Here is a 101,890-nt window from a genome sequence, read left to right as displayed (position 1 = left end):
AAAAAATTGGGGCGTATAGGGGGATTGTTTTTTAAAAGTCCGTAAACTAATAAAATACGGTTTTCCCGAACTTAAATAGGGAAATTTCTTAGGAAAACGTTTACCCCGTATTTTAATTGAATAGGGGAAATTCAAAAAGGGTTATTCTGACGTATACAAACCCCGTATTTTCCCCGTATATTTTTTTGTGTACGGGAATACATAAATCCGTATTTTTCGAAAAATACGGGACGTATTTTTCCCCGATAGGTTTTCATATACAACCCCGAAAATTTCCCGTATATTCTGGATATAGGGGATTTTTATAGTTTTTTAAATTTAAAAAATACGGGAAATTTTTTTTTTTAAATTTTCCCGGGGGGGGGGGGTTTTTTTTATATTTTTTTTGGAAATTAACAACCCGTATTTTTCCCCGTATATCCCGGGAAATTTTGGGGGATTTAAAAATTTGAATTTTTTTAAAAAAATTTCGGGCGTATATGTCCCTATAGTTTCATATAAAAACCCCGAAATTTTTCCCCGTATATTCTGGATATACGGATAGAAATAGTTTGTTTTATTTCGAAAATAAAAGGGTTTAAAATTTTCCCGTATTTTTTTTCTTTTCAACTCCGTTTTTTTTCCCGTATATCCCGGGTTAATAGGGGTTTTAAAAAATTTTGTTTATTTCGAAAAAAAGGGGAGGTAATGCCCCGTATATTTTTTCTAAAAAAAACCCCGTTTTGTTTCCCGTATTTTTGGGGTTACAGATATGTATAGTTTTATATTTCGAAAATACAGGGTTTAAAATTTTCCCCTATATTCTTCGTATAAAATCCGTTATTTCCCCGGGTATATCCCGGAAATAGGGTTTTTTAAAAATAATTTTTTAAAATTAAAAACGGACGTAAGGTCCCGTTTTATGTTGGGTGTAAAACCCCGGGATATTTCCATTATCCCAAAAAAATAGGGGTTTTAAAATTTAATTTGTATTTTTAAAAAATAGGGGATTTAAAATTTTTCCCCGAAAATTTTTCTTTGTATACAACTCCGTATTTTTCCCCGTATATTCAAAAATTATAAATAGTTTTTTATATTTTAAAAATACAGGGTTTAAAATTTCCCCCGGGAATATTCTTCTTTATACACTCCGTATTTTTTCCCGTTTTGCCGGAAATAGGGGAATTTAAAAAATTTGTATTTTTCAAAAATTTACGGGACGTAATGTCCGTATATGCTTGGTATCCACCCCCGTATTTTTTTCCCGTATATGCCGGAAAACGGGGTTTAAATAATTAAAAAAATTTCCAAAACGGGATGCAACAATATGTGAAGTAAAAATTTAAAATTCCCGGGGCCATTTAAAAGGGGTCAAATTTGGGGGAGGTTTTCGAATTATACTGTATGTGGAATGAAGGCCGTATTGAAAAAAAAAAATGTTTTAATATTTAAAAGACATGAACCGAAAAAACCCTTTTACGGACCGAAAACATTTTTAAAAATTTTAAAATCAAACATAATAACCCCTCTTTTCATAAAGGGCGCTTTCCCCCGATTTTTTTAAAAATTTAATCAAATTCCGGGAATTGGGGAAAAGAAAGGTTTAATAAATTCACCCTATTTTTTTGTATGAAAAAATTAATCCGGGGATCATCGCCATTGAAAAAATCAAATGCAAGCAAAAATTAATTTTTTTTTCTGAAACATTTCCAACGCTTGTGCATACAATGCAAATATTTTTAGAAAAAGGGGAACAATCCATTTTTATTTGAAACTAAAAAGTATATAAGAAAAGTTTGATACTTTTTTTATAAAAAATCAATTTAATATTTTTCGCGAAAAAAAATCGATATAATGGTCTGCGTCCAAAGATTCGAACAAAGGGCCTTTTCGTTCGTTTTTAATACAGTTTCATTGCTACCGACCGGTAGGTGGTTTTTTTTGTGTTTTTGTTGGGTTTAAACTTTTTGCGTCCCCCAAAAAAGGCCCTTTAGCGATTTCCTTTTTCGGGTGGAGGAATACCCCAGGTCCCCTAAGGGCTTTAAATTTCATCGTGACGAGCGAGCACCTGTTTAAAGGGTTTTCCTAACAGGGAATTTTAAAACACTCTGAGTGGGGCTTGAACTCGCTTCCGTGATGGGAAATGGTTTAAAAGTCATCATCAAAAACCCGCCCAGGGAAAACCACCCCAGGGGGGTCGAATTTTAAAACCCAACATGTAAAAAATAGCTTTTTTGGTAATAAAAAAGCACATAATCTACCGAAGTATCAGTTTAATAAAATTTTAAAAGAGCTATAAAATATTTTTTTATCCCTTTTTTGGGTTAAAGGGTTAAATTTTCAACTGTTCTTAATTTAAAAATCATTAAGCGAAAAATATTTTCAAACCCTTTGGCCCTTTTTTTTCAAATTTAAATTTTGCAGTGTTCTTTTAATTTCCGGTGACATAGCGAGGACTTTAAAAAATTTATTTTTCTTTTTTTTTGCGCACGGGGAAGCTACCCCCTTTGGTATTTGGAAAATTCAACGTGCGCGGGTGAAAACTATCACGTGCGCAAGTAAACAGCACGTTATACTCCCTGTCCCCAAAGTGAAAACTAACACTTTGCGCACGTGTAAGTTTGACCCAAGTAAAAGCGTAAAAAGATCTGCAATTTTTCAAAAAATGGTTTGTTTTCAGAGAAAATGTTTTTATGGGTTAGCTGAAATTTAAACGAAGAAAGGGGTTTTTCTTGTTTTTAAAAAAAGGTGAAAATCCGATTAGTTTCGTTGGAAATTATTTCACTTTCGCATTTGTCGTAAAAAACTGCGAACGTGATAGCAAACAAAAGCGAACTGTTGCAAAGATATTTTATTACGTGCGCACGTGTTAAATCAAACTTCCCCACGGTGGTTTCAAAAATTGTGCGAATAGGGTGCTAACACGGGTGCACGGATAAATAAAATGTTTCCTGTGTCCCCTCTTTTCCACTGTAGTATACACGGGGCAGACTATTTAATTTCTCGTAAAATGTGGGGGCCCTTTTTAGTAGGGGCCCTAGCACATGGGGTTTATTTCGTATTTTTCCATAAAATTTCTTTTTAAAATGTCCAAACTTTAAATACGTTTTACAAATATTATGTAATAATTTTTTGTTGAAATTATACTATCCCCGGGTAGCTGGGGGAAAAAGCGTTTTAGCTGCCAATACCAGGGTAGTGGGTTGAGTTTTTCCCAAAACCTTTCCCCCCAAAAATTTTTTATTTGCAAACTTTTCCCCTTATTTGTCAAACGCACCGTAAATATTTATGGCCCCTTTTTTAAAAAGGTTATCAAATTCCCCCCTTTTGGAAAAAAGCCCAATTTTTAAAAATATTCTAGAAAAAAAAGAAAGACACTTTCCCCAGCCCAAAAAGGGTTTAATTAAAAAAAATTTAATTTTTAAAAGAAAAAATAAAATTTATAAAGAAAAAACCAGGTACCCGATAACATCACTTTTAATTTTTTAAATTTTTAAAGCAATGTTAACCGGGGTAACGTGGAGGGCGTGAACTGATTGCTGTAAAAAAATAAAAATTATTGTTTAAAAATTAACAAAAAACGCTCGAAAGATATTGGCAAAGATTAATGAGTGTCTTTCTTTAAAATAAATTGAAACAAGCATTTTACATGTTTTTTCCCAACCTCCACGAAAAAAAAACTGTACTAAATTTTGCCGAACTTTTAAACTGCAACATTAATTAAAAAATAATTTTATGCATATTAACAAAAATCAGATAGATAGCCCATTTACCCAAAGCCGGGTTTAATCCAGTTGAAATTTTCAAACTTTTTTTAAACCTGCAAATTGACAATATCAAAAACTCGATGAATCCCAATTAACAAATTAGCGAAATTAATTGGGTTTCTTTAATGATAGATATTAGGAAACCAAATCATTTGGGAACCACCCCTTCTTTCCACGCTTCCGCGTTAAATACCCCGAAGCGATAACATTTTGGCCCCAAGTGACCGCACGCGAAAATTTTGTATTTTGGAAAATTTTTCCCAGAGGGAAAAGGAAGCACGAGTAAGTATTTTATTTGTTTTATATTTTTTAAATTTTTAATAACTGTTTTTTTTTTTTTGTGAAAAACTAGACCATGAATTATATTTCCTTAAATGGGAAACCCCCGGGGTTGCTTTTTTTGCTTTAAAAAATTCAAAGCCCGCCCCCCCCCCTTTCTCGAAAGGTAAGAGCGTTGATAACGGACGGGGGGTCGCGAGTTCGATACTCGGGGGGGGAAAAATGTTCTCCGTGACTATTTGATAAACGACATTGTGTCTGAAATCATTAGTCCTCCACCTCTGATTCATGTGGGGAAGTTGGCAGTTACTTGCGGAGAACAGGTTCGTACGGGTACGAACCAGGAACAGGGTTGGGTTTAACTGCCCGCCTTTCCATGTGAAATATGTTGAAAAAGGGCGTTAAACCTAAAACAAACAAATTCAGAAGCGTCAAAAAGGTCGGGTTTAATTTTGTAACCCAAAATATAAAAAAGAAATTCGATAGCCGTTAAATATTTCATTCATTTCATTTTTTTCGATTAAACATTTTTCCAAATAATCTTTAAAAAATTTTCATTCATTCTTCCGCCCCGTTTGTCTAAAAGGGAAAGTCAGTCCCCAAAAATGTTGATGTTGCAATGTTAGAAATAAAAAAAAAATTATCGTGCAAAATCTTTTAAAGAATCCCTTTGGGGGTAAAATGAGATTAAAGTTAAAAGGGACAAAAAAAACCCCAATAGAATTTTTAATTTCGTTGAAGCTAGGTACCCGGGGCTAGCTTTAAGATTAAATAAGGCACTTTTCTTTCATTCGTTTAAAAAGGGAATCTGGGAAAAGCATTAATAAATTTAAATAATTACAATTTCCTTTTTTTTTTAAAAAATTTGGTAGCAAAACTGACAAAATAACCTTTTTTTAGAGGGCATTTTTTGAAAAAAAAATACAAATCTCTTGACTCGTCTAGAGAGAAAAATGTTTTTCCCCTGCAAAAAATATCAGTGCCAGTATGAAAAAATTTTACTATTACATTATTTTATTTCTAAGGGCTTTTTTAAGTCTATGTAAGCGGGTTTTCATGCGTAATTTTTTTTTTTAAAAATATTATATAAAAAAAAGGTTTCTAATAATAAAAATTTATATTATGTAGAATTTTATTATTTAACTGAAAGTTATAAGAAATTTTTTAAATGGGCCTAAAAAAACTTTCATACTATAAACTTTTGCATTACAATTTTTAGTAAATCTTTAAAAAACCCATAAAAACGGGAGAACAAAAATCCCAAAATTTTCGAAATTTTCCCTACAAAATTGGGTTTTTGTTGTAACACGGGGGTGGGGGTGGGGTGGGAAAAGTTTAAATAATACTTTGGGCATTATAAAATTTTTTTTCTGTTTATTTAAAAGGCAAAAGGTTTACTAAGATGTACTTGAATGAAGTTTTTTAAATTAAAATTTTAAGTGAAATGCGGGAAAAAGTCGAAAAATGTAAAATAATACTTTTTTTTATTGTCAAATAAAAAATAATATTTAGTAATAGAATATGGTTTTCAAAACTTTTTTAAAATTTTGTTTTAAAATTATAAATTTTATTTATTGCAGGAAACCCTAAAATGTACAAACAATTTGTAATTTTCTCAGTTATCCCGTTTTTTTAAATCGATTTTCAACGGACCCTTTTGACATTTTAAAAAAATTAAAGTTTTCGATATTCCCAATGTGGTTTTTTTTTCAGTTCTCTGTTTTTCCCGCTGTAAAAACTTTTAAATATGCCCCAATTTTTTTTTTTTCCCGCAGGGCGCAAAATGATGTAAAATTAACAGGGTTAAAACCCTAAAAAACCCTAAAATTTGGAGTAAACCCATCACTTGTTTGTAAGTGGGGTTTTCTATTTTTAAAGATCCCCGCTTTTAAAAAAAAAAAATGACCGGATAATTTTTTTAAACCAAGGGAATTTTTGTAATACACAATGAAATTTTTTAAAGGGGGATTAAACATTTGAACAATTTAAAATTTTCTTATTTTTTTTGTGTAACTGTATGCCCAAACTTGGGTTTAAAAAAAAATTTTAAAAATAACGCAATGTTTAAAAAATACTAAAAAAAAAGGCCCCGGCCCCCAGATGTCCAACAAGAAAAGAAAAAAAAAAATTAAAAATTTTTAGCCCTTCCCTGAGGGAAAAACCCAAAATAGCCCTTTGTTTTTTGACCAAAAAAAGGATCGGACCAACCTGCGCAACCCCGCAGGACTGCTCAGGCCCCGCTGTTCGCTAACAGGTTTTTTTTAAAATTTCCCAAAAGGGTTTTTAAAAAAGAAAAAGCATGGATCCTGATCAGACGGGACGGATTTGGGAGGTGGTTTTCGATCCATTTTCGCGCAAACCCACATGTTGGTTTTCTCATGGCCGGCATTATTTTTTTTTGATTTAAGGATATTAATGGTGAAAAATTTTTTTGCTACGTTTGACAAAACTATAATTGTTGCGGGGAAAAACATAGAAATTTGTTTTTTTTAACTAAATTTTTTCGAAAAAAAAATTTTTATTTAACGCGCATTTAAAAACTAAACCCCCCCTTGCGTTATAATTGGAAAGAAAAGTGGAAGACTTCCTTTCTGCCGCTGCGGTCAGGGTTCGTTTCCCCGGGGCGACCATCTTTTTTTTTGTTTATGACATTTTTTAATAGTTTATAGAAACAAAAAGATTTCCCATTTTAAGTTTCATTTTTGACAACTTCACTTAAAAAGGGATCCTTGTGAAATGTTAATTTTGCTTTTTTAAAACGAACCTCCTTTTAATATTTTTCTCCCTAAGTTATTTGTAGAATTTATTTGTCAAGCATATTGTGCATTTAAGGAATATTTTATTTAAAAAATATTAAAGCCTGTTTTCCCGGGGTCTATATATTTCGAAAAAAAAAAAATTTGAGAACAATAAACTTTCGCGGGGAAAGGGCTAAATTTTTTTGTCTAAATTTTTTTCTTTTACTTAGCCAGGCCCGTTTTCCCTGCAAAGAATTGATTGGGCATGGCTTTTGCAAAACCAATCATTCGAAAACAAAGTGGGCATTTTTTTAGGAATGAAACGAGTTTCTGTAAATTTGATCTTCAAAAAATTTTAATAAAAAAAATACCATTTTTTTTCGTTTTACCACAGTTAGACATGGTTTTTCTGTTACATAAAATTTTTAAAGAAAATTCGGCAACTCTAATATGAAAAAAAATTTTGAATTTTATTTTTACCCCCGTATTTTTATTAATTTTTTGTTTTGGTTAATCTTTGAGATTTTTAAATTGGATAATTTTAAATCCCAAATTTTCAGATGCATTATATTTTATTTGAACATGAAAAAAGAGATGGGGGGCGGTTTTTGATGAAAATTTTACTTGTCTAAGGAAAATTTATACTGACCGCGAGATTGGAAAATTTGGAAATCTTCAGATTGTTTAACCCAAAAAAATAAAATGTTTGAGGCAAAAATTTTCGTTCAGAACTTGTTCAGGGCACAAATTTAAAAAGTTTTTCGAAAATTAAATTTAAAAAAAAAAGCTAATTTTTCGCGAGTTAAGCATTCCATCATCAATGTTCGTCCAAAAACCCCGGGGGCCACGGTAGACCCCTGGGTTTCGAGAATGCGTTTTGGTCACTTGATTTTTTTATCCAAAATGTACAAAAGATTTATTGTCAATTTTTAATAAGTTTTAACACGGAGGGTTGCGTAATGGCGGGGCCGGGGTTTTGGAACATAATTTAGAAGTTTCGTTAACACTAGCGGTTTGGGTTTTTAAATTTTACCCTCGTATTTTTTCACATTTTGGTAGGAAAAAAAGGGGAAGTGTTTTTTTGATCCCATTACCGCACTTTTTTGTGCTTTTGGGAAATTTTTTTGACAGGTAAAATCTCCTTGAAAAAATCTCTCCCCGTATTTAAAGTTTTAAATGTATGTAAGTTTTAAGGGCAATCCCTCCCCAAAATTTGGGGTTGCCCGGGAAAAGTGGACGGCCCCTTGGACACCAAGCATTTTAAAATTAAATATAATTTGGGGGATAGATTTTAAAAGTAATTTAACCCTAAAAAAGCAAATTTAAAAAACACATAGTTAAACCCGTATTAAATATCAACAGGCAGTTAAAAGATATCTAATTTCTTTTTCGCGACCCCAATAGAAAGGCGTTCTGACATTAATGATGTCGTCATCCCCCGCCCACATGTCATTTTAAAAAGTAAATTTTCACTTTATTTATTAAAATTTTAATTAACAGTAACTATGAATTTCAAGAGTCCCTTTTTTATAATTTTAAAGCGTGCATTTTTTTTTAAATTTCCGGGGTTGACACAAGAGTTGTTTACTGGAATAAAAAAAACGGGACGACTATTTATTTTCACGAAAGAGAATATACTTTTGGTGAAATTTCTACAGTTTGATCAACAATGCAGACAGGGCAGCCCGGATGGCATTCGTTCTCAGTGGGATTGTAACAAAAAATAAAAGCCCTTTAAAATTATTGGAAACAGGAAACTGAATATTTTCCCCTGGTTAAACATTTTTAAAACCGCACTAAGTTTCCCGAAAAGAACCAAAAATGCGCTTTTTTTAAAATAATTTCGGACATTAGGGGGGGTGGACTGCCTTTTTTTTTGAAGACGGCAAAAAGAAAAAAAGTATAGCGGTAATCAGGGATTTATGGGGAAAAAACGAAAACATTACAGGGGGCAATTGTTTTAAAAAAAGGATGCTCAACTGATTTGTTGAGTCAACCGCGCAGAATTAAAAAGGCGAATTGCTAGTTTTTTCAATTAGAAAAGAACATAAAAAATATTAAAAAAAATGGTTGATTTTTAATTTAATTTCTCACATTTTAATTCTTCTTATTTCATTTTTGGGCAAGGGAAAAGAAAAAGATTCATAAACCCTTTGAAAAACTGATTTAAAAAGTATTTAAGTTGAATAAAATGTTTGTTTAATTTTGACATGTCTCCAATTAATAACAATATGATTTTTTTTTTAAAACCCTGTCTTGTCTTGCCCTTTTTTTTAAAATCCCGTAAAGCTGTAGGTTTTACCGACATTCATTTTTTCATTTTCAGTGTGTGCCCCTATTAAAAAAAATCAGTTACATAAAAGAAAAAACGGGATTTGTATACTACACAAAGATATACGGGAAAAATCTGGTAAAAGTATCTTTTTTTGAAAACTGGGCCCTGAATTTTCCCCCAATACGAAAACCAAATTCAGCCCAAATGTGACACAAATAAGGAAACCCTTTTACTCTGAAAATTTTTCATTAAAAGGGGAAAAACCCGGTCCGTATATCAAAAACTAAGGTTTTGGATTAAACCCCCCATATCAGAAAGCAAAAAAATTCCGTAAGCACAAGTTTCGGGATCCCTAAAATTGCGTATTTTCCAAGCATATACGGGACTTGTCCTTTGCCCCTATAGTAAAAAATTTTTGTTTCGTATTTTTACCATAAAATTTTACACAAGTACGGGATCCCCTTTATTGCGTATACCATGCTATACGGGAACTAGTTTCCCTAGCCCGTTTTATCAAAAAGTACAGTTTCGTAAAATGCCCCGGGACATGACAAAAAATTCGGGATCCGTATACTTAGTTTAAAAGCTATACGGGAAAAAATTTTCCCAAGCCCCTATATTAAAAAAAAACAAGTCCCTTTAAAGCCCCCTATATTTAAAAGCAATCACAGTCCTTAAGACAAAAAAAACGGGATCCGTATTTCTACGTAAATCATGCTTTTACGGAAAAAATCCGGAAACCCGATAGTAGAAAATACAAGCCGTATAAAGCCCCGTATATAAGATGCAATCACAGTCCCCCAAAGACAAAAATTTCGGGATCCGTATATACGTATATTCGGAAATTTTCCGGGTCGTATACGTGTTCCGTATAATTTTAAAATACGGAAAGTTTACGGGAAAAAAGGTCAAGACCCTTTTTGAATAAAGAAAATGAAACTTTGTTTAAAACAGGGGCCCGAATTTAAAAACCATTTCTAGGGATTTTTTTTTTTTAAATTTTTTAATTCTATAAACGGGAAAAAATACAAATTTTTGTATATTCGGGGTATACGGGGGTTTCCCCTTTGTGCATGACAAAAAAAACGGACTTCCCGTATATAGGTTTTTCCCAATACGGGATCGTATATTGGTCCTAAATTTTTTTAAATACCCCTCCCGTATACTCCCGTATTTTCGAATATACGGGGGGTACCTCCCCTATTTGACCCTTTTTTTACAGTGATTTTTTCTTTGGACAAACTTTGTAGAGTACCTTGGGCACGTTATTACAATATTCCCAAATTGACCAAAAGGGCTGGGGGGAAAAATTTTTGGGAAAACTTTTTTAAAAAGTCTTTCCCTTTTAATTTCCCCAAAAAGGACCCCCACCTTTGGGTTTTTAAGGAGAAAATTTTTAAAGTTCGACCTTTTGGTTTTCTATGGATTCCAAGGAATTTGGGAAAAAAAAGACAGGGGTCACTTAATAAAAATGTAAAACCCGGGAAAATTTTTCCTTTTAGTTTCTTTTAAAAAAACGGTAGGGGTTTACTTGAAAGGAAGAAAATATAGATGACTTATCAAAGGCAGAAAAGTCCCGATCAATATACACTGAAGCCGGTGTAACATTAAATTTGGGGCCCCGTTTTTAAAATTGACCCCCCGTGTCATTTTTCCAAAGTTGGAATAGACCCTAGGTCCCTAAAACTTAAATTGTTAAATTTAAAAAATCGTTTAGACCTGATCAATTTTTGATTTAGTAATGGGGCATTTTTTAACGGTTAGGGTAAATTTTTAAAATTTAAAAAAATCGGAGATTTGTCCCGTTTTGTAGTACAGAAACACACCGAAAAGAACCAGAAACTATCACAGGCTTGCTGGATAGCTTCTTAAAAAATAATTTCACAAGGCCGAGCCCGGGCTCAAGTTGACAACTTTACCGAGGTAGGCGAGATCATCTATATGTTGGACAGGGAACTGTTAACGAAAGTTTAACAAAATGATTTCTGACAAATGGTTGGGTGTTGTCGGAGTTCGACAAGCACATCGAGACTTCCACACAGGGAGCATCTTTTCCGATCATAACAAGGTATGTATAAGGGATATCTCTGTAAATTATAGTGATATCTCTTTAACACAAAGAGATATATATTTTTTGTATTAATACGTCCTAATGCCAGGTTTGAAATTTTATCTCAAAATTAGGGTCATTTTACGAACGTGTATAATCTACTGTTTTAATTCATTTATAGAATGTACAGATATGGCTTTTATAAGTAGTTTCTTATAATTCTGTTTAGAATGACCATATGCTTTAATGGTTTTATATGGTGTGTATAAATTACTACAAATCGATATGTACCCGTTAAGATCTTTTCCGTTTGATACTTTGCCTTCGTTTCAAACTTCAAACAAAACACTGATAGTTTGATATTGCCGCAATATATACGTCACAGTTACTCTTGTAGGCCAATAAAATTAGTTGTGTCTTTTAATTTATGTGTTGGTTTCTAATCATATTCAACATTTCTATTTAAACTAAAATATAAAGTCAACATTTAACATCATGTATGTACACGCAGCCTACCGAAGACACATCATGGAAAGCACGTGCAACTTTCCCGCCAAAATACGTATAAATTAGATTGTGTTATACGATAAATTTAGAAAACATATCGGTCTTAATAATGAACGAGATGGGATTGTTGTAAATAATTTATATAGCACTGTTCCAACATAATACAATTGTGAAAGTATTATTTTCAGTCAAGAGCATCTTGAGTTTAAAAAAAGTACATTATGTCATGAGGTGTTCTTAAATTTCAAGCAATTCAATAAGACTAAAGTTAAAAATATTGTGTGGTGCATGTCTCAGAAGAATAATATTGGAAAAACACAGGCCACCAAAGACTATATAAACGAAAATTTTGCAAGCTCGGTTTCATTGAGCCTGTCATGGACGGTAGCATGTTTGAAAACATTTTAATTGCGTATGTTACTGAATATACAAATTTGCACTAAATTTAAAATGTAATATATATGAGCAACAGGAACTGAAATTCGTTTTAGTGTGAGCGTGTGTGCGTGGTATCGATATCAAGCACACTTCCGACCATATCAGGCGCACTTCCGCTGCGCAAAACATCCATATTTTATACTTCCTCTGACAGAATGTCAAGTATATAAAACTAACAAATAGATCTATTTCAAGAAAAGATTGCATGGTTTATTAACGCACTCGTTAGCTCACTCTTTGCGTTTTTTAATAAGGTTGACACAAAAAGCTATATCCATAGAATGCATGAATTTGTAACAAATATTTGAAAGGAAATGACGACAGCGTCATCAGACAACGTTGACGTTCCCGCGCATAAGGTCAGAGACCACCAATTCAAAAAAAAAAAAAACTTACTGGGAATGAGGTAAGTGTATACCAGGGGAAAAGGTAACGTATGTGCGTTCTGATTGGTCAGTCATGCAAACAAATGCAAGAAGTGATTTTTTTACAAAATTGATATTTCTTCTGCATTTATAGTATTTTATTTCACATTTTATGAGTTACGTAGAAAATTTTTTTAAAGCCTTTGTCATTCAAAAAGTGGTTTACTATCCTTTCCCCACAATTTATTTCGGTAGCAGTATTTGTTAGGAATAATATATCTCATTTAGTGATTTGTCGCTGAATAAATCATTGTTTAGAGTTCAGATGCGAAGAAATTATATCACAAGCGCGCAGCCCGAGTGATATAATAATACGCATCTGAACGACAAACAATAATTTTATTCAAGAGCAAATCACTAATTGAGATATATTATTTCGATTCTAACACGTTACAATGGACTTTAAAGTACAGTCTTGACGGTATTCATTAAATATTTGCCGTTTTCAATCGGTTTCTTTTTCAACGCGCCGATATAACGCTTGAAGCTATGACGTAATGACTGCGACGTCAGAACAGTGAATTGATGTATAATAATTCACTGTTTACAGCCTTCTTTGTTTAATAGGAAAATAAATCGGATCGTGTTAGAATAGAATACTAATTGTTAGCCATATTCTCATTCCAGTGTTTAATTGCAAGACTGGTTCTCATAGTTGTTTTATTTTGTTAATGTACAACTAGCTCTACTAGTGATATTGATAGAATCCATGGCATATACATTATTTTGAGCACTTCTGTAATCATCTTTCTTTTTAAGATTAGCAAGTAACAGTTGTCGCGAAAAACTTGAAAAACTTTGTTTTGATCACTAGGAAGACATGTGTAATGTTTCAATTCAATACATCAAGTGGATACTCAATCATAATTTTAACTATATTCAAGCAAGAGCTGTGTAACTTCATTGTTTTTATGAGGTTGACCACTGGAAATGCTGGTGTGATGTTTCAATCCAGTGCATCAAGTGGTTATTGAGATATGGCCTTGATAATAATTTGCCCGCAAAACCACCAGGCCGATTAGAATAGCTCTCCTTATTCTTCGAATAGTAGAGCTAATAAAAATATACGACTCTATAAGTATAGCATTGAAGTTATACCTTTTTTAACTGGTTGTTTTTAATTCATTACATATATCTTAATACGACACCAGTAATGGATAGGCTGAAGGGTTTCAAATTTAGGTACGTTTTTGGGAAGACCCCAGGCGCTCTCTCCGTGCATTTTTTCATCAAGAGCGGGCACCTTGGTAGAACCACCGGCCTTCCGTAAGCCAGCTGGAAGAATTCTACGTCCCGAATGAGGCTCGAACCAACATCGATAAGGAGCAAGTGATTTGAAGTCAGCGATCTTAACCACTCGGCCACGGAGGCCCCCTCTGATTACTATAACAGGTATGTAACAGTGCCCAATTGGATATGACATTCTTTTTTCAATACATGTAGATTTTAAGTCTGTCATGTAATGCCGGTGTAACGTTGAAATGACCCAGGAGATACATTTTCAACGTTGTAAAATGACCCCTATCTAAATTACCGGCGGGGCCTAATAATAACTTTCAAGCAAAAGCAAAACACTACTAGTAACTGATACGAATGCTTAATATATTATGGGTGGATCAAGTTGAACCACTCTGTGAAATGAGATAGTATTGCGCATATTCCGAACCTTTATGCCAAACTTTCTATATATCATGATCAACAATTCGGTTAAGTTCGCTGTAATGTTATCCCCATGAGCCGGTTACCATTCACCACGCCTTTTTTCTAGCAAAATCGCGTATGTCACAGTCCGCTTAGAGCTGTTAAGTGACATACTTCCCGCTGAAAGCATGTAATTAAAGGTGCCCCACCTGATAATTTCTTCAAAATCTGAAATATTCCAAGAAGTCATTTTTTGTTTCGTTTGTCCTAACTAGAGACATGTTTTTCAAATATTTTGCCAAATTGCTCACCAAAAACTGATATAGTGTCTTATCTTACACTAGGCCATTTCTCTCGTTAAATACGGAAAAACTATTTTCTTGTTGTCTGATTATAATCAGATACACACAAGTGATACAATTATGTGTAATAAACAATCAGGTCAGTACTGTCACTCAAACTATCGGCCCAAAATCGATGAGAGCTTTTGAATTTAACATTGAAATATGACCCGACTGTAGTTGATAAGTTCGTTAGTAAACATCCAAAGATATTTAGGTGGGTTTTAACTTCTATTTTTGAACAGTATCTGCAGAGTTATTGCCGATGAATTGGCAAATAATTAGAAGTATTATTTGCTCATGCCGCGCTCGAATGTATAACTAAACATTTATTACTTAAAGTCCTGAAAAACACAGAAATATTAATCTTTCATCTGTATGGTAATAGACATATATCGTAAGATTATTTATATCAGTTTTCAATTTTGAAATATTACCTGACTATAGTTGATCAGTTTTCAACGATGGTAAACTTTTTACGCGTGGGTGGGTCATTAAATGACGGGACGGGTCATTTTTGAACGTTGAAAATTGGTCATTAATCCGTTGAGAAATGACCCAACAGATCGCTACTCATTAAATACTAATAATAAGACCCGGACCGTTAGACACTGCCTTAAACAAGTGGGTCATGATGACTCTTTATCGCTCACATGTTAAACTTGGCTTTTGAATAAACAATCTGACCAAGTTTCATGTAGATAGAGTCATAGATGTGGCCTCTACAGTGTGAACAAGCTTTTCTGTTGATCTGAGTGGTGACCTAGTTTTTGAACCAACATGACCCAGTTTCAAACTTGGCATGGGAATCACCAAGAAAAACATTCTTACCAAGTTTCATGAAGATATGATCATAAATATTGCCCAAATACAATATTAACAAGCTTTTCATTTGATTTGAGCGGGTAACCTAGTTTTTGATCCCATATGATCCAGTTTCAAACTTGGCCTCGAAATCATCAAGGTAAATATTCTGACAAAGTTTCATGAAGATAGGGTCATAAATGTGGCTTTAAGAGTGTTAAAAAGCTTTTCTTTTGATTTGACCTGGTGACCTAGTTTTTGACCTCATATGACCCGATTTCAAACTTGGCCTAGGAATCGTCAAGATAAATATTCTGACCAAGTTTCATGAAGTTAATATCATAAATGTGGCCACTAGGTTGTTAAAAACTTTTCCTTTGATTTGACCTGATGACCCGAGTTTTCGACACGACATGACCCAATTTCGATCCAGGCCTAGAGATCATCAAGACTAACATTCTGTGCAAGATTGTATCAAATCAAAGCATAAATGAAACCTGTATATGGATGAAAGGGGCAGTAACTCTAGAACTCATGACGGTATTTAGTTGGTTTTCGAAAGGAATCTAGATCTTATTGTGACTTAAGTTGTGTGTAAATTGGGTTAAAATCAAATATAAAATGTCACTTCTGTCGTGTTCACTAGGTAAAAATTAACAAATTGTGGCTCTTTCAGGGGTCAATCAGGGGCCTCAGTAACTCATGAACCTATGAATGGATCTAACAGATTCATCATGGAATCCAAGAGTTGTTATTGTTAAAGATAGTTTGCAAGTTTGTATAAAATCAAACCATAAGTTGCCCTTTTAAGGGGCCATAACTCTAGAACCCATGATGGAATCTGGTCAGTTTTCGAAAAGCACCGAGTTATTATGCCAACACAAGTTGTGTGCACGTTTAATTAAAATCAATTGCATAATGTGGTCTCTATCGTGTTCACAAACCACAAATAGCAAAATTTGGCACTTTAAGGGGCCATAACTCTGGACCCCATGATGGATTCTGGCCAGTTTTTGAAAAGAACCCAGATATTATGCCAGTACAAGTTTTGTACAAGTTTAGATAAAGTTTATTGCAAAATGTGGTCTCTATCGTGTTCACAATCCAAAAATATCAAATTTTGCAAAAGCCAAAATAGCACATTTTGGCCCTTTAAGGGGCCATAACTCTAGAACATATGATGGGATCTGGCCAGTTTTCAGAATGAACTGAGATATTATGCTAATAATATTTGTGTACAATTTTGATTAAAATTAATTGCAAAAAGTGTTATATATCGTGTTCACAAGAAATTGTGAACGGACGACGGACAAAATGCGATCACGAAAGCTCACCCTGTGTGACACTATGTGACAGGTGAGCTAATAAAATGCAAACGTCTTAGGTTGTCATACTGTGTACATATCAGGCCCGTAGGAACGTTGGCTGAAATTTTACACTAATGTTGTGCGCCCCACCCCCCTCCCCCACCTCCCTCCACTCACACACAATAATTATGGCAAGAGTGCCAAGATGGCCCTATGTCGCAACCTGAGTAACATACGATAACAGTGTAAACATGTTTTACCTAGTGATTTCATGGAGACAAATATTCTGACCAATTTTATATTAAGATTGGATAAAAAAAGTGGCCTCTTGAGTGTAAACAAGCTTAGTCTTTGATTTGACCTGGTGACCTAGTTTTTATCTGGATCATGTAGGGTCAACAATTTATCCAATATTTCATGTAGACGAACATTCTGCCCATGTAATATGCACACTAAATTTCATGAAGATAGGGTCATAAATATGGCCTCAAGAGTGTTAACAAGCTTTTCCTTTGATTTGACCTGCTGACCTAGTTTTTGACCCCATATGACCCAGTTTCAAACTTATCCTAGGAATCATCAAGATAAACATTATGATTAAATTTCATGAAGATAGAGTTATAAATATTGCCTCAAGAGTGTAAACAAGCCTTCCCTTTGATTTGACCCAGTGACCAAGAGTATGATCTCATATGACCCGGTTTCAAACTTGGTAGAGGACCACTAGATGATATATACAAAATATCAAAGCCCTTGGACCTGTGGTTTTAGACAAGAGGTTTTTCAAAGTTTTTTCCTATATAAGTCTAAATAAACCATTTGATCCCCGGGGTGGGGCCATATTTGACCCCAGAGAAATAATCTGAACAATCTGGAGACTCAGTAAACTCAACCTTCTATTATTCCTTTTTTGAATAGCAAGTGTTTTTGTAAACTGTATATAAAATCAGCATTTTGTGGATATGCTCTGAAATCTGATGGCCAGACTATCAGAGGTATGTCAATTCGTTCATTGATATTTTCCAAGGAGATGCACATTTTTCTCCAAGCCTTGCTCCATCCCTGAAAGCTTGAGAATCCTGAGCATTTTATGTACTCCAATAAACATAATTCACTTGGCTGAAAGATTCATGGAATAAAAGTTTTTGAATAGCAAGACTTAGTTTTTTGTAAACTGTATATATAATCAGCATTTTGTTGAGATGCCTTGAAACTGATCGCCAGTACCAGAGGTATGTCAATTCATTCATTGACATTTTCCAAGAAAATTCACATTTTTCTCCAAGCCTTGCTCAGTCCCTAATTTGAAAGCTTGAGTGTCCTGAAGATTTTATATACTCCAATAGACATAATTCACTTTGGCTGAAAGATTCATGGAATAAAATTTAAAGGCTCTCAGCATGGCATTCATCAAATGTTGTTAACTGGTGGCTAGCCTTTGGTCATCAGAGATTTTCATCTGGCCCATTAACTTGACAGTCTAAAATAAAAGAAAATTTTAAATATGTACTATGAAGTTATTCATACTAGTTGTCATCATTTTGAATGACCAAATGGATTATTCATGACATAATGTTACACTTAATCGTAAAACTATTTCAAAACAATGGAAACATAATTATGTACATACCAAGCATGTGCTTTTCATTCATGTCCCAATCAGAATTTCTCATGGCTGTTAAAATCCATAACTTTACAAAATTACTAATAACTGCATATAAGCACTGTACTCATAACTGGTCAACTGAAAATTTGAATTTGCCGGGAGGCGTTAACGAGGTCATGAACCCTAGAGAAATGGAGAATGGTTAAATTCATCAACAAACCTGATAAGCAGAAGGCTCATGTATCAATGGAATTAACACAGGTCTAGAACCTATTGTAAAGCTTTACTAGAAAAGTAACTTTGAATTTTTAAACTGCATAGAATATCATAATCATTTCTGCAATTATATTCTTATGGTATTACAAATAATGTTTAAATAAAGACGCAGGGAATTAAACTACAGTCATACAGTGAAGAGTTTTTAAAATAGGATGTTATCACAATTTGAGTGTCTGCATCCCAGACTTGAACTACATTTATTGCTGGATTATCTTAATTAATGGACCAGTGTCAGGTAAATGATTGTTTGATTTTGTTTTACTAAGTTTACATTAAGAAGTTTAAATATCAGAAATCCTAGTCTCAACTTTGAATTGTTTCTAAGATTGATTCTGATATGGATGTACAAAATATGGATAATGAAACATTTTAGTTCTACATTCGCTTGTGAATCATTGAAAGGGAGCTATTTTTAGCTGGCCAAATGTACTGCCAGGGCATATAAGCAATCAAAGCAAAGCAAACATATTGGAAAAAGTACTTTTGGATACTTATTCATGAAAGAGTCAAAATATCTCATTCTCAGCTGTTATCAAAATCTGTGTACAAATCAAGGCCTTGCTCTAAAAAGGAACCAAAGATACAGATATGATTCTTGTATATTAGGATTATTACCGTTATAAGACACATTCTAAAAAGGATGATGGAAATGTAATTTCTAATCCTTTATGTGAAATAGAGGACCGCCAGATTGTTTGTGTCATACATTGCCAGAAATCAACATGGAAAAAATCTCATGGAGTGAAGAAGTATGCTGCTTTCATAAATTTGATGAAAATGCAATATGGTCAACAGATAATGTGATTCTTGATGCATTAATTTTTTTGGGCTGAATGATTTCATTTTCTGCAATTATGGTTAAAAGGACTGGTTGATGATTTCCTTCAAAAATGTAGTTCTCTGAAGTATTTTATCTGCATCAGAAGCATGGCAATTCTTATGAAAAGGTTTAACACATGTTTAACCAAAAGAAGCTGAAACCGATCAGGCAAATACGGAATTAATAAGTATATGTATTTCATTTCTGTTTTATACATCATGCATACTCTACATTGTGCAAATCTAGTAGATCACGTTTTCAAATGACAAGTAACCGTTAATGATGGTCAATCAGTTCTAAGCAACATTTAGTGACAGTTTTTATTTTAGTGAACTCTTTTAGAGACAAAAACTATTGATTGTTGTTCGTGTCTTTAGGATGAAAATGTATATCACCAATTATGTAACTATCATCATTGTCATCATCATTGATAACCCGAAACCCCATTTCACCCAATCAAACACTAAAAATACTTAAGAAAATGTCTAAATTTCAATCATGGCCATTTCTATTAACAACAGTACAAACACCTATAGTCATCATCAATAAAAATAACAACAACAAACCGTTATCTTCCAACGACACCTGTTTTTCATCTTGTTCATCAGCAAAAACATCAGTTAAACTTACAATAATGATGATGATGTAATGACAGATAATGATGATGATTATGATGATGATATTGATAACAGAGGTGATGATGACAGTGGTGATTGTGATGATGATGTAAATGATGGTGGTGATAACGATGATTATCTGGTGTTAATGTTGTTGCTGCTGCTGATGATGGTGGTTGTGGTGGTGAAGATGATAATGTTGATGATACTACTGGTTATGATGATCTTGATGATGGTGGTGCTGAAGGTGATGACAGTGTTTGTAATGATGATAGTTGTCGTTATGGTTGTGTTGATAGTCGTGATGCTGATGATAGTAGTGGTGGCGGGTGATAAAAATGTTAATGATGATGACTGTTGCGGTGGTGATGATAGTGCTGGTGCGGGTGGTGATGCTGCTGCTGATGATGATGATTAAAATAATGTTTTTAAAGTTTCCATGAAACTTCAATGTGTCACAGCATAAAGAATTACATATTAAATGAATGGATTTTATAAGGCACGTATTTAAGAAACAATTTGCAGGTGTAACAACTGAAATGTGTGGGAAATGACAAAACAATTGGCCTTAAACTTCTAATGGTTTCTTTGCAAGAGAAAGATTTATTTATTATTGCCTGTTATCTTTCAAGAAATTTTCTGCCCAGAAGACACAGTAATTAGATCGGTGATAAAGGAGTACCCATGCATGAAGCAGTGTAGTAATGCCATGACTTGCACTGATAAGTCCAGTGTGTTTGATGTATAAAATAAACGAGGTTGATATTTTCATGCATCCAAACTGGCAATATGTTGGGTTTTTTTGTTTTTTGTTGTTTTTTTTTTTTGTTTTTTTTTTAGGTTTTTTTTTTGTAGTTGAGATATTCAAATCTGATACATGTATAAAGATCATTTGAAAAGTTAAAAAGTTCCAGTCATGAACTTTCCTGTTCACTATTAGTAAAATACCATTTTCTGATGCTGTTGTCAATGATGATGACGATTTGAAAATTAAAACCTAATATACAGTTAATACATTTAATTGAAGCACCACTTGTTTTAATTACACTTTCGTCATCACAAATATCAATCATTTTCATCAAAAAGAACAATATAGATCATTGTCACTATCATATGCATGCCATTCTTATTTCACCGACAACATTGTAATGAAAATATCTTTATCACTACCAACATTATCATCAACTGTCAACAAAATCATCATCACCATCATCATCACCACCACCACCATAAGTATCATTATCATCATTATCATCAACAGCAGCAGCAGCAATACAACTCAAAACAAAATTATCATAAAGATGTGCCTAACTACATGTAAATCTTTTTGCTCACTTTCTAAATTCCAAAAATTAACAACATCATCATCATCAGTGCTATTAATATCATCAGTTGAATTTTCAACATCAGCATTGTCAAAGCACTGACAAAGGTAATATCAGCATATTTCGCATGAACATCACCATAAAAAAGCTACAAAATCTATCATAATCATCATTATCATTATCACCATCAGTAGCTTCGCTTTTTCCAACAACACTCTCGTTCTAGGACTCCTTCTTTATGGCCTTCATCATATTATCAATATATCTGATATAGAAAAAATTGAAACATATGAGTTTGAATCCAAAATCTCACTGCATTTTTTCACTCCAAGGTCATTCCAAAATCTCATTCTAAGACTCCACTCCATAATATTATTTTGTCGCATGCCTTCAGAGATTTATCTAATAACAAAAAGTCCCATTACATAGAGTTATATATCTATTAGAAATATATGTTTTATTACATTTTATGAAATTTGGTAATTGCTTTCCTTTGATACGAAATGATTAAAATGGTGGGCTGTCATTTTATTTTAATACAATTTCTAGTTTTACATTTATATTTGATTCGATCTTAACCGAAAGAGAGGGGTAATATTAAATTAAAAAGTTGCATTTCTAATGAATTTCTGCTAAATATATATTTGTTTCTTTCTTTGAATATAAATCAACATTTTGATCACTGGGTGTTACGCGTGTAACAAAAAGTGTTTCTCAAAGACAGCACGTGTACTTTCCTCTTTCAAATGAAGACTATGTTGACCATGTGTTGGATACATTTTTTTGTATTTCTTGGGCTTTTGTACTTGTCATAAAAATCAAATAGCAGTTACACAATAGTAAATGTTATTTCAATGCTATAATACAAACACCTCTTGTTGTTATACTTTATGTTTTAGTGCAGTTAATGTCATGAAAGTACGCGTTTTGTACTTTGTTGCATAATTTAATGTACAAAGAAAAAATGATTACCTGGTAATAATAGTTATATCTAGATATCTGATGTCGTGATTTGGAAAGAACATTTGTTTCTGATGAAAAATAACATACATACATATTTTTTGTATGCGTGTCGCACAGAGTGTGTTTTTAAACAAAGTCAAATTTTATGTATGTATTTATCAACGAAATCATGTTTAATTTCAAGAAATGAACCACGCTGTATGTCTATACTTTCGCCTTTCATTGAGGAACATACACGTGCTGTCTTTCAGAAACACGTTTCTTTACAAGCGTCAGCCATTGATGTTTTGATATTGAGTTTATAAATCATAAATATATCACTATTTTATCACCTACTTACTGAGTTTGCTTTACTTATGATAAAAAGTACATGCTATAAGACATTACTTATTTTAGAACAGTATATTCTAATGCAATAGAGACACTCGCATGACATTATTACAGAACTTTAGCTGCTCTTAACTGCTGGCTTGAAAAAACTTTGCTACAGATTAGCTCCTGGACATTTTATCATAATGTTTATCTCATTTCAATGATTGGCCATTACCAGACACACACTAAGGCAATAAATTCTGGACATGTTTGCTCACTGACCATCTGGGTTCATCTCAGAGAATATGTTCATGCTCTTGTATACAAGGTGATCAATAATACTAAGTGTGGAATTGCACTTGTTATACAGAAAAATATTAAATCAAATGCCATGTGCAATGATATATATACCAATAATTTGATGATTTCAATGCTTCTTTATACATTTCCATCATATTAAATCATTTGTAGCACATTCACTGGGTCTTAGCACATTGAAATGAATCGGGTTGTAAGGTGTCATAAACATCTGTTAAAGGGATACGAGCCTGCATACTTCTTCCATAAGTTGCGACGTAAATTGGCCAACTCTGTCACTCTTAAGATTTCAGAAGGAAAACCTACTCTACAGAATATGTCTAACAATGCTTCTGCAACATTTTCTGTCTCTATTCTTGGCAAAGCAACTGCTTCAGGGTAACGTGTAGCATAATCAACTACTGTCAAGATGTAACGGTTTCCTTTTTCTGAAACATGCGAAATTGGCCAAATCAAATCAACAGCAACCCGTTGAAATGGAGTATCGATGATTGGCATCTCACCAAGAGGTACCTTCTGAACTTTACCCTTCGGTACTGTTTTCTGGCAAATATCGCATGAACGACAAAACCTTGTGACGTCGCCTGATATTCCTGGCCAATGAAAGCTTGACTGTATTCTGTCCACAGTCTTGCGAACTGAAAGATGTCCATCCACTATAGATTCATGTGCTAAAGACATAACACGCTTCTGGTTTATCTTCGGGACCACTATTTGCTTGGTTTCTACTTTCCTATCGTCCTTCACTACTGTCTCAAAGATCCTGTACAATACGTTTTTGCTTATCTTGTATCTGTACTTATTGCCACCTTTTGTCGACTTTATCTTTTTCTCTTCGGCGTATCTCCATAGCCTGTTCAATGACTTATCCTCTGACTGTGCTTTCTTAAGCAACTCAACCGTTATTTCATCTTCTTTAATTACAGGTAACTTCAGGTGGCTTCATAGGTTTCTTCTCCTTCTCTGTTTGTGCCCTTGTGACTACAGAAGCTACATTTGTGTCCGTTGCTTCTACCTTACTAGCATCACGACCAACCCATTTGTCATCTGGTTTATCTAGCACGCCACTAGTGTTGCCTAATACCAAATCACAAATTACGGTTTCTAAAACCATGGCCTCTATTTCACCACTGAAGTATGGTGTGTCAATGTTATTTTTTGCCATGGGGACTAATCTTGCACGTCCGTCAATTGCTATCATTACGCAGTTTTTCTTCAACATTTGATATTCTGTAACAAACTTCGATTCTTTCTAACAACTGCTAACTCACACATTGTGTCTCTAAGTACTTTAACTTCTTGGTCTCCGACATAACCCTGATTCAAGTCTTACTGCCTTTCACCTTCTAATGATTCAATAGTACAACTACTAGTAACTACTGGAACTGAATTCCCATTAGCTAACTTGAGCTTCCCCTTTTCTATGCAACCTTCGTATGAGCTTTGCGGAGGAAGTGACATGCACATGCCCGATATTTTCTCATTACCTGGTCTACCATGCCCGATATTTTCTTGTCTACCTGGTCCACCTTATTTTCTGTCGGCCCCATGCGCCAATTCTTTGGTGACGGATCACGCCTATCGCGGTAACTACCGCCATTTTGACCTCTGTTCATCATCCCGGTTGCACCATATCGTTTTCTGTTTTGATCACGGCGATCTTTCGCAATGTGACCATCTCTGTTGCAAATAAACATGTGACTTTCTTATGCACTGCCTTATCAGAGGACGGGGGCTTTGGGCTTGGCGACTGAACTGGGTGTGGTGTGAATTTATTGGAGTTATTATTAGATGTGGGATTCTTACTGTACGTAATCTTACCACCATGAGCTTCTATGTACTGCTCTGTCAGAGTAATGACATCATTGCGGCTTTTAGGTTTCCTTTCTTTAAGGAAAAGCGCCGACAGTTTCACGTGTTTTGCATTCATAAATCTTTTGCCTCCGATGTGACGTCTAAATAAACTTGACAAATTATATATCATTGGAGAGATAATTTTAACACAAACGACACAGTATATATCATTGGAAAGATAATTTTAACACAAACTTGAAAATAAAGATTTTTCGCCGTATTATTGTTGTATATAGGAACGCTACTAAGAATACCTGTCAAGCACGTCTTTTGCACTTTGCTGAAAAAAGACGTTTGTGGTCATGTTTGAAGATTTTCTGATGCGAAATGGAGAATAACAGAACTGAAACTGTCTATCAGAAATATCATCAACTTTAATCTGTGAAAAATTCATAACATTCCGTTGAAAATTGGTAGGTGCGCATATTTGAAATAACAGACTTACTGTAGCAATTACTTGTTGTTTTTTTTCTACATAGATGCATCAGACCAAAGCTATTAATTATCGATTTTTCCCCGTGTTACTACAACAACAATAGTTAGTACGGAACTCTACGAATGTGTCCGAAGCGCTGATATTGGATTACTGGTTTTATGGTTTTATTATGATAGGTAAAGCTGTCCTGCTTTATCGGTTTAGAGATGTTATTAAATGCCGGTAATGGCACTGTATACATGATTTCAATAGAGGCCTCCATTGCCGAATGGTAAATGTTCAAAACCTCACATGATATGTTTGGATTCTTCTGGAATGTCGGCTGTAACCTGATCTCTGGAACAATGCCTTGAGGTGCACCTTGGGTCTTCCTGTACCATTAAATGCCACAGCATCATCAAACTGTGACAATGTGACTCTATCCAAACTACATATCCCAAAAAATACAAAAAAAAGTTCAAAAATATCTAATACAATAATACTGAATCATTGTCTAAATCATTTGTCAAATCCAGAACTTTGTCAAAATTGAATGTGTCTTAATTTATACTTATGAAATTTGTGTGAGTGAGTGAGTTGGGTTTTACAGCGATTCGACACAAAATGGTCAGATACCAATGAGACATTGAAAGAAGGGAGATGTTTATTTACAAATATATAATCTATTGGATAATCAGGAAACTGTACTAGAATTGCAAGTCATGGTCTGTCTATTACTGGTTCTGTAAAAAACATATTACTGTACTAATATTTTCTTCAAATATATTATGTATTAATTGACCACAGAAGTCTATCTATGATAAAAACATAAACTCCTGTCATACTGTCTATATCAAAAGCTATTATAAAAATATTTTGAAGGGTATTAATGTTAAAAAGATTTAAGGTCAGTTATTCAGCAACTATAAATCTTGAACTATAAATCTTGAGCATACTTCTGCAGGGAATTTACAATGTGGTAAAAGCTTTACTTTCTTCATTTGTAAAGAAAAATCATACATCTGGTACTGGTAATTTGAAATAGTTCAATTAATCATGTTGTGGTCCGTTTAGGGTGGCTATTGACAGCTATGTGGTATTAATCACTCTTCGCAAAAGTAGATAACCTCAGAATCGCTGTTGACACGAGCCTAGAGAGAAAATGTGATTTTTTTTCTGAGAAAATATTGGTGTCAGTATGAAGAAAGTAATTAACATTATTCTAAACAGACTTTTTACGTCTAAGATTAAGTTTAACTTTGTTTTCTCTCAGAAATATTGATACAGCTACTTAATGTGAAGTTTCTACATGTAACAACAAGCACCTGATTCTGAAAACTGACCCCTGCAATTCATGATTGGCCAATGGCCATTTGATTTCCATGTTATAGCTATAAGCAGGTAACTGATAAAAGTTGCCTGGAGAACCAAGTCTATCTGTAATAATAGCCAAACTGTGATAATTGGCTGTTAAATGGCCATTAATGTTAGGTCAGTTAAGACAATAAATCAATCATAAGCAGGGGATGCAGAAACACTAAAGTCATATCCTCTGAAATTTACTGATAATGCACATATCCGAGAACTATTGTTTAATGCTACAAAGAAAGTTTATGATTAGTCACATTTCAAAGGAATTGAACAAACAAATAAAATTATTATAATAAGCATTTTTTAGGCATACAATCATATAAGATAATAAGTGGTTAAATATTTCAACAAATGTCATTTTACAGAATAAAAGTTCGTTAACTGCATGTTTTAAATCTATAATGAAACAAACTTCAGACAGACTTACAAAGTCTGTTTTGATCAAACAATAAATGGGAACGAGCTGAATGGGGACGAATGAATCGTATGACAACATTTACGTGTATTGTTTTCGGATTTGCGTCAACTTTACATATAAATACAATCAAGAACAGTAAAACTATACCATTTAAAATGAAACTTCATATATGTTACTGCCGGTTTTAATTGAAAACGCCTAAATATTGAGAAAGTACAGTCTCCCGATTGCTATTAGATCTCATGCGCCGCCATGTTTGTTTACCGAAGATACCTCAGCCACTCAGCTTTACAGGAAGTTGCTGGTTACCTGTCGCATTATTCAAAAGTTGGCCATCGCAGGAGACCATTTTGTATTGGCATATTTGATTGGTTATTGTAAAACCGAGGGTCAACTGATTCGAGTATTTCTATTGGTCTTCAAAGCTGTTGCAGTTTTTGCGTCGTCTTTAAAAAATTTGTGAGATGTTTCCTGTAACTATGTTGTGCCAAATTGTGGTACTGTACAGTAGTAGCATACCACGCTGACCAAAAAATTCGGAAACCCTGCGACCTAATTCCGGAAGCAAAAGAATATAGGTAAGTTTAGACTTCATGGAAAAAAACAAAGCCAAAAAGCCACGCATTTGCAAAGTAGGACCACAACAAACGATTTACAGTCAACTCGTCCCCTAGGTTACTCGTCCTCTAGTCAACTCGTGTCCGATTTGGTTATTTCGTCCCGCTTGGCGATTTCAAACTGGTCATTTCGGCCCCCATTTTCAAACGTTTTTTTTTTTTTTTTTTTTTTTTTTTTTTTTTAAAAAATCAAAATATGATAAACTAAGTCATTTTTTTATTTGTTAATTTCCTTTTAAAGCAAACATTGACTTGTTTACTTGAATTTACCTCTGAAATCTGAATAAAGGATGTAGCCCCTAAAAATTTTGAGTATTTTCCCCAGTCTTCTCAAAATTTTACACACGATTGAAATTTACAAATTTAGTTAAAATTTCCCTTGAACATGATCTAACATGTAACTGTATTTTCAGGCTTATTATATTTGTTAAAATGCTTTCTAAGGAATATTTAACACTTTTGATTTTGTAAATTTTATTTGTTTTTCAGATAACTCACAGTGCTGGATATATTCCCACATGTCGACATAAATCCGGCAAAGGTCAATAGACAACTTTTTGTCAATGACATTTCAAAATAGAAAAATGGAAACTCCACAGGTTGCTCAACAAGACAAAATCGAAATTGTACGGCTTGTTTGAGCCTGTTCATGGACGGTAGTGGAAATGCATGCTACCGTCCATGCAAATTGATTTTTACAACAGGCAATATATATATTTTGTATGAGTAAAAATAAGCTTTAAGGAATACAGCTAAAATCGTGAATATTTCTTTAATACTAGCCATTTAAACCCATTTTATGAGCGTTTTATCCCCATTAAAATCCATTTTAAAAATGAAAAGAAAAAATTCGAATTTTCTATTCCAATAACGGACAACTTAAACGAGAGTGATAGTGATTCAAACCTGTGCCCGTAGTGGAAATGCAAGCTATTGCCATGATGCAAGAAGATAAATCTGACAATTAACGGTCACTGTGAATCGTCAGCAGTACCGGTATCATCTTCATCATAATTAAAAATAATTGTAATTAGTGAAAATATCTTGACCCTTTTAGCACTTTAGTTGGTTTTGCCGATCATCGGACTATTAATTATAAATTAATTAATTATTCAACCACTTTTACAAATAATTCACAACAACTTAATTATTGGAGGCATTCACATTATTCTGACATTAAAAGGATGTGAATTTTGTTCTACAAAGCAGCATGAATGCATTTGCCCAGTTTGATAGTGTATACAGCTGGAACTTTTGCTTAGAATAATCTTGTGTTTCAGATAAATTAAATTTAGACTACTGTATTTATCATCAGATTAAAGGTCCATTACTAAGGGAAAGTGAGTTGGCAATTTTTTTCATAGCCAGTGCATAGACTTCTGCAAGACACTAAATAATGAAGATTGGCAGGTCAAAATTTACAGAAGGTCTTTGGAACTCAAAGAAATGTATGTGTATTATGTTGAAATTTCAATGAATCGACAGAATGACCCCCCAGGTCTTTTTAACTTTCTTCATACTTCATAGAAAAATAATTGTACATATACTGCGATTTATTTCGAATTTCTACATACCAACTTTCATTTTCCAATAAAATGAAATAGTTTCTGTGCTTTTTAAAAGAAATTAAAATGTTCACTTTCCTTAGTATTGGACCTTTAATGTCCACTTGCATAATTGTGCCTATTTCTAATTAATTCAGTGTTTTAATTAATTAACTTTCAGGCATTAATATGCTTCACTGTATGAGCTTGTGTGTGAAAATAAACTTAAATTGAATAAAGAACATAATTTTAAAGATTTTGAATATGATATAAGCTCACATTAGAGCGAAATGCATTTGGTAAGCTATTGTTACCATCACATGTCCGTCGTCAAACTTTAATTCTAATTAAAGCTTGTCATATTTAGAAATAAAAATTCTCTTATTTCCGCAGTTTCTTTACATTCTGATTAACTGCTGCAGATTTCCTCGACTCAATACTCAGCATTCAGCATTGATTGCAGAACTTTTTTGATACCTGATTTTCTCTAAATTTCCGCCTTTTTTCCGCATTCGGTGGCTCAATTCTCCGCATTAATTGCGTAACCTTTCCGATTCTGATCTTCTCCCAATTTCCGCATTTTTTCCGCATTCAGTGGTTCAATACTCCGCCTTCCGCATTGATTGGGGAACTTTTTCGATACCTGCTTTTCTCCCAATTTCCGCAGTTTTTTTTTCCACATTCTAAATTTGTTGCGGATTTCCTCGGCTCAATACTCCACAATAATTCCGCATCATTTGCGGAGATCTGAACTAATGAATGAATTATATTATAACAATGCAGCCAGTAGAGCAAATCGTATATGATATAAATTCCACATCTATTTTTAAAATTAAAGCCAGACATGTAGCAGAATTCAAATGGATTACAAATTTACAGTCACCGTTTCCGTTGGGCTTAAATGATAATATTTATCATGAAGGTAATATCTCTGAAAACCCTGATATCGATATCTTTTCTATTTTAAATATTAGGAAACGTAAATCTAGGTCTCATGGAATTAGACGAAATGGTAATGTTAAGCGCAAATCTAAAGTCAATATATCTGTTGTAGACCTCGATTCAATTCTTTCAAACTCTGGTAGACATTCAGTGCTTTCTCGTCTCTCATCTTTATCTGTTCAGTCTCTTAAAAAGCTAGACGAGGAAGCGGACCAGTATGTTATTCAAACAGATCCGTTTTACACTGTATCATATCTTTTTCAAAGTTACACACAACAACTTCTCCGTCCACATATTGACACCCAATCTGACCATGAGAGACATTTTCTTAAAATTTATTTCATGAATAAAGGTATTGACTTCATCGATGTACCCAGTATATTTCGTAATAAACGTGTCATTGATTCTGTGCCTAAATATTTCAGAAACTCCGAAGTTCCTATTATCTGTTATAAATATAAAACACCTGTAAGAAATGTTATATTCAATTACAATAAAATTGTTTCCGACTTAGATGTTCAAACAAATACCCCTTCTTACTGCGAATGTAAAAACTCAAAATTTTGCTATTCAGATGCCGTCATGTCATCACTGGTAATTTTGATATTATTAAAGACAAACGTATTCGTAATTTATTCTTTAAAGGACCTAAATATAGAATTTCTTCAAGTATTGATTTTGATGCTTGTCTTGGTCAGATTGCGGAATCAATCGAAACTTTTTATGTTAAATGGTGTCGTCGTGAGAATGCTGATCCAAATGCATTAACGTCTTGGAAACGAAATATTTTTAACATTGTTGAATCTCGTATAAAATTTTATCAAACTAATGAACACCTACCTCCACCAAAACCCAAGTTTACTTTAAGACATTTGAAAAAGGAAATTCAAGAATTTCATTCTAAGTATGTCTTAGTTCCAGCAGACAAAGCGGCCAACAATATTATCATCATTTGACGCCTACATTATATTAATGTTTTACAAAACGAACTAAATAGCACTAAAACTTATACATTGAGTCCTTCTGTTGAAAATAATTTGGTCACTGATCACATCAATGAAGTTTCTAATTTAAAAGATCGTATAGACGATCAACAAATTAAATTACCAACCATGTACTGGATTCTTAAATTGCATAAACAACCATATAAAGCTCGCTTCATCGCTAATTCAAGCTCTTGTACAACTACAATTATTTCAAAACTATTAACATCATGTCTTACTGCTATGAAAGCACACGTAGAAAGGTACTGCGGTAAAGTATACGAAAACTCTGGAAAACACTTATTTTGGTCGATTAAAAATTCTGGCAAAATCCTGGATAAGTTTAAAACTAATAATTACAAGGTATCTACAGTCAGTACATACGATTTTTCTACTTTGTATACCACTTTACCACATAACTTAATAAATGACAAACTAACTGCCCTAATTCAAAAGACTTTTGCCAGAGAGAATGCTACATTTCTCGCTTGCAATTTTGATAAAGCTTTTTTTTACTAGCAATATTATTAAATATTATACAATGTGGACCTGTGACGAAGTTTGTAAAGCCCTTTCCTTTTTATTGAACAACATTTACATCAGGTTTGGGAATGCAGTTTTTAGACAAGTAGTTGGTATTCCCATGGGAACAAATTGTGCACCCCTTGTCGCAGATTTGTTTTTATATTGTTATGAAAGAGACTTTATGTTGAGCCTTTCTCCAGATACGCAGGCAGATATTATAACTGCATTTAATAATACATCACGCTATTTGGATGATATTCTTAAGATAGATAATCCGTTTTTTGGTCAATTGGTGGGTACTATTTATCCTAGGGATCTTAATATTAGTAAATATTTTGCTATGTTTTACTATCGTAATTCTGATTTAGTTTTAAAATTCAATAGTAATTTAAAGACACTTCTGCGAGAAGGTATTTCTAAACCTGTTTTTTATGGGGATGTGGTTTACAAAATTCGTAGGATCTTGGATCATGGTAATTTTCCAAATGTATTTGGTAAAACTATAAAACGTTTTATAAAAAGAGGTTACGACCCAACTGTTTTGGGACATACCGCATGTTTAGTGTTCAACCCGTTTACAGTTGGACACTACGTTTCCCTCTTTGATTTTGTCTGACGAAAGAGGGGGTGGGGGGAGGGGAGGGGGGGGGGGACACTATGACGAGCAGTTTTTAAATCCTACCAGCACTGAACTGTTTTCATATCTTTCTTCTGGCCTGTTTCGTCGGGCCCTTAAGGGTGTTTCTCTTGTTGCTCTGTCTTCTGAAAAGGCATTGAGTACATACGTTTTAAGTTCTAAATGTTTGCTTTTTATATATTTATACACGAGCATTTTTATATTTTACATGCCATGCCTTTTTGTTTCCATTACTTGTGTCAGAGATTCACCTGGAGGGGATAACTTTTATTTACTCTGTCCCGTGTCTTTGGAGCATGGTGGGGGTAAGAGTGAGATTGGGTGCGCACCATAAAGCTCCCCAGTGTTTTTGCCACTGACCGTTCCAAGGCGATGCCCCACTGTGTTTCTTTGTTTGTTCGTATTGTCCTAATGTGTTGGCTTTCTGTGTGTGCGCGTTTATGTGTATATGTGTGTGTGTGTGTGTGTGTTTGTGGTGTACGCGTCTGCGCGCTGTGGGTTTCATTTTGGGGAGGCTGCGTTTTTGGTACGTGGCATTCCCTGTTTGATATTTGTCTTTGTTTTTTATCGTAGAATAACCCGTGTTTTGAGTTCTTTTGCATAAAAATATATCACGAAGGCCGTAGGCCGTAGGCCAGAATGATATATTATTTCGCATAGGAACGGAAAACTAGGGTTATTCTAAGTTAAATCACTCTTGGGAACTTGTTATTTCGATTCTAACACGACATACTAGTATCAACAGTTCAAGAAACAAGAGGTTAGGGTTAGGGTTAGGGGTGCTGACGCTCATCTGAATTTTTATGGTTTAGGGTTAGGGTTTTTTTCTTGTATAATAGAAAAATTGTCTTACCCATTGATTTTCCAAAAAGGAAAATAATTCTTGCAAAAAGCAGGATGGAGTTACGTTTGTTGATGTACATAGTCAGCTTATGACGGTGAAAAACTGTTGCAAGTTTCAAAGCAATAGCTTGAATAGTTTAGGAGAAAAGCCGACCTAAACATTAAACTTAATCAATAAATCTAATATTTAGTACAAAAGGGGCCATAACTCTTGCAAAAAGTAGGACAGAGTTATGTTTTCTGCTGTACATGCTCAGCTTATGATGGTGAACAAGTGTTGCAAGTTTTAAAGCAATAGCTTTGATAGTTTATGGGAAAAGCTGACTTAAACATATTACTTAACCACGAAAACTGATTTTCTAATTCCAAAAGGGGCAATAAGTCTTGAAAAAAGCAGGACAGAGTTATGTTTCTTGTTGTACAGGGTCAGCTTATGATGGTAAACAAGTGTTGCAAGTTTCAAAGCAAGAGCTTTGAAAGTTTAAGAGAAAAAGTTGACCAAAACATAAAACTTAACAAAGAAATCTGATATTTTATAAGTTCAAAAGGGACCATAATTCTTGCAAAAAGTAGGATGGAGTTATGTTTCTTGCTGTACAGGGTCAGCTTATGTCAACAAGTGTTGCAAGTTTTATTTCACGATTTATACTTGCCTGACTGAAATATACATAAGGATATTATTTCCCAAAATACATCAACAATCCGCTAAAAATACCTTCCACGTGATCAAGCATCATCACGTGGTATAGTAACTCCATATATACCCATGCGTAACCCCTGTTAATCAGTTTTATTTCCGGCGTCCGTAAAACATCAACAATTGTGCAATTCACTTGCACTGGTGTTGAAACGTGTTTGCGTTTTTTAATTTCCGATATTTCTTTCCGATTTTTCTAGTTTTGTGGTTTATTTGGACTTATTTTACGTATAAGTGAATAATTTTTTTTTTTTGAAGTATAGCTAACGCGGCCTTGACTCATGAAAATTTTTCCGAGGATAGAGATGCCGAGTCAGGCGATGATATGGTGAAGTAGGTGGCCAGTACCGGCACTAGTGGGGTCGGGACCGGAACCAAGAAATCCAAACCAAGAACTCCAAGAGCTAGTCAGGCGGATTTCGAAAAACTTAAAAAAGACATAAGTCAGTTTGAAACACAGGTGTTCGGCGCATACTTCCACCCCTACTCTACAACCCTGCATATACCCCCCTCTACAACCCGACAGTAAAAATTGAACACTTTAAATTGTCCAAACGCATGTAGATATCATCCAAATATCATATTACAACATTGTCACAACTTTATGAATTTTTTTTCTAGTGACATATATAAACACTAAAAGGTGGGTGTCTAAAATGCCAAAAAATGTACATGTTCTTTCAAATGCGCTGCTACTAGCACATTTCTTGGTCGATTCCATTCAGCATGGTCTTAAATTACGCGTTTTATAATATAATTCATGAAAACATACACAAGCTTTGCTTTATCTATGACACAGAGACTGTATGACAGCACAAATGTACATGTTCAGCCTCTCGTCACCGATGTGACCGCTTTGAAGCGTACCGTAAACAACGGGTAAAACCCGTCAAATACGTATGTCAGACACAAATTACCGCATGCAGTCAATAACATACAATAAATGAAAAAGCTTACTCCACACAATGAACGCCTATAACGCTTCTACGCGAAGGGACGGCGTATTTTCAGAGAACGACTTCTTCAAAACATCTCAGCTGCCATTTTCAATTCCGGTTTGCGTGCGCAAGCTGATTGTAACACGGTTTCTCATTGGCCAATCTGAACACACCTCCTCTGGTACCCGGCGCTCTATGGTAAGTACATCTGAAAACAGGGAACTAATCCATTGTTGTTGTTGGCGGAATATTCGAAAGTTGCGTGTTTTCAGATATTCTGAGTTGACAGCTCTTTTAAAGTTATTTCGAAACACTTAAAAAAGACGTAAGTCAGTTTGAAACACAGGTGTTCGGCGCATACTTCCACCCCTACTCTACAACCCTGCATATACCCCCCTCTACAACCCGACAGTAAAAATTGAACACTTTAAATTGTCCAAACGCATGTAGATATCATCCAAATATCATATTACAACATTGTCACAACTTTATGAATTTTTTTTCTAGTGACATATATAAACACTAAAAGGTGGGTGTCTAAAATGCCAAACAATGTACAAGTTCTTTCAATTGCGCTGCTACTAGCACATGTTTGGTAGATTCCCTTCAGCAGGGGTCTTAAATTACGCGTTTTATAATATAATTCATGAAACAAACACAAGTTTAGCTTTATTTATGACACAGAGACTGTATGACAGCACAAATGTACGTGTTCAGCCTCCCGTCACCGATGTGACCGCTTTGAAACGTACCGTAAACAACAGGAAAACCCGTCAAATACGTATGTCAGACACAAATTACCGCATGCAGTCAGTAAAAATACAATAAATTAAAAAACTTACGCCACACAATGAACGCCTATAACGCTTCTACGCGAAGGGACGGCGTATTTTCAGAGAACGACTTCTTCAAAACATATCAGCTGCCATTTTCAATTCCGGTTTGCGTGCGCAAACTGATTGTAACACGGATTCTCATTGGCCAATCTGAACACACCTCCTCTGGTACCCGGCGCTCTATGGTAAGTACATCTGAAAACAGGGAAACTAATCCATTGTTGTTTTTTGGCGGAATATTCGAAAGTTGCGTTTTTTTCAGATATTCTGAGTTGACAGCTCTTTTAAAGTTATTTATTGCTTCCGTGTGAAGATTGTACAATCAAACAATGCCATATCAATAACGTGGTAACTATTTAGAATGCTTGCACACATTTATTTAGCTAATGTACCCCTCCCCCACACCTCTCCCTGGCCCACAATTTAAAAAGTGACCTATACTGGGCAAATTTTAGATTATTTCATACCAATATTAAAAAAAAAGCCATTTGTATACCACCCAGTTACAGAACAACATATGTGACAATGTAAGTGACACAGAGCCCACTGATGAGCTTTAAAGATATACTATGCACAATTTTTGCTAAAATATTTTAACATTAGATATTTGTTTAACTTGGATAAATATATAACCTAGCAGTATATCTAGAGGTGCAATTAAAATAAGATGTTATATAGTAATCTTGAGCCATTTAATGTTACTTATTCAGACTTTGTTCACTGATATAATGGTAAAACATTTAAAAATGACAATAATTGACATACAGTCCTTTTTAAACACATACTATAATTTTTTCTATGTTTATACTGCCACTTTTTGATAATTGGTCCTTTAATTGAAATATGAAATTTTGACATAGTATATCTTTAATATAATAAAAATCAAAATTATGTATTCATTTTTTGGAATAGCAAGTCAATAGTCAATGACTTGCAAGTTAATAGTCAAAAATATTTGGCTTCTGTATACTGACAATGTTCAGTGAAGGCATTAAATACATGTGTATAAATTAATTAAGGACTCTCTTTATGTAATTAAATGATAGTAAATCACCTTTAGTTTCTTCCATATGTCACAGATGTTTTGTGTGCTAAATTATAACTTAAAAAAAAAGTCTGTTGACATTATTTTGTTCTAAGAATGTTTTACTTATCAATAGTTGAGAAAAAAAAATGCCCTCTAGCCTGAATAATTTTGACTACTGACCAGCAATAAACAAATTGTATAGAATATTAAAATAAAAATGAAAGGTTTGAAAGATGCAAAAACCTTTCTGCAAAAGTTATACCTTACAAAATATAGTCTAGCAATATTTGCTGCATGTAATTACTTGATCAAATGTACAACGTGCGGTAGAATTGCAGCATTTACTGTATTATAGACATGTGTCTTTAACATGAAACAGAATGCTAACCAAGTTATCAGTGTTGCAGGCTCCATAACCTAAGATCCATTTTCTGTATTTCAGTTTGTTTAGTGCTGCACACTGTTTTCTCATTTAGGACAAACCCATTATTTTAACATACGCTGCTTTTTATGGAATAACACTCTAGTGTATCATTGAAGGTTCCATGTGCACTGTTGTATGAACACATCTATAGATGTCTCAAAAATGTTTTTCATACTTGTAGCATGTGTAAATGTTGAGTTCTGCTCAACCTGGGACAAGAGCATGCATTTCCACTACCGTCCATGAATAGGTATAATGTAACAGAGCCTGCAACATTTTGGTTTTGTTGTGTGAAAATGTTAAGACTGTAATGTTCCACTTTTTCTTCTTTGTTATAATGTCTGATCCTTTGGGATCAAGGAATCCAATCAATGTTCACAGGTAAAAATTCGGCTTAAGCCGGTGCTTAAGGGCTTGAGGAGCTAAAGCATGCATTTCCAATTCTGTCCATGAATAGGCTCAATTACACCGAGTCTGTAACATTCTTGTTTGTGCCGTGTTGTTTGAAAATGTTAAGCCTATAATGTTCCGCTTTTTCTACTTTGTTATATTTTCTGGTTCATTGGGATCACAGAGTTCAATCAATATTCACAGTTAATAGAATTCCGCTTCAGCCAGTGCTAGGGGGGACTTGAGGGACTACTGCATGCATTTCCACTACTGTCCATGAATAGGCTCAATCAAAGTAAGTCTACAATACTTTTTCTTGTTGGCATTCTTATTACTTCCAAAGGATCTTCTTACAGATTTTAATAATACCAGGTTCTGTCCATTTATGAAATAACTTGACTGTTACCCAAGCTATTTGCAATCATTGCAATAAAACTTTGAACCTTTACGGGTGGCTTTTTTCCACTTCGTATGATGCTGCAGTCCAGCACAGGTACGATGTAGCCACTTATTGCATCCATCACACTGGATCCATAACATGTCCCCCTTGAAATATTTTTCTGTAGTATTACAAACTTTACACTTTTCTTAATCTTCATTACTTCATTCACTACCTACACATTCTTGTACTTCTTCCTGTTGTACATTTTCATCAATGTCTTCTTCAATATTTTTCTGATTCTTTTCATCTTCTTCAGAACTACTTCTTTCAACACTTTAAGTCTTTCTCCTCTTTCTTTTTGTCTTATTTTTCACTTGAATTTCCTCCATTTCTTCACTGGTGGAAATACCACTGTTCAGAGAAACAGCAACACTTTTCTTTTTTCTATTCTTTGTAGATGTAACATTGTCTTTAAATGTACCTGGTTTTTGGGACAACTCTTCAGCCTTACTTTTTTAGTGTTAACTGTAGCCTTTCCTACTTTTGGTTGATACTGTCCAGGTTGTGAAACTCTGACCTGCTTTCTGTGCGCCATCTTCTTTTGAATATTAAAACTTTCAAGCACATCTTTTCTAAACTGATTTACCATTACTGTCAGGAACAACTTAATTATTTTTTGGTAAATATTACTAATGTGTTCCTTCTGAATATCTTTACTGAGAGTCTGTTTTACTTCATCTGGGTCCTTATTTACATTTTGGCCCACAACTTCCGAAAAACTTTCATATAAGTCCTGTTTTTCCATTATTTCTGACCTTATATGTGTGAATAAGTTTTCTCCATATTTGTTCAAGTTTTCATCTATCAAAAGTGATAGACAAATTTCAGTTAGTTTCTGGAAAAAGTGGAAAAGGTTATCATCAATATTGGTAAGTGATCTGTGTGTTCTTTGTCTCCTACTTACATCGAGCAATGATTCAGGCTCACTGGTGGTAGATATTATGTATTGCTCTTCTACTTTTAGACAGTCAAGAATATCTACAGCTAACCTTGATTCATCATATAAAGCTTGACTAGCTGCATCTGCTTTGTACATTTTACTTTTTTTCTTTTTACTATACTTATCTGTAACTTTAGCTATGCAGTAGCCCCCAACATAACGAACTCTTGCATTTGGGACATTTTTCTCTGGCCAACTGGAAAAAGTTCCGCCTTTCTTTTCAATAAATATTTTCGAATGTCGTTGGAGATGTTAAAACATATGTGTAAATGATCTTCAGTGAATTTGGAATTTTCAAAAAATGTAAGACAGCTCATTCTAAACTCTGCACTTGTTTGGTAAGACTGGACTTTGCTATAAAATTCAAACTGATCCTTTGCTGACACAGGTACAGATGGATTTATATTCAAGACTTCTATGAATGAAGACATCTTTAAGTACTCCCGCTGACAAAATTGTGAATATTTTTTGTGATCAATCTCTTTCAGAATCTAATTGGTATTTTCCTGCATTATAGTCTTAACATTTTCACACTTCAGACTACTGAGGATCAAATCCAAATTAAGGTCACTAGGAAGAGTTACGGGTTCACTTTGAGCCACTGTTATCATGGAAATAATGTCATCAAACTCTTTGTCAAATTCCTCAGCATCATCCTCATATAAATCAATAGGTATGTCCTGTTCTGTTTCTTGTAATTTTTCTTCAGTTTTCTCAGTAGACTGGCAGTGGGCAGTTTGAACTAACCTTTGCTCTGAACTGAAATCAGAATTTATTAATGATCAGTAAAAATGCTTAATAATGCATTTGGTGACAAAAATTTCAATATTTAAGTTTCAAATTCAGTTGTTTTCATTTAATCCTTATCATACTGGGCACAACTGAGTCTGCTTTTGTGACCAGTGTAGATCATGATCAGCCTGCACATCAATCCAGTCTTATCATAATCAGCACTGTTTGCCATTCAGTCAGTATCTTTTTGTTAAGCACCCCTTTTGAGAGTTACTGGTGCTGTCCAAAATGAAAGATGGAGAAGTTCATTATAGAAATTTAGCAGGGTAAGGGTACAAAATTTATATTATATATATATTATCTGAACTTAAAAATAAGACTTATTTGTAAGACACATGCTGCCACTCCAACTTCAACAAAAATAAGAGTCATTTTCTGGCCACAGTCTATCATTCTATGAAGTCTGAAACTGGTCTCATCAGTCAGAAATTATAACATGCCCTACTCACCAAAGAAAATTATACTAAAACATTTGACCGTTCTAGGTCAAAATATGATCAGTCTGGCCGACACAAACTTTTACTTTACTTTTTTACTTCTTATAAAAGTGATACCCATTTAAATGCTAGACATCAAAGGTAAATGCCACAGTTGCCTATGGGCAGAATTTCTTTAAACTTTGTGCACAAACTGAGAACAAGTTAAAAACAAAAATATATATCAAAAATCATAGGTACTGGGACTTGATAATGAATTATCTGCCCTTGAAAATCAGAAAATAATAAAAATTCCATTTTTCATTGGTAGATAATTCAACATTAAGGCCAGAGAACTGTACATTTTAATTTCTATTCTGTTACAGACTCCATCTGCAGTTAGTCTACAAAGTTTAAAGAAACTCGGTCCATGGGAAAGACAAGGACTTTGCTGTATCATTTTGTCATGTTCATAGTATAGGACATTTGCAACAGTCTATATTGACATGGGAAAAAGTTTCTTCTTAATACTTTTTCTAATGATAGAGAATCAAATCAAATAAAGAAATTTTAAATAAAACAAACTATTATGTGCCCATCCTTTTGCATGAACTATCTGCCCTTGAAAATAAAAAAATACTGATAAGATCTACTTTCAATGGCAGATAATTCAAGATAAAGCCTGGGTATCTATGATTTTTGATACATATTTCTGTTTTAAACTTAATTCTCAGCCAGTTGACAAAGTTTAAAGAAATTCTGCCTTTCGGCATACATGTAGGCAACTGTGGCATTTACCCTCAAATCTCCAATAAACAGGATCCTGTCTGGTCCAGTCTGATACGTGTCCATAAAACCCCTGTAGACTTGACATGTAGTCCAAGTCCGAGGATAACACAGATAATTGGTTATTTCCAACTTGTTTTGCATTTTTTTCAGAAATACAAAATTATTTCAGTTGATAATATATTTTTATTGTAATTGCTCAGTCATTGGAGTAATGTCTTGACCAAATAAATTGTACCTCTTACAGCAAAGCAATTCTCACCATTTTAGAAAACTTTTACCTTTATTTAATAAAAAAAAACTAAATAGTTATTAACTCCTTGGGGCCGAAATGCGACTAAAGGCGCTATATTTTCTACCCCTGTAGGACTTCCCAGGACGGCGATTGACGAGTATAGTCGCGGCACCGAGATCATGCTGATTGCGTCACGTACTTGTTAATTTTTGATAATCTTGATAAAAGCAAAATTATTTTGCTGCCGTCTATTATTTCTTAGATGTTATAATCATTAGTCATTGTAAATATGCAGTAAATGAAATAAAAAAGACGAACTCCGATGTGTTTCGTTTATACTGTATGTTAAAAGATTAAAATAATGTCGGCTGCCAAAGATTTTTCTTACATGAAGAAAATATTCATTATCATTAGAAAGTAAAGAATCAAATAAGTCTTCTGTCACATTTTTAATAAATTTAATTGTGATAAAACTTGATGAATTAAGAAATAGATAAATACTGTTGTATCTTATCACTTTTTATATCAGGCTTTCTGAATCCATTGTAAAAGGTGAGAACTGGTTTCTTATAAGAGAGAAATATCACATACAATCTTTATACTGTACAGTAGATTATGATAAACAGAAGCTAGTCTGTCAATGGTCCAGTCATGTATATTGACTCTTACTGCCAATACCAGACAATATCATCATCTTAGGCCGCATACCTCGCATACCAGAATCAGTACTTCCAAAGGATCTTCTTACAGATTTTAATAATACCAGGTTCTGTCCATTTATGAAATAACTTGATTGTTACCCAAGCTATCTGCAATCATTGCAATAAAACTTTGAACCTTTACGGGTGGCTTTTTTCCACTTCGTATGATGTTGCAGTCCAGCACAGGTACGATGTAGCCACTTATTGCATCCATCACACTGGATCCATAACATGTCCCCCTTGAAATATTTTTCTGTAGTATTACAAACTTTACACTTTTCTTCATCTTCATTACTTCCATCACTACCTACACATTCTTGTACTTCTTCCTGTTGTACATTTTCATCAATGTCTTCTTCAATATTTTTCTGATTCTTTTCATCTTCTTCAGAACTACTTCTTTCAACACTTAAAGTCTTTCTCCTCTTTCTTTTTGTCTTACTTTTCACTTGAATTTCCTCCATTTCTTCACTGGTGGAACTACCACTTTCTAAAGCAACAGCAACACTTTTCTTTTTTCTTTTCTTTGTAGATGTAACATTGTCTTTAGATGTACCTGGTTTTTGGGACAACTCTTCAGCCTTACTTTTTTTTAGTTTTAACTGTAGCCTTTCCTACTTTTGGTTGATAGTTTTTATATCAGGCTTTCTGAATCCATTGTAAAAGGTGAGAACTGGTTTCTTATAAGAGAGAAATATCACATACAATCTTTATACTATACAGTAGATTATGATAAACAGAAGCTAGTCTATCAATGGTCCAGTCATGTATATTGACTCTTACTGCCAATACCAGACAATATCATCACCATAGGCCGCTTACCTTGCATACCAGAATCAGTGTCTTTAAAATGGTGTGTCCATGCCAAAAACTCACACCAGGTATTTTTAATATTAGGCTGGCTGAATGGGTATTTCTTTATAAATACTGCAAGCATTTATTAAGTAATGCTTAGATGGCTCAACCTAGATGTTCAGAGCCTGGGAATACTAGTAATAAATTTCAAAATAAAAACAACATCCTGGCATTACTGCAACTGTAAACCTTTACCCTTCTAAATTTTTATAATGAACTAGTCCATCTTTCAATTTGGGCAGTACCATTAACTGTTAAAAGGGGTGCTTACCAAAAATATACCAACTGAATGGCGAAAAGTGCAGATCATGATCAGACTGCACTTTTGTGCAGTCTGACCATGATCTACTCTGGTCGCAAAGGCATATTCAATTGTGTTTAGCATGATAAGGGTTAATGAAAACAAATATTTATGCATTGAGTAATATGACAGAAGAAACATAGAGACAAGAAGAGCCAGCCTAATTTTACATATTTTTCGCCTCTGAAGTCCATTCCAGTAATGATACTTATGAAATAGTTATCTGACTTGTACTAAATGCAGGCCCTGGATTTTACATGACTGGTTTTGATTGTCAGAATTTCTAAACCATTTGAATGAAAAAAAAAATATTTCATGCTTCAGAAAGTTTCATAGATACCACATATAATATTCTTGTGCTGATGCATTTTGAAGGCATACATCAATATGGACATTACATTTATCTCCCTTTACTTAATCATATATACAGCAAAGGAATTTTTAGTTAATTTTACAGCTTTGTAGAAATATAACTATATCATTAAACTTTGCCCTGCTAAATTTCTAAAATGTACTGGTTCATCATTCAATTTTGGCAGCACCACTTTTCATTCAAAGCATTGTTCTCTGAAATTTTACTCAACTGAATAGCAAACAGGGCACACAAAGATGCAGGTTGATCTTGTTCTGCATTCTCTTGTGGCCATCAGGCTGCAAGTTAAATACATACTGAAGGATATTTTTATCCTCTTATCTTAATTTTGAACTTTTAACTGAAGCACAATCCAATCTGTCATATATTTTATGTACTACTTATAAGATTTCCATTTATTAGGCCTAAAAAAATGTTTGCTGGTTTAAACACAAGTATTACAGCAGCTGTTTGAAAATATGTTTATTACATAGTCAGCTTTTGGCCAATTTCTGGGAATATATCAAAAATACCAAAGTACAATAAATTTGGTGTCATTTATTTAAAGTATTCATATTTCAGCAATGACAGTATTTGGTCCAAATATGGCCTGAAGCTTTTTTTTCATTGCTTTTTAAAACTGAATGCACTCTGTTTGCAATGTATTCATTACTAAAGAAAATAGTTCACTTTTAATTTTAACATTGCAGTTTTGGGAAACCTTTGAACAGTTTTTTTCTGATTTCTTAAAAATAAGTCAGAAATTTCCAATATAGGCCCAGCTATTGACCACAACCCAAAATTGGCCATTCATTTTATAAATATTTTTGTTGTCCTGGTCCAGTCCATGAATATGCTTCTACAGAATTCATTTCCTGGTGACCTGAATACTGCAAAAATGTCCCTTTTCCCCAAAAAAGTCTTTGATTTTAGCAATATTCAGAGACACATTTTGAACAAAATATTTTCTTTCAATATATATATATATTGTTAGTTTGAGTAACAGGACCAAAAGTTTTTTTTATAAATAATTGTAGGTAGGTAGGGATATCATATAGTAAAAAATAATCATATGAATGGCAAGAAAAAAAAGGTTGAGTTACAGAGATTAATTTGTGTTACTGGAAACAAATATATTTTTAATGATAATGCAATGAATAATTTTTTTGTAGTTATCACCAATTAAATGTATTTAAACTGTGTAGGCTGATATATTACTGTACAAATTTTTATAACTTTATACAATTTTAAATCAGGCATTGTTGCATTTTCCATTACTGCCCATGAACAGACTTAATCAAACCGAGTCTGCAATTTTCACTTTTTTTTCACAATTTTGTTTTCGGTGCTTCCAAGGGATCTACTTTTCAGATTTTATTGTTCTCGGTGCTTCCGAGGGATCTACTTTCCAGATTTTATTGACCTCACAACAGCGGGTGTTGAGTGCTGTGTGGCGGCCGTAAAAAGTCGCCCCGACTTCATCTCAGTGTTGTTATATTTTCTGGTCCTTCGGGATCATTGATTTCAACTCATTTAGATTTGAAGATTGAATACCGCTTAAGCCGGTGCTAGGGGGCGTGGGCAGTGTTGCATTTTCCATTACTGCCCATGAACAGACTCAATCAAACCGAGTCTGCAATTTTCACTGTTTGCCTTGTTCTCGGTGCTTCCGAGGGATCTACTTTCCAGATTTTATTGGTTTATCACAACAGCTGTATTATATTTTTAAGGCTCCTTTCAAGACAAAGCAGATCCAAGTGGCTGCATAGAAGTTAACAGGTTGTTCAATGCATTTGACTTTGAAATGAAAGAAAGTGGAACAGCAGTGAACAATACAAAAAGAGTGTTCTTAGAACATATATTAAAGGTATATCCAGATGCCAGAAGAGAAAGGAAAACTGGTAACACAAACACCAAAGTCACATCCTACCATGGAATAAGTCTGCTACCAATAAACTCTGAAGTATCCTTAGAGCCAATGAATTTACAGGCCATAAAGGGATTTATTCCGTCTGAGGTACAGGTTATGGAGGAGAAAACCAGTAGTTTGAAATGTAAAATGGAAATGGCCTGCAGCAGGAATGGAAACCAATTAGCTAAATATATAACATTTTATGACACAGGAAAGTGGGAGTTAGAAATAAGTGGTAAAATCATAGAATTAGAAAAGGTTTATATTTCTAACAGCTTCACTTGCAACAAGATAAGCATTGACATTGTTTTAAATACTGTAAAGAAAATAGTTTTATGTGAAGGTGTAGAAGTCACCAAAACAGTAATTATGAGTAGATTTCACTTACTCGAAACATGGAAATCTGGAGATGTTCAAAGCAAACGGTTAAGGTCAGTGCTGTGCAACATGGTTGTCACTATGAATTCAGAGACTGGTTTATGCGATAAATGTCGCAGAATGACTATGCACACAAGTTCAACTGTTAAAAATCCAGTAGATACTACTAGCCAAAATATAACACACAAAAAAAACCACAACAACTAAAGATTTGAAAATGATTCCAGGGGCTACAGAGGAAATGGTTGAAATGATACTTAGTCAAGCTCAAAATGCTAATCGTGATCCTAAAGGTCGGAGGTGGACACAAGGCATGATATCTGTATGTTTACAGTGGTACTGTCGGAGTCCTCACTCCTATGAATCCTTCAGAGCCAGTAAGTATTTGGTACTGCCATCAAGGACCACACTAATTCAGTACAAACCCGTGTGAAACATGTTGTAGGATTTGATAATAATATTTTTTCATGGATGTATGACGAGGCAGAGAGAAAGAACATAGCCAAAGAAGGTTACTATGGGGGTCTTGTAATAGACGAAATGGCTATACAATCTGACATTCAAATATGTAAAAATGGAGACATTATTGAACTGACTGGACTTATGGATGTTGGTGAAGAAGGGAATTTGAATCATATAATGAGGAAAGGTAAAAATGAAAAAATTCTTGGTACCCATGCCTTGCAACTTGTATTTTTAGGAGTGACAGGATTCAGATTTCCTGTAGCCCATTTCATATCTGATGGGGCTCAAGCCCCTGAAATTTTTTCATTATTTTGGGAAGCCGTTGATCGTCTGAGGCAGTTTGGTTTTTTTGTATTATACACCTGTATGGATGGTGCCCAGTCTAACAGAACGTTTATGCACCTTGTACGTTTGGAAATATGATTTTCATGATGGACAGTAAGCATGTTATTAAAAAAATAAGAAACAATATTATCAAAAGCGGCAACTCAAAAAACTCAACTAGACTTCTAACCCTTCAAAATTCAGACACAATACAATGGAAAATGTTTATAGACTGCTATGAATGGGACAAAAAAAATGCTCTACAACTACATAGGAAACTAACAAATGAACACATCTATCCATCAAATCAACTAAAAATGAGAAATCATCTTGCCGAAGATGTGTTAGATGCTGAAATGCTCAATTTAATGATACAGTACCAGCAATCTCTTGGTGATAAGGGTTCTGAATTAAATGGACTAATTGAACTGCTGAAAAAAACGTCAAAATTAGTTCAGATATTTAGTGGCATGCGCCCAGTAAAGACATCTGAGGACCCTAGACTGCAGGAGCTACTCTCTATTGCAGAGTGGTTTGATAGCTGGAAAAAAGATTCCCTTGTAAATGACTCCATCCTCTCAAAGAACAGGAGCAAACTAATAATGTCCTTACAATGTCATGAGGATATTCAGTCTTGTATTATTGGATTTGTTTCATTGTGTCGTACCTTTTTGCAGAAATCATCTGATGTTTACATTACTCCAGGGTTAATCAATTCAGATGTCATTGAAAATACTTTCAATCAGCAAAGGTCAACCTACCATGGAGCTAATTCTAACCCGAATGCTTTACAATACAGAAGGGCATTAAATAGTATAGTGATAGGACAGAATATGGTTTCACAAAAAGCAAATGCTGGAAAAAATCGTGATGCTGCACTCTCTTACAACTGTTCATTAAAAAAAAGTGCTCCTTCAATGAAACGGAAGTTAACAAACAGTGGTTACAGTAACATTAAAGTGATTAGGATTTAGGTTTGATGTGAAATGAGAAATAAATGGGTTTTTGTTAAAGCCCTGCTCCGTGGCTATTCAAATTCTATTGTTGGTAGCAACCCATGATTACAACAGGTAACAGTTAACGGCAACGTGCCACATTTAAGCACGCAAACCCAACAGGTATTTTATATAGAATTTTATATAAAACAGACTCTATTTTGACAAGCATCACTGTTCATAGTCAGGATTTTCATGTTTTTTCGGTGTCAATTTAAGGTTAAAAGGCAGGACTGGAGCAGGCCTTTAAGTATCACAGTAGGCGTAAAATAAATTTACCTCTTGGAAGCAAACAGCACAACCAAGCAAAATAGTAGCAGACTCTGTTTTATCCTGACTAGATCAAACAAAACAACAGGGCACTACCTTGGAACAGTATTTGACAGTACCACCACTTGTGAGTTCAGACCAGTCTACCACACAATGGAAAAAAAATCCAGGATCTTACAATACAAACTGTAAAACTGAAAAATACAAATACTGCAGTACAGATATATACAGATGAGATATAAACAGATGACAAACAGGTGGACATTCATACAAAGGTAAATATAACAATACATACCTTTCTAACTTTTGGCTGCAACAAGTTTTGTCCTCTAACAATTCAGTAGAATCTCTACTTAGAAAGTTCCTCACAACTTCAGGCTGTTGGATGACACATAGCTGCGGTTTGAAGTTAATAACTCTTAAGCCCTTTGAGGAACGCGCTCTACCAAGTGCTACCCCTAGTTGTCCCGGCTTGAAGATATTACGGCAGTCAACTTCCAAACTGTAAGAATTAAACAAACATTGTTATTATGTAGATACATTTTTTTTTTTGCAAATACAAATGTAAATTAATTTTCAATTTTTAGTGCAGTCATATTTTTACCAGTTACTTCTGAAGTTACCATTATCTAAGTTTTTAATAAAGACATGCGTTATTGAGACACACTTGTAACCTAATTCATGACATCTTTTCCCTTAGAAAGTGCTTATACCAGTTCAATGGTAATTGTTATTAACCATTATCATGCTGGACACGATTGATTCTGTCTTTGCAGCCGATGTAGATCATGATCAGCCTGCACATCCGTGCAGTCTGATTGTGACCTGCACTGTCTGCCATTCAGTCAGTGTGTTTAGGGTAAGCACCTCTTGTCACAGGTAATTGTACAGTCCAAATTGAAAGATGGACAAGTTCATTGTAGAAATTTAGCAGGGTATTAGTGTTAAAAAGTGTAACTCAGTGACTTTACGACAAAGCACGCATGTAATCTTTGAAATAATTTATATAGCTTCAGTTGTGAATGAGAACTGTTATGAAATACATTAGGTATGTACAAAATATTTATGTTATTCTCATCATACAGCTAATGCTGGTGATTTGTTGAAATCTTTTTGGATGCCCTTTTAAATTCTATGAAAAAATTACCAGTCAATAGTCAGTCCTTGTGATTTATGTATGCTCATTGCAAAACTCAGCTTGACTGGATACTGCATCCGCACAGCAATTTCAGTATTTCTGGTTGGACTGAAAACTGGAATAAATATCCACTTTTACACATACATGTACATAAATATTTTTCATATGAAATGAGTTCTTAAAAATATGCATGTATTCATTAAAAAAAACAACATAGTCTTGTTCAACAAATAATTAAGACATTCGAGTGGTTTATTATCCAATTTGTATCACCCTTCAGAGTTCAGATGTGCATGAATTTAACCACGAAGGTGCTAGCCAAAGTAGTTTTATATTTAAGCCTCTGAACAATGAACTGTGGTAAATTAGATGACAATCTGCAAGGCCTTGATTGTTTTCATTCTTAATGTTTATTGTATTATTTTGATAAATATAATGCTGCGCTTCATTTATCGGAGTAGAAAAGAACCGGACATCATGAATTGACGTCATAATAATCCCTTACCTATCCGTGCCTCAACTGTTTTAAATCACAGAGTATACAATACTTTATCGTCAGCTTTATAAAATTGGCAATCAAGTATTTTAGAATAATTCAGATATTAAAAATGATAGTCTTAGAATAATTTATTTTATCAAAATTACAGTCTTGTTGCTGTAGAAGTACAGTAGTATTTAATGCTTTACCTGAAAAACGAACTTTTTCTAATGGCATCTTTAAATTTAAAGAGGGAAACTCCACTATTGGGCCACTGTCTGTAATGTCATATATATTTCCTCGTAATCCATTCACCAGTCTATCAGATAAATTTCGCAGTAATATGACAGGTGCTGCTATCTTCAACCATAGAGTTTCTGGAGCTAGTATTTTGTTCAAATATTTCAGGTCACCTTCATCATCAGACTTAAATTCATATAACTGACCAGGAAATTCAACAATGGATTGTCTGTTAAAATCATCAACCTGATCATTTCTTGAGAACAGTTTAACACAGTCTGAATATGCATCCTTTGGCAAAGGTCTCTTTAAACTGTCAAATTAAAAAAAAAAAACAAAAAAAAAAATACGCAAACACGTTTCAACACCGGTGCAAGTGAATCGCACAATTGTTGATGTTTTACGGACGCCGGAAATAAAAAAGATTAACGGGGGGTTACGCGTGGGTATATATGGAGTTACTATACCATTTGATGATGGTTGATCACGTGGAAGGTATTTTTAGCGGATTGTTGATGTATTTTGGGAAATAATATCCTTATGTATATTTCAGTCAGGAAAATATAAATCGTGAAAAAAATTATGAAATTTTGATAAGAATTTGAATTTTATGAATGGATTTATACTTGCCTGACTCATTACCTCCTACCACCCCACTTGAATTTTCGGTGTTGTTGTTACGCCGACATCAAACTGATAAACGGGGGTTACGTGTGGGTATATATGGAGTTACTATACCACGTGATGATGGTTGATCAAGTGGAAGTTATTTTTAGCGGATTGTTGATGTATAAGAGGAAATAACATCCTTATGTACTTTTCAGTCAGGCAAGTATAAATCCGTTCACATTCAAATTCTTATCAAAATTTCATAATTTCAAAGCAATAGCTTTGATAGTTTAGGAGAAAAGTTGACCTAAACATAAAACATTTTTCGACCGTGCTACACACCTGGATCGAATGACGTCATTGCACGCGAGTGGTTTATTGCACAATAATTTGAGATAGATTTTGCTCTACCTGTATGTAGGTTATTCGCTGGCCGTGTTAGAATATATTATAAACAGTATATTATATAAAAAATTATACGCCATGAGTGAGGCTGGAACCTACATCGATGAGAGACAAGTGATCTGAAGTCAGCAATCTAACTACTTGGCTAGAAAAATGACGTGCGTAAAATACTTCCGCACGGAATCCAAACAGAAATTTTGTTCTGAATTCCGTCTCATTTACATATTCCGTGCCTATTTTCCTGCCCAATGACGTGCGTAAAGCTGTCTCGCCCGGAATCCGCATGGATTTTTTTCCTGCTGATTTAAATATTCCGTGCCGATTTTCCTGCCCAATGACCTGCGTAAGGCTGCTCCGCACGGAATCCGCACGGAATTGTTTTCAGCTAATTTAAATATTCCGTGCCAATTTTCCTGACCGATGACGTGCGGAATCTCTGTTTTATTTAGATACCTTAAAAACTGAATTCCGCCTAGAAAAATTGAGCATTTTCCGTCTCTAATCCGTGCCACTGACGTGCGTAAAATTTCGTACAGGTTTCTTCGTTATGGCACTGATAAGTTCTAAAGAAAACCTTTTCCCTATGATAATGATAAAACATATTTTCAAAAATGCACACCTGGTTTATTGATTATGTAACCGCCCCAGTCCTTATTAAAGGAGATTAATTTAAATTATGATTTAAAATTATAGATAAATTACATACCATATAGCTTCTTTTCTAATGTGTTTAACAAACAGAACATGTTATTTAATTCATGAAATTGTCAGGACTTTCTTTCTTTCTTTTATATAGAATAATAATATTCTGTTGTGACAAACACCTCTTTCTGTATGTGTCATTGGTAAGGTACAATCAATGGCTTAACTTCGGACGAGTTTATATGTTTCCGCCCGCGTTAGGAAATATCACGAACACGAGCAGATGAAGAATTTTTACAAAAATCGTGAACTTTTAAATGTCTGGGGAAGCAAGGAAACATTAAAATAATTTCAAAACAGAAATATATATGAAAGATTATCGTCAGTATAATACTTAAATAGGATAATAAATATTCACAAAATATGAATAAAGTGACTACAGAGGAAAGAATAAAATATGTATCACAGGTTTTTACTTATTTTACTTAGTAGCTGTATGCCGTAAAACCTGGAGACTTTCAAACGCAAATGGAAGCATTAATTCTTCATTTTAAATAAATAATTTCATTTTTTTTAAAGAAAAGAGAATGACAAACACTTTAATAGGATAATAAATTTTATGCCTGGATTCTAATGAAAACAGTATTTGTTCATTTTATTTCCTTCTTTGTTACTATTGGAATATATCAACCAGGTAAAAATTTACCGATAAGACAGCGAACTCAACCTTATTGTGTTGGTCATGGCATTTTACATGAACCTATAAGACTTTCTGTTTTCAAGAATGTAGCATAGTAGGTATTGACTGAATTCCATTGCCTTTTTCTACTTGGACATCTTTTTTTAATTAATAAGGAAAATGTTCTCTAAGATGTTTTTTATATGATATTAATTAGATTATAAATGCAGTTCAAACCTACATTATTTTGTTTTTGTGTAAGATGATACCACTGTATATCAATTATCATTCCACAGCTAAGGAAAAACTAGAGGTGAGGCAGCAAGCATCTGTCAGACATAATTAGATACATGCTGTGCTTAATGGCCATTTTATTGGTCTGTGGTCAGTAAATTACATGCATTATAATATGTGAAAATATGCAGCATGATAGTCTTGTCCAGTAACTGTATTAATCAATCCTAATTAATCCATCATCACGAGGGTAGGAAATGAGAAACCAGTTTCCCGTTAAATGCAAGGGAGCTACTGGTAAACATTTTTACGTCTTTGGCATGACGGGGCTGGAGATCGAACCCAGGCCCTCCCCCACACAAAGCGGACGCGAACTAGGCTGTCTGTTCTGTTAAAGAATATGCTTTTGAAATGAAGTCACAGTCTAAAAATAAAGTCGCATGTACATGAATGTAAGCAAGTATTAATTACTGCGTGAGCATGTAATATCTAATATTCGGGCACTTAATAAGAATAATGTTAAATATGCGCGTTCTAGTGCATAAATTACAACAAAAAGTAATAAAAACATTTGCGCATATATTTAAATAATCTGTGCACATATCACTTGTCTTGTTGGAAAGCTTACTTTCACACACACTTATTAGTAGACTAGCCACTCGACTGATAATAAATATATTTCTACATTTTTCCCGTTTTGTCAAATTCAATTCCATATAGACAAAAGCCAGTCTATTTTAAAGATTTTCACAGAGGGTGATACTGGACATAGGATATAGACTGGCTCAGTTCACTACATTCAGTCATAATAACATTCCTTATATTAAAATGAATTGTGTGTACATTTTTATGACTCAAAAAGAAAAGCCACTCTCCAATCACAAAGTCTTATGCTTGTAACATTCTGTTTCGACATTCTTTCTTTTTATGCCTTTGGTGTTGAAGACCCTGGATAAAAGTTCCTGCGTTAATTGTCTACGTACATGCATTTTGCTTAACAAAAGTAATCAAATACATTAAATGATAAAAAATGATGATATGTAACTGAAATGCAATTTTTCATGTACTTTTATGACATGTTATCCATAGCAGATAAGTTGTAACATCACAATAAGGTATTATAAACTCATGGGCTCTAAAAAAGTTGAACATCTGGACTTCATCATAAAATTTTAATGATTACTCATTAAACCCTAAATTCCATGAATATGGATTCAAAAGTGTATTTTTTTGTTTTTCACACTTTGGAGACCGCAAAGAGAGTGAAACAGGACAGAAGATGCACAAAAATATCCATAAAAATGTAGCAGATTCTGCAGATATTAGCACAATAAAATACTTTAATGCTGTCACATGTGAATAGGCAAAATACCATAAACCACAACCGTAAAGGATATTTTTAGTATGTTGCTGTCACAATTGAAGAAAATAGCAGATATATGAAATGGAAACTCTAAGTCAAAACTAACTTGAAATGGAATTAAACATTTACACTCATGTAGAAAGTGGCAAAACCATGTTACAAATTATTTTCTAACTGTGTACATAGTGATACTTATGCCTACATGTACATAATGATATCATGCAATATAGGAAATTCTGGAAATACTCAAACCCTAATCCGTAGGTCCACCACTTGCGAAAAACCGTGTCACAACCTTTTTACCTGTATTTAGGTTCCTTTTAAGTGTGTGTGTTGGTGTGTGTGTGTGTGTGTGTGTGTGTGTGTGTGTGTGTGTGTGTGTGTGAGTTTGTAAACGCTGCCAACTGGGTAATTTCGTATGAATACACACCAACGTACTGGGGATACGCCTCGAACCGGGGAATTCCCCGGTTCATTTTAACAATACCACGTTATTCCTGACCTTCAAATTAGTCATATCTCGAAATTTGAGCTGATTCTGAGCGATAGAAATTTATTTCCCGGTACGCCGGTTCTGGTCATACACATATCTCACACACAATCAGAATTTTACAACGGTGTGTATCTTTCGCCATTTACTGCAGTTCCCCAGTTTACCTGTATACAACTCGTAGTACATACACACAAAGGTTTAAAAAGTTTTCACTAATTTAACATGATGCTTTCGTCATTATAAGCTTATTAGTGAAACGATGATGTTGACTAATTTATCAATTACCAATTAAATATCTTTTTACGTTCACAAGACAGTATTATATATTTATGTTACCGCATATCTTTTCCGGCTTATTGTGTTATGCGCTTTTATTTCTAAGTTAATGACTTGATTTGACAAAACCTATGTTAAACTGAGAATATTATAGTATTATAATTATATATTTGAAAAATAAATGTAGTATTACCTCCAAAGATGTTCATATATTCAGCTCAGAATGCAATTACCTATGTAAATTCAACAGTAATCAATACAGCCAAGCAAGAGAATTTTAATACAGTTTCGTTATTTGTAAAAAAAGAACAACAACATTTGTACATTAACTTATTGATATTATTTACTACACATCAAAGAAATGCATATGAGGATCTGACACCAGTATGTTTAAAATACTGATTAAGAACACGTGAAAATAATAAAACCTATATCATAAAGTAGCTAACTCATGCAATTATCTTAACACGGGGTTTTCATGCTATTTTCCCGCTTATTTTGTTCAGACATCGCAATGTGTTGAAATCTATGATGTAAAAATGCCCCAAATGTAAAAGAGATACTAATACCTCTCAAAAACCTGTGTTGCATTTGAAACAGCATTTGTTATGTCATTACCTCCAACGATGTTTATACATGTATAAGTAGCTGTCAACTTGTTACGCAATTATCTACATATGTTGAAGAGTAGTGAATACTAAAAAGCCGAAATAGTTTAAAACAGTTTTATTTCATTAAGTATTTGTCAAATTTAGAGACCACATTAATCATAACATTAATACATTATCTGATTGATTTTATCTACTACACATCAAAGAAAATGACACAAGGATCTGACTCCAATACATTCTTAAAACTGTTTAAACACTTGGAAATTCTAAAGCCTAGATCATAGCCAACTCGTGCATTTACCTTAACACGGGAATTTCATGCTATTTTTGCGCGATGTTTGTTTAGCGATCTCCAAGTCTAGAAATTCATGACAGAAAAATGTTTCAACAAAGCATAGGCTATAAAGTGTGTTGTATTGTCCAATTTATTTTACCTGTCAAAAAATGGACCCGGCTTTCATTATATTCTGTTCGAGCCTATATAAGATTAACGTGAAAGCCGGGAACATGTTTTGACAGGTCAATTAAATAGTACAATATATGTCCGAAATAATTGTACGACGGTTCAAATAAAATGATAACGCTGCGGCTGCACGGGTTTAGGATCATTTGGCAAAAAATATAGAAACCGTGAGACATCGATTAAACATATGGGAATCACAGCAAAACAATTCTCATGCCAAAAAAAAAAAAAATTGATGTTCACATAACGAACATATCCTACAGAAAAATTGTCTCCAGATTCTGCAACCTGAAGCACACTATTTTAAAACTTATATCATGAGTTTGCTATATTTTAATAAGCGTTTTATCTTTATAAACTGTCTCTTTTACCATTATAAAAGTTATTAAGTTGTTACAGAAAAAACCATTCACGTGTAAAGTTTGAAAGCTCAAAGTCTCAGTGCGTTACTAACATACCAAGGGTAATTTTTACAATGCATATGCTAATAACCAAAAGGAGTTTTTTCTGTCACTGACATTCCTATCATTCTACAATAAATATGAGTATGACATACAATTATATATGCGCATGATATTTTCTTCAACTTCCTTCTACTTCAGGTCCGTAGAAGTTCAGTTTGATCAAAACAACGTTTTAAGAAATCTTGTTTGTTGGACGGGGTGAGAACGACCTCACTCACCTGCTTAACAGTTTTGTTCATTCAGTGATATATCACACCGTGCGTTTATTGCTGTAGCATTTTACGTGGTATTTTGGGGAAATAAAGAACGAACATTTTTGATGATTGTACTGACAGTGCTGATGAAATAGAAATAATCACAGTATTCTACAGATGAGTTCCCGAGGTATTAGAAAATACAATATGTAACGCATCGTATGAATTCACAACTTATTATACATGTACTAATCGCTTGATTGAAACTTGAAAACAGAGAAATTTTATTGCGATTGAAGGATTTTATTGAATATAAAGCTTTTAAATACATAACGATATTATTCGTTGTTACATATATGGTTATTTCATACTTCACTCATGTAACTGACCGACACAAAATAAGACATTTCCCTTTTCGATGACACATTAACGCTGTATTTATTATAAATGCAAGTATATTTATCTTTAGTTTTGACAGTGCCATACGTATGATTTACTGGTATTAATAGCATTGAGGGAAACGCAAATATATAATAATCATAAAAATACTTACGATATAATTGTTTTGATAAAAACATTAATATCATGAATTTAAAATATTGTCCTATTTTATTGAACTGTCAAATGCAAATTGATTAAATGGGCGGTGCATAGAATATTTCAACCTTCGGCTGATTTTCGGTACAAACCAGCAATTAAAATAGTTTATTTTAAATAGTGTATACGTTTATACGCAAGACACGATAGCTCAGTGGTCATCGTCAATAGCTTGAAACCTTGAGTTTGTAAGATCATTACCTTTCAGTATCTGTGTTTGTTTTTTTTTTTTTTTTTTTTTTTTTTTTCCACAAATTTCAACAAACACTCTGTACATGTACATTTTTATCCAGTATTTCCTTCATTTTATTTCCACAAGTATTTTTTTTTTTTCATTTTTATCTCTTTTATCATTTTCTCATTTATATATATTTTATGTATTTTTTTCACAGCTATACAAATTTCATCAATATGAATTACAACTAGCTTAATTCATCATTCAGTTTCATTCGCGGTGTCGGTACTGCTGTCAGCGAAGTCATATAAATTCTTTTGAAAGTTTGTGGTGAATTCAACTGTTGCTTCAGTTTTCATTCTCCTACCTTTGTAATGTCTTACTTTTATACATTTTCGTGATCGAAACTCCAGATAGTTGTGTTTGCAATTAAATCATGTTCAGTCTCTAAAGGAAAAATCGTCACAAAATTGGGAAAAAGACTTTCCGAGTGTGGGATTCGAACACACGACCTTCACAAATTTTGAAAGATTAACTATGTAAAGTCAACGTTTACTGAAGCCTGGTTTTCTAAATCAAAGATAAAAACAAAACATTTATATGGGAAAATAGTTTGGAATAGACTGGAAATGCTGTAAACTTTGTTTAAGTCTTTTCTTTTTAATATTGATTGCTATTTTCTCGGGCAAGAAATAACAATTTTCATGCAAAAGTCAGGGACTGTGAGTCCTTGCGGAGTTTGAATTAAAATTCCCCGATTTTTATTTCCTGTTTCCGCATATCGAACCTAAAATTTTACTTTGCATTTAAATAAGCGCAAAATTCTTTTTTCTAAGAAAATCAAGTTTTCGTTAACCTGTTATCGGAGAGAAAAGCGCAAATAAAAATAAATGTCATTCTTCCTGATTTAGAGACATGTGTTTGCCTCAGTTCTATCTTATTCAAATTAATTACCTATTACTATTATTTTCGTCTCGAGCCTTGAGTTGATATCCTACTATGTGAACGTTATTTTTGTAATGCCTTATCGTTTTGAAACTTATCATTATTAAATAGCAAACGGTACTATAGTTTAAATCATGATAATGTATACAATGTATATATAATAATACACAGTTTAAATGTAGGAACACAACAACTGAGAAATTATTAAATATACTGAATATTTCACCGATTGGCAGATTATCCAAATAAGTTGTTTGTGTTTTTCTTGTATGCATGATTTCGTTAATCCGAATGGTTTTTTAAAGGAACCACACTTATATGTTTGACTGTTAATTCTGTCTTTTGAACGAGTTGAACTGAAGAAAAAATAAAATTGTCTGCTTAGCACAGATTCAAGGGCGGATCCAGGGATTGGGGCATTTTTTTGTTTGCATGAGCTCCTATTAAGCTTTTTATTTTACGTTAATAAACTTTAGTAACCCCTCCCCATAAAAATCCTCAGAAATCGGGCGCTTACAAATTCCATTCTGAGATACTTAAGCAAGAATAAGTCTTGGACTTTACGTAGCATGTTATTTGGGTTGATTTTATCATAAAACCTGTCCTTTTCAATACCAAAAAAAAGCACCTCAGAACGCCAAGAATGCACCAGATGGATCTATTGTTTTCAAAATGTTCCGGTGGGATGGGGAGAGAGAGATGGTGACATGCCCACGGACCCTCCTAGTTGTTCTACTATAAATATTTTGCACCCCTTACACCAAATCCTGTATCCGCCCTGAGATTTGTGAATGCCTAATTTTTTAGTTAAAACATAAAGAAGGAACTAAAACATACAATATTACTTATTCTTGCAAACCAGACGGGGATTTCCGGTATCTTTATCGGTGTTGGGAAAGTCCATCTTACACCCAGGGGTGGTGTAAGATGACTCTCGTGCTGTAAATGACGTATAAGAACTACTTATATGTAAAAGATTTGTGTAGTAATTTATATTCTATTTAAACAACAGAATGAAAATTCAATACCTTGACAGTTCCTATTGGTTCCTGATTCATTTCTCGATTCAAATCACTTTATTTTATCAAAATTCATAACGTTACGCTGCAACTGGTAAAACAAAACCGGAACTAAACATTGTTGTTTGTTTTGAAACGTCATGACGTCTTTCCTGTTTACATACGTTGGTTTCCCGCACTTTGTTTAAATACACTGCCATAAGAAATATATCTAGTTCTAAAAAGAAAGCTGTTCAATTGATTTATTTTTCATTTTATTATTATTTCTTGAAACTGGTATGCAGAAAAGATTCTAACCACTGGTTATAGGTGCAGATGGAAATGTTCTGCTCTCGGGTTCTATCATGGCGGTAACTCGGCAGAGAGCCTCGTTACCGCCTAAACAGTTACCCTCGAGGCCGGATATTCCTATTAGCACCTACAACCAGTGGAAGAATCTTATAATATCGAAGTTCAAAAGTTGCTGTAAGCAATGGAAAGTGATTTAAGCACACAACTGATAAAACCAGATACTGTTTTGTGCTTTATTATGTCTCTGCATCATGAGTCTGGTTTGTTCTTCGATTGTTCTATGTCTTGTCATAAACAGTTATTTTAATGTTAACATTTGACATAGACAATTTTTGATTGAATGTCGAATGATTGCTACATGTATCTACATACAGAATATAGAACTTTCTCTATTGTCTGACCGCCTCTGTTTTCGGGTGGTTAGAGTCGCTGACTTAAAATCACTCGTAAGTACGCACTGATTAAGGGGCATGGGTTCAATCCTTGCTACCGACCAGGTCTCTTTATGTAAGAAAGATGACAGTTTGAGTACCAGTACTTGATCTTTCTAGGAACGATTGTTGGGTAAACTGCCCACCTGACATAACTGAAATAGTGTTTAAAATGGCGTAAAACCCATCAAATCAAATTAGGTCCCTCGGTTGTCTTTTCTCATATATATGATATGTAACAGGAGCTTCCGCATTCACCATTTTAATAGCTAGTTCCTCGTTTCAACTTTACACACGTACCCGGTTAGTTATACACTTGTACCTCAATTAGTCTATACACTAACTCCCCGTTTTGTTGAAACACACAATTCCACATTTCGTCGATACACAAACACCCGGTCTGTTACACAAAATTCCCCGCTCTGAATGTGAAAAATATCATTGCTTAATAATTGAAGATAGCTTTAATCTAAAGCATTGGATAATTTTAAGATCATAAGAATAAGGGTTGATAGTAATATGATAACTGTAGCTACAGTAATAAAGAAGTTCCCAGTTGGTAGGTTTATAGCTTACATCCCCGATTGGTTGCGTTTACATGTATGTGTGTGTGTGTGTGTGTGAGTTTGTAAACGCTGCCAACTGGGTAATTTCGTATGAATACACACCAACGTACTTGGGATACGCCTCGAACCGGGGAATTCCCCAGTTCATTTTAACAATACCACGTTATTCCTGACCTTCAAATTAGTCATACCTCGAAATTTGAGCTGATTCTGAGCGATAGAAATTTATTCCCCGGTACGCCGGTTCTGGTCATACACATATCTCACACACAATCAGAATTTTACAACAGTGTGTATCTTTCGCTATTTACTGCAGTTCCCCAGTTTACCTGTATACAACTCGTAGTACATACACACACAGGTTTAAATTTTTTTCACTAATTTAACATAATGCTTTCGACATTATTATGTTGACTAATTCATCAATTACCAATTAAATATCTTTTTACGTTCACAAGACATTATTATATATTTATGTGACCGCATATCTTTTCCAGCTTATTTATTTCTAAGTTAATGATTTGATTTGACAATACTTATGTTAAACAGAGAATTTTATAATACACAGGAACACTACTCAAAATATACATTCTATATATATTCATCGCATTTAACAAACTTTCAACTTCAGGCGTTGTGCTGAAATATTCTAATTCCTTTTGAATTACCGTGCTGCATTTGAAAAAAAAAATGTAGTATAACCTCCAAAGATGTTCATATATTCAGCTCATAATTCAATTACCTATGTAAACACAACAGTAATTAATACAGAAAAGCCAGAGAATTTTAATACAGTTTCGTTATTTGTAAAAAAGGAACAACAACATTTGTACATTAACTTATTGATATTATTTACTACACATCAAAGAAATGCATATGAGGATCTGACTCAAGTACGTTTAAAATACTGATTAAGAGCAAGTGAAAATAATAAAACCTATATATCATACAGTAGCTAACTCATGCAATATCTTAACACAGGATTTCATGCTATTTTCGCGCTGATTTTGTTCAGCAATCGCAATGTGTTGAAATCTATGAGGAAAATGTCCCAAAAGTAAAAGATATACTAATACCTCTCAAAAACCTGTGCTGCATTTGAAAAGCATTTGTTATGTCATTACCTCCTACGATGTTTATACATGTATAAGCAGCTGTCAACTAGTTACGCAATTATCTATGTATATTGAAGAGTAGTGAATATTACAAAGCCGAAATAGTTTAATAAAGTTTTATTTTATTAAGTATTTGTCAAATTTAGAGACCACATTAATCATAACATTAGTACATTATCTGACTGATTTTATCTACTACACATAAAAAAACATGACACAAGGATCTGACTCCCATACATTCTTAAAACTGTTTAAACGCTTGGAAATTCTAAAGCCTAGATCATAGCTAACTCGTGCATTTACCTTAACACGGGAATTTCATGCTATTTTTGCGCGATGTTTGTTTAGCGAATCGCCAAGATAGAAAAAATGTTTCAACAAAGCATAGGCTATAAAGTGTGTTGTACATGTCCGAAATAATTGTAGTTTACGACGGTTAAAATAAAATGATAATGCTGCGGCTGCACGGGTTTAGGATCATTTGGCAAAAATATAGAAAACGTGAGACATCAATTAACACATGAGAATCACAGGAAAACAATTCTCATGCAAAAAATAAATAAATAAAATAAAATAATAAAATAAAATGTGATGTTCACATAACGAACAGATATATCCTATAGAAAAATTGTCCCCAGAGTCTGCAACCTGAAACACACTATTTTAAATTTGCTATATAAGCGTTTTATCTTTATAAACTGTCGCTTTTAGCATTATAAAAGTTACCAAGTTGTTACACAAAAGCCATTGATGTGTAAAGTTGGGAAGCTCAAAGTCTCAGTGCGTTACTGACATACCAAGGGTAATTTTTAAAATGCATATGCTCATTAACCAAAAGGAGTTTTTTCTGTCACTGACATTCCTATCATTCTACAATAAATATGAGTATGACATACAATTATATCTGCGCATGATATTTTCTTCAACTTCAGGTCCGTAGAAGTTCAATTTGATCAAAAACGTTTAAAGCCCTGCTACTCCCGTCCTACCTTTAACCTTAAATTGCCACTGAAAAAGCATGAAAATTCCTGACTATGAACAGTGACACCTGTCAAAATAGAGTCTATTTTATATAAAATTCTATATGAAATACCCGTGGTTTTGCGTGCTAAAGTGTGGCACGTGGCCGTTAACTGTTACCTATATCATGGGTTGCATACACACAAAAGAATTTGAATAGCCGGGGAGCAGGGCTTTAAGAAATTTTCGTTTGTTGGACGGGGTGGGAACGACCTCACTCACCTGCTTCTCAGTTTTGTTCATTCAGTGATATATCACACCGCGCGTTTATTGTGGTAGCATTTTATGTGGTATTTTGGGCAAATAAAGAACGAAAATTATTGATGATTGAACTGACAGTGCTGATGAAATAGAAACAATCACAGTATTCTACAGATGAGTTTCCGAGGTATTAGAAAGTACAATATGTAATGCATCGTATGAATTCACAGCTTATTATACATGTATTAATCGTTTGATTGAAACTTGAAATTTTATTGCGATTGAAGGATTTTATCAAATACTAGTATAAAGCTTTTAAATACATAACGATATTATTCGTTGTTACATATATGGTTATTTCATACTTCATCCATGTAACTGACCGACACCAAGTAAGACATTTCCCTATTCGGTGACACATTAACGCAGTATTTATTATAGGTGCACGTATATTTATCTTTAGTTTTGACAGTGGCATACGATTCACTGGTATTAATAGCATTGAGGGAAACACAAATATATGATAATCATAAAAGTACTTACGATATAAATGCTTTGGTTAAAATATTAATATCATGAATTAAAAATATTGTCCTATTTTATTGAACTGTCAAATGCATATTGATTAAATCATAAATGGGCGGTGCATCGAATATTTTAACCTTCGGTTGATTTTCGGTACATTCCGTTTTGTATACGGAAAGTAACCAGCAATTTAAATAGTTTATTTTAAATAGTGTATACGTATATACGCAAGACACGATAGCTCAGTGGTCATCGTCAATAGCTTGAAACCTGGAGTTTGTAAAATCAATACCGTTCAGTATCTGTGTTTGTTTTGTGTTTTGTTTTTTTTTTCCACAAATTTTAACAAACACTCTGTACATTTACATTTTATCCAGTATTTCCTTCATTTATTTCACAATGTATTTTTTTTTATTTTATCTCTTTTATCAATTTCTCATTTATATATATTTTATGTATTTTTTTCACAGTTCATTTCACGACTATACAAATTTCATCAATATGAATTACAACTAGCTTAATTCATCATTCAGTTTCATTCGCGGTTCGGTACTGCTGTCAGCGAAGTCATATAAATCATATTAATAACTGAAAACGAAAAATAAAAAATGTGCTCGCTAATGGGCACGAACAAGCTAGTTCCCGCATTCGAGCCAAATGCTGTAACCACTGAGCCACAGTTACGATCAATGAGAGTGTGTTTCACCAACAATACTAATAATGATATTTAGACACTTTACTAAAATTTATTTCCGTAAATTATACGGATAGCACCGAAGTTGGGCCGAATATTAAAATATCGAATGCACAGAGCGTGTAATGTATGCATATTTGACAGGTTAAAAAATAGCACAATACCTATGACTGATTTCATTTTAATCTTCCTTGATCAGAACGATTTTTACACGAGCATTCCGTTTCTGCATGCACTTTGTTTTGAAAGAATACTGATAAACTTTGCAGTAAATTCAGCTGTTGCTTCAGTTTTCATTCTCCTACCTTTGTAATGTTTTACTTTATATACATTTTCGTGATCGAAACTCAAGATAGTCATTTTCAGTTTCTAAAGGAAAAATCGTCACAAAATTAGGTAAAAAGACTTTCCGAATGTGGGATTCGAACATACGACCTTCACAAATTTTGAAAGATTAACTATGTAAAGTCAACGTTTTACTGAAGCCTGGTTTCCTAAAAAAAGATAAAAACAAAACCTTTATATGGGAAAATAGTTTGGAAACAAAATAACTATGACTGGAAATTCTGTAAACTTTGTTTAAGTCTTTTTTTTGTAAATATTGATTTCTATTTTCCCGGGCAAGAAATAACGATTTTCATGCAAAAGTCAGGTACTGCGAGTCATTGCGGAGTTTGAATTAAGATTCCCCGATTTTTATTTCCTGTTTCCGCCTATCGAACCTAAAATTTTACTTTGCATTTAAATAAGCGCAAAGTTCTTTTTTCTAAGAAAATCAAGTTTTCGTTAACCTGTTATCGGAGAGAAAAGCGCAAATAAAAATAAATGCTTTGCTTCTGTCATTCTTCCTGATTTAGAGTCATGTCTTTGCCTCAGTTCTATCTTATTCAAATTAATTACCTTCTAACTATTGTTTTCGTCTCAAGCCTGAGTCATGAGTTGATATCCTACTCTGGGAACGTCATTTTTGTAATGCCTTATCATTTTGAAACTTATCATTATTAAATAGCAAACGGTACTATAGTTTAAATCATGATAATGTATACAATGTATATATAATAATACACAGTTTAAATGTAGGAAAACAACAACTGAAAAAATATACTGAATATTTCGCCGATTGGGACATTATCCAAATAAGTTGTCTGTGTTTTTGTTGCATGCATGATTTCGTTAATCCGAATGGTTTTTAAAAGAACCACACTTATAAAAAAGTAAAAGGTAAAGGTCTTGTTTATTATAGTGTCACCCCTACTGAAAGGGCCAGCTTATGAGACACGTTTATTGTGCGTACCAATTACCTCCCAACTCCTACCACTATGCCAGGCGCCAGGCGGATAGAAGTCGGTAACCATCCATTTGACTAGCTCGCGGCTCACGAACCGGCCATTTCGGAACGAGTCCCATGACAAACATCCCCCAGACGAACGATCCCCATGGGGCTCGAACCTTCGACCTCCCGATCCCGAGGTGGACGCCTTAACCACTGGGCCACGGTGACCGGCTTATATGTTTGACTGTTAATTCTGTCTTTTGAACGAGTAGAATTGAAGGAAAAATAAATTGTCTGCTTTGCAGAGATTCAAAGGCGGATCCAGGGACTGGGGCATTTTTTCTCGCTCGCTAAGCTTGCATAGGTAATTCATCATTTGTTCTGCGTGAAAATATAAATATGCATTTTTTCTCGCTCGCTATGCTCGCATAGGCAATTTGTCTTTTGTTTGGGTAAAACAATGCTTTTTTCTTGCTCGCTATGCTCGCACAGTAAAAGTCCGACAACTTGGCATGAGCTCCTATAAAGCTTTTTATTTTACGTTAATAAACTTCAGTAACCCCTCCCCATAAAAATCCTCAGAAATCGGGCTTACAAATTCCAATACGAGATACTTATTATAAGCAAGAATAAGTCTGACGAGTCATTAAAACATGGACTATACGTAGCATGTTATTTGGGTTGATTTTATCATTAAACCTGTCCTTTTTCAATACCAAAAAAAGCACCTCAGAACGCCAAAAATGCACCTATTGTTGGATCTATTGTTTTCAAAATGTTCCGGTGGGGTGGGAGGGGGAGATTGTGACATGCCCACGGACCCTCCTAGTTGTTCTACTACATAGAACTTTCTCTATTGTCTGACAGCCTCTGTTTTCGCGTGGTTAGAGTCGCTGACTTAAAATCACTCGTAAGTACGCACTGATTAAGGGGCATGGGTTCAATCCTTGCTACCGACCAGGTCTCTTTATGTAAGAAAGATGACAGCTTGAGTACTAGTACTTGATCTTTCCAGGAACGATTGTTGGGTAAACTGCCCACCTGACATCAATGAAATAGTGTTTAAAATGGCCAAAACCCATCAAATCAAATTAAGTCCCTCGGTTGTCTTTTCTCATATATATGATATGTAACAGGAGCTTCCGCATTCACCATTTTAATAGCTAGTTCCTCGTTTCAACTTTACACACGTACCCGGTTAGTTATACACTTGTACCTCATTTAGTCTTTACACTAACTCCCCGTTTTGTTGAAACACACAATTCCACATTTCGTCTATACACAAACACCCGGTTTGTTACACATTCACCTCAGTTGGTTTAAACACAAAATTCCCCGCTCTGAATGTGAAAAATATCATTGCTTAATAATTGCAGATAGCTTTAGTCTAAAGCCTCGGATAATTTTAAGATCATAAGAATAAGAGTTGATAGAAATATGATAACTGTAGCTACAGTAATAAAGAAGTTCCCAGTTGGTAGGTTTATAGCTTACATCCCCGATTGGTTGCGTTTACATGTATGTGTGTGTGTGTGTGTGTGTGTGTGTGTGTGTGTGTGTGTGTGTGTTCGGGTTTAACGTCTTTTTCAACAATTTTTCAGTCATATAAACGACGGTGTCTACTTGTAGCAGTGAGCGCAATGCCCAACTTTATAGTGCTGCCTCACTGGAATATCACGCCGTAGACACGTGGCAAGATGGCCGGGGATCGAACCAATGACCTCCTGCACTCGAAGCGGACGTTCTACCACTAGGCTACCGAGGCGGTCTGGTCCCTTTTAAGGAAGACATCAGCAAAAAATAGTAGTTTTTGTCAAAGTTAAATGAGATATATTGGTTTTACAAGACATATGACATAAAGTCGCCAAAATACAGTTTTTAATATATTGGTAGTCATAATCGTTTAATTGCTCGCATCACCTTACAGCTATGAAAAAAGTTTAGTGCCATAACATTCCTCTTTTTTATAGGGCATATTTTTTGGTACGATTTGAAAATTACGATTACTGTTTTAGATGACATCCATGGTATATATTAATTGATATTTCATGTCAGACACTTGGGGTTCAGCTGTCAAGTGAATTGCTGTAACAGTCTTTTCAATTATTCTTTAATAAAACATTCCGATCTTTTATGGTATCTTTTAGGCATATAAAATTTTCCATAGGACTTTTGAGAAAACAGTGTTTTGGGTTTATGCTACATTTATATCCCAATCTTCGCACTTGGACTACAGACACTCATAATCAGAATTGACAGTGAACTTGAAGGAAAAATAGGATGTATCAATTTTTGATGATGATAAAAATCCATTAGTTTAGGCAGTATTATTAACTTCTAAAACTTGGACTGTATGTCTTTATCTTTGTACATGTTAAAGATGTTTACTTGAAATTTTAAGACTTCATTTCACGAAACACGTGTTTGAAACTTTGGCAGTAAAGATCTCATTCTGAACTTGAATTATTATATCTCTGCATATGTGGGGAGATATGCTGATTTTGTCTTGTCTGTCGTCACAAAATTTCGTTCAGACTGCTTTTCTGAGACTACTGGTGAGATTTCAATTGTATTTCGTACAGATGCTCAGTACCATGACTCTTCTTGCATATATCATTAGCATTTCTGGGATGAAAACGTATTTAGGTGGCTGAGGCTATTGCCACTTGCAGGTCAATTTTTGCTTATCTGTTTGTAAAATAATAGTCATTTTTTATTTTTAGGTTTTTATCATCATTTACTAAGATGAAAATTATTTTTCACATGGTTTATTGAAATAGTTAACTCACAAATGGCTAGTGACTAAGTAATATTCATATATCTTTCATATGTTCACCCTAACACAAGAGGTGGATAACTGCATTGACTTAAAGAAGATTTTATTTATTTATTTTGTTGGGTTTAACGTCGCACCTATGCAATTATAGGTCACATGGCGACTTTCCAGCTTTGATGTTGGAGGAAGACCCCAGGTGCCCCTCCGTGCATTGTTTCATCACGAGCAGGCACCTGGAAAGAATTCAACCTTCCGTAAGCCAGCTGAATGGCTTCCTCACATGAAAACATTCAAAGCTTCTTAGTAGTAAGGTGCACCATTCTTATGATCACATGGATATAAGGATGGATAGATTGCTTGTAGACTCAGAAGATGTTATTTGGATGGCAAACATCAGCCGTTTTGATCTGAAACAAATGCAAGTAACAAATAACACATATAAAATATTTTTGGGAACAGGAGGCAGATTAGATGATCATCACAATTACTACAAATACTTTTGTCTGATCATCTACGATATTCAAAGTGATTGCACGGTTAAACTGACAGCCTCCTTCAATAAGGGTCTAGCTAGGTTCTTACACTAAATGAATAATGATTTCAAAAACAAATGGTTTACAAAAATCTCCATAATCACTTTTTCATGGAAGATATTAACTTTGAAGAAGACATGTGAACAGTTTTGCTTGGGATTTTCTTCGGATTCAGGCCGAATAGGCAAGGAACATTGCGCGGGCATAAAGGCCTTAACTTTCCATTAATTCTTCGCAAGGGAATTTATCTGGTAGTGTTTCCTGGGAGTTCGTCGGGCTACTGTATGTGCATGTCAGGATGTGTTGATACATAACATTCGGAATTAACCAAACTGTTTTTATACAGTTGGACACGGCTGGTTGTGTTTGCATTGTCATGTGGAATATTTGAATGGCACTTTTCTGCGTGCCAGTTCATTCATTTCATTTTTACAACTTGATGTTGCACGACTCATAGGTACAGTGGTGAAGAGCACATACTTTATGTGTCAAGCCGCCCTATACATAAACATCGATGAGAGGTAAGTGATTTGAAGTCAGCGACCTTAACCACTCGGCCACGGAGGCCTGCATGACTTAAAGAAGAGCTTATTCACTATTTGCACTAAGGTGACGATATATTGTAGATAACAAAATCATAACCAGTAATATCCTCCAATGTTTCAAAGACGTAACCGCTTGAAAGAGAGAAGCACTATCTTTTTTTAGAAATAATGGATCATATTGTAGATAGAGGAATGTTCCTCTATGCTACAAAAATACATCTAGCTGGACTAAGAGTAATGTCCCTCTATTAATATTTTGTCATAGTTATGTTGCAGATAGAGGAATGTTCCTCTATGTTAAAAAATACTGCAAGCTGAAGAGAGTAATGTTCTTCTATCTTTAGGTTTTTGTAGATAGAGGAATGTTCCTCTATGTTTCAAAGTACTACTAGTTGGAGATAGTTATGTACCTCTATCTCACTTCCTGTAGATAGAGGAATGTTCCTCTATCTGCAGCATATGACGAATAGAGGGACATTAGTCTTGGTTCAGTTAGATGTATTTTTGTACCTCTATCTCACTTCTTGAAGATAGAGGAATGTTCCTCTATGTTACAATAACACTACTAGCTGGAGACAGTTTTCCTATGTTGAAGATAGAGGAAAGTTCCTCTATGTTTTAAAAAAATCTACTAGCTAGAGAGAGTTATGTTCTTCTATCTTTCAAATGTTGTAGATAGAGGAATGTTCCTCTATGTTACAAAAAAGTACTATCTGGAGAGGCTACAGCTCCTCTATCTTTCATATGTTATAGATAGAGGAATGTTCCTCTATGTTTCAAAATACAGTTTACAGTGTTCCCATGGAAAAGGACAAATGGAATTTCCTCTTTTATTCTGGAAGGCCTCAAGGATATTTCATTCTTAATTTTAACAGATATCGCTCATATGACTTTGACCGTTCGGTCATAATTATATATGTCACTTTAGATCAGGAATGGTTACATCTGTGTTAAGTATAAAAAGTGGCCCGTAAAAGGGACCTAGAGCCACCATTTGGACAAATTTGGGAGAATACTACTAGAACTTTACAATAATTCCACAGACCAAGTCTGATGAAGTTCCGTGCAGTGGTTCATGAGGAGAATTTGTTTCAAGATATTTCTAATTTTAACTCTAGTGGCCGCTGAAAGATGTCATACATCAGACTTATTATGACACTGCAGAGCAAGTTTGCTGAAGATTCATCGAGCAGTTCAAGCGATAAATGAGTTCAAATGTAATACTATTTTAAACTTTAGCGGCCCTAATATGAGGCGAGTACCACAACTGGAAGTATTTTTGCAGAAGACCTTATAATAATGCTTCAAACCAAGCTTGATGAAGATCCATCAGGCGATTTTTGAGAAGAATTTCTATTTTTAGTTTTGCGTACAAGGGGCTGAGCTCCCAAATTTGTATTAATTTCAAAGAGTTTAATGAAGATCAATGAAGGGATTCATGAGAAGAAGTTGTATAAAGGTTTTCCCTTTTTTTAGCTATAACTTCCCCTAAAAGCAGTAAAGTAGACCCATTTGAATTCTCTTGAAAAGGAACTTGCAAGACTGCTGTAGACCAAGTAAAGTGCAATTCTGGTCAAGTTCCAAAGGAGATCTTTATGAAACTTCTGGACGACAGACTACAGACCATAAATGCGAGGCCTATATAAATAACTCACAAGACCATTCTGGTTCGGATGAGTTAAGAAATTATTTTAAAGGCAGTGACCTCCAAATCATACGGCAACAAAATGTATGAGTATTTATTTTCTTTGTATGCTATACATTTCTTCGGAAGGCTTTGGAACTTAGTTATTTTCAGGTCATAAATCATGGAAATACAAAAGATTAGTTGTTTTTACTGATTTTTCCATTCAAAATTGAAAAGGTAAGTGGGGTATCGGAGGTTAACTGCATTAATTATAAAACTTTGTATTTAACGACCATTAGGTCAAATATGATTTTTCTTTAAAACTGAAGGTTTTGTCATATTATGACTTTTATAACATGAATGTTTATTACTTATGATACTCTATGCATTTGATCTTGGTCATGCAGTTTAATAAGGAAAAAGAATATGGAAATTCATGTACATAGAATTCTTTATATTTTCAGATGATATAAAATATCAAACTCAATGCTTAATTAGAAAATACAAAATGCATAAGATCTATAATTATTTTACATAAAGTTTAATACACTGCGGAAAATATGTGCATATACGGGAGTATACGGTCCCGTATATGTCTAATATACGAATGTCATATAAAAGGTATCTTTCCTTAAAGTATGATCAAAACTTACGCCTTAAACATACTTTTGGACCTTGACAACCCTAACTTTGAATACTAACATAAACTGTTAAAACGTATTTATGCTAAATATGAATGAACGGATCCATGTGAGATAAAACATGAATGTCCAATTGAAGAATACGGGATTCCCGTATATGGAATGTTCCATATACGGGAAAAATGTTTCCGTATACGCCCGTATATTAGGAGTATACGGAATGCGTACACTCCCGTATACGGAACCATTTTCCGCAGTGTTTTCATTTGCCACAATTTTGAACTATAATCAACCACATATTTTTGACATAAATTTCACAATATTGATTATAAATAACACAGACTTCTTCTTGTAATAGATTCAAGATGTAACAACACATGTACAGATCAAAATGATCCAGTAACAAATACACCACAATAAATAACTATTGTGATGACCTGTGGTCCTGTTACTCTACAGGGGCCAGGAATTTTACTGCTATGGTGATCAGGTTAATTGCTTCACAAGTAAGCAGGGGCCCTAGTAGTATCTACTAGGAAAACTGGGCAAAAAGAACATACTGGTATGTATCAGTAGTCATTTGTAAATACGAACATACGAAGTGAAAGGCGGTCTACGTTTATTGCTTATATAATTTTTTTGTAAACTGTAAAATATATTGTACGTGGGTGTTTTAGACCAAAATACATTTGTTAGATTTATGAAACTGATGTTAATTTTGACAATATTTATTGTTTCGTTTTATCTTGTCTATCATCTATTGTAAGTTTCTTCATTTTGCTGTGCTTATTTAAAAAGAAATGTAATAACATGTCAAATGTAATGTATCACGTGATTAGACATATTTTGTATATATACTGATGATGACTCTGTAAAAATCGAATAAAGTATATGTTTTGTCCTGTTCTTGCAACTTCAAATGTATTTATGTTACATAATTGTTAGAAATTTTACAACTGTCCGATTGTTTCCTAGAAATAAAACAAAGCAATTTTAACGATTTGTTGACGCTTTATCCATTTGAAATTAAAGGCATATACAATCTTGAGACTGTCTTGAATTTTGAGCCTCGTTATGAGTAAAATGAATTAACGTTAGTATAGTGTCTCAGAAGAGCGAGTAATTTATCCGTCAGTTTCACAGAACATACATTGAAGAAGTGGTTTTGCATGAGTATAACACTACTGAAATGAGTATTTCAAGGTCTTCTACAGAAAACAAGTGCGCTCTAGGCAAAACTACTATTTTCTAATTTCAAATAAATTAGCGTGGCAAAATATCGTTCACGGTATAATTATTTTGACGTCGCAAAATTCTTTTGTATGAAACATTTTTTATATTCATCACTTGTATTCTATGAAGGCGACTCCTATATAAACCGGTAGTAATTTAAGTGGGATGATAGTGCAATAAGGAATAAAGAGATATTTCTGATTTTAGTTATGGTCAGTCAACGATCAGGCTATTCATACCAAAGGTTCGAGTGATCGCATTGCGTTTTTCTTTCAAAACAACTAAATGTTTCATAGATTTCCGTAACTCTTGAACATGGTTGGGAATACATTCTAACTTGGTGCATCATACGCCGGTTTAAACACGAAATTTGTTTAATCATTGAGGGTTTCCGGGTTCTATACAATCATTTTCCTTTATTTGTTATTTCCTCTGTATGTTTCAAATTCAATTTGTCAAAATATTGAATGAGACGTTACCGCAAAACAATGCATGTAGGTCATATATTGCAATTGTTTGCATTTCAATGTAGTTTCACTGTGACGAGCTGCATTTTTAAAATGTGTCTATCTACGGCGGGTTAATGTATATATTGTTATATTTTTTAAACCAGGTATTGTAGTGAAACAATTCTAACTTTCAAAGGTGATGAACAACAATCAATACGTACGACAGCATAGGTATAGGAATAGGTATTGGATTTTTTTACTCAATCGTTTGATGTCTTTCTATTATTTGTGTTTGATCAGAACTGAAACGTTCGCTTAGAAGTGAGTGTACTTTAGAAATTAAGTGTTAATTGTGTAAGAATATGTATCTTACGATCTGGAATATAAAAGACATATTTAAGGGATACAAATGCTTGTGCCATTCAAGTAGGATTTAATTCTGCCGCTAAAAATGGCATATACCGAGACGTAGTGAAATAAAATAAGTTCAGGTCCGTGTGCTTTATGTGCTACATGTTTACGATTTATATATAGTCAGACTATATTTAATTCAAAATAAAATTTCAAATCGGAGTTTCCTTTCAAAACAATTTGGAATGTAGTAATGGTGATTAAATTATATATTGGATGGTCCGTTTTATTGCCGTTTTTGACATTTTTGTATTTAAATTTTCAAAACAATTCGGGATATTCATAAAATAATGACGGAGTAAAATATAAGTGGTATTCAGATTACTTTAAATTTTCAATGTACTTATAGGTAGATATAGTAAAGGGTATATGATGGGTTATTCTCATTTTAGTTGTAATATAAACATACAAACAATTAATATGTATTTACATCAGATTGAATTTCTAATACTATTTGGAACATAAACATATAGAGTGAAGCGTACAACAACATGTACTGTGATATTCACCTCGGATTAAACGTTTGATTCAATTTTAGATTGTATCATATAAACATTGTATTCCTGAATGGATGATGAAACATGTTCATCGCGAGATATATGAATATGGACAAAGGCATCAACCAAGGTTTCTTATTTTATATTTTGAGGGGTGAACATCTTTCGGCGTCTCGGTTGATATTCATGTATCTCGTGTTTAACGTTATTCATATTACCCTTTCAGGAATGCAATATTTAATTTGTCATACCTAAATTACATATAAATCAAAATAATAACTGGAAAAATAACAAAGTGACTTAAATGTGATTTATTCAACAGTAAAAAGTAATTGCTATCAAAAGACAGCATGAAGAAGTTTTAACTTGTTAGCACTCAGAAATAGTGGCAACTTTGCTGTGTTATAATACTTCTTTACTAGATTTACATATCGCTGTCCCTTATATTCGTTTTTTTTCAATGCTGAAATGGACAGCATAAGAAAAAAAATCTTACTTCTGAACGAACATTAGAGTGCGAGCACTTTTTTCTTAGTCAGATCATTTCCAATTCGATGGTGATAGTTTCGATTCAATGTCTGATAAAAAGTTATTTCTAAACTTTTGGCAGGTAAAACAAATCATTAATAAAAGTAATAGGTCTGAATCACACATGCAAACAAGAAAGGAAATTTAAGCCTAAAGTTTATTATATATGTTCCTCGTCCGAAAATTCATCGCCTAAATCTTTTTTATCAGTGCGTAAGTATCAGTCTCTCAACGGGAGATATGAAAAAAAATATAGCTTGGCATGAGCAGAGAAACAAAACAAGAGGATCATGATGGTCCTGAATCGCTCACCTGTCCCCACATGACCCAGTTTTAAACAGAGTATGATGTCGTTTTTTTTCTATTATTTGACATTGTGACCTAGTTTTTGAGCTGATGTGACCCAGTGTTGAATCTGACCTAGATAACATCAAGATAAAAATTCTAACCAATTTTCATGAAGATTCATTGAAAAATATGGCCTCTAGAGAGGTCACAAGACTTTTTATTATTTGACCTACTGACCTAGTTATTGATGGCATGTGACCTAGTTTCAAACTTGACCTAGATATCATCAAGGTGAACATTTTGACCAATTTTCATGAAGATCCATTTAAAAGTATGGCCTCTAGAGAGGTCACAAGGTTTTTCTATTTTTAGACCTACTAACCTAGTTTTTGATTGCTGTTGACCCAGTTTCAAATTTGATCTAGGTATCATCAAGATGAACATTCAGACCAACTTTCATACAGATCCCATGAAAAATATGGCCTCTAGAGAGGTCACATTTTTTTTTTTATTATTTGACCTACTGACCTAGTTATTAAAAACACATAATCCAGTTTTGAACTTGACCTAGATATCATCAAGATTAACATTCTCACTTAATTTTATAAAAATCCATTGAAAAGTATGGCCTCCAGAAAGGTCACAAGGTTTTTCCATTTTTAGATCTACTGACCTAGTTTTTTGATCGCAGTTGATCCAGTTTCAAACTTGCCCTAGATATCATCAAGATTAAAATTCAATTTTCATACAGATCCCATGAAAAATATGGCCTCTAGAGAGGTCACAAGGTTTTTGTGTTATTTGACCTACTGACCTAGTTATTGACGGCATGTGACCCAGTTTCAAACTTGATCTAGATATCATCAAGATGAACATTCTGACCAATTTTCCTGAAGATCCATTCACAAGTATGGCCTCTAGAGAGGTCACAAGGTGTTTCTATTTTTAGACCTACTGACCTAGTTTTTGACCGCAGTTGACCCGTTTCGAACTTGACCTAGATATCATCAAGATGAACATTCTAACCAACTTTGATACAGATCCCCTGAAAAATATAGCCTCTAGAGAGGTCACAAGGTTTTTGTATCATTTGACTTACTGACCTAGTTTTTGATGGCACGTGACCCAGTTTCGAACCTGACCTAGATATCATCAAGATGAACATTCTAACCAATATTCATGAAGATCCATTAAAAACTATGGCCTCTAGAGAGGTCACAAGTTTTTTAATTTTTAGACCTACTGACCTAGTTTTTGACCGCAGTTAACCCAGTTTCGAACTTGACCTAGATATTATCAAGATGAACATTCTAACCAACTTTCATACAGATCCCATGAAAAATGTGACCTCTAGAGTGGTCAAAAGCAAAAGTTTACGCACGCACGGAAGCACGGACGACGGACGCTGCGCGATCACAAAAATACGATTTTGTGCATGAAATTAAAATCACAGGGCAGATTGATATATTATATCTAGATATAGATAAATAGATATAGCAAATGATAATAATTATTGTTCAAATTAAAATTGAACTCATGTTCATCTAAGTTTGGAGTGTATACTGATATAGTGAAAAAAATCATTTTACGTGAACGTTTTATTTTAAAATTGTTATATTTTTTCGATACATTTGGATTATATACATTGATACATATATAAACAATTACTATGGCACTAGATATCTAGTTTATAGACTTAAATATAAATTTTCGAAAATGCTAAATTAAAGTTATCACAAGAATAACAAAAACATGGACTGGCAGCAGAATGGTCGCTCAAATTGCAAACAATCATGTAATATATTCCGCTCGTAAACACTTTTAAGCTGATATTAAACGCACGCTGTTTAACTTTCGCTAGAGAATGTTTTGTTGAAAAAATAATAGGTAGTTATTCTATTATGAGCATAATAAGATGTTTAATCGTTCAACGTTTATTACGTTTCATTAAAAATAAGCATAAGTAAATGTGAATTAATGCGCACACTATATCTATCCTAAAGAATAGTTTAATACACATTTGACTTTTAAAAATTTCGGCTGTAGAAAAACGTTTGTCCTTATATTTTCATACTAGATGATTTCAGTTTTTTTTTTTCATAAACCAAGTAAGTTAAAGAGGGCAAGAGACGTGATTTTTATATTTTATTTAACAATGAAATTAGAATAAATGTAATCATTTAAACAAACATAAGCAGGAAAAATGCTCCCCATGCATGCAAACGTTCCAGGAATCCCATGACAATTGAAATAACCCCCTTTCAGATAAAAGACACGACAGTGATTATATCATAAATGAATACATTAAGTTTTCTTTCTCTAAAGAAGGAGCAAACAAATAAGCGACAACTGTATATTATCATTCGAAAAGTTTAAGTTTTGTCTCTTCTTTTGTTTTCGAAATGCTATGTTGTGTATAGCATTTCTGTAAATTTCAGACAATTTCTTTCATTTCGAAGAACAGTTTCAGATTGTAAGATGGTAGGCATTTTATTTAAAATCATTGTGCATTTGATTGCATGCATATGGTTTTTCGATTAGATATTGCAGTAAGACAAAGTTATTTTTCATCTGAAAATTTCAAATGAACTTATGCAATAAGCTCCCATCATTTAGTTGTAATAATAAGCAAAATAAAGATTTCAAAATGGAAACATAAACCTGATATTCTAGGACGCGTTCCGGCCGATCAGTGATCCCTAGCGCTGAAAGTGTTCCCAAGCTGCGTGTCTTGCTTTTTCAATTACTGCCCATGAACTGACTCAATCAAACCGAGTCTGCAATTTTCACTATTTGCCTTGTTCTCGGTGCTTCCGAGGGATCTACTTTCCAGATTTTATTAAGCTGAATGCTGATATTTATTCCCGGGGATGATCCGATCAAATGTTGATAAGTTTTCCCGTCAGCTGATAAATGTTTTTGAGCTTGGTGTGATATTGTCGAGAGGTGGTATGTGTTCCCGTGAGCTTCTATCTTTTTAATACGATGTGTTGCAATGCAGGGGAGAGCTGATACGTGTTTCAAAAGGTTGATTTGTTTTTTCGGGGACGGTTTGCTCCAGATGAGGCTAACATGTATATCCCCGGGTAAATATGTGTTTCTGATCTGGCTGTATTTTGACCGAGGGGTGTTTGTGTTCCCGAGGGCATATGTGTGGTCCCGAAAGCTTGCATATATTAAGCTGAATTCGTTACAGCAGAGGGCTGATGCGCGTTCTAATATGTATTCAGGAGCTTGCCATTTGCATGCCGAGACCTTTTACTTTTATGTGTTCCCGCGGGTTGACTTGTATTCAATTACTGGTTCCCCCATTTGTTTCGTTCGTTCATGCCCAGGGCTCATATGAGTTTCCAAGGACTGTTGTATTGTTGTATACTGCATGTGTTTCGACAGAGGGAAGGTATTTGTTGCTGAATGCAGATTTATGTTCCGGAGCAATGTGTTTCCTGCTGATTATTGATATTTTTTCTGGACGACTGATATGATTGGTGTCTTCTAGCAGAAAGCAAATGTCGATGCTGCATTTTTTTGGGCTTGTCGAAAGCCTTATGTTGTGTGTGTATATGTAAATTACTTATACAGATGACATCTTTTATCGATCGCTATTTGATAAATCTGATGATACCGTACCATTACTTGGTGTTGATAATAGTTGAACATTTTGCAAATGAATTGTGTTTATGGAAATTATTAATTATTATTTGTATACGATTTGATTCAAATTTCTATGAAGTTGAAGGGGTCCTTGCAATAAAGGTACCTATATGCATTTAGTAAAAATGAAGTAGAAAACGCATTTTTGTGAAATTTAAGTGAAGTGTGATATTTCCTCGAATAATTGCAGCCATAAATTGTATACCATTTAAACAGAAATTTTAACAAGTTTCGTGTATTTTGCACAACATCTATCATTCTCGGTTTTGTTTTTGTATCAAGGGTTCTAAGTCCTTCAAGTTATGCAAAAAAGGGTTCTAAGTCTATGGAGTTAAGATCATTGTATTTAAATCATGATTTGTGCATCATTTTTGCCTAAATATTTTAATAAAAAAAATAATTTCACATACCTGATGACTTAAAAGTAATTGATATAATCCATTCACATAAGCCTTTGATGTCAATTCTTTGATGTCAAATCATTGTGGAGTTAGACCCAATGTTGCATAAAATACCATTTTCACTCTTAAACAGAAGAATACACTGATCTGGGAGTTTGCAATATACATATATATCACACAACGCCTAAGCGCCGTCGGTAATATGACGCAAAGGACGTCGCCATTGAAAATACATGACAAATACGCGTTTGTGGCATATTTTCCGAATAAAAACACGTTAATGGAGGTACAAAACAGCGAAGTACATGAATGGTCGGCGATAGAAATTTAAAGCAAGTGTTCATTTTACACTAAGCACAACCTTAGACTTTGGGACGACATCGATCATAATTTTGTTTACAATAAAACAAAGACAGAATACCATTAACATGCGGTGCAAATAGGTCTGATTACGTTGGATTATTATGATTTGAACGTTGAATACTATATAGGATCCATGTTTTCAGGCAGAGATTTAAAATCTGACGAATAATCTTAATTTTGCAAATTAATATTAAGCATGCGAACTAAGGTTAAGATGGTATTGTCATTGTTTTATTGTGTAATCTTAGACACCATGTTGCTTTATTTTAGACTACTCTAATATTTTTATCACCTAAGATCACTTCTGTACCACAAATGCTACAAACACTATTAAAACACTTAAAACTATACATATTGCATGTGCCAGTAGCTAAAAACTGTTTTATATGTGACTTATATTATACATGACTCCGTCCTTGTGCGCCGTATTACCGGAAATGTTAACAGAGAGTGAACGAACTGTCGGAATGTTGCTAGCCGGGACACATTTACGACACTTGGCTAAATTTGTTTTGCAATTTCTAAAGAATTTTGATATAATTTTTGTGTAGCTTCTATCTTGATGGTTATTTCCATTACATTCTGTTACAAAAATATTCAGTCGGTGGTTATCTACCCTCTGAGCTCCTTTGGTGGAAATTAACCCAAGTACCGTATAGCGGGTTAATTCAGAGGGCAAAAAATTATGCGGTTTTGTCCTAAAATGGGCCTCGTTTTTTTCTGCGTGTTTTATTTCTGCGACCTTCGAGAAAAGCAGGAATTAATTTTTGCGGTTTGCATAAACCGGAAGTAAATGCTGTGCAAAGGAAATAGCTACCGCATTTACTACGTCATAATTAACGGCTCAAATGCATATCTTTCTCATCAGTTATGTCTTGGTGGCAGTATCCAGGTCGGAATCTAGGACAGTGAAGTTGGCGCAGCTGATATATGTTTAAATCTGATTTCTTTTCAGTATCGTGCATGATCAAAAATCAGAGTTAAAAATAGATACTGTAGGTCTTAGTACCGATAATTCATTTTGAAAGACATTTTCATAAAAATGTAATACCGCTGGTAGAAAAATTTAAGATTTATTTACAATATATACAAATGCCAAATCTAGTACATAGTCCGTTCACAGTCAATTCAGTTACAACAGTTTCAACACACATCAATTAGTTTGTTTAACTTTTCATAACCCTAGAGTGTTTTGTAATATACACTTGTAAAGATTACACGCCCGAAACGTTAACCATTCTTTCGTGGACGATAGATTGATAACAAAGGCAAACAATCACATAAAGTTAACGGGTCGTTACATTAAGCGAAATATCAAACTTTATTTCTGCGTCAAAAAATGTACATGTATTTCTGTGTGACAGCCTCGACCCGCAGATTTAGCAGAAATAAAAACCCACAGAATTAACCCGCTATACGGTACCTTTCATTGAAGTGACCGATTTGGAATTCTGATGTAAAATTCCGACAGCTCCAGCGAGTTGCTCTTGTGTTAAGTCCCTATGATCTGTGTTTTTCTAGTACGACTTTCGTCAGTTATGCCAAAAATGTAAACAAACACGTGCACGTTGGTGCACATGTCCTGCATACGCAATATATGCAGTCTTGGTCTAAATGTCTAATGTGGTTATTTTGGTCGTGAGTCGGCCAAAAGAATAAAAACAGAAACTAGCTGCAGTACCTTTTAAAACAGCTGGTATATGAAACTTCATGTGAATCAATGCATCATAAACAAAATAGTAATGATATATAAATTGAGCAGTCAGGAATTTTGCTGAATGTACATTCTCCAGCGGAAGTAAAACAGCGTGTGTTTAAACCTAACGGACTGACTTTACAAAATTTCATAGATTCACTTATTTATAATTATACATTGCAAGGTTACGCATTCTTAGAAAAGTGATTATGGGCCGAATATATTACAAGATTGTTGGCAATATGAAATTTCTTATTCTATTGCCAGTCCAGTGTTTTTGTTGTTCTTTCGATAACCTTAATTCCAGACTTTCTCACAATGTTATATTAAAGTCTGTAAACTGGATAGGTAGTTGTTTCTTAATGGTTTATCTCATATTTAGAATAAATGCATACTCACCAACAATTTCATTTTACACCGATCTTTATTTCCAATATATTGAAAATCAAATAAAATCTAAAGACATAACAATATTAAGAATAAAACGTTCTTATCAATAACTATATTTTTTACTTTATTTACTGAATATGTATTACAAATTGATCAGAACATTAAATCCAAAATGAAGTACACCATTAATTTTACTCCTTCGCTATATCTATATATGTCCCAAATTGACCGAGGTGAATATCACTAATAATAATACTATTTCGCTTTAACTGTAAATATTCTAGATACTATTTGGAATTCAATTAGATTTGAATACATATTAAGTGTTTGCATTTTATTATTATTCCACCGTATAAACTGATCTGTTTTTTGTTTTTTTAAATTAAATCCAATTTGATTATAAACTGACAATTACAATAAAACGTACTCAACAGTAATTATATTTCATTACAGCATGTATTACTAATCTGGTTTGCAAATCAAATTCGATATGAGCATAGCAAAATGTATTTATATATATATATATATATATAAAAGAAAATACCCATTACAAGTTATTAAAACAGGAATTATTAAAGCCATACAAATACCTAGAAGTACTTTATTAAGCGTTCAGAATAATAAAAGTGGAAACATTATACCATATATTTCTACATACAATCCTAAAAGCAGGGAGCTATTTGGGATATTAAAAAGTAACTTGGATATTTTAAAAAATGATGATACTATGAAAAGAATACTAAACGACACGAAAATCATAAAATGTAAAAGACAACTTCCGAATTTAAAAAGTATTCTTATTAAATCAGAATTTAATGAAAACAGAACTTCTCCATCAGTACAAAAATGCAATGACCCTAGATGTAGTTTATGTATTTGTATTATTGAAGGGTCTTCTTTCAGTTTAAATAATAAAATATTTCATGTTAAAGAAAGTATGGACTGTACTGTTCAAAATGTATTATATGTACTGGTTTGTAATGGATGTAATGAATTTTATATTGGTCAAACAGGAGATAAACTCAGAAATAGAAGGACAGTAAATGACCAACAAATAAGAGACCCGTCAACAAGACAATTGCCTTTAAGTACTCATTTAGATATATGCTCAAAAACCGTTCCTAAATTTTCAATATTTCCTTTTAACAAATTTCATAGTAAAGATGTTTCAGCTAGGTTATCTAAAGAACGCTATTTCATTGATATTTTTAAACCGAAACTTAACCAAAATTGATGACGTTACAATATTAACGTTGTGTACACATGTGTACGCAAAAATGACGATGCTTAGCAATTACGCATTTATTGATGCCATATTGTATTATTTGCCCTGATGAGTATAAACGAAACCGGTAGGCAAATATAATATTACTCATGTAATGTTGTTTATTTTTTCTTTATATATATATATGGAAAAAAGATGTGGAGAAAGATGCTTAAGTCTTTACGTTTTAATAGGAAATCGATCCGACGAAAATCCCACTACGGTAACATACGTGGTAATCCAAACAACACATACTATCCAAATAAAAAAACATGGAGTTCCGGTTTAGACCATGGGCATGCGACGACCCCGATGAAATTCGGGATGTCACGGTCTTCGTTAATGTTAATAAGCGTCCGTCAGATCAGTTGGCAAAACGCAATATCCGCACAATAAGATGTTTGCGACACGAAAGATTACTCGAAGTAAGCTGTTAAGTTTGTTGTGTCACAAGCTAATCAGCCGCTAACATGACTACAAATTGTATTGTAATAAAAACATGTTCTATTCATTACTGAGTAGCATTTTTAAACGCCGCCTATGTCTTGAACATTTTTATCTTTACATTGATTTACAGTAGTGACTGATTTACTGCCGCCGACATTTTGAAAATTTGAATAAACAAAATCTATTTCCAACGAGTTATTCTGTTCGGGCAATAATAGAATAGATTCACCTTTGTGTCGCTTTTCAATTTGTATTTTAATTCCTTTCCGGCACTTTAATTTCGTGGAACTTGTCTGTTATTCACAGTCACAATATTGAATTTTAAGAAGTATTTTTACATGCATGCATGACTCATTGATGGAATTATTCTACTTTTATATAGAATATGGACGGCACTCCAGTACAGCATGTGCATGGTTGTACCAGTTGACATTTTTAGAAACGTGAGTAATTAATTTTCCTATGCAAACAAATACCCCACCGGTAAAAGGATAGAAATTCTGTATTATACATTTTTATTTATTTATAAATTCGAGATGGGCTCTTTAGATTACTATTTCTTATGGCTCACTGCACACATCAGGGGCGGACCCAGGATTTGGTGTTAGAGGGGGCGTAAAATATTTGTGGTAGGGTAACTATAGGGGAGTCCGGGGAAAATTTTGAAAAATATGGATCCATCTGGTGCATTCTGAGCGTTCTGAGGTAATTTATTTGGCATTGAAAAAGGACAGGTTTTGTGACAAAATAAACCCAAATAACATGTTAATTATCATAAGTGCATATTTTATGACTTGTCAGACTTATTCTTGAGTAAGTATCTAGGAATTTCTGAATCCGCTAGTGTACACAGTAATTAAGTTGCCCATGAGCTGTGCTCTGTGAGCGAGGGGTCCCGGGTTCGAACTTAGACTGACTGCAAATTTTTCTTACTCTTTGACATTCGAACGAGTCGTCCGATTGGTTCAAATAAAAATAGACAATGATAGATTTGCGAAAATAAAAATAACAATATTGGAAATCCAAAATATACAGATGACAAATGTGAATGGGTCGTTCTCAGATCTTCGTTTAGAAGATCAAGTACTTTAGTCAGATTGGAAATAATTTAAACCAGTAATTTTGCACATCTGATTCAAAATAGGTCAGTGAGTCCCAGGCATATACATGCTTTCACGTGAATGCACAGTGTTCGAAATTAGAGGTAGTTCAGTAGCCAATGATTGCAGAATTTCAGCTCGTGCTACTGATTTGCCACAGATACAACCTCGACCAGGCTACCATTTTTTCCTAATGTGATTTAAAAAAGCTTGCTAGTAAAATGCGTAAATCATGGTGATTTAATATGATCTCCATTTATAGAACTTATTTATTTATTTAATCATTTTTCCAAGAATGCATCGCACAATGTTCAGGTTGAGGGTTACACTCATTGATTCATTGAAACTGTATGAGCATGCTCGATTAGTTGGTCAGAATTATGAGAGAATTGAATTCAAACTGTTCCATAAATGCTTTTAAGAAGAGTTTAAGAGTTAATCAGATTCGATCCACAACCATGCAGAAGATGTAATTACTTTCACAAATCACAGGGCTCAAACTTTGCACTCGCTAAATGCGAGTCGATTTCATGGAATGCGAGTAGACAGAAATTTCACACGATTTATTGTGCAAATACAAATAATAGTCAAAATTGTTGTGGTTTTTGTTAATGTTTGCAGATTCGCTTTCATTGAGGACAATGCAGTGACAGTGTTTTCCCCACTTGCAGATAACAGAAAACACGACATCTTTTGTTGGTTAGCCATTTTTATATGCTCGAAGGGACGTATTATGTTATGGTCCCGGTGTCCGTCTGTCCATTAGCAATTTCGTGTCTGCTTGTAACTCTTGAACCTCTTGAAGGATTTCAAAGAAACTTGACACAAATGTTCACTACACCAAGAGGACGTGCAGAGCGCATGTTTTGGATACATGTGTCATTTCAAGGTCAAGGTCACATATAGGGGTCAAAGGTTATATGAGTGTGTGAGTGTGTAACACTTGAACTGCTAATTTCAAAGAAACTTGGCACAAATGTTCACCACACTGAGACGACATGCAGAGCGCTTGTTTCGGATGACTAGCTTCAAGGTCAAGGTCACACTTAGGGGTCAAAGGTCATATATGACTTTGCTTTATGTATAGTGCTCTGCATTGCAGTGCACTTTGTATTTATTTGGCAGATCCCTTTTTGTTCTTTTACAATATTTATTTTTGAATTACTTCCCTTGTTTTGTTACTATATCACTTATTTTGAAACTTTTTTATCATTGGCCGTAGGAAAAAACCGAGACCACTTTTCTTTGGTACAACATGGATGGTACATCCAATTTTCAGATATATTTTGACATAACTTTACCTGGTAAGAACATTTTGTGGACTTAGAAATTTGTTTTTTTTTTTTGTTTTTTTTTTTTGTTTTTTTTTTTGGAATATCTTCATTTTTGTTGTTCCTGTCCGGTGGGCTTCAACACTCAAGTTCTTTAAATTTTGCTCCCATTGTCTGATGTAACCCTCGGCGGTGCTTTTGTTTGCTGAATGGTTTACTGAATAAAGAGATGTAGAGGTCTATCTGATAATTGATAATTAAATCTAGAATGTACTTCCTTACTACTTTGTACATACGGTTGAATCGGTACTTACTTATAATATTGGGTACTAAAATTTGCGTTGCCGTAGTTTCAGCCAGTAGTTATTTTACGCGTTCCGAATTACTTTGAGGGTCATTTTGAGTTATAACGCACAAAATTGTACGTCAAGGAAAACCATGCAAACAATATTAATGTTCTAGCATGATTTTTTAGGATATTCTAACATTTTTAATTGAAAGTCTAAATTTGCAAGTATATTTTCAGATTTAGCAACAAGAAAAAAAGCTACGTGCTAAAATTTGCAATTGGTCAAAAAAGTTAAATTGAGCTCTGCAAATGCAAACCGAAGCCGCTCACATTACTTGTTGGAAGACTGTTCCGATGCATTCAATTCCTGTTCTCTCAGGAATCCCCAATCGAGCATGCCCTAAACAATATGATGAATTTTTTTAAGTATTTTGAGGGTATGAAACAGGTTGTTCTTTGGTGCAAAATTTAGATATTTTATGGTGCTTAAGTTAAGGCATGTGACATTGGTGTCAGACTTGGAAAATTTTCTATCTGGTTGCCAGAACGGGCTAGTTGAAATCGGAATTTCGTACACTGCATACATACTCAAATACCTTTAACGTTATACGTTTATGAATCATGGCCGTCAGATACCAATAAACAATTGCAGCATTTTGTCAGCTCCTATGTTCATACTAAACTGAGGAAGGCAGAACAAATTCTTCTAGCTACTTTACCAGTCTGGTTTTGCCTTTTAATGATATTGAGCATTAACTGAAGGTCATAGACCACCAAGTCAAAACAGTGGATGGAATTCACTGGGATAAAGTAATGTTTGGCCGTTCTGGCTGGCCAGTCATGTAAACAAACCATACAGTGATTTTTGTTTCAAAACTGAAATTGTTTAACGCATTTACATTGTTTCATTATACGTTTTGACAAAATTTGCTACTGTTTTATTTTCATTGAAAAAAAGTTTTATCTAACGAATTTCTTCGCCATGCCATCGTTATAATTGGGTTCATCTTATTGGCATGAAAATTGAAAAAAAACAGCCTTTGCCAAAAATATGTTAGCCCTTTGAAATTTCAAAACAGTTGGTTGTCCATGTTTTCTTAATTTGCTCACTATTCACTGTTTTCAGGCACCTCGGTCACAAAATGCTTTTTCCCTAAAATAAACACTGCCCAGGGTTATAGATATGGTCTATTATACAGAGTATTGTTGTACTGCTGAGAGTGCTCCAATGTGCTTGTTGACAGACTGAAACCACTTGCTTGCAATTCATAAGGTACTTATATCTATCTTTCTTTTTCTTTGTAGTTGCAGCTGTAGGATTAGCAGTTTCAATCATTCAAAAAAGCATGGTATACTGTAAAATCATTTGTGTGGATAGATTTTTGTGGTTGCGTCAGTGCACAGAATCAAATATCAACATGATCAAGGAAAAAGTAAAGACTCCATTTCATTTTCTTGATGTGAAAATCCATGATATGATATCTGAATGAAAAAGCATTTCTGGACAAAACCATGAAATTTTATACATGTATGCAAATTTAAACAATTATTAGCTCACCTGTCACAGTGACAAGGTGAGCTTTTGTGAAAATCTTTTTCTTCAGAACCACTTGGCAGATTTACACCAAACTTCACAGGAATTATCAGTGGGTGGTCCTCTTTCAAAATTGCCCCAAGAATTTGATTCCATTTAGAACACTGGTTGCCATGGCAGTCAAAAAGAAAAACTTTGAAAATGATTTCTTGTCCGAAATTGTTAGCCTGATTTCAAAAACATTTTATGGAAATGATCTCTGGGTGACCCTCTACCAGAATTGCCTTAGCCATTCTGTTTCGGTTAAAAGCAAGTTCCTCTACCAAGTTAGTTCAGATTTGTCAGGATACTGGTTATATGACCCAGGGAAGTGCCTACGCCTTTAATATCTTGAACAATGGTTTGGGTCCAATCGCTAAGGTGACTATGTCTTAGACTAGCTGACAAACGATGTAGAATGTCCTTTGTTAAAACGTAGAGCTGGTGAGACCAAATATCTCATATATAGAAATTTCCATTGGCTACCTTGCCTAAATGATTCATGTACCAATGATTCGTAAATGATTTCTTATTATGATCTAGACAATTTCAGGGATCAGGTAAATCACTAAATGTTTCAAACTATCAATCTTCAATTAAAGATGATTAGCTCAAACTCCTATAGGCTGTAGACTCTATACTTGAATGGTCTTTTTGTTGAAGTTCCCGTCAGACAATGTCTTTGAATCAACAACATACGAGTCCTATCGCATAGATGCTCGGCCCCTGTCCTCGCAAACTCTATAAGATTGCCCTGACTCCTGGATGCTCAGCGCCTATATGCTATCATATGTAGCATTCAACTACCATATAGGTATTATCCCCGATGCCTTGGCTCTACTTCGCCAATAATGCTGAACCGTCTATAAGCTGGAACTCTCCTACTACCTCAGCAGATTACCAAACTCTGGGTCTCTGTCTCAGCTTCCCGATGCTCAGCCTATATATGCTATCGTCTATAGCGTTCAATTACCTTTAAGGTAAAACTACTATGCGCTGGCCCTATAGCTCGAAACCTTATCGAAATTCTGCTACTCTTCTTTAGTCTAAGAACTTCCAAAGTCTTCTTTTTAATAATTTATCCGCCCTGACAGGGTAACTGCAATAGTCTCCTTCTCAAGGTACTGGGATAAATTATTAATTGAATCCTCGATGTGTCTTCTTCAACCGCTAGATACCGAATGAGCTCTCTGTCATCCATCTACCTATTTATACCCCAGCAGACGTGCTATTTTTAGAACTTGTTTCTTATTGGTCCAAATTTAAACATAACGTTCTACAACGAGTACTTGCTCTATCAAATATCTGGTTCACTTTAACCTTTGTATATGATATAATGTGCGAAGCTGGGACCCAGCTATCCACATAATGAACCCAAATCAACCATAAATGACCCAAATTCTATTATTAACAGCAATTCAACAATAATTATATAGCAATGATAGCATGGAAAAGTGGAAAAGGAGTCAAGCACTATCTGTGCTTATGTGTTACGTTATCAATATATTAAATATACAAATTATTCTGACAAGATTATCTCCCTTGGGTCAAATATGACCCTGCCCTTTGGTCATATGGTTTACATAGACTTATTTAGGAACAACTTTGGCCAACTCTGTATTGAAACAGCTGAAAATATTTCAAATTGTTCAGAACAATGTCCAATTTGTAATAGTAATTTTATATATATTTGTTTTAGTTTATTTGCTTTCTGAAAGCTTTGATTATGAAAACATATCTTTTTTGTTAGGGTCTCTTTTAATCAATTTACAATGTTTGATTTGTATTTTACAGGCTTACTTCTTGAGAGCAGGCAGCTACAAAATGGAAGGTCAATAAAACCAGTATACTTGAAAAGCAAGAAAGAAACACCAGGAAATATGAATAGACAGAAGAACATGGGAACTTGAATAAAAAACTTTTAAAGATAGGAATTCAGGATATACTTGGAAACTAAATTTATTTTGAGAATAGCAGTGATTGACTAAGCTCTGTTACTTTAATAGATAACGTACTATTATCACATTGATTTTGTTATGCTCATAAAACATACTAAAATTTCATTGATCTTATTTTAGATAATTGTTTTCTGGTTTATTTTATAAAGGTTGTCTACTAATTAACATATAGTTATATTTAAGTAATATTGCCCATGAAATTTTAAAGAGAATGTTTTGTTATATCCCCACAAAACAATTTTTAAGGGGTAGTATGAGTCCCTTGGTTTTCATGGTTTCCGGATGATAACTCATGAAAAGTTTGACCGATTTAAATATTTTTTGTTACACAGGTGTAACATAAGAAAATACAGGTCAAGTTCGACTTTGGAGTCAGTAGGTCCACAGTAGTCTGAAATTTAATCATTAAGACCATAGAAGTCTATCTTTACAAAAAATACCCCCTATATATATAAAATAAACACCAGGAATGAAACGTCAAAAACCCAAGGTCTCCTGAAAATACGAACTGAACACAGGGTGATTGGAATTTAGCGAGCGTGGTGAAGAAATAACACTAAAATACACTTACCACACTCGACAGTGTTCAAATCTGATACACTCTACGAGAGTAATCAGACATTTTCTGAGGTTTTCTAAAATTTTCAGCTGTCGCCGAAGCCATTCGCTGACGTCACAACAATAACAACAATTACAGCGCCGGGATGAAAATAAAATTCTTATTTTATTCTTTAAAATTTGTACATCGAGTAAATAAGTATTAGTTTATTTATCTGTTTATATTAGTATATAATATCCCCTAGATTCCTTTTGCAAATTAGCAAATTAATAAATTAGTGGACAACATTTATAAAATAAACCAGAAAACAATTATCCAAAATAAGATTAATGAAACTTTAGTATGTTTTATGAGCATAACAAAACCAATTCCAGCACATGTGGGCATAGCTAGAAATGAAGCTGCGCACAAACATGCAAAGGAAGCCACCAGCGGAAGAACAGCTTTGCGTCAGACTGGAAGAACATAAATGGAGACTACTTGCCAAATCATGACAGTCTATACAAGCTAAAGGCACAGCCAATTTACTGTCTTCCGTCTGATCACTGGGGACTGTGGCCTGATAAAACATATGAAGAAGCTGGGTGTTGCAGAGACAACTAAATGTCAGTGCGGATCAGAGAAATAAACACCATTTCACATTCTTCAGAGCTGTTCTTATCTGAAAGAAGCCCACCGGAAAGTTTGGCCAACAGACATCCCATTTGAGACCAAGCTGTGGAGAGATGCCAGCGACCTGCAGAATACGGTGCAGTTCATTGCCGCATCTAATCATAAGATATAAAACGGCCATAAGAAGATGGAACGCAGTATGGAAGTAAGTAAGTAGAAGTTAACATTAAAATGAATTAACATCAAGTTATAACGACACGATATATTTGAACAAAGAAACAAAGTAACAGTGCTATCTTTTGAATTTATTACCCAAAAATGAATTTTAAACTTTAACATCAGGGCTGATCTAGACTCAAGTCTTATGATAACTTCATTGTTGACATTGACCCATATATATATGAAACTTCAATGAATAACTATAAGATACTAATAATGACAAAATACCTTTAAACAATGAAAAGTATTGCAAAAATGCTATTTTTGCGATCTTTCACGCAAATCAAGACCTTTTACCTTCGATATAAGCTTTACCAATCACTGTCTTTGAAATTAGATCTGCATTGCTGACAATGACTTACAAATAAACATAAAAAAGAATTATTTTCAATAAAAAATGACAAGTTAATTTTAACGAAGAAGAAATAAAAAAATGCTGTGTTTTGAATTTTTACATGAAAATGATCTTTGACCTTTGTCAGGTTTGACAATGACTATTTTTTCATTATTATTTCAACAGTGATATACTTTAAAATGAATAATGATCAGTTTTACTATTAGTGACTAAAATAACCTACACAATAAAGAAAAATCATTGCAAAATTGCTAATTTTTACACGAATTTGTCATTTGACCTTTGATAATAGGTTTGCCTTTGACTTATAGGGATAAGGCCTACATTGCTGACCTTGCTTGAAATTAATACATTAAAGCAAATTGCTAACAGTGAATTATAACAACAAGCTATTTTTGAACAAAGTAGTTAGTAAGTATGCTACATTTTTGTTTTTTTTTTATACAAAAATGACCCCTGACCTCCAATACCAGGTTTGAGCTTGACTTATTTTCTCTTCCATGACACCGTCTGAGATATATACAGTAAAATGAACAACGATCAGTTACTAAAATGGCAAAACAAACACATTTAAAAAATAAAAATTATTACAAACAGGTGCTATTATTGCAACATTTTACTTACTGTTTTGACCTTTGATATTATGGTTGAATTTAAATGTTTTGAAATTAAAAGTGCATACCAGACATCGCCTAATTTTATATATTAAAATGAAATGATATCGTTGACAAAATATTATTAACGACAGAAAAGTTAAAGAGCTTTTATTCAGTATCTTACATGAAAATGACCTTTGACACTTAATATCACATTTGAACTTGTCTAATTTCAGACGATTTCTTTATTACTGACATTGTGGGACATATGCACATTAAAATAAATCACGAGCAATTAATAATAATGATTAGAAATAGCTGTTATATTTCAAAACGGAAGCTATTCATGCAATTTTTCACACAAATTTGACCTTTGACGTTTGATATAAGCTTTACCCTTGGTAGTTTTGGGGTTACATCTGCACTGCTGACTTTTCCTGACATACAGACATTAAGACGAACTAACCTCAGTGACTAATATTGTGAATACACATTCAACAGGTTAGAAAAAGTAAAGGTGAATTTTTTCACATTTTTGCATGAAAATGAACTTTGACCTTCAGTTATCAGGGTTGACCTTGACGTTTTTCAAAAAGATTTGCATTTCTGACTTTGGCTGATTAAAACACATTACATCTGTAAAACTGAGTAACTTATGATGACAAACTAATTTTAAAGAATCAAAATAAATTTCAAATATGCCAAGTTTTGTGATTTGTATATAAGTTTGACGTTTGACCTTAAATATCAAGTTTGCCCTTCATTCCTATTTAATGAATTTCCTTTAGCTGACATTGGTTGATATATATACATTTACTGACAATCAGATAGTAACTGTAATTAAACAGTTAAAAAACTGGTAGACGTAAACTTTACCCTACCCCCTAAATTTTTACAAGTGAGTTTTACCACCCCTATCACAAACATAAGATAACAAAATATAGATAGGCACGGCTTTGACACTTAAGACACTCTACACATGACAGTTCTTAAACCAGTGTTTCTCTAGAATCCTTTCTTCTGCAAAAACATTGAGTAAATTCCTTTATAGTTTTTGGTCTTGCCATCAAATATAAATTAACAATATAATATTTTGAACGGAAATACGCAGAGACAATTCTTACTTACACTGTCCTAGTGGGTGTCATAAGTTAGGTATGTCGCACAATAAACACTGCTGTAATCATCCGTTTGGAGTTTTGGCACTGACCATTCGACGTTGCGCTATTGTTTTCCATAACGTGTTAGTTTTGTCCTTCTCTTCTAAACGTTAGAAGGCCGCCCTCTTGAAAAGTGACTTTTTCTATTAAATATCTATAAGGGATGTGCCTAATTATAATTGTAATTTAATTAATTATAATTAATTACAAATTTTGATCTAATTGAAAATAATGAATTATTAAGCACAAACTAAATTAAAGTAATTGAAATTAACTAATTAATGACTTAGATTTAGGCTGTAATTGTCAATTAAATCTAATTACTTTCAATTACTTTGGCTTTTTTACTGATCAATGGGCGTGTGAAATGTTCACAGTGACAGTAAATAGCTGACAGGTATTGTTGTATCAACAATCAGGTGTTAGAGCTGTTAATCCCTATTCAGTTCTGTTAAGTGTGATACATTTTAGTCACTAAACCTAATAATTAGGAATGTACAGAAAAACAGATATTGAAACTTGTCATTCTGTCATGGTATTACAAATACTGCACATCATGAATTCATTAGCTCTCAAACATTTAAGCCTTCCAATGGAGACATAAAATAATTAATTATAATTAATTACTTTTGGCAAAATAATTGTAATTAATTAATTACTTTTTGAAAATGGCTTGTAATTTAATTTAATTGAATTAGCAAATTTTTCACTGTAATTGCGAATTATAAAATTATTTTTGATTTTTGAAAATAATTAGACACATCCCTGACATAAATATTTGTTTTAAAATGGATCAAAATGGTCGAATCCAGTTTTTCTTTAGATAGCCGGACAATCGTTGTAGTTAAGCTCTCAATATAATTATGTAAGGAAAATTTGCAGCTTATTTTGTTTATTTTGTTATCATATTTAATTAGGCACTCAGGGTCGCTTATTATGAATCTGCAATTATCTTCGACCTATATAAAGTTGTTTTAAATGTCAAATCCATGCTCATAATACGAAATCATGAAAGTAGGTCAACAGGTCAAATTTGCTATAAATTTTAATCAGGTAGTCCGCGTCGCTGATTACGATTCTGCAATTGATTCTGACATTTCCCAAGCTGCTATATATGTCAAAGCCTCGCTCAGAATACAAATTTGTGAAGGAAGGTCAATATAAAAACTTTGTTATCATTTTGAATTAGGCAGTCCGTGTCCCTGATTGCGAATCTGCAATTATACCTATCTCAAATACTTTAATGTCAAGTACACGCTCAGAATTCGAAAACATGAAGGTAAGTAAAAAGGTCAAATTTGTTATGAATTTCAATTAGAAAATCAGAGCTGATGATTACGGATCTGCAATTAGCTTTAATCTATCTGAGGTCCTTTAAGACGTCAAATTCAGGCTCAGGATACAAAATAATGGAAGCAGGTCAATAGGTCAACTATGGCATTGATCTAAACTAGGCAGTCATTGTCGCTGATTACGAATCTTCAATTAGTTTTGACATTCATAATACGAAGTCATGGAAGCGGGTCAATCGGTTAAAGGTATATTACTTTTTGTAAGAAGTCTTTGACACTGAGTACCAATCTGCACTTAATTGAGACCTATTGTAAATTTTAATAAGAAGACAGGGTCGCGATTACCGGTCTGCAATCCGTTTATTACTTTTTGTAAGAAGTCGGGGACGCTGATAACGAATCTGTAATTACCAAGACCTATCTAAATTCGATTAGATATCAAATCCATGCTCATAATAAAACACATGAAAGTAGGGCAATATGTAAATTAGGTATTAAGGGTCGCCAATCACGAATCTGCAGTTATTTTTCACCTATCTCTAATTGTTTTAGATATCAAATTCAGGTTCAGATTACAAAGCCATGGATATAGGTCAATATGTCAAACATAGTTTGACTTCTTTATCTGAAATTCAATCGCTGACTACGGATCTGCAAATACCTTTGGCCTACCTCAAGTCATTTCAGATGTCTAATCCTCGCTCATAATAAAAAATCGAAGAGTAGGCAATATGTCATCGTTGTTATACTTTAATATAGGCAGTAAGAACTGCTGATTGCGAATGTGTAGTTACTTTGACATATCTCAAGTCGTTTTAGGTGTCAGATCTTTTCTCAGAATTCAAGCTCATTAAAGTATGTCAATAGGTCAAAATTATCATAAGTTTCTGTTGGAGAGTCAGGGCCATTATTTACGAATTTGCAATTATTTGTACCCTCAAATGCCGTTTTAGATGTCAAATCTAGGCTCCGAATACAAAATAATGAAAGTATGTATAGAGGGCGGGCAAATTTGCCATAGGTTTTAATTTGGAAGCAATTGACGCTGATTACGAATCAGCAATTATTTCTTTTGACCTATCCCAAGTCGTTTTAGATGTCAAATCTGTGCTCATAATATCAATATAGTCTTTAAAGTAGATCCCTCGGAAGCATCGAGAACAAGGCAAGCAGTATAAATTGCAGGCTCGGTTTTATCGATGCAACACTGTCCACGCTCCCTACCTCCGGCCAAATCGGTATTGAATCTACAAATCCAATTTTGTTGAAATCTATGATCCCGAAGTACCAGAAAATATAACAACACTGAAATGAAGTAAGGGAAACTTATTACGGCCGCCAAACAGCACTTAACAGCCGCTGTTGTGAAGTAAATATAATCTGAATAATAGTTCCGCAGATCCCTGACGAGCACCGAAAACAAGGCGAACCGTGAAAACTGCAGACTCGGTTCGATTGGGTCTGTTCATGAGCAATAATGCAAAATGCAATTCTGCCCACGACTCCCTAGCACCGGCTGAAGCAGCATTCAATATTCAAAATGATTTGAAATTAATGAACCCGAAAGTCCAGAAAATATAACAACACTGCGATGAAGTCGGGTCGACTTTCTATGGCCGCCGCACAGCACTTAACGGTCGCTGCTGTGAAGTTAATATAATCTGAAAAGTAGAACCCTGAAAGGCTCCGAGAAGAAGGCGAACAGTGAAAATTGCAGACTAGGTTTGACTGAGTATGTTCATGAGCAATAATGAAAAATGCAACACCGCCCAAGCACCTAGTACCAGCTAAAGCAGAATTCAAGCTTCAAATCTAAATGAGTTGAAATCAATGATCCCGAAGAACCAGAAAATAAAACAACACTGAGATAGAGTTGGGACGACTTTTTACAGCCGCCACACAACAGCCGCTGTTTTGAAGTAAATATAATCTGAAAAGTAGTTCCGTAGATTTCTCAGAAGACTCGGTTTGATTGAGCCCATTGAGAGCAATAATAAAAAATGCAACACTGCCCACGACCCCTAGTACCGGCTAAAACTGTATTCAGTCTTCAAATCTAAATGAGTCGAAATCAATGACCCCGAAGGACCAGAAAATATAACAACACAGAGATGGAGTTGGGACGACTTTTGAAGGCCGCCATAGAACACTTAACACCCGAAATTGTGAAATAAATATAATCTGAAAAGTAGATCTCTCGGAAGCACCGAGAATAAGGCGAACAGTAAAAATTGCAGACTAGGTTTTCAACTGGATCTGTTCACGAGCAGTAATAAAAAAATGCAAAACCGCCCAAGCCCCAAGCACCGGCGAAAGCAGTATTAAATCTTTAAATCTAAATGAATTGAAATCAATGGTCCCGAAGGACCAGGAAATAAAATAACACTGAGATGAAGTCGTGGCGACATTTGACGCTCGCCTCAAAGCACTTAACACCCCCTTTTGTGAAGTAAATAATTAATGTAGGTCAATCTGTCAACTTTCTTATCATTTTTAATAAGCAGTAATGGTCACTGATAACGAATCTGCAATTATGTTTTTTTTTACCTATTTTAAGTCCTTTCATATGTCAAGATCAACCTTACCATAAGAAATCAGGAAAGTGTGTATATAGGTGAAATTAGTTATTAATTTTAATTAAGAAGTCAGGTTCTCTTATTACGAATCTGAAATTATTTTTTACCTATCTCAGGTCATTTCAAATATCAATTCAACGCTCATAATACGAAAAAAACAAAGAAAAATATCAAACAGGGAATGCCACGCACCAAAAGCGCAGCCTCCTCAAAACGAACCCCGCCAGCACGCAAACGCGTGCACCACACACACACACACACACACACACACTCAAACCCCACACACCAGGACAAAAGGAACAACACACGCAAGTAGGTCAATAGTTTAACTATGTTATTATTTTTAATTCGTAATTAACATTCACTGATTACTAATCTGCAATCATTTTGCACCTATCTCAAGTCGTTTTAGATGTCAAATCCACGCTCATGATTCGAAATCATGGAAGAAGGTCAATAGCTCAATTTTGTTATCATTAGGCAGTCATGGTCGCTGATAATGATCTGCAATTATTTTACACCTATCTGAAGTCCTTTTGGATGTCAAATCTATGTCAATAATACGAGAATACGAGGTCATGAATGTAGGCCAATAGGTTGAATTCGCTATTAATTTTAATTAGAAAATAAGAGCTGTTGATTACGATCTGCAATCATCTTTTACCAATCCGAGGTCGTTTTAGATATCAAATCAAGGCTCAGAATTCGAAATAATGAGAGTAGGGTAACAGATCAAAATTATTATGACGGTTAATAGGAAATCAGGATCGCTGATTACGAATGTGCAATTATGTTTGACAAAATTTCTTTCCGTTTTAGAGTGAGTGAGTTGGGTTTTACGGCGAATCGACACAAACTGGATATCAAATTCTTGCTCATAATACGAAACCGTGAAATTGGGTCAATAGGTCAACGCTTTTATCAAATTTGTTTTGTCAGAAAAGGTCGCTGATTACGAATTTTGAGTTGTTTTCTATCTCAAGTCGTTTCAGTTGTTAAATGCATGCTCATAATTCTAAGTGATGGAAGCAGGTAAATAGGTCAACCTTGTTTTCATAAGGCAGTACACAGGCACCAGTATCGGTCCTGGGACAAAAAATGTGGCCAGACTGATGAAAAAACTTGTTTTCATCCTAAATGATTCCAAAATGAAACCTATGTAGTAAAATACTATATTTTTTTGTTTTAGGTCCGAAACTGGTGTCTGTGAGGCAGTCATGGCCGCTAATTACGATCTGCAATTATTTTTCACATATTTTAAGTCCATTTAGATGTCTAATCCACGATCATTATAGAAGATCATGAAAGTAGGCGAATAGGTCAAATTTGCAATAAAGTTTAATTACAAAATCAGGGTCGCTGGATACGAATCTGCAAATATCTTTTACCCAACTGAGGTTGTTGTAGATGTGACATCCAGGTTCGAAATCATGAAAGTAGATCAATGAGTCAAGTTTATTATAAGTTTTAATAGGGCAGTCAGGGTCGCTGATTGGGAATCTGTAATTAATTTTGACCTGTAAAGCTGACAACTTCATTATTTTGTCTATTTTCGAATATGCAAAATCAAATATCTTACAGATTACTTGAATTATGAATTTTCGTCATCAATAACCTTTGGCTAGCAAACTGCCTATACGGATCAATTTTGATTGAAAGAAAACTGTGATATTTGGTACAAACAGCCTCCTACATGGTTTTGCAAACGGGATCATGTTGATTTAAAAAAAACAACATGAAAAATGGTCACAACGCTGAATTTTACTACAAACATGGTTACGTCGTTTGTTTGTTTTGTTGGATCGACACCACCCAGATCATGTGGACAATATCCAGCTTAAAATGGAGGGAAATATTTTCGATCAAGGTGCACTTGCGGGAATAATTACTTGCTGAGGTATGTACCTGTGTAGAACCATCGATCATCCAACTTTATAGTTCATTGCAAACATGCCATCGGGGTAAGATAGCAGTCTGTTGCAAACAGGATCTTAGCGCCTATCGTTCATGTCTTCAATGTCTTGAGATCATGTCTTCTGCCTTGTCTGTAATATAGTACAGGAAGGAAAACTGATATTCATGACAGTGGATTTGTTCACCGCCATGCTGCTTTGTTTTGGTTTCAATACGGGCATCATGACATTGTCAGGTTAACACTTGGAATTGTGATCACGTGATGTTATTTTGAAATTAACCAGTTATGGACACGTAATTGTTTATCGGGGAGGATTCGTCAAGTTTGGAAAAATAAACAAATTCGATGAATGGGTATCCTCCCGAATGGGTTTGAAATATATACGGCAAAAAAGTTAAAAATGTTACTCAGAAGCATAAAATTCCATAAGTCAGGATCAGTTTAACAGAAAACAAATGTTTAAAGAGTACTTTATAATTGTATGTTTTGGTCCTTACTAATAGAGGATATTACATGAGTATCTTATCAAATTGTGTTTATTCAAAAAGTTAAATAAGATAATAAAATATTATTGATTTTGTTCAACGAGTTTTTCAAATGCGACATTCCTTTTATCACATGTTAGCCTTTCCTGACGAAACATCAAACATTCTACTTTCTTTTACTATAGGCACAAGTCAGTTTGACCAATGTCTCCTACACTATAAACGACGTCTACGTCAAAGCTTTATTACACTAGTGTTTTATCATTTTATTTAATGGCTTTATCACTCTCCCGTGACGAAAAACATGTGATAAATAAAATTAATTTGAATAAAATATGTTTGTTGTAATGCAATGAGCTTTACAAATTATATGGAGTTATTTATAATGTGAGCTTCAAGTGCTATCTTAGTTGTTTGGCACAAAGTGTCGCTGAATAACATATACATTTGAATTTAAATGAACAGAATGATGCCACTGAGGTACGAAGTCAGGAATGTGGCTTGTGCCGGAGATAAGGGTTGTGTGTGTGCGAGCGCGCGCGCGTGAGTGCGTGCGTGCGTGTGTGTGGTTACCACTTTAAATGCTAATAAATGTATATGGAAGGTTTAAAAAATAAACAAGAAGGAATGAAAAACAAATTTTTAGAGGGGATTAACGGTAATAACCGGGAGTGGGTATAAAACTTCACGCGTTGACAATGAATTATATTTATGTAAAATGATAATTTTTACATAAATGTTTTGGAGAAAGGGATGCTGCGTGATCAGAATTGTGGGGGTGACTGGATGGAGAAGACAGGTGGGGGAAGGGAATAATTTTGCAAGTTGATAAATATTTACGGAAAATTAAATCAAGGAATATAAACAATTTGTGGGGAGGGGTTGTGACCAAGGTAGTGAGGCTGACCGGTTTTTGGTACACAAATTCACATATTAATAATAAATGTTCATAAGAAAAAAGAAGTTCAATGAAATTCTACCAATTGGTTAGTCTTTAATGTACTAAAATATGGATTTTTAAACTATTGAATGGCAAATACACTGAAGTTACTAAAGATATCGTGAAATATTTTGTTTTCACCACTACATTATACAAATCTAAGATCAGTTTAAGTTTCATAGGTCTAGTTCAGATATATCACAAGTTATGAAGCAGAAGTTGCCGTATTTATAGTACCTTAAATAGTTAATACTAGAAACTTCTAAGGGCAATAATTCTGGTGTTACTTGGGTCATCTGACCTGAACTTGACGGGCCGCATAAACCTAGAGTAATAAATATACGTATGAAGTTTTATCTTAATATTTCTCACCACTTCCTAGACATGGTAGACACTGAACTGTTTTGATATCTGTCTTCTGGCCTGTTTCATCGGGCCCTTAAGGGTGTTTCTCTTGTTGCTCTGTCTTCTGAAAAGGCATTTAGTACATACGTTTTTGGTTCTAAAGGTTTGCTTTTTATATATTTATACACGAGCATCTTTGTGTTTTACATGCCATGCCTTTTTGTTTCCATTACGCGTGTTAGAGATTCACCTGAAGGGGAATAATTTTATTTACACTGTCCCGTGTCATTGGAACATGGTGGGGGGTAAGAGTGAGGTTGGGTGCGCACCATAAACCGGTTTAAGCTCCCAAGTGGTGTTTTTGCCACTGACCGTTCCAAGGCGGTGCCCCACTGTGTTCTTTGTTTGTTCGTTTTGTCCTCATGTGTTGGCTTTGTGTGTGTGTGTTTGTGGTGTGGGCGTCTACGTGTTGTGGGTTTCGTTTTGGGGAGGGTACGTTTTTGGTACGTGGCATTCCCTGTTTGATATTTGTCTTTGTTTGTTTTGTTTTTTTTTTGAGATAAGTAAAGCAGATTCGTTGTAAGCGAACCTAACTCCCTATGAAAAACAATATTGACCAATTGACCTTCTTTCATTATTTCAAATTATGAGCCTTCTTGACATCTAATACAATTGAAAATAGGTAAAATTTTATTGCAGATTCAAAATCAGCGACCCGGTCTTCCTACTCAAAATAACAACAATTTTGACCTTTTCACCTACTTTCATGATTTCGAAATCTGAGCGTGGATTTGACATCTGAATTAATATGAGATAGTTAAAAGATAATTTTGCTATTTTGCATTCAGCGACCCTGACTTACTTTTAAAAGTTACAACAAATTTTACTTTTTGCCCTCCTCTAATGATTTCATACCATATATTATGTACCTGGGTTTGATATTTTAAGCGAATTAAGATACAAGAAATATATATGCTCATTCGAGATAAGCAAACCTTATTCCTCTGAAAAATCATAGTGATTTAGACCTGCTGGCTTTTGAATATTTCTATTACTGCTCATAGATTTGGCATCCAAAAGGACTTGAGATAAGTCAAATATGTTGTAGATTCGTGATTAAGCGACCCTGACTTCCTCTTAAATGTCCTGATAATTTTGACCTATTAAACTTCTCTTGTGATTTCGAAATCTGAGCCTGGGTTTCACATCTGAAACGACTTAAAATAGGTAAAAATAACTCCAGATTCGCAATCAGCGGTCCTTATTTCATACTTAACGCTATAACAATTCTGAACCATTGAACTACTTTCATTATTTCGAATGTGACTCTGGATTGGACATCTAATACTTGAGATCTATCAAAAATAATTGCAAATTCATCATCAGTGACACTGATTTCATACAAAAAGTAAAAACACATTTCATTTCTAACCTATCTTTTTGATTTCGTATTCTGCGTGTGGATTCCAACCTCAAACTTACCCTATTTTCAACACGTTAGACAACACAATGTAAATAGAAAACCCGCTGAGAAACGTTCTAACGTCAATAAAAAATACCAGAACATATTACGTAAAAAATAAAATTAAGGTAAATCTAATACACCGTGCATGTTTAGTGACTGACCCCTCTGCAATACAATTGCTACGCTTTCCTGTTTGATGGTGCGATGAATAATATAGTGTAAGACTTCATGATGCTTTTTCTCCTAAATACTACATGCAACGGACTGAGGGAGTTGATTTTTGTCTTGCAGCTTTCTTTGTCGTGCCCTTACAAGTTAGGCTCTTGGTGCTCTGACTTCAGACAAGTTGTTGAAAACATTGGTGTAATCATACCTTAGATTTACCTTAATTCTATGTTTTACTTACTTTTTCTGCTATTTTTGCTCTGATGTTAGAGCCTTTCTCAGCGGGGATTTTATTTATATTGTGTTGTTGAAAATAGGGTAAGTGCGAGGTTGGCATGCCCAAAACACATTAAAACCTCCAGGTTTCTTTGTATAGGTCACTGACCGTACCAAGGCAGCTCCCCTATTTTCAACTGGTTTTCTGTCTGTCTTGTTTTGTCTGTTGCTTGTACTGTCTGTTTCGTATGTTTTCTTGTTTGTTGTTAGCGTTATTTCCTCCTCCTTACTCCCCATATTCCTCCCACCCCCACCCCCTCCCACTCCTTTCCCCTTGCATTTACGCTATTTGCATCCCCCTTTACTTTGAGTTAGTTTTCGTGGCTCCCCATTACTTTGGCTGCTCTCGCTGGTTTCATAAAACATTACTTTTTCTATATAGCATCCGCTTACAAAAGCTTGAGCTTTTTGTTTTCTGCGAAGGGATACATGGCTATTA

At 34.1% G+C, this 101,890-nt stretch overlaps 1 protein-coding gene across 1 annotated transcript; it reads right to left on the bottom strand.

The window, feature by feature from the left end:
• Positions 1–39,124: 39,124 nt before the first annotated feature.
• On the bottom strand, positions 39,125–101,688 carry LOC123533382 (ATP-dependent DNA helicase PIF1-like). Its single transcript, XM_053546956.1, has 5 exons — positions 101,561–101,688; positions 49,242–49,585; positions 48,564–48,669; positions 47,712–47,918; positions 39,125–39,393 (listed from the first exon to the last, which is right to left on the bottom strand). Exons 1-5 carry the CDS (start codon positions 101,686–101,688, stop codon positions 39,126–39,128), a joined length of 1,053 nt encoding a protein of 350 aa, XP_053402931.1. The 3' UTR covers position 39,125.
• Between the last annotated feature and the right edge of the window lie 202 nt (positions 101,689–101,890).

The sequence above is a fragment of the Mercenaria mercenaria genome, chromosome 6 (genome assembly GCF_021730395.1).
Source record: "Mercenaria mercenaria strain notata chromosome 6, MADL_Memer_1, whole genome shotgun sequence".
In the NCBI taxonomy this organism is placed as follows: domain Eukaryota; kingdom Metazoa; phylum Mollusca; class Bivalvia; order Venerida; family Veneridae; genus Mercenaria; species Mercenaria mercenaria.
Note: the sequence above shows the minus strand (reverse complement) of the source record. Positions and strands in the feature narration are given on the sequence as shown.

What these genes read in the sequence shown, in the direction of transcription:
- LOC123533382 (XM_053546956.1), bottom strand. Translation starts at nt 101,688, where the DNA reads ATGGGGAGTAAGGAGGAGGAAATAACGCTAACAACAAACAAGAAAACA. An exon ending in AGGGGAGCTGCCTTGGTACG is followed by an intron (nt 49,586 to 101,560) that starts GTCAGTGACCTA and finishes TTAATTTGACAG; the next exon opens with TTTAAAGAGACCTTTGCCAA. An exon ending in TGCAGCCAAAAGTTAGAAAG is followed by an intron (nt 39,394 to 47,711) that starts GTATGTATTGTT and finishes TTCTGATTTCAG; the next exon opens with TTCAGAGCAAAGGTTAGTTC.